Source organism: Haematobia irritans, chromosome 3 (assembly GCF_050003625.1).
Source record: "Haematobia irritans isolate KBUSLIRL chromosome 3, ASM5000362v1, whole genome shotgun sequence".
NCBI classification, from domain to species: Eukaryota; Metazoa; Arthropoda; class Insecta; order Diptera; family Muscidae; genus Haematobia; species Haematobia irritans.
This window is the reverse complement of record NC_134399.1, coordinates 78,561,533-78,687,010: the sequence shown is the minus strand read 5'-3', so window position 1 is coordinate 78,687,010 and position 125,478 is coordinate 78,561,533. Positions and strand designations below refer to the sequence as shown.

General features: G+C 33.4%; 1 protein-coding gene across 9 annotated transcripts; it reads left to right on the top strand.

Moving 5' to 3' along the window:
- Positions 1-15,762: 15,762 nt before the first annotated feature.
- Positions 15,763-99,451, top strand: LOC142228161 (dual specificity protein phosphatase 13B). 9 transcript variants are annotated; one of them, XM_075298497.1, is made up of 9 exons: positions 15,766-16,024; positions 16,209-16,685; positions 62,106-62,165; positions 68,742-68,795; positions 70,237-70,290; positions 84,596-84,771; positions 84,852-84,980; positions 88,621-88,745; positions 98,195-99,451. In XM_075298497.1, exons 2-9 carry the CDS (start codon positions 16,668-16,670, stop codon positions 98,398-98,400), a joined length of 822 nt encoding a protein of 273 aa, XP_075154612.1. In that variant the 5' UTR covers positions 15,766-16,024; positions 16,209-16,667; the 3' UTR covers positions 98,401-99,451. The 9 variants fall into 9 exon arrangements, with proteins under 9 accessions (XP_075154621.1, XP_075154618.1, XP_075154617.1 ...); XM_075298498.1 differs by having other exon boundaries at positions 15,775-16,685; positions 88,648-88,745; XM_075298503.1 differs by lacking the exon at positions 62,106-62,165 and having other exon boundaries at positions 15,764-16,685.
- Positions 99,452-125,478: the final 26,027 nt, after the last annotated feature.

Sequence of the window (125,478 nt, the reverse complement as noted above, 5' to 3'; positions counted from 1 at the left end):
CTGTGGTCATATGAGTGTAAATCGGGCGAAAGCTATATATGGGAGCTATATATAAATCTGAACCGATTTCAATCAAATTTGGCACGCATAGCTAGAATGCTAAATTTACTCCCTGTGCAAAATTTCAACCAAATTGGGTCAAAACTCTAGCTTTTAGGACCATATTAGTCCATATTAGTCCATATCGGGCGAAAGATATATATGGGAGCTATATCTAAATCTCAACCGATTTCAATCAAATTTTGCACACTTGACTATACTACTAATTGTACTCCTAGTGCAAAATTTCAACCAAATTCGGCCAAAAATCTGGCTTCTGGGGCCATATAAGTCCATATCGGGCGAAAGATATATATGGGAGCTATATCTAAATCTGAACCGATTTCAATCAAATTTTGCACACTTGACTATACTACTAAGTGTTATGCTAATACAAAATTTCAAGCAAATCGGTATAAAACTCTGGCTGCTGGGTCCATATTAGTGCATATCGGGCGAAAGATATATATGGGAGCTATATCTAAATCTGAACCGATTTCAATAAAATTTGACACACTTGACTATAGTACTAATTGTTCTTTTTGTGCAAAATTTTAAGCAAATTAGGGTTAAACTCTGGCTTCTGGGGCCATATAAGTCCATATCGGGCAAAATATATATATGGGAGCTATATCTAAATCTGAACCGATTTCTTCCAAAATCAATAGGGATCTATTCTGAGCCAAAACACATACTTGTGCCAAATTTGAAGTCGATTGGACTAAAACTGCGACCTAGACTTTGATTACAAAAATGTGTTCACGGACAGACGGACAGACGGACAGACGGACAGACGGACAGACGGACATCGCTATATCGACTCAGGAACCCACCCTGAGCATTTTTGCCAAAGACACCATATGTCTATCTCGTCTCTTTCTGGGTGTTGCAAACATATGCACTAACTTATAATACCCTGTTCCACAGTGTGGAGCAGGGTATAAAAAGAGAAAATCGTTCAATTAGTGTGGGTATAAATCCAAATTTGTATAAATTGAGCAATATTCTTATGTAAAAGCTACAAGTACGTATAAATACGATCGGCTAGTACATCGAAATGTGAAATTTAAGTAGCATTGGTTAATAAATAAGAGTATTATGACCAAATTTGGGAAAATCGAGCGATGCATATATATGGAAGCTATATCTAAATATGAACCGATTTCGATGATTTTTTGCACATATAGTTAGTGCTATAGAAGATTACATTTAGCCAACCTTGAGTAAGATCGGTTGAAAAATAAGGGTTTTATGGACAAATTTAGAAAAATCGGGCGGTACATATATATGGGAGCTACAGCTAAATCTGAACCGATTTTGATGAAATTTTGCAAACATGAATTGCGATGAAAAAGATTACTTTGTGCCAAATTTGGTGACGATCCGTTTGAAAAAAAAGCGCAACGTGACCCCATTTGCCGAAATCGGGCGATACATATAAATGGGAGTTATATCTAAATTTGATCCGATTTCATCCAATAGCTTTCGTCCTTGTGCCCAAAAAACTCCCTGTACCAAATCTCATCAATCGGTTAATAATTGCGACCGGAATCAACAACAAATACATGGACAGACGGACGGACACCAAGCGCTAGATCGACTCAGGAGGTGATTCTGAGTCGATCGGTATATATTTTATGGGGTCTAAAATTAATATTTCTGGTAGGCACATTTTTTGGCAGATCAAACTTATTATACCCTGACCACTATGGGGTTTAGGGTATAACAAGTATATACGGCCGTAAGTTCGGTCAGGCCGAATCTTATGTACCCTCCACCATGGATTGCTTAGATACTTCTACTAAAGGTCCACAATCGAATTATTTGGTTGCGGTAACACTTGCCGATAGCAAGGTATCTTAAAACTTTTTAACACTGTCTTCTATATTGTAAGTTAGTCCATACGGGGTATATATTTAACAAAGTCAAAGTCGATGACATATGTATATAATTCAGTTTGACCAAATTTTCTATAGAAATAAAATTTTGACAGAATTTTCTATAGAAATAAAATTTTGACAAAATTTTCTATTAATAAAATTTTGGTAGACTATTTTTGGCAACCATAATTATAAATAGATATGAACCAATTTTTGTGTATAACTGTAGACCGATATGGACAAATTTTGGCACGGTTATTGGCGGCCATATAATAACACCACGTAGCAAATTTCAACCGAATCGGATGAATTTTGCTCCTCCAAGAGGTTCCGGAGGTCAAATCTGCACGCACAGAAAAACCATGTTTGGACATGGTTGCCGCATCCATTTAATGCTTATCTAGATTGCCGCGAAAACCATGTATTTTGTCTTTGTAAAAATAGTTTTCGAGCGGAGAAAAATGTATGGTGGCAATAAGCATTTGAATGGTTATCAAATACCGCAAACATGTTCTATCATTTAAATGATAGAATTTGAGACCATTAAATGGTCGGGAAAATCATGTACCTGACCATTCAATTTTTTTACTCTTTTACAGGGAAAAAAGTATTTTTATAGGTTAAGTATAGACATGTCTAGAACCATTACATGGCCATAAAGACCATATACATTTTTTTCGTAACCATTTAATTTTTTAACTTGTTTGCAGCGAAAAGAATTTTATAAAAACATTGAGCAGGTACACACGATTTTCATTTTGCGCATCAGTCATGTGTTGATTGTTTCTTGGAATGGACGGAGAATACGGAGAATACGGATTTACTGTGTTTTGTGTTAATTTATTTATTCAGAATTGGCACGTGGTTTTATGTGAACACAAAAAAGGAAAGTGTAATTGAAAAATGAACCTGTTTTTTGTTCTGCATTTTGCTATATGGTGTCATTTATTTTTATTTGCAGTTACATGATGTCTGCGTTTGTATATTTGATGCGCACGATGTAAATATGGAATAATTACTTTTGAAATAAAATAGAGTGTGTAAAAATATATGATGTTTGCTTGAACGGCATTATAAATACAAACAAACAAATAAAGGTAATTTTGTGTTTTCTTTTCTCAAGTGGCGTCCTTTTTTCGACGATGAAAAAAGTTTTTTTATAAAGATCAAAACATTTTAGGTTGTGACCATGTTCTTTTAACTAGGAGAAAAACATTTTTAATGAATACCATAACATTTTAAATCGTGACAATTGTCTTTTCATTCAAACAAAATTCTTTTTATTAATATAATAACATTTTAGATGAGGACAATTACATTTTTCTTAGAACCATGTTCACTGAGCCAACATGGTTGCAGGTTAAAATGTTACATGATCGCCGCAAAAATATCCCCTATCATATTATTTTGCTCTTCGAATATGATTGTGATAATCATGTTTCTTCTCTGCGTGTGGGGTCGATTTATATGGGGGCTATATATAATTATGAACCGATATGGACCAATTTTGGCATGATTATTAGCGGCCATAAATATACTAACACCACGCACCAAATTTAAACCGGATCGGATGAATTTTCCTCCTCCAAGAGGATCAAATCTGGGGATCGGTTTATATGGGGGCTATATAAAGGGTGATTCTTTTGAGGTTAGGATTTTCATGCATTAGTATTTGACAGATCACGTGGGATTTCAGACATGGTGTCAAAGAGAAAGATGCTCAGTATGCTTTGACATTTCATCATGAATAGACTTACTAACGAGCAACGCTTGCAAATCATTGAATTTTATTACCAAAATCAGTGGCAGAAAATCCGCTTTTTTATCGACAAATTTTGTTCAGCGATGAGGCTCATTTCTGGTTGAATGGCTACGTAAATAAGCAAAATTGCCGCATTTGGAGTGAAGAGCAACCAGAAGCCGTTCAAGAACTGCCCATGCATCCCGAAAAATGCACTGTTTGGTGTGGTTTGTACGCTGGTGGAATCATTGGACCGTATTTTTTCAAAGATGCTGTTGGATGCAACGTTACGGTGAATGGCGATCGCTATCGTTCGATGCTAACAAACTTTTTGTTGCCAAAAATGGAAGAACTGAACTTGGTTGACATGTGGTTTCAACAAGATGGCGCTACATGCCACACAGCTCGCGATTCTATGGCCATTTTGAGGGAAAACTTCGGAGAACAATTCATCTCAAGAAATGGACCGGTAAGTTGGCCACCAAGATCATGCGATTTGACGCCTTTAGACTATTTTTTGTGGGGCTACGTCAAGTCTAAAGTCTACAGAAATAAGCCAGCAACTATTCCAGCTTTGGAAGACAACATTTCCGAAGAAATTCGGGCTATTCCGGCCGAAATGCTCGAAAAAGTTGCCCAAAATTGGACTTTCCGAATGGACCACCTAAGACGCAGCCGCGGTCAACATTTAAATGAAATTATCTTCAAAAAGTAAATGTCATGGACCAATCTAACGTTTCAAATAAAGAACCGATGAGATTTTGCAAATTTTATGCGTTTTTTAAAAAAAAAAGTTATCAAGCTCTTAACAAATCACCCTTTACAACTATGGACCGATATGGACGAATTTTTTCACGGTTGTTAGAGACCCTATACTCACACCATGTACCAAATTTTAACCAGATTAAATTTTCTTTTCTGAGAGGCTCCGCAAGGCAAATCTAGGGTCCGTTTGTTGGGGGCTGTACGTAAAATTGGTCCAATATGGCCCATTTGCAATACCATCCGACCTACATCAATAACAACTACTAATGCCAAGTTTCAAGTCGATAGCTTGTTTCGTTGGGAAGTTAGCGTGATTTCAACAGATGGACGGACGGACGGACATGCTTACATCGACTCAGAAAAGTATTCTTACTTCAATTCTCCGCTTCTTTGGATCGGATTTAATACCAAAATCAATAGTGTTAAGACAAAATCTTTGGAACCGGGCCTTTTTCAGTGTGGAAGAAGGCGCAGCCTGTCAGGGTGTATATGGCTATGTGAAAAAATTGCTTTAAATGTCAATTAGGAATTAATTAAATTTTCTTTTTATTTTCTTTTTATTTTAATTTTCTATTTTCGTTTAATATTTAGTTGCCGTTAATTTATTGGTAATATGGTAACTCTATTATTGCAAATATGGGTCCAGTTTATTTACTTCTCTTCATTTTGTTCATAGACTATGAATGGCATTAAAAATCATTTCAAATCCATGCCTTCCATTGCAATTCAACATTTTGAATTCGTGGTTTCTTATTTTCGTCTTCGTTGTTTTTTTTTCCTCTTTCTTTAACTGTGCAAAATTGTTCTTTCATCATGTTGTTGTTAGTAAAACAAAATTGTTATTAAAAAATAAAAAAATGAGGAATAAAATAATAGCAACAACGTTGAATGAAAACCACAATGAATATAATTTGTTACTCCACACTGAAGTATTGGATGGAGATTAGCCGATAGCCGAGGTCCATGGATAGTGCAAGCTATTGCGGATACGAGAAACAAATTGAAAAGCAGAAAATCTTATTATGACAATAAGTACCGTTAAGTAGGAAAATTAATTTTACCATTGTGAACATTTTTTGTTGTTATTGGGGCTTCTTCGTGGCATTCCAATGGGAAAGCTCTCATGATGAAGAAGGCAACGAAGCGAACATTGATATCCAAAAATTGAACAAATAATCTGGAACAAGAAATAATTGAATAGAATCCAAATATCATATTATGATTGCATTAATTATTTTTCTTTTTTGATTTGGTGTCAGCATTAATTTTTATAGGCTCTGTAAGGTAGATTAGTTTTGGTTGTTAAAGTCTGATATTCCGGAAACACTATAGTCGTAAGGTTCACTATTTAATATAAGACAGAGTTAGTTCAAACGAGAAGGAATTATTGTAGCAGCATTAAAAGCACATCCGAAACAAATTAAATCTGTTCTTATTTTGATAAAAATATTAACACATGTATTTGTATTATGTTATGTTATTAACATATGTATATGCGAATAGTATAATATTTTATTTAAAATGTATTAAAATTCAACATTCATTTTATTTAATTATCTGTTCATTTTTTTTGGTATAGGTAACTTGGATAAAAATAGAGGGATCTGAATGTACATGAAATTACGTCGGGAGATCGAGAGACAATACTGATATAAACCGTATTTGTTCTAAATAGGCTAATATTTAGTTCATAGTTCTACATAGGATAAAATACCTACCCGCACGTAGAGTAGGAAAATGATCACCCCAAATATGTTTCATGATCAATATGTTATTTTTGAACGGTGCACATTGTACATGTTGGTCTCGGGGTCGGTGGGAACCATATATAAATACGTTAGCTCTTTATAAATCGGAACTTTTTCAACCATATTTGACAAGCTTGACCATACCATCAGTTGCACTTTTTGTGCAATAGTTGAAGCAAATTAAAGCGAATCTCTGGTCTCTGGGGCCACTTATATCCATATCGGACGAAGAATTATATGGGAGCTAAAACTAAATTTTAACCGATGTGGAGCAAATTTGCCATGTATAGTTAGAATTTTAATTCTAATATCATAAATTGTACGTAAATCGGATTAACATTTTGGACTCTGGGCATATATAAGAGCATATCGGACGAAAGATATATATGGAAGCTATATCTAAACCTGAACCGATTTTAACCAAAATTGACACACTTTAAGACGATATCAAATGTCCTCCTTATTAATAAGACCTATAATGCTATATGATGTTGTAGTCTGGTGGCCGGCACTTCAGAAACCGACTTGTTTAGATAAAGTTCAGTGTATGGCGAGCTTATGTATCTCAGGCGCATTTAGTAAGACAGGAACAGACTCCCTTAATGTCATGCTACATCTATTGCCTTTAGACATTTTGGCCAAACAGTCAGCTGCAACAACGGCTGTGCGGTTGCGCGAGCTATCGCTGTGGTCGGAAAACATGTACGGTCATAGTTCGGTCCTCAAAGTAATGCCAGATGTGCCTAACGTAGTGGATTACACCCTGGCAAAACCACTTTTCGACAAAAAGTTTGAAACTCTAATTCCCTACAGTGAGGCGTGGTGTACACAGACCGCGGGGAATAAAAGATATATAGATTTCTATACTGATGGCTCCAAATTGAATGGACAAGTGGGGTTCGGAGTATATTCTAAAGATCTGGAAATTCGAATAGCGAAAAGATTACCTAATCACTGTAGTGTTTTTCAGGCTGAAATATTGGCAATAAGAGAGGTGGTGAATTGGCTGAGATGTAATGTTCCAACAAATATTGGCATTAATATATACTCAGACAGTCAACCTGCAATAAAATCCTTGGACTCTGTTTTCCTTAACTCGAAAACGGCCATAGACTGCCGCGAATCTCTCAACGAGATGGCTGAGCAGTACAATATTCACCTAATATGGGTGCCTGGCCATAGGAACATACCGGGGAACTGCGAAGCAGATGTGTTAGCAAGGCTAGGAACTACCTTACATATTCCAGGGGAACTAGAATCTGTTGGTATGCCTCTGGCCACCTGCAAGCTCTTACTGCGTGAGAAGGCTGTTATGATGGCCAATATTCGATGGGAAAATTGCAAGGGTTGTAACGACACCAAGCAAATATGGCCCCATTCAAACTTAAACCGCACACTAGATATGCTAGTGTTCTCAAGGCGTCAGATAGCACTCCTGACATCTGCTATAACGGGTCGCTGCCTGATAGGCGAATTTGCAAAAACTATAGGTGCAAAGTATAATGACTATTGTATAAGCTGTCATGATGTGGAGGAAAAGGAATCAATTAAACACCTCTTGTGTGAGTGTCCTGCTTTTTGTGTAAGGCGTAAGCGAATTTTAGGAGCATATAGCTTTAGATTACTGGCTGACCTGGAAAACGTTAACTTAAGCAGTTTGTTAATGTTTTTGGAGCAATCTGGTTGGTTCCACAAAAGTAAATAATAGAGAAGGTTCAGTGGTTAAGACTAGAAGTGCCCATATGTAATAGGTACTTTTAGTTAAATGTGGTATCACAATGGACTGAATAGTCTATGTGAGCCTGAAATTTAATCGGGCTGCCACTTTAACCTAACCTAACCTAACCTAGCACAATGTACTAAATTTCAAATGACTCGAATGAAATTTGCTCCTCCAAGAGACTCCAAAACCAAATCTCGGGATCGGGACTGATATGGACCTCTTTGGCATGGTTGTTAAATATCATATACTACCACCACGTACCAAATTTCAACCAGATCGGATGAATTTTGCTTCTCCAAAAGGCACCGGAGGTCAAATCTGGGGATCGGTTTATATGGGGGTCATATATAATTATGTACTGATATGAACCAATACCTGCATGGTTTTTGGATACCATATACTAACATCACGTACCAAATTTCAACCGAATCGGATGAATTTTGCTCTTCCAAGGGGCTCCGGTGGTCAAATCTGGGGATCGGTTTATATGGGGGCTATATATAATTATGGACCGATTTGGACCAATTTTTGCGTGGGTGTTTGAGGCCATATATAACACCACGTACCAAATATCAACTGAATCAGATGCATTTTGGTCTTCCAAGAGGCTCCGGAGATCAAATCTAGTGATCGGTTTATATGGGGGCTAATGACCAATTTTTGCATGGTCATTAGAGACCATATACTAACACCATGTACCAAATTTCAGGCGGATCGGATGAAATTTGATTCTCTTAGAGGCTTCGCAAGCCAAATCGGGGGATCGATTTATATTTGGGTTATATATAATTATGGACCGATGTGGACCAATTTTTGAATGCTTGTTAAAGACCATATACTAACACCATGTACCAAATTTCAGCCGGATCGGATGAAATTTGCTTCTCTTGGAGGATCCGAAAACCAAATCGGGGGGGCTACATATATAGTTATCTACTGATGTGGACCAATTTTTGCATGGCTGTTAGAGACCATATACTAACACCATGTACCAAATTTCAGCCGAATCGGATGAAATTTGCTTCTCTTAGAGGGTCTGCAAGCCAAATTTGGTGGTCCGTTTATATGGGGGCTATACGTAAAAGTGGACCGATATGGCCCATTTGCAATACCATCCGACCTACATCAATAACAACTTTTTGTGCCAAGTTTCAAGTCGACAGCTTGTTTCGTTCGGAGTGATTTCAACAGACGGACGGATGGACATGCTCAGATCGACTCAGAATTTCACCACGACCCAGAATATATATACTTTATGGGGTCTTAGAGCAATATTTCGATGTGTTATAAACGGAATGACAAAGTTAATATACCCTCCAACCTATGATGGAGGGTATAAAAACTGAATATTTATTGTTACCTTTTAGAGAAAGGGGTGTACTCATTGGGGACAGACAGATTAAATTCTCCAAAGCAGCAGTAAAAGTTTAAACTTTTTTATTACAATCAACAATTATGTTTTGGTATTTAATGATGATAAGTAATCTTGAGAAATTTTACCCATTGTGCATTGTACTCTAAACTAAAGCCGATGTAATTATCTCGGCGTCACATTTGTGAAGAAATAATCATACTTGAACTTCTCATGATGCAAGTTTGCAAGCACAAGGACGTGTGCGACACGAACTCATGCCAAAGACTCTCAAAATTGAGATAAAATCATGAGTGAGTAAATGTGTGAGAGAGAGAGAGTAAATGAAGAAACAATGTCAGTGGCACAACTTGGTGTCGCCATATTCGCCATAGCATGTAAATCAATAAATCAGAAATTATTTTGGCAATCACTTTGCCATACTTACAATGGCAATTACGTCCATACATATTTTCCTTCGTTCTCATGCGACATCGGCAACAATATTCTCGTTTGTGTAACTACGTCAAGAACAAACAGCAGCTGCAGTAGCAGTAGTAACACCATCAGCTACAGAATACAAAATAGAGGCCAAGCACAATGAGCAATGACAATGCCTGAACGACATTCATTTCAATGGAGAACACAATTTGACCATGAAAAACAAATCAAAATCGAAATTAAAATAAAAATGGAAATGAAATTTACAAGAATGCTGAAAAGTTATTATTAAAGAAAATAACAAAGACAACAACGTCAAAAAAAAAAAAAAAAACAAATCAAGAGAAAATGATTCACGCTATAAAATGTTGATGCTAAATATAAAAGTTAACAAATTTGCAAGAGGCCAATAGTGGCATGGTGATGATAATGTTAATGTTGATGATGATGATGATGGGAATAACATACACGTACGCCCCTCTCTGCGTGTGTGTTGTTCTTCTCTGTATACAGAAATTAGATGATGTGAGATTCTGAGTACAAGAGGGCGAAAGTAAACAAACAACCTTGTCCACTGTGACGTATGAGTAACATGCATTCGTAAATCCATTGTTTTTGCTTACGACCAACCATCCGCCCACATTGTAAAACAATCGAACAGAATAGCTTTCGTTGGCTGAGATGTAGCAAATGTATTTGCAATCATATGTATGTAAAGCTTTGAATTAACATCACATTACCGATAGTGAGATAGGCAAAGCGAAAGAGAGTAAAAAGATTCGTAAAAGCTTTCTTTATGGCAAAAACTCGTAGACCACCGAAAGCTTGTAACACGTGCACTGCACTTGTGAACGACATAGCTTAGTTAGGAAACCTTTAAGTATGCAAACAAGGAAATGTAGGAAAATTTGCTGTGATTGCCATGTTAACAGTAAATATGTCAGAAAATAGCAATCCACTGCAACATTAGCATGGAGCTACGAATTCATATCCTTTCAATCTGAAAAAGTCTTAGCCCTGGTCTTGCCTTAAGTATTGAGTATTGTGGTATTGATTCCAAGCCAAAGATGTTGCTTTTTTAAAATAAAGACATTTTTGTTTTGTTCAAACCTATTATGTTTCAACTTAGGTTTACACTGAAAAAAAAAAAACTTTGAATGACATTTTCATTGTGTGTCTCGGTCTCTCTTTCAAAACACATATATGTTTATAGGCAATTTCTAAATTAATATATGTTTTCATTCACACATATTATATTTAAAAGAAGTATATACGGCCGTAAGTTCGGCCAGGCCGAATCTTATGTACCCTCCACCATGGATTGCGTAGAAACTTCTACTAAAGACGGTCATCCATAATTAAATTACTTGGGTTGCGGCCGATGGCAAGGCATCTTAAAACTTCTTAACATCATCTTCTAAATTGTAAGTTAGTCCATGCGGTATATATAGTAAATAGACAAAAGAAAGGTCGATTAAATACGTTTATATTCAGTTCTTGAACGGTGTATATAGGAAAGAAATAATTACGAACCGATATGAACTTTTGTGCGGTAATTATAGAGCCAGAATTGAAATTTGGGAGTCGCTTTATATGGGGCCTATATACAATTATGAACACGAGTCTACCAAAAATGGCAGATTTGTACTGTTTGGTAGATTGGTAGAATTCTTGACGTTTTGGAAAATTTTGCAAAAAATTCCTCACCAACTATGAAATGCTTCATAAATTTTCTATAGAAATAAAATGTTGACAAAATTTTCTACAGAAATAAAATTCTGACAAAATTTTCTGTAGAAATAAAATCTTGACAAAATTTTCTAGAGAAATAAATTTTTGACAAAATTTCGTAAAGACATAAAATGTTGACAAAATTTTCTATAGAAATAAAATGTTGACAAAATTTTCTATAGAAATAAAATTTTGACAAAATTTTCTATAGAAATATAAAATTGTTGCATTGACTAAACTATAAGTGTAGCTTAACCAACAGAGGAAAAGAATGTTTGTCAAATTTATTTGGACAAAGCCCTATAGACTGCAAGATTTGTTTAAGCTGAAATCAAAAACAACAACAATGATTAAAAGAAAAAAATCAACAATAACAAAACAAAACGAATGAAATATAACACTTTGCCAAAATTTTCTATGTCAAAAAAATGTTGGTAGATTTTTTTTTTGGCTCGAGTGGCAATCGTGATTTTTCTGTGATTGGGAATCGGTTTATTTGGGGGCTATATATAATATAGATCGATACGGCCCAATTATGGAATGGTTGTTATCGGCCATACACTTTCGGATGAATTTTGCTCCTTCAAGATGCTCCGGAGATCAAATCTGGAGATCAGTTTCTATGGCGGCTATATAAATGGGGTCTATATATAATTATGGACCGATGTGGACCAATTTTTGCATCGTTGTTAGAGACCATATACCAACACCATGTACCAAATTTCGGCTAGATCGTATGAAATATTCTTCTCGTAGAGTCTCCGCAAGCCAAATATGGGGGTCCGCTTATATGGGGGCCATACGTAAAAGTGATTTACAATACGATCCAACCTACATCAATAAGTTCATCAAGTTTCAAGTCGATAGTTTTTTTCGTTCGGAAATTACCGTGATTTCAACAGACGGACGGACAGACGGACATGCTTAGCTCGACTCAGAATTTCACCACGACCCAGAAGATATATATTTTATGGGGTCTTAGAGCAATATTTCGATGTGTTACAAACGGAATGACAAAGTTAATATACCCCTCCCCCCCATCCTATGGTGGAGGGTATAAAAATATTATGTCCCAAACATAATATGTTCTAACATATTAACATGGACATAATGTCCATGCACTTTAAAATAATGTGCTAAACATTTGAGTTCCAAACATGTAATTATTACACCGAGACATATGAAACACAGGCGTGATTGGCTTCTATAGGTATATAGGTAGGAGTCTGAAGATTCTGCTGCAGTCGGAGTCGTAGAAATTTTACTCGACTCCGACTCCGGCGAAACAAAATTTGAAAAATACTTCATATCTTTGTAATTAACATAAGGAAATATTTCGACTGAATTTTTGGCAAGCATGTCGAGTTCGAAGATGGATCATAACCGGAAAATTTTGTGATATACTTATATACCAACTTCCGAATTGTTTTAAGAATTTTTTTCCAGTCTAAAATTTTCAGATGATTTGTCAGAAATTTTGAATTTAGAGTTATTTGAGATCCATAAATAAATGCGGAAATTTCCCGTCGGCCCAGATTTTGAGATGACCCTACATAATTACTTGAGAAATCTCCATAGACACCCGATGTCCGGTCCGGTCTTTTGGGAGAAAGTTTGTTTCATCAAAGCCACTCGAAATTCTTTACATTAAGTTAATGGCCTCTAATGTCCATAACTGGTTAACCATTTATAAATCGATGTTTCAACATTTTACTTCTATAGAAATATTCGTAACTGTCCAGCAATTACTGTCATCTGTTGTATTTTGTTTTATGTGTATTTTTCTTTTTTATATAGATTTATTTTTTATAAAATGCCTATATAGACCAATACCAGGATTTTACTCCTTAAACTTCTGGAAGCCTAATAATTTTTTGAAATTTTGTGTTTTTATAAATACATATTCTGGAGATAATTATTATCTACACTGAAAAAATAAGCATGCCCGGTTCCAAAGATTTTGTCGTTACTTTAATAATTTTGGTATTGATTCCGAGCCAAAGAAGCGAAGAATACAAGTAAGGATACTTTTAAGACACAGTTCTCTTTTAAATTTGGGTTTTGTGTACTTGATTCTAGGAAGCAAATTTTAATTATTCGTTTTTTCAGCTTTTTTTCTTCATATGCCAAGTCCTTTAAAAACGAGTTAACGACAATTTTATTTTCCAAATTCAGACTCAACTTCCAGTAGAATTTATGCTATGTTTCAAGTAAAAAGTAAAAAAGTCTTTAAAATAAAGTGTTGAAAAACATGTCCTATTTTTGAACGATTTTTTGCTTTGTAGTCAATATGCAAAAAGACAACAAATTTAAAGACAATTTCTTTCATTTTAAAGAATTTTTCTGAATTATGTTATGATACCAATTTTTAAGTCAAATCACTTATTTATAAGGACAATACGACTTCATTGAAAAGTTTATCGACCTTTGAACAAGGAAAAAACATTATTTTAGAGAAATGTGTCTTCTATGTTAAGCAAAATTTGCATTCGTATTTTAAGGACATGAAATCTTTGGAGTCACGAGAATATTTTTTGCAGTGTACCCATATTTTGATGTGGTCTCTAGCTTTAAAGCTTTTACATCCCTACAATGCAGTGTACCCATATTTTGATGTGGTCTCTAGCTTTAAAGCTTTTACATCCCTACAATGCTGAGGTTTGTCGTCGAGTCTTATCAAAATTTAAAATTTGAGTGCTTTTGGACAAATAGAATACTAATATCGGTCTTTTTTTGAAACCTTAAAAATACAATTGGAATACTGTTAAAATGAGATTTAGGTACACCACCTGGAGTCGACTCCGGATTCGGAGTCGAGTCTTATAAGACATGCTGGAGTCGGAGTCGGAGCAATATGCTGGAGTCGGAGTTGAGCAAAATTAACACGACTCCACAGCCCTGGTCTTAAGATAAGAAGTTTTAGACACCTTCATCGGCAACTGTATGCATTAACCCTTCAATGCACAAGATCACGGATTCCTCCGAAAAACTATATAATATGTTGAATGGTTAAAATAACATTTTTTTGACAAAATGTGGCATGCAATTTTGTGTGTGTGAGTGTGTTTTTAATAGTACACACAAAAAAAAAATTCACGAAAATTTTTCCAATTAAAATTTTAATTGAGTTTTAAAAAATATTCAATTAAAAATTTAATTGATTCAACAAATTTTTTAATTGAAACAAAAATCAATCACAAAAATAATAGTATCACTTAATTTTTTTAATTGGATCAATTAACTTTTTAATTGACCTTCAATTAATTTTTTAATTGATACTATCATTTCTTTGATTGAAGACATGTCAATTAAAAATGAATTGGATCAATTAATTTCGTGATTGAATCAGAAAAAAATTTTTTTGTGTGTAGTTGTATCTCAAAAAATACAGTGCGCATTACTAAGTTTTTCTTTACAAAAAAAAAAAACAATTTGACTTAAGTTGCGAACAGAGATATTTTTGCACTATACAGTTTTTTTACCAACATTACTTTCGAATCTGGTAAATATTATTTAACTTCAACATTGTATTTTTTTCTTTTTTAATCAAATTTAAATGTAGATTACTCAGGAGTAATACAAATTTCCAGGAAAAATATATTAAAAAAAAAATAGGGTTATCTTGTTTTAATTGCAATAAACGTGATTTCATACAACATACAACAACATACAAAATGGTTATAAATGTAACAGAACCCATCTGTTCGACTCTGTATTCAGTGGAATACGAGCGTTAATCGAAATTAAAATAAAATAAAATTGCAAATAGATGATGGACCATCTGAAATTATTATATTCTCTTCAGACAGTAGGGTACCAGTAAAGCTTGTAAACAATCTACGTCATACACGAAAGCAATGTGCGCCATTCAATGTTACATGTAAGATACCTACTATTGAAAGCAGCTCAACTCAGTACATCTCTAGCAAAAAAGCAAAAAAAAAAATACATAAATAATTTACAATAAAAACTATACAATAAGCGAAATTGTAAATGAAACACTTTAAATTGCCACAAAAACTTTGGAGAACATCAACAAACCCCAAAGACGCCAAGAGAGTAGCAAAAAGAGAGCAAGAGATACAGAGGCTCAGATATTGTTTTCATTTTCACACACACACATTTGAAACAAATGTCATTGCGAAAACTTTCACAGAGGAAACTCTGAAAAGCTTTCGTTTGCCAATATAGCTGTTGTTGTTGGTGGGTGCCTAACACATTCTAAAGGTATACCAGCTGGCGCTCTATACGATGTGTTGAAGCAGAGGAGACATAAAAACAAAACGAAACGGTAGCAGAACTAAGCAGCTGAGCAGAGAACAAATTAAATCGTATCAAAAACCCTATGTCGAGCACAGCGGCCAAGTAAATCAGTTAGTCGCAAAAAGAACGCCACGCGAATTTTAACGCTAAAAGAATAGAAAAAACAATCAAAAATCAACACAATCTCTTAACCGACAAAAATTAATTAAGAAATAGAAACTCAATTAATTTATTTCCCTTATTTTGCCAATGTAAAAAATATTTTGATTGTTTTTAAACGAGCGAAGCAATAGACGAAACAGTTTACTAACGATTTTGTTCGAGAATTATAAACGCAAACACGTATATTTCATTTGCCAAATTTCAATATTTAACGAATTTTATTTGAAGAATTTTTTTTTTTGAAAAAAAAATACAATTAAAAAAATCAATAAGTTATCAAAATAGAATTACTTTCGAATTGAGAAATAATAACAATTTAAGAAACAAATATTTGATAGACATTTTTCTATAACATTTTCTACAGAAAAAATCTCAAACAAAACTAAACAATCGATAAAAAAGTGCATTAAACAATAAACGACCTTTCCCGAATTAAAAACCAAAAATTAAATAGCTACAACGAATATATAAATTGCGCGTTTTTTCTAACAAAAATTAAATTTGCAAAAATCTCTCGTACAACTATATCTAGTCGTAGATACTTGTTATATCAACAATTGCGATAACCAAGGACAACCAATAAAAAACGAGGATACAACGAGGTCCTGCATAAGCAGTCATAAATCAAAAGTTTTACCCTCAAACTTACATAGTCAAGGAGAATCCCTGAGAAGGATAAAACGAAGTAGTAATTCATTCAACCATTCCCAGTATAAAAAACGGAAACGAACTTCTCTCTCGAAGTCATTAGCAACTAATAATAACCAGAAGCCCATCATCATCAAATAAGCAAACAAACGAAAACAAAAAGGACTTTAGCAAAATGTCATGGAGATATGCGGTAGGTTGATACGAACTCATACCTATCGAGAACAAAATATTTAAGTATATAAAATAAAATAAGTGCATGTACATAGAGCCCCCAAAAAAAAGAAAACATTTCTACATTCATATATAAGGGATTTGGTATATAAGGAACTTATACCCTATGATTATAGATATAAGAGTATGTATATATATATTTGTGTATGTGTGTATAGCTACATACAATCGTCATATAGGCTCAAAGTACTTAGGTTACTCGTAGCCTCCATTCTTACGTGGGTGATGAGAGGAAGCCTATAACCTTAGGCAGATTTACACTCACTTAGAAAAATGGATAGGCACATTAAATACACCAGTACCCTTAAGAAACCCATAACAAAACCAAACATCTCACCCACGCACCTAAGCTACCCTAGACTCAACCCTCCACAGACACCTAGAAATCTCCCGGTTTACAGCATCTAAGAGATTTACGCACATAAACACAAACAAACACTTCTTCTAAGAGAGTGTATCATAGGCTTCCATTTATGTATGTATATTTAGCCAGAGGTTTCCTTTCCCCTACACACAAAAAAATAACTGCAAATAAATATTAACAACTTTATTTGTATGTAGAATCTGCTTATGCTCAACAAATTTGTCGATTGAACATGAGGCATTTGTTGTTGAAATGTGTTTGTAGATGCTTCACAGAGGAAATAATAGAAATATTCTGAATTTTCAACAAATTGCTTTGTTGCGAAAATAGTTGACTGCTATCGATATGAAAACAAAAATACAAGACTGGTTACGCACACATCGCTGAGAATATGTACGAAAGCTATATTTATATATTTTATATATTATTTGTATATTTTTCAATATGGTAGTTTCTTAAATGTGTTTTTGTATGAGATAAATAATAAAACCCTATTAATATCGGGATTAGAGTTATTACAATTCTAATTAACTAGAATATATAGCACTGGGAAAAAAAGTTGTCAAAATGCTTGCTAGACCCGGGACTACTCAAATTTAAAATTGTCAAACATTTACAAAACTGAGTATAGGATTTTCGACACAAAAATGTTACATGTTCCCCGTCCAAAAATAACATTTCGGTCATATTCCTTCTCTGTGTGTACTTAACAAAATATCTCCAAAATTGTTCCGGCAATTTTGCAATTTTGGTGCAATTCATAGCAAAATTCTGTCAATTTTAATTTCAATTTAATTTTTTATCAATACACCAATAAATTTGTTACAGGTCATTGATAAACTCCAACAAACCACAATCAAATTTTTTCGTTCAAATTCAAAAATATTTGTTGAGGATTAAACGTAACGTTCAACAACAAATATTTTGTACTGTTGGATACTCAACAAATTACTTACAAATTATGTTATTGAGAACACAAATTATTTGTTGCCTTCTGATGGTGACGATTGCTAACAACTTTTTTGTAATAATGGTTATTAAAAGTACAAATTAGTTTGTTGCAGGAAAATTAACAAATTTTGTTATTGGTTTTCCAACAAAAGTTATTGGTTCTCAAACTTATTTTTATCTGTGTAGATATATTAATGATCCTGGAAAGATTTTGTATGTCTGTATGTGCATATAATACATACATACATTCATATATCCCTATATGAATGGGTATTTCTAAAAGTGAAGAAACATTAGTCTTTATGTACAATATCCCAGCTAGCATTTTTGTCGTTTTTTAAGCACTTTCGAGTCTTTTTCGAGTCTACTTGGCGATTAAAAAGGCAGAATATGAGCTCATTTTATGAACATAAAAGACTATTTTGTCGGGAGAAAAACGTGACTACCCGCGACTCTTCTTTATAAATCATTTATGAGTCTTCTTCCATATTATTTTAGAGTCTTTTTTGACTCATTTTCTAGTAGCATTAAAGTCTTTTTTGAATCGTTTTTTGATCAGTTTTAGTCTTAATATACCTCATCTGCGATTCTTTTTCGAGTCGTTTTTCAATTATGATTATAATCCCTTACGAGTCTTTAATTGATCAAATATTACTCTATTTATGAGTCATTTAATAGCCATATTTCTAATCGCAAATGACTCTTCTAAGTGCATTTTTGAGTCGGTTTTCTGGACCATTTCCCTTTAATTAATAATACGTGGTTTTTTATTAATATAAATATTTAATATTAATATTTGTATTATAATTATTTTTAATACTTAGTATTTAATAACAAAATTATAAATAACAGTTTCTTTTTATATGGATATAAAATTACATTCGATGAACAAATTCATAAGAGTTATTCATAATTTTAAATGCAAAACAAAATAATAATAATAATAATAATAATCGGTTAATCCATTTTTAATCCATAGTGAATGTATGTTCCTTCCCCTACATTTCTCTTCTCTGTAAAACATGGCGTTTTTAAAAGTGTCCTTGCGTCCTTTGGAACTTTCATGTTACATTTTAGTAATAATTATAATAGAGCATTAATTGCAACAAAGCTCACGTTAAATTCAATTGCCCACTTAGCTAGTCCATCACATAAATTTACTTTTTTTCACTTTCACTGTCACTGTCACTGCCACTGTCAAAACTGTCGCTATCAACACTTTTTTTATTCTCATGTTCACTAATCTCTTCAGACTCTTGAATGTTATCTTCAATAATCACTGTCTTTTTTCAGATTTATTTTTTTTTTGTGAAATTAAATTAGTTGCCTCTTTTTTTTGCCAATCTTTTTATTTGGGCTCTTTCCATTCTGGCATTTTTAGGTATAGACGACATTGCGTTTTTTTAGTTAAATTTATTAAATATCAGTGACTATTTCGGAGTAAACAGAAGTTTAGGTTTGTTTTTTTTTTTTTTAATTTTCTGACAATATTATAGAGATTGCTCCGTTAAAATTGTGATTTAAATAAAAAACACTTGGAATAACTCTGTAAGATCACTATTTGATCACCAAAAGTACTCGGAGATGACTCCTTTGGACGATTTTAAATCGAACACATTTTGTGCCCATTGGCGCGAGTCATTTTCGTGCCATTTTTTGGTCCCGTAACTGTTTAAGAAGTTTTTGATCACCAAAAGTACTCGAAGATGACTCCTCTAGACGGTTTTTGTTAGATTTTTGTAATTTTTTGTTGTATTTTATAGCGAACTCATTTTAAGCCCATTAGCGCGAGTCATTTTCGTATCGTATTATAATCACATAACTGATATAGCAGTTTTTGATCTCCTAAAGTACTCGAATATTACTCATTTAGATGATTTTTGTTAAAACAATCACCCAAATGCTAGCTGGGATCTATTCGTTTGCTTGTGTATATATACGTGTGTGTGTGTGTAAGGTGATAGGAGCATATATGCCGACATTGTTATTTCTACAACAATAAAGTGGGTTATGCTGACTGAAAAGAAATCTAATTAAAATGCAACAAACATATTCTATACGTTTATTTGTATTATTGTATTATATGGAAGGATTCCAAAGAGTTTGTCTTTACACTAATGATTTTGGTATTGATTCCGAAGCAAAAAAGTGGAGAATTGAAGCAATGATGCATTTAAGATACAATTCTCTTTTTAATTGTAGTTTTGCGTACTTGATTCTAGGACACAAATTTTAATATATTGTTTTTTTTCAGTTTCAAAAAACGTGTTAACGAAACTTTAATTTCCAAATTTAGGCACATCTTCAAGTAGGAATTAAGCTATGTTTCAAGTAAAAATCGTCTTTCAAATAAAGTGTTGAAAGAAATCTCATATTTTTGAATGTTTTTTTGGCTCCGTTGTAAAGATGCAAAATGACAATAAATTTAAGAACAGTTTCATTAATTTTTAAATTTTTTTTTTCGAATTATTAAAGACAAGTTGACCTTAGTCAAACAAAATTGTTCTTCCATGTTAAGATTTTCTTCCATTGTTAAGTCGAATCACTTAATTATAAGAGCAAAACGACTTTATTGAAAAGTTTATCCACTTGTGGACAAGAAAAAATCATTGTACCAGAGAAATGCGTCTTCTATGCTAAGCAAAAAACGCATTCGTAGTTTAAGGACAATAAACCTTTGGCATCACAACAATTTTTTTTCAGTTAATGCATAAAAATATTCGGAATCCAAGGAAAATATACTTTCCTCCGGAACGAATTTTTAGAGAAATGAAATTCTTCTTTTGTTATAAAGTACTTCTTTGCGTCTTCTATGCTAAGCAACAAAACGCATTCGTAGTTTAAGGACAATAAACCTTTGGCATCACGACAATTTTGTTTTAGTTAATGCATAAGAATATTCGGAACCCAAGGAAAATATACTTTCCTCCGGAGCGAATTTTTGGACAAATAAAATTCTTCTTTTGTTATAAAGTACTTCTTTATAAACAAGCAAAATTTTAATTTTTAACAATCGATGCGATTTTCTCTAATATTTGTTTATTTGGTTTAAATTTTTTTTTTTGCGTCCTCAGAAATAAAAATTCTTTTTTCAGTGTATAACCGACAGATTATATTATTTTTGTTCCGTTTTCTATATAATTTCCATCAACTTTCCTTCTACTGATTAAAGCGAACTTTTGGTAGTACGATTGTGTTCTTTGCTTCAAAATATATCTTAATTTTGGCTATCATCGTTTAATTCGGAGAAAATGTTAATGCTGAAGCGATTCGAAGCCCAATGCGTGGATTTTAACCATCGTTTTCGTTCACAATCGAATTACTTGGGTTGCGGTAACGCTTGCCGATGGCAAGTTATCTTAAAACCTCCTAACAATGTCTTCTAAATAGTATGTAAGTCCATACGTGGTATATATTAAATTAAACAAGTAAGGAAAGTCTAAAGTCGGGCGGGGCCGACTATATTATACCCTGCACCACTTTGTAGATCTAAATTTTCGATACCATATCGCATCCGCCAAATGTGTTGGGGCTATATATAAAGGTTTAACCCAAATACATACATTTAAATATCACTCGGTCTGGACAGAATTTGATAGACTTCTACAAAATCTATAGACTTAAAATTTAGGTCGGCTAATGCACTAGGGTGGAACACAATGTTAGTAAAAAAATATGAGAAACATTTAAATTTGAAGCAGTTTTAAGGAAACTTCGCAAAAGTTTATTTATGATTTATCGGTCGATACATATGTATTAGGAGTTTAGGAAAACTAGAGTCATTTTTACAACTTTTAGACTAAGCAGTGGCGATTTTACAAGGAAAATGTTGGTATGTTGACTATTTTTGTCGAAATCAGAAAAACATATATATGGGAGCTATATCTAAATCTCCACCGATTTCAACCAAATTTGGCACGCATAGCAACAATGTCAATTCTACTCCCTGTGCAACTAAATCGGAGTTAAAAATTGGCCTCTGTGGTCATATGAGTGTAAATCGGCCGAAAGCTATATATTGGAGCTATATCTAAATCTGAACCGATTTCAACCAAATTTGGCACGCATAACTACAATGCTAATTCTACTCCCTGTGCAAAATTTCAACTAAATCGGAGCAAAAAATTGGTCTCTGTGGTCATATGAGTGTAAATCGGCCGAAAGCTATATATAGGAGCTATATCTAAATCTAAACCGATTTCAACCAAATTTGGCACGCATACACCGAAAGAATTTTTTTCGTAAAAAGAACGAAAAATTTCGTTAAAAGTACGAAATTTGTCATTGTTTTACAACCAAAGAAACTTTTCATTAAAAGTACGAAATATTTCGTACTTTTTACGAAGAAAAGTTCTTCCAAAATTTTCGTAGTTTGTAAGAAAAAAATTCGTACTTTTTATGAAGAATCTTCGTACTTTTTATGAAAAATCTTCGTATTTTTTATGTAACAATTTCGTTCTTTTTATGAAAATGTCTCGTACTTTTTATGAAAAATTTTCGTAGTTTTTATGAAAAATGTTCGTACTTTTTATGAAAAACTTTCGTACTTTTTTCTGAAAAATGTTCGAACTTTTAGAAAAAAATTTATAGTCGAAAGTGCATTTGGTTGTAGTTGCAAGTGTGAAAAATGACATCACTACTTTACATCTTAAGTTTTTGAATAATTTTTAGTTTTATTGCTTCACTTTTATTCATAGCGCGCTATCACCCAAATGAGAAGTAGCATAGACTTGCATAAAAAAATAGAATAAAGGAATGCACTCAAGCACATTATAAAAGACAATTTAATGCCGCGGACGGAAATTTTACAACTTCAATGAAACTTCTTCGTTATTTCAAAGAAAATGTTTCGTACTTTTTATGAAGAAATTTTAACGCAGAATGTTTCGTACAATATTCGTAAAAACTTCTTCACAAAATTCATGAAATGTGAAGACAGTTTCGTTAAAAGTACGAACTTTTTACGAAGAAAAGTTAATGTAGAATGTTTCGTAGAAGTTTCGTATATTCGTAAAATGTTCTTCGTAAAATTTACGAAAATGAATGAAAATTTCGTTATTTTAATGAAGAATTCAGGAAGGATAGTTAATGAAGAATTCTTCGTAAAATTAACGAAGAGAATTCTTTCGGTGTAGCTACAATGTTAATTCTACTCCCAAATTGAGGGTAAAACTCTGGCTTCTGGGACCAAATTGGGGTAAAACTCTGGCTTCTGGGACCGTATTAGTCCATATCGGGCGAAAGATATATATGGGAGCTATATCTAAATCTGAAACGATTTCTTCCAAAATCAATAGGGATCTATTTTGAGCCAAACCAAATACTTGTGCCAAATTTGAAGTCGATAAAACTGCGACCTAGACTTTGATTACAAAAATGTGTTCACGGACAGACGGACATCGCTATATCGACTCATGAGCCCAACCTGAGCATTTTTGCCAAAGACACCATGTGTCTATCTCGTCTCCTTCTGGGTGTTGCAGGGTATAAAAAGACCGATTAAATACATATATTATTCAGTTTGACAAAATTTTCTATTGAAATAAAATTTTATCAAAATTTTCTATAGAAATAAAATTTTGGTAAATTATTTTTGGCTCGAGTGGCAACCATGATTATGAACCGATATGGATCACTTTTCGTGTGATTGCAGCTCGGCTATATATATCTATAGACCGATATGGACCAATTTTGGCATGGTTGTTAGAGACCATATACCAACACCATGTACCAAATTTCAACCAGATCGAGTGAAATTTGCTTCTCTTAGAGGCTCCTCAAGCCTAATCTGGGGATCGGTTTATATGGGGGCTATATATAATTATGGACCGATGTGGACCAATTTTTTCATGGTTGTTAGATACCATATACCAACATCATGTACCAAATTTCAAACGGATTGGATGAAGTTTTCTTTCCTAAGAGGCTCCGTAAATCAAATCTGGGGGTTGGTTTATATGGATGACTATATATAGTTATAAACCGATGTGAACCAATTTTTGCATGGCTGTTAGAGACCATATACTAACACCATGTACCACATTTCAGCCGGATCGAATGAATTTTGCTTCTTTTATAGGCTCCGCAAGCTAAATTTGGGGATCGGTTTATATGGGGGCTATATATAATTATGGACCGATGTGGACCAATTTTTGCATGGTTGTTAGAGACCATATACCAACCCCATGTACCAAATTTCAAACGGATTGGATGAATTTTGCTCCTCCAAGAGGCTACAGAGTTCAACTCTGGGGATCGGTTTATATGGGGGCTATATATAATTATGAACCGATATGAACCAATTATTGTATGGTTGACAGAGGCCATATACTAACACCATGTATTAAATTTCAGCCAGATCGGATGAAATATGCTTCTCTTAGAGGCTCCGAATGCCAAATCTGGGGGTCCGTTTATATGGAGACTATACGTAAAAGTGTACCGATATGGCCTATTTGCAATACCATCCGACCTACATCAATAACAACTGCTTGTGCCAAGTTTCAAGTCGATAGCTTGGTTTGTTCGGAAGTTAGCGTGATTTCAACAGACGGACGGACATGCTCAGATAGCCTCAGAATTTCACCACGACCCTGAATATATATACTTTATGGGGTCTTAGAGCAATATTTCGATGTGTTACAAACGGAATGACAAAGTTAATATGTCCCCATACTATGGTGGAGGGTATAATAAGAAAGAGGAATTTCGTTTCTCAAAATATCGTTCCTGAGGGGGTTTTTAAATATTCCTTTTATATAGCGCTTTGTATTCTACGGGGTCCAGTTAAAAGAGAGGGTATATTGGTCCATTTAATGATGTAGTCCCATATGAGCCGATGTCCCGATAAGAATTCTTGAAAAACTGCAGAATTTTAATGAAAAGCTTCTTTTTTAAAGCAACGATATTTGGCTCTTCTTATGAAAGGAATTCTTTTTATGTATGCTACTCCTCTCGAAAATATAGATAGACTGTAGAAAATCTATTAATGAGATAGCTCAGCAATTCAATAATCACTAAATTTGGGTAACTGTGTATAGTGACATTCCAGAGAACGGGTAATTAAATGAGTTTACACGACGAAGAAAATATCACATATTCCAGATGATATAAACTGCATTGAATGCAATTAGCATTATAAAGTCTTCCAAAGACATCGCCAAATATATGGTTCTATCTAAAGATGATCGTTTTTATTCCTAACATTTAGCATAATGGTTCGTTATTGACTAATTGGCTATATTACAAAAATTTTTTATACAATAATAGAAAAAAAAAACAGAAATTCGCGATATCTGTGTGATTTCAATTTCAAAATTTATTAATTTGAAATGAGTATCACATTCTCAGATATTATTGTTGATAGCCTCACTTTATGAATTGTGTGTAATCTAGAAAATCTTAAAAATCGCATTTATGTGGTATATATGAGTGCACTCTTATTCCAAAAATGCGAACGTGTATATCTAAAATGTATCCATGCCCATGTATCCACACAATTGTTTGCCAATGCTTGCGAGTGAAAAGATGCTGTTATGGACGTTGTATGTGGGTGATGTGTACTTTCGAATGCACTCATAAAACAAAATTTTACCCACCACATTTACAAAAATACATTTGACCTTGATTTTCTGTTCTGATGACCTAAATACACGGACGTACGTATACGGCAGTGCATTACACTATGATTTTTCATGGAAAGACTATTGAAAAAGAGAAACGTAAATTTTGTTGAAATTTTAGTTATTTTTTTTTAACAATTTAAATTATTTTGAAAATAAAAGTAAAAATGGGACTGAATTCAGTCCGAAATTTATGTGGAAAATTCTATTAAAATTCGATTAAGAATAGTTACCTAGGGGAGAAGGTAAATGTCAAAGATGGACTTTTGGACAGTAAACTGAACTGGAAGTGACACATCATGGAGTGGACCGAAAAGGCTTATAGAGGCTGTGCACAGGCGCCTGGAAGGCTAGAAATTAGGTCCGAATCCCATGATGTTTGTCAAAGAAACCTCTTTCCTGATACTTCGGAGAAATAAGGACAAAAAGGACCCATGTATTGTGAAAATTTGTGCGATAGAGATACATGACATCGCGGAAACTTGATCAGTGTTGTCAGTATTTTTCTAGCTCATACCCTAAATCTACAAGTTTTCGTCCACAAAAATCCCCAATTTTTGCTACTTGTTTAGAAACTTTTCACGATCGTGTATTATTGTATTACAAATAGAGTCAACCCCAGAATGAAGGGCAAAATAAATCCTTATAATTTCCTATTCCCTCAAAAAAAAAAAAAAAAAACAAACAAAAAATCGCTTCTGTAACATATACTCCAAACACATTTTGATTCACTCATATATATTTTCAGGATTGGTCCAAACAAAATATTGTTTGTATTGTTCAAACATATTATGTTTCACCTTAGACATACAAACATTTTAATGAAATTTTCTTTATTTGGATATATTTTTAAGGCGTCAATTGGTTACTTCCATTCTTTTAGTTGCAGCATACCCTCTAGGTCTCTCCTTCTAAACACATATATAATTATAGGCTATTTCTAAATTAATATATGTTTGCATTTAAGCATATTATATTTACAAACATTTTATGTCCCAAACATAATATGTTCTAACATATTAACATATATGTCCCAAACATCTTATGCTAGTTTATGAACATTATATGCTTGCACTTAAAAATATTGTGTTAAACAAATTCGAGTTGCAAACATATAAGTTTTACACACAAGCATATGAAAAACAGTTTTTTTCGTCCGTACGTATTCAGTGTATTTTTTCATAAGGAGAAGTCAAGTTAATTTTTCTTTTTGGCGGATTCTCAGTGTTCACTTAAAAACAGATTTTGAGAAGGCGAAATAAGTGAAAACAAGTATGTACGGCCGTAAGTTCGGCCAGGCCGAAGCTTATGTACCCTCCACCATGGATTGCGTAGAAACTTCTACTGAAGACTGTCATCCACAATCGAATTACTTGGGTTGCGGTAACACTTGCCGATGGCAAGGTATCTTAAAACTTCCTAACATCGTCTTCTAAATTACAAGGTAGTCCATACGTAGTATATATTAAACTAAACAAGGTCGATTAAATACGTATATAATTAAGTTTAAAGTTTCTATAGAAATAAAATTTTGACAAAATAAAATTTTGACAACATTTTCTATAGAAGTAAAATTTGAAAAAGAATATTCTAAAGAAATAAAATTTGGAAAAAAAATTCTATAGAAATAAAATTTTGACAAAATTTTTTATAGAAATAAAATTTTGACAAAATTTTCTATAGAAATAAAATTTTCACAAAATTTTCTATAGAAATAAAATTTTTACAAAATTTTCTATAGAAATAAAATTTTTACCAAATTTTCTACAGAAATAAAATTTCGACAAAATTTTCTATAGAAATAACATTTTGACAATGTTTTCCATAAAAATAAAATTTTGGTAGATTATTTTTGGCTCGAGTGGCAACCATGAATATGAACCGATATGGACCAATTTTTGTGTGATTGGGGATCGGCTATATATAACTATAGACCGATATGGACCAATTTTGGCATGTTGATGATATTATACTAACACCACGTTGCAAATTTCAACCGGATTGGATGAATTTTGCTCCTCCAAGAGGCTCCGGAGATCAAATCTGGGGAACGGTTTATATGGGGACTATAGATAATTATGGACCGATATGGACCAATTCTCGCGTCTTTTTTAGAGACGACATTCTAACACCATGTTCAAAATTTCAACCGGATCGGATGAATTTTGCTCCTCCAAGAGGCTCCACAAGCCAAATCGGGGATCGGTTTATATTGGGGCTATATATAATTATGGACCGATATGGACCAATTTTTGCATGGTCATTAGAAAACATATACCAACATCATGTACCAAATTTCAGCCGGATCGGATGAAATTTTCGTTTCTTAGAGGCTCCGCAAGCCAAATCGGGGCATAGGTTTATATTGGGGCTATATATAATTATGGACCGATGTGGACCAATTTTTGCATGGTTGTTAGATACCATATACCAACACCATGTACCAAATTTCAGCCGGATCGGATGAAATTTGCTTCTCTTAGAGCGATCGCAAGCCAAATTTGGGGGTCCGTTAATATGGGGGCTATACGTAAAAGTGGACCGATATGGACCAATTTTTGCATGGTTGTTAGAGAACACCATGTACCAAATTTCAGCCGGATCGGATGAAATTTGCTTCTCTTAGAGCGATCGCAAGCCAAATTTGGGGGTCCGTTTATATGGGGGCTATACGTAAAAGTGGACCGATATGAACCAATTTGTGCATGGTTGTTAGAGACCATATACTAACACCATGTACCAAATTTCAGCTGGATCGGATGAAATTTGCTTCTCTTAGAGCAATCGCAAGCCAAATTTGGGGGTCCGTTTATATGGGGGCTATACGTAAAAGTGGACCGATATGGCCCATTTGCAATACCATCCGACCTACATCAATAGCAACTACTTGTGCCAAGTTTCAAGTAGATAGCTTGTTTCGTTCGGAAGTTAGCGTGATTTCAACAGACGGACGGACGGACATGCTCAGATCGACTCAGAATTTCACCACGACCTAGAATATATATACTTTATGGGGTCTTAGAGCAATATTTCGATGTGTTACAAACGGAATGACAAAGTTAATATACCCCCATCCTATGGTGGAGGGTATAAAAACTGGCTGTTATGAATACTGAATAGATTTTGAAAAATCCTCATCTAAATCTATACATTTCTGGAAATGTCCCCAACTCCAAAATGTCCATTCTCCGAAAAACAAAAATCCTCAATTGGGGGAAAAATACGCCATATTGGCAACACTGAACTAGATTTAGGGTGGATCATTGAGAAGGAATATGACTCATCTCAAACAGGTTCCAAGAGCATAATGTTATTTTTGAACGGCAAATATGGAACAGTTTTGTCGCAAAAACGTTGTTTTCTCGCCAAACATAAAGATGCTTGCCGATGTCAGATATGAGAATGCAAAATTGTTTCGACAAACATGTTACATATTCCCCGTTCAAAAATAACATTATGCGTTTCAAATATGTTTGAGGTGATCATATTCCTTCTCTGGGTGTAGACTCGGGCAGCATTCATAGATAAAAGAGAAGTCTAGCGAGCCCAAGATATCGGGCTTCGATTGTACCTAACCTGTCCTTGGATTGGTACAGGGAACAAATGAATCAACTGTGCCCAATATTAGGCTATGATTTTTTCCTAATTTTATTGTGTTGTATATATTGTCTTGGTAATGAAATCTCATATTTTGTACCAAGTGGTACATATTTTACAATCCGGGATCATTGAATATAGAGTTGCAAGAATATTTTTTGGTCAGCATTAAAAAGGTGTTGATGAGATAGATAGGATCACAAAGTTTGCAGGCAAGCAGGAAGATGTTCAACTACATCATTTGCCCAATTTGGATTTTGGAATATATCAGAATAAGAGGATCTACGAGCCTAGAAGCTAAAGGAAGCAAACGTCGAGAGTAAACATATATTCAGTGGGGACAATGCAGAGAGTTGATTGCTCATTGACTTTTAAGTATTTAATCGATCCTTGCCCCGCTTTCCCGAAAATAAAGGGTGATACGGTCAAAATTTGGTCAAGGGAAACGCGGGTAAATCGGTGAAATCGTTTATTCAAAAAATCAAATTAAATTTCTTTTTCAAGTTCAATTAGTATAAAATTCAGGAAAAATATTCAGTTAGGCTTTCGCTTTTCCAAATCCGAATTGCAGGGCCTCACGCTTGACACCTGCCATCAGATTTTGTACAGCCACCTTGTCCACCTTCATCGCCGCAGAAAGCCAGTTTGCCTTGAACTGCTGCTCGTCCTTAGGAGTTTTTTGGTCTTCTTTAGGTTCCGCTTGACAATAGCCCAGTATTTCTCAATTGGGCGGAGCTCTGGCGTGTTGGGAGGGTTCTTGTCCTTGGGAACCACCTGCACGTTGTTGGCGGCGTACCACTCCATGGCCTTTTTACCGTAATGGCAAGATGCCAAATCCGGCCAAAACAGTACGGAACAACCGTGTTTCTTCAGGAAAGGCAGCAGACGTTTATTCAAACACTCTTTCACGTAAATTTCTTGGTTGACAGTCCCGGAAGCTATGAAAATGCTGCTTTTCAAGCCACAGGTACAGATGGCTTGCCAAACCAGATATTTCTTTGCGAACTTTGACAGTTTCATGTGCTTGAAAATATCTGCTACCTTTCCCCTTCTTTTTGCCGTATAAAACTCCTGTCCCGTAAGCTGCTTGTGTCGGCTTTGACGTAGGTTTCGTCGTCCATTACCACGCAGTCAAACTTCGTCAGCATCGTCGTGTACAGCCTCCGGGATCGCGCTTTGGCCGTCGTATTTTGTTTATCATCGCGATTTGGAGTCACCTTCTTGTAAGTCGATAGTGCGGTTCGTTTTTTGGCTCGATGCACGGTTGTAGACGATACACCCAGCTTATTTGCGGCATCTCGGAGAGAGAGGTTAGGGTTTCGCTTGAAACTACCGGCAACTCTCTTTGTCATCTCAGCGGCTTCCGGTTTTCGATTTCCCCCGATCCAGACTTCCTGGCTGTCGACAAACGTTCCCCAAACACTTTAATTACATTTGTAATGGTTGATTTGGCAACTTTTAGCGATTTTGCCAGCTTTGCGTGCGAGTAGCTCGGATTTTCGCGATGCACGAGCAAAATTTTGATACGCTGCTCTTCTTGCTTGGACTACATTTTGACAACTGAAGAGTGAATTCCAAAATCAAAATAGGAGCAACATTCTACACACACACCTTCAAAATGAGGGGTGTTCAGGTTTTTTAAATGCAAAATTGAAAGAAATACGTCAAGTTTATATTGACCAAATTTTGACCGTATCACCCTTTAAAGATTTCGTCATTTCCTAAGACAAACGCAAGCGATCCCTGTTCTACTTGGCAATAAAAATTTGACGAAATTTAAGAATTACGAATAAAATATGGCTCTTTCAGAATTCGAATAAATAACGAATAAAGGCCAACTTGTCTTTAATAATTTTGAAAAATTAATGAAATTGTCTTTAAAGTTGTTGCATTTTTTTATCTTGACAACAAAAAATAGGGAATATTTTTCACCACTATATTTTAAAGACATTTTTTCTTGAAACATAACATAATTTCTACTTCGAGCCGAGTCCGAATTTAAAATTTAAGTTGTCCTTAAGTTTAGAATTATTTTCCCGAATTTTTTGCCATTCCGGAAAAGAAGAAATTTTTTCCGGGATCCCAGGACAAGCTAACTATTATACCTAGTACCCTATTCAAAAAAAAAAGAATACAATTTTGAATGTAATTGAAAACTTTATTTATCTAAACCGAAACTCAAAATAACATTTAAATTATTTTATATATTTCTCTCTATTTTGACTAAATTAACCCAATAAAATCTTTATTATTGAAACTAATATTTTATATAAAATAATGTAAAGAAGATTTCTCGGGAATTCCCGCACTTAGTTCCTGGGAAAGCGCGAACGAAGGTATGGTAAAATTCAGGGAATTCTCGGTCTCCCATTCCTGAGTAAAAACCCTACTATTAACCATGCCGTATTTAAAATTATAAAAATTATAAAAATAAACTAAGAACAATTTAATAAACTTAAAGTATTTTTTTTGTTTTTAAATATATTAACATTGAATTTTTTGCTGTGTACCGAATGGGCCAATAAAAATACAACCATCAAATTTTAGAATATACGAGAGCAATGTCATGCTTAACATTTTTCTACTTACTTACCTTATTTCCGACGGTAGTTTTATTTTTGTATTTCTGTTTTCCACTTTATATTCGCTTCAATTTGCAATTCACATTCGAATGAAAAAGGTCAGTGATTGTTATGGTGACCTTAATAGTGAAACCTAATAAAATTAAATATAGGCCATTGTGTACAATGGCTGCCATTATTTTGTGTCAGAAGGTCCTCGCCGCTATAATTGTGTCATTGTATGGGTTGTCACTGCTTTAGGGCACACTGTGAGAGTTTATCTAAGAGATCTTGAATAAATCATTCGTCTATCAATACCCTTATGTTGACCGTATTTCTTCTCTCTTCTCTTATATTGGATACTCAACTCTTTTTATGTCATCTTCGATGTCGATGCTGATGATGGTGACAGGGTGATATGGTGTCAGAGGTTATCTTTCTGTTTGTTGACATATCGTCATCATTTTCACTTGCATTCAAGGCAGGTTGCCTTTAACACAAGTTTCCAATATCCCTGTAAAACGTCCTAGTTCATCCTATGTAAGGATGTATAGATGGATAAATGAATACAGGGGCTAACATAATTTCTCTGCAAAAGTGTCTCTGGGGGGAAATGAAATATTTTCTTTTGTAAAAGAGCTTTATTGTGCAATTTTTTAAGTCTCCTCGAAATCCATTGGCATTCAGGTATCGTCGAGAAGGTTTACAATGTTCACATATCTGTTTGGCATCTATCTCCCGTTGCGTATTGATGTATGTGTGTGTGTGCTTGCGTTAGTTTGCATGACACATTTTAATTGTCTTTTAGTTTGGTATTCTCTGTGTTGTTTCGATGCAGAAATGAAAAACAATGCCTTTTTGTCTCATCTGACAAATGTGCGCAAAGTGGTTTTGTTTGAAGGTATGTGAGTGAGTGTGTACATGAGTTTGTGAAACAGGTGAGAATGTGTACACGTTTGTGAATACTCATGATGATGGGTGACAAATCACTTGTGTTCTGATTTACCAGATGCAACAAAATAATAGACTCCCATTATCAATGAGTGAATGATTGCAAGAAAAGCCTAATGCATTCTCTTCTAAACCATTATGTAGTTAGAGCAGCGTTACCGTTGAGAATCTCTAGAAAGTGGCACAAAAAGTGTCACATGCCATTAAAGGTGGCGCAATCATTTTAAACAACGTTAACAATTAGAAAAGCCTAATGCATTCTCTTCTAAACCATTACATAGTTAGAGCAGCGTTACCGTTGAGAATCTCTAGAAAGTGGCACAAAAAGTGTCACAAGCCATAAAATGTGGCGCAATCATTTTAAACAACTTTAACAATTAGACGCATTTATATCAGTGTATTATATAGCGTAGTGAAATAACTTTTTCCAATGTTTAACTATTGTAACAATAATATTATCTCCATTTAGTTGAAAATCTTTGAATCTACTACAGAAAATTATACATGCATACTTTTAGGCGACAAAAGTATACAATGATACAATTATGATAAAAAATTGCTCACAAATATAATTTGCGATTGAAATGTGTAGAATATATTATAGTCTAAATCTAATTAAAAAGAGGGATAGTATGGCAAAAATGTGGTGTAAACAAGTATATACGGCCGTAAGTTCGGCCAGGCCGAAGCTTATGTACCCTCCATCATGGATTGCGTAGAAACTTCTTCTACAGAAATAAAATTTTAACAAAATTTTCTATAGAAATAAAATTTTCACAACATTTTTTATAGAAATAAAAATTTTGACAAAATTTTCTATAGAAAGAAAATTTTGACAAAAATTTCTACAGAAATAAAATTTGAACAAAATTTTCTATAGAAATAAACTTTTGACAAAATTTTCTATAGAAACAAAATTTTGACAATGATGAAAATTTTATTATGAACCGAATAAAATTTTAACAAAATTTTCTCTAGAAATAAAATTTTGACAAAATTGTCTATAGAAATAAAATTTTGGTAGATTATTTTTGGCTCTAGTGGCAACCATGATTATGAACCGATATGGACCAATTTGTGTGTGATTGGACCAATTTTGGTATAGTTGTTAGCGACCATATACTAACACCACGTTCCTAATTTGAACCGGATCGGATGAATTTTGCACCTCCAAGAGGCTCCGGAGGTCAAATCTGGAGAATGTTTTATATGGGGGCTATATCTAATTATGGACCGATATGGACCAATTCTGGCACGGTTGTTAAAGATCATATACTAACACCATGTTCCAAATTACAACCGGATTGGATGAAATTTGCTTCTCTTGGAGACTTCGCAAGCCAAATCTGGGGATCGGTTTATATGGGGGCTATATATAATTATGAACCGATGTGGACCAATTTTTGCATGGTTGTTAGAGACCATATACCAATATCATGTACCAAATTTCAGGCGGATCGGATAAAATTTGCTTCTCTTTGAGGCTCCGCAAGCCAAATCTGGGGATCGGTTTATATGGGCGCTATATATAATTATGAACCGATGTGGACCAATTTTTGCACGGTTGTTAGAGACCATATACAAATATCATGTACCAAATTTCAGGCGGATCGGATCAAATTTGCTTCTCTTTGAGGCTCCGCAACCCAAATCTGGGGATCGATTTATATGGGCGCTATATATAATTATGGACCGATGTGGACCAATTTTTGCACGGTTGTTAGAGACCATATACCAACATCATGTACCAAATTTCAACCGGATCGGATGAAATTTGCTGCTCTTTGAGGCTCCGCAAGCCAAAATCTGGGGATCGGTTTATATGGGGGCTATATATAATTATGGACCAATGTGGACCAATGTGGACCAATTTTTGCATGATTGTTGGAGACCATATACCAACACCATGTACCAAATTTCAACCGGATCGGATGAAATATGCTTCTCTTAGAGGCTCCACTAGCCAAATCTGGGGATCGGTTTATATGGGGGCTATATATAATTATGGACCGATGGGAACCAATTTTTGCATGGTTGTTAGAGACCATATAGCAACACGATGTACCAAATTTCAGCCGGATCGGATGAAATTTGCTTCTCTTTTAGGCTCCGCAAGCCAAATCTGGGGATCGGTTTATATGGGGGCTATATATAATTATGGACCGATGTGAACCAATTTTTGCATGGTTGTTAGAGACCATATACCACCACCACATACCAAATTTCAGCCAGATCGGATGAAATATGCTTCTGTTAGAGGCTCCACAAGCCAAATCTGGGGATCGGTTTATATGGGGGCTATATATAATTATGGACCGATGTGGACCAATTTTTGCATGGTTGTTAGAGACCATGTACCAACACCATATACCAAATTTCAGCCGGATCGGATGAAATATGCTTCTTTTAGAGGCTCCACAAGCCAAATCTGAGGGTCCCTTTATATGGGGGCTATACGTAAAAGGGGACCGATATGGCCCATTTGCAATACCATCCGACCTACATCGATAACAACTACTTGTGCCAAGTTTCAAGTCGATAGCTTGTTTCGTTCGGAAGTTAGCGTGATTTCAACAGACGGACGGACGGACGGACGGACATGCTTAGATCGACTCAGAATTTCACCACGACCCAGAATATATATACTTTATGGGGTCTTAGAGCAATATTTCTGTTACAAACGGAATGACAAAGTTAATATACCCCCATCCTATGATGGAGGGTATAAAAAGTAAAAAGTATCACATTTAGTGGCATAACAAAGAGGTGGCACAAAAGTATCATTGCTTAAAAAAAGTGGTAAATTTGCCACACAATTGGGCACAATTGGGTCAGTTTAAATCTTCGTTACTCTCCACACGCAGAGACGAAACATGATTGTCACAATCATATGCAAAGAGCAAAATAATATGATAGGAGCCATTTTTGCGGCGACCATGTAACATTTTCACCTGCAACCATGTTGGGTCAGTGAACATGGTTCTAAGAAAAATAAAATTGTCCTCATCTAAAATGTTATTATATTGATAAAAAAGAATTTTTTTCCATTAAAAGACAATGGTCACGATCTAAAATGTTATGGTATTCGCCAAAAATGTTTTTCTTTCAGTTAAAATAACATGGTCACAACCTAAAATGTTTTGATCTTTATGAAAAAAAATTCTTGGTCGACAAAAGGACGCCACTTGAGAAAAGAAAACACAAAATTAACTTTATTTATAAATTAATTAATTGTTTATTTGTGTTTAAAATGTCGTGCAAGCAAACTTCACATAATTTTACACACTCAATTTTGGTTCCATATTTACGTCGTGCCCATCAAATGTACATACGCAGGCATCATGTAACTGCAAATAAAAATAAATTATACCATAAGCAAAATGCATAACAAAAATCAGGTAATTTTTTTTCAATTACACTTTCCTTTTTTGTGTTCACATAAAACCACGTGCCGCTTCTGAATAAATAAATTAACACAAAACACAATAATTCCGTATTCTCCGTCCATTCCAAGAAACAATCAACACACCACTGACGCGAAAAATGAAAATCGTGTGTACCTGCTCAATGTTTTTATAAAATTATTTTCGCTGCAAACAAGTTAAAAAATCTAATGGTCACGAAAACAATGTACATGGTCTTTATGGTCATGTAATGGTTCTAGACATGTCTATATGTAACCTACAAAAATACTTTTTACTCTGCAAAAAAGTAAAAAAATTGAATGGTCAGGTACATGATTTTCCCGAATATATAATGGTCTCAAATTCTATCATTTAAATAATAGAACATGTTTGCGGCATTTGAGAACCATTTAAATGATTATTGCCAACATATATTTTTCTCCTCTCGAAAATTATTTTTACAAAGACCAAATACGTGGTTTTCGCGACAATTACATACTCTTAGATAAGCATTAAATGGATGCGACAACCATGTCCAGACATGTTTTTTCTGTGCGTGCACCATTCATTGGGTAGAAAAGTCTATAAAAGACTGTCTTCCACAATTGTGGTAAAACTTTCCGATGGCAAGGTATTTTAAAATTTCTTGTCTAAAGTGTCAGTTGGTCCATATGAAGAATATATTAGACAAAAAGACAGATGAAATACCAACATAAGCCAATTCAGTTTTTGATCGATTTATGAATTGATTTGAACTAATATTCGCACGAATGGAATTTGTTCCTCCATGAAACTCAAGCAGTGAATTTTGGGGGTCCGTTAATTGGTAGCCGGTATTATTCGTAGAAAGTATATACTGACATCATTTACCAAATTTCAACTTGATCGAATGAAATTTGAGGCTCAAGAATTGAAATCTAGAGAGCTATATATAGCATTTTCACTTCAAATGAAACTTTTTTCAAATCAAATGAAGCCTTTTTCAAATCAAATGAAACCTTTTTCAAATCAAATAAAACCTTTTTCAAATCAAATGAAACCTTTTCCAAATCAAGTGAAACCTTTTTCAAACCAAATGAAAACTTTTCCATTTCAAATGAAACTTTTTTCAAATCAAATGAATCTCTAAAACCAAAGGAATTCTTTTTAATGAATGAATTTATAATTAGCCCGCAAAATTATTTTCAAAGGAATTGTTATATAGCTAAAAGCAAAAATACACTTTTTTGAAGAATTATTTCGTTGAAGAATTATGTGTTACTTTCTTATTTGTACACTCAAATAATGCTAAAATTATTGATTATCCAAGTCTTAATTTAGGATTGCACGCCCTCTTAAATATAAGCTCGTTTTAATTGAATATAGGTATGGTAAATGTTATACAAAAATTTATTAGGATTTTTAATTAAATTAAAGTCACTATTACTAATCGATGTCTAATATTCTCATGAGAAATTTCATCCAAATCATATTCATATCCCAGCAAAAAATTCGGAAGTTCTTCCTAAGTCATTACCTGTAATGTACATCCAAAAAATGGACCTAATTTTCACATTTCTTTATTTTACTATGTTTCTGCAATAAATTAAAATTTTCTGAATTTTACCGGATATAAAACACAGTAAGGAGAAAAAAATAATGGAAATTTCCAAAAAATATTTAAAAAGTGTACTGATCCATTTCTCGGCAGACGTGGAATTTGCAATCGAATAGTTGTCAGCGTTATCTAAAACTCCTTTACATAAAGATACAATTAGAAGACGTTAATATTTTTTATGATTTTCCTTATTTGTTATTTTAAATGAAATCTAAAATACTGAAATATGAAAGAACATTATCATTGCATTTTTTACTACGTTTTTTGCTGGTCTTCTTTTTTCAGTCTTAAAGTATAAATTGTTTAGTCATTTGTTTCCTTCATGTATAAAGTACTTATACCACAACCCAATCAATGATCTATATATGAATTCGAATAAAAATCTGGATCAAAATTTCATTAAAAATTCAAAAGATTCATTTGATTTGAAAAAAGTTTCATTTGAAATGAAAAAGGTTTCATTTGATTTGAAAAAGGATTCATTTTATTTGAAAAATGATTCATTTGGTTTGAAAAAGGTTTCATTTGAAGTGAAAATGCTATATAATTATGGACCGATATGGTGACATCTAATCACCAGCATGGTGATTAGAAACCACAAATTGACATTGTGTTCCATAATTTCACTGGATATTTTTTTATGTTCAATGTTCAATATTCAATGTGCTATAAAATTAATGGTAGAAAAATGTCGAAAAAATGGTTCTCATATTTGGTGGTAAGAATTAATTCAATTACCATATTTCGATGAAAAAATGGATACATTTTCAGATTTTATCAATTTTTATTGAATTTGTTTTAATTCGACTGACAACCCGAATAGCAAAATGGAGTCTGACATTTTAGTTTTTGTAATACTGAGAGTAGTTTCCTGAATAGGTCTCGGTTTAGTACATAACATTTTTCAGACATACTTGGAATAAGGGACTAAGAAAAAATAAAAATCAAACTTAAACTAAACCAATTGAATAAGTTTATTTTAGTATCATTATTATCGCACAATGACGAAGAAGTATTCTCTTATTTAAAACTTACGTTGGCATTTTGCAGTTTAATGGCATGTTCACAAAATTTTTGTCATTTCAAAAACAAAAAAAGCGCATTTTCCCCCCTCTAGTTTAAATTAGTGAACATGCTGGCAATGTGCACTATGCGGTTAGTAACAATTCTTATTATAGTTTTAATGTTTATTTTACATTTATTTATCACGCAAATTCTTACAAGGACCAAATTGTTTATTTTTTATAACAATTGCATGAACAAATTCCATAACTTTTAATTTATGTTCACAACAGGTATATTAGACTCTCAAAAAATAGTTTACTTGGGTCCAAAAATTTGGACCTTCCTTTAAGTATTTTGGCATTGATTCCCAGCGACAGATGCCGGCCTTATTCTCTATTCCTCTAGTAGTACCTTAAACCTCAGCTGTTTAGAGCAAGAAAACAACTCATGTGGCTGGTTGGTTGTCTTCATTCTTTCTCTTCGACCGTTATTTGCAACAAGTATTGATTGACCTCACATTCTATCGACATTTAAATCCATTCTTGCTTGGAATTGCGCTTACGTCTATAAAAAAGAATCAAAGCAATCACCATCTGCATTAGAAGGAAAACGAATGCAAACAATTTAATTTAACAGAACTCTATGCGATGGACGACCTCCGACCAATGTGGGTTAACAAGTTTATTCACTTATCAAGAGTTAAGTAAGGTCTTAGGTAACTCATGGCACATAGCTAAAAATTTATTATAAGGTTTACCCTAGGCTTTATACCCTCTTGCTTGGCCATTTATTTACTAGGACGAATGTTGGTCAGTGGATCAACAGTTTTGTCGGCCAATATAAAACCAAACGGAATTGATGATGGCAGGATGGTAAGCAGAAGAGGTACTATTTACGATTTTCAATAGAATACAAAGTACTGGCTTTTGTTTTTTGATACGAAACCTAGAACGGCTAATGATGGCTATGGTGTTCTAGATGGGAAAAAAAATTAAATTTACCTGTTTCCGAAGAACTATGACTCAACTGCATTGAGAATTGACTTTTATTTGCATTTCATGGTGCAGTTCGGGTTTTGTTATTCACAACCGTAGATAAAACTGTGTCAGCATTGTTGCCAATAATTTCGTCAACGTTTTATAAGAAAAGAGGACAATCAGGAAATGCTATCAATAGTTTCAATTACCCTCGTTATTTGGGTAATTTGTTGAATTACGCTTTTCTTGGAGATTTTGTGAAGTTTATACACCCAGAGAAGGAATATAATCACCTCAAATATGTTTTAAGAGCAAATGTTATTTTTGGGTGGTGACCAAGCAGTGAATTTTGGGGATCCGTTAATTGGTAGCCGGTATTATTCGTAGAAAGTATATACTGACATCATTTACCAAATTTCAACATGATCGAATGAAATTTGCACTCCAGAAGGTTCAAGAATTGAAATATAGAGAGCTATATATAGCATTTTCAATTCAAATGAAACCTTTTTCAAATCAAATGTAACATGGTATTCGCAACCATGTTATTTTCTCGTAAATGATGTATCTGATTTCGGCAAGCAGGTTATATTTGACGAGAAAATAACATTTTAGTGACAAACATGCTACATGGTCACCATACAAAAATAACATTTTGCTCTTGAAACATGTTTGAGGTGATCATATTCCTTCTCTGCGTGTAAATTTAAAGTGGAACTGTGTCCACTCACATTCAATCAGTCAGTGCCCACTGAAGTTACATTTGAATGAGCCAATATGAGTTTTAAAATTCATTAAGAGGAATCGGTTGCCATAGTTGGTAGAATGGTAATTTTTTTACTATTTTTTAGATAGGTGGAATTCGTGATAATGTCGCAGATTTTGCAAAATTTCCAGATTTGTAGGTATAAAATTTTGACAAAATTTTCTACAGAAATATACATTTTTTGATAAAACTTTGACAAAATTTTCTACAAATTTTTACAAAATTCCCCATAGAAAAAAAATTTGGACAAAATTTTTAATAGAAATAAATTTTGACAAAACTTTCTATAGAAATAAAATTTTGACAACATTTTCTATAGAAATAGAATTGTGACAAAATTTTCTATAGAAATAAAATTTTGACAACATTTTTTGTTAAACTTTTGACAAACTTTTCTATACAAATTAAATTTTTAGAAAATTTTCTATAGAAATAACATTTTGACAAAATTTTCTATAGAAATAAAATTTTGACAAAATTCTCTATAGAAATAAAATTTTTACAATATTTTCTAGAGAAAATAAAATATTGTCAACATATTCTATAGAAATAAAATTTTGACAACATTTTCTATACAAATAAAATTTTGACAAAATTTTCTATAGAAATAAAATTTTGACAAAATTTTCTATAGAAATAAAATTTTAACAAAATTTTCTATAGTAATACAATTTCGACAACATTTTCTACAAAAATAAAATATTGACAACATTTTCTACAGAAATAAAATTTTGACAAAATTTCCTATAGAAATAAAATTTTGACAACATTTTCTATAGAAATAAAATTTGACAAAATTTTCTATAGAAATAAAATTTTGACAAAATTTTCTATAAAAATAAAATTTTGACAAAATTTTCTATAGAAATAAAATTTTGATAAAAGTACTATAGAAATAAAATTTTGGCAAAATTTTCTATAGAAATAAAATTTTGACAACATTTTCTATAGAAATAACATTTTGACAAAATTTGCAATACAAATAAAATTTTGACAAAATTTTCTATAGAAATAAAATTTTGACAAATTCTCTATAGAAATAAAATATAGACAATATTTTCTATAGAAATAAAATTTTGACAAAATTTTCTATAGAAATAAAATTTAACAAAATTTTCTATAGCAATAAAATTTTAACAAAATTTTCTATAGAAATAAAATTTTGACAAAATTTTCTATAGAAATAAAATTTTGACAACATTTTCTATAGAAATAAAATTTTGACAACATTTTCCATAGAAATAAAATATTAAAAAAATTTTGACAAAATTTTCGACAGAAATATAATTTTGACAACATTTTTTGATAAAACTTTGACAATTTTTTTTTACAAATTTTTACAAAATTCCCCATAGAAATAAAATTTTGACAAAATTTTCTACAGAAATAAAATATTGACAAAATTTTCTATAGAAATAAAATTTTGAAAAAATTTTCTATAGAAATAAAATATTGACAAAATTTTCTATAGAAGTTACATTTTTAGAAAATTTTCTATAGATATAACATTTTGACAAAATTTTCTATAGACATAAAATTTGGACAAAATTCTCTATAGACATAAAATATTGACAAAATATTCTACAGAAGTAAAATTTTGACAAAATGTTCTATAGAAATGAAATTTTGACAAAATATTCTATAGAAATGAAATTTTGACAAAATTTGCAATACAAATGAAATTTTGACAAAATTTGCAATACAAATAAAATTTTGACAAAATTTTCTATAGAAATAAAACTTTGACAAAATTCTCTATAGAAATAAAATATTGACAAAATTTTCTATAGAAATAAAATTTTGACAAAATTTTCTATATAAAAAAAATTTTGACAAAATTTCCTATATAAATAAAATTTTGGACAAAATTTTCTATAGAAATAAAATTTTGACAAAATTCTCTATAGAAATAAAATATTGACAAAATTTTCTATAAAAATAAAATTTTGACATTTCTATAGAAATATATTATTGACAAAATTGTCTACAGAAATAAAGTTTTGACAAAATTTTGTATAGAAATAAAATTTTAACAAAAATTTAGAAATAAAATTTTGACAAAATTTTCTATAGGAATACAATTTTAACAAAATTTGGTAATAGAAATAAAAATTTTCTATAGAAATAAAATTTTAACAAAATTTTGCTATAGAAATACAATTTTGACAAAATTCTCTATAGAAATAAAATATTGACAAAACTTTCTATAGAAATAAAATTTTGGCAAAATTTTCTATAGAAATACAATTTTGATATTATTTTCTACAGAAATAAAACATTGACAACATTTTCTATAGAAATAAAATATTGACAAAATTTTCTATAGAAATAAAATATTGACCAAATTTTCTATAGAAATAAAATTTTGACAAAATTTCCTGTAGAAATAAAATTTTGACACAATTCTCTATAGAAATAAAATTTTGGCAAAATTTTCTATAGAAATAAAATTTTGTCAACATTTTCTGTAGAAATAACATTTTGACAAAATTCTCTGTAGAAAAAAAAAAAAAGAAATTGACAAAATTTTCTATATAAAAAAAATTTTGACAAAATTTTCTATAGACATAAAATTTTGACAAAATTTCCTATAGAAATAAAATTTTGACAAAATATTCTATAGAAATTGAATATTGATAAAAATTTCTATAGAAATAAAATCTTGGCAAAATTTTATATAGAAATAAAATTTTAACAAAATTTTCTATAGTAGTAAAATTTTAACAAAATTTTCTATAGAAATAAAATTTTTTTAAATTTTGAAAACATTGACAAAATTGTCTATAGAAATAAAATCTTGGCAAAATTTTCTATAGAAATAAAATTTTGACAAATTTTTCTATATAAATAAAATATTGACAAAATTTTCTTTAGAAATAAAATTTTGAAAAAATATTCGATAGAAGTAAAATTTTGGAATTTTTAATAGAAATAAAATTTTGACAACATTTTCTATAGAAATGAAAGTGTGACAAAATTTTCCATAGAAATAAAATTTCTTAGTGAAAATAAAATAATAAAATTACCCATAGAGAAGAAAATTGTGAAAATTTTTCTGTAGAAAAGAAAATTTTCTACAGAAATAAACATCGGTTCAGATTTAGATATAGTTCCCATATATATGCAGCGCCCGATTTGGAAAAAAATTTATCCTAATAACCTTATTTTTGACCATAGTGGCCCCATTTATTAACCGCTCTTACTCAAATTCAGCACAAGGTAATCTCCTGTACTAGCAACCAAACCTACAAAATAATATTCAAATCGGTTCAGATTTAGAGATAGCTCCCATATATATGTAGCACCAGATTTTCAAAAATTTTTCCTTAATAACCTTATTTTTGACCATAGTGGCCTCATTTATTAACCGATCTTACTCAAATTTAGCACAAGGTCACCTTCTGTGGTTTATACTAAACCTGGACAATATCATCTAAATCGGCTCAGATTTAAATATAGCTCCCATATATATACATCGTTCGATTTGACCAAATTTGGCCATAATACTCTTATTTATTAACCAATGCTATTCAAATTTCAAATTTTGTATGAATTATCCGATCGTGTTGCTCTCTCTTCGTTTCTGAGATGCTGAGTTAAGTGTGTAAATTCAATAATGTTTAAACTTAAATTTTTGGAGTGGATTCAATCACATTTATGCATAAAAACAATATGTCTCTCAAGCAGAGGATCATTTGCTCACATTTGATTCTACGTTTCTAAACATACACACACAAAAATATGTTTTGTCTTCAATCAAGAATTTAATTGATGCAATTAATTTTTAGTTGAAATGTCTTCAATCACAGAAATTATAGTACCAATTAAAAAAATAATTGAAAATCAATTACAAATTTAATTGATCCAATTAAAAAATTAATTGATACTATTAATTTTTGTTGTAATTAAAAAAAATTGTTGAATCAATTAATTTTTTAATTGAATATTTTTTAAAACTCAATTAAGACTTTAATTGGGAAAATGTTCATGGCTTTTCTTCTGTATATATGTTTATACTTCCAAAATAATATATGTTTGTATCCAGAAACATTATATTTTAGAAAATGTAATGTCCCAAATATAATATGTTTTTACTGCCTGTTTTTTTTTTAAGAAGCAGCCTAACTGGCTCGCAATCAATACCAAAATCCTTACAGGAAGCTCAAAAACTTAGAGTTCAAGTAAACATTTTTGTGAGTGTATATAAGTTTAGTAATGAAATTTAAGTATATAATGTCTAAAATTATCCTTAAGTTATTTTGATTGTCAATAACCATTGTCTATTATGTATTTTTAATGAAAGATCAAAAGCTTTGAATCCAAGTCAAATTTTATTTGAGAACAAGATTATTCTTTTTAAATGTTTTTTTGTTTCTAAAACACTTTTCATTATCACCGGCCTAACTATCGGATAAATTTGTTTTGCATTGGCGCGCCCACAATCATCGATTACCCATAATTGGGTTTGTTGTTTTTTTCCTTTCCTATTTTTTTGTATCATTGTTCTCGGCACAAACTTTGAGACTTGAAATTTCGCATTCACATTTTGTTCAGCTACCATTGTAACTGCGACAGTGACATTGACATTCGATGTCTTCTAATTATCGACTTTTGCTGGGAGGCTTATACTATTCTGGCTTCTAAGCCCATGTATTTAAATGCCAAAGATGGTAAAACTACAATGTACGAATAAACTTGTAGTGAATATATACTTTTGAAAAGGTATTAAATAAATATATAAAATTTGTTTTTTTTTTTTTTTGTAGAAAATACTCGCTCATAATAGCGAAAGAAAATTAATTTTGAAAGTTTTTCATAACTTGACAGAGAGAATGATTGTTAGTTTCTTTGGCATTTGAATTGTGCTCATAATGTCGCAATAGTAAATTTCTCATCAACTACTCATTTGCATATAATGTGCTTCAAATGATACGAATACATGTATGTATACGGAAACAATTTTTTATCTGATCACAATATTATTGAATTCGTGCACTGAGAATAAATTCATGGCAATATTTGAACAAACAATATTTAATATGCAAACTAAAATTTACTTTGACAAAAACAGATATTGAATCAAGACAAATCGGATAAAACTTGGGCTATCTAGGCGCTTAAAAGAAAAATCGGGAGATTGGTCTATATGGCGGCTATACCAATTCATGGACCGATACACACTATATTCGGCACACTTATTAACGGACCTAAAATACCTTTAGCTTCAGGCAATTCGAAGAAAAATTGCGGTGTCTAGGTGCTCAAGAAGTTAAATCGGGAAATCAGGCTATATGGGGGCTATACCACAACATGGATCGATACAACCATCTTCGGCCACTTATTAATGAAGCTAAAATACCTTGAGATTTCCAATGTCTAGCAAAACCGAATTTGGGATAGACGCTTAAGAAGTTAAATCGGCTTATACAGAGCAGCCTATAAATAATTATGAACCGATATGAAATAATTTTCGCATGGTAATTATAGGGCCAAATTTCAAATTTCCAGATGGCAAATCTTGGGGTACAGTTTATATGGGGGTTATATATAATTAGGAACTGAAATGAACCATTTCGCATGATTAATGGAAACCATATATGGTACTGCCATCAGGTACCAAATTTCAACCGGTTCGGATGAAATTTGCTCCTGAATGAGGCTCAAGAAATAAAATGTGGGGATCGGTTTATGTGGTGGCTATGGACCAATTTTTGCATGGTTGTTAGAGGGCAAATATTAACAACACTTACCAAATTTCAACTGGATCAGATGAATTTAACTCCTTCAAGAGACCCCGAAGGACAAATCTGGAGATCAATTTATATATGATCTATATAGGTAATTACGAATATAGCAAGTCGATAGCTTTTTTCGGACTGACGGACGGACGGATAGATAGACTTAGAATTTCACCATGATCCAGAATATATGTGCATTATGGAGTCTTAGTTCAATATTTCGATGTTCTATAAACTCAACGATAAATCTAGTATACAATCCATCTTACAGTGTAGGGTAAAAACAAGTACAGGAATAATAAACAAGTATAGGAAGAATAAACTAACTCGTACAAAAATTGAACTAAATTGTATTCCACATTTTAAGATTTCCCCAAAGCGTTGTTAAAAGTTTAATGCCCTTTTGTACTTTTTTGTAGTGCAATTCTCGAAACTACACCCTCCCATAGAAGAAAACTTAAGTATAAGTTACGATGAAAATCATTGGCCCCCAATCATGAACATCATACAGTAGTTCATTCTTACTATTTGTGGGAATCGTACGAACATTTTCATTTTTTTTAGTTCATGCTGAACTTATGTGTGCGGTCATTGAACTTTATATCCATACAATGTTTGAAGCATACTTGAAAAAACGAAAATTTCATTGTGGAAATTTTCACAATAAAATTTAACCACAAGCATATGAATGTTTTCCAATGAAAATAAATTAAATTTACTACGGAAATTTCTGTGTATATACAACCGTAAATTCAGCCTGTCCAAATCGTAAATACCCATTACCATCGCTCTGATTATTTCACAGCTTTTCTGAATGGTTCCCCACCTCTGGTACCATTATGGATTTGTATAAGTATTTCTGTAGTAGTTGAAATACGTACTTTTCTTTCTGTGTACACGGTGTCACACTTACGCCATACCCATAAGGCGGCATTTTCCTGTTGTCGTTTCATTTGAATGAAATATAAAAAACACAATCTACCATATAAGTTGAGAACATCGCTTACGTTTTATTGTCGAGGAATACCTTTTTATGGCAAATATAAATTAACTAAATAATTGCATTAGCAAATATCTAAATAACAAACGTTATTTAGTGAATAGACGGTAAACAATTAATTTGTATGTGTTTTTAATTGTTTTCAATGGATTGAATAATTTTTTTCCATAAATAAACAGTGGCTCAAAAAGGAACATAATTTTCTGAAAATTAATATAATTTGGCACATCTTGAGGTTAGGAAGTTACATTACGTCATCACAGTTGTCACAGTTGGTAGAATTCTACCAAATATTCCTTTGCTATAATTTTCTATATAAATAAAATTTTGACAAAATTTTATAAAGAAATAAAATTTTGACAAAATTTTCTAAAGAAATTCAATTTTTACAAATGTTTTTTTATAGAAATAAAATTTTGACAAAATTTTCTATAGAAATAAAATATTGACAAAATTTTCTATAGAAATAAAATTTTGACAAAATTTTTTATAGAAATACAATTTGACAAAATTTTCTGTAGAAATAAAATTTGCCAAAATTTCGTATGGAAATAAATTTTTGACAAATATTTCTGTAAAAATAAAATTGCAAAAAAAATGTTCTATTGAAATAAAATTTTAACAAAATTTTCTATAGAAATAAATTTTGATAAAATTTCCTATAGAAATAAAATTTTGACAAAATTTTCTATAAAAAAAAATATTTTTTTTTTGGTTTTGTTATTGTTGGTTTTTTTTCCTTTAATCATTGTTGTTGTTTTTGATTTCAGGTTAAAACCATGCATTGACTAAACTACAAGTGTAGCTTAACCAACAGAGGAAAAGAATGCTTGTCAAATTTATTTGGGCAAAGCCCTATAGACTGCAAGATGGTTGGATGGACGCACGTTTCGAAATTAACACATTCCCCATCAGCTCCTCTACCTTCCGAAAGCCGGTTATCGTGTAAACCTTTATTCGGAAGGTTCAAGTGTGGTAAACTTTTGGGTTTAGTGAACTGCCTGAATTTATTCTGATAATTGGTTGATAGTTTTGCTGCAAGTAGAGGATGCTGACGAGGAATGTGGTAATTCCGAAACGTGCGTCCATCCAACCATCTTGCAGTCTATAGGGCTTTGCCCAAATAAATTTGACAAGCATTCTTTTCCTCTGTTGGTTAAGCTACACTTGTAGTTTAGTCAATGCAAGGTTTTAAGCTAAAATCAAAAACAAAGAAAAAATAGTTTGACAAAATTTGTTATAGAAATAAAATTTCAGTAAAAATAAAATTGTGAAAACAATTTTGTATAAAAATAAAATTTTGACAAAATTTTCTATAGAAATAAAATTTTGACAAAATTTTCTACAGAAATAAAATTTTGACAAAATTTTTTATAAAAATACAATTTTGACAAAATTTTCTGTAGAAATAAAATTTGACAAAATTTTCTATAAAAATACAATTTTGACAAAATTTTCTGTAGAAATAAAATTTGACAAAATTTTCTATAAAAATACAATTTTGACAAAATTTTCTGTAGAAATAAAATTTGACAAAATTTTCTAAGGAAATAAATTTTTGACAAAAATTACTATAAAAATAAAATTGCGAAAAAAATGTTTTATTGAAATAAAATTTTAACAAAATTTTCTATAGAAATAAATTTTCATAAAATTTTCTATAGAAATAAAATTTTGACAAAATTTTCTATAGAAAAAATATTTTGACAAAATTTGCTATAGAAATAAAATTTCAGTAAAAATACAATTGTGAAAACAATTTTCTATAGAAATAAAATTTTCTGTAGAAATAAAATTTTGACAAAATTTTCTATAGTAATGAAATTTTAACAAAATTTGCTATAGAAATAAAATTTTGACAAAATGCTATAGAAATAAAATTTTGACAAAATTTTCTATAGAAATAAATTTTGACAAAATTTTCAGAAATATAATTTTGACAAAATTTTCTTTAGAAATAAAATTTTGACAAAATTTTCTATAGAAATAAAATTTTGACAAAATTTCCTATAGAAAAAAAAAATTGACAAAATTTTATGTAGATCTAAAATTTTGACAAAATGTTCTGTATATCTGGTTAAGCTACACTTGTAGTTTAGTCAATGAATGGTTTTAAGCTGAAATCAAAAACAACGAAAAAATATTTTGACAAAATTTGCTATAGAAATAAAATTTCAGTAAAAATAAAATTGTGAAAAAAATTTTGTTTAGAAATAAAATTTTTACAAAATTTTCTATAGAAATAAAATTTTGACAAAATTTTCATAAAAATACAATTTTGACAAAATTTTCTGTAGAAATAAAATTTGACAAAATTTTCTATTGAAATAAATTTTTGACAAAAATTTCTATAAAAATAAAATTGCGAAAAAAATGTTTTATTGAAATAAAATTTTAACAAAATTTTCTATAGAAATAAATTTTGATAAAATTTTCTATAGAAATAAAATTTTGACAAAATTTTCTATAGAAAAAATATTTTGAGAAAATTTGCTATAGAAATAAATTTTCAGTAAAAATAAAATTGTGAAAACAATTTTCTATAGAAATAAAATTTTAACAAAATTGCTATAGAAATAAAATTTTGACAAAATTTTCTATATAATATTGACAAAAATTTTCTATAGAACTAAAATCTTGACAAAACTTTCGAAATAAATAAAATTTTGACAAAAATTTCTGTAAAAATAAAATTGTGAAAAAAAAAATTCTAAATAAAATTTTAACAAAATTTTCTATAGAAATAAATTTTGATAAAATTTTCCATAGAAATAAAATTTGGCAAAATTTTCTATAGAAAAAAATATTTTGACAAAATTTGCTATAGAAATGAAATATTGACAATTTTTTTTAGAAATAAAATTTTGACAAAATTTTCTATAAAAATAAAATTTTGAAAAAAATTTTATGTAGAAATAAATTTTGAAAAATTTTTCTATAGAAACTAATTTTTGACAAAAGTTTCTATAAAAATAAAATTTTGAAGAAAATTTTCTAAAGTAATGAAATTTTAACAAAGTTTGCTATAGAAATAAAATTTTGACAAAATTTTCTTGAGAAATGAAATGTTGACAAAAATTTTCTATAGAAATAAAATCTTGACAAAACTTTCTATATAAATAAAATTTTGACAAAAATTTCTGTAAATATAAAATTGTGAAAAAAAATTCTAAAGAAATAAAATTTTGACAAAATTTTCTATAAAAATAAAATTTTGAAAAAAAAATTATGTAGAAATAAATTTTGGAAAAAATTTCTATGGAAATTAATTTTTGACAAAAGTTTCTATAAAAATAAAATTTTGAAGAAAATTTTCTATAGAAATAAAATCTTGACAAAACTTTCTAAATAAGTAACATTTTGAAAATCTAGGAGAGATCATAATATTGTATATATTGAAATAACCGTCTAAAATAAAATAATAAGACATTTGTTCATACTAACCACAAATATTTGATCACAAACTTTAGAAAACGATTTTTTAAAATTGGTAGATTTTTGGTAAAATGTTCTACAAATTTTGGTAAATTAATTTTGGAACGATTGGCCATCCATCATATCGAATAGCAGAATTAAAATACCGTGATCACCACCAAAAATGTTGTGATAGTAAGGAGAAAAATTTTTCTACTTTTGAAAAAGTAGGATCACCAACAAAAATCTTAGAATTTAGTAGAAAAAACAATATATTTTTCATTGTTTGTATAAAAGATCACAGCAAAAAGTATTTCTTTTAAATATATATTCTACCGAAGTTTTGCTGTCACACGGTAATTTTTGTAACTGCAAAAACGAGTATTCCATTAAATAGGAATAAAGGGTAAATAAATCATTTGGTTAGGAATGAGCTTTTAGGAGCGCACATATTTGAGGTGGTTTTGCCATTTGTCTGATTTTATTTCACGACGTAAATATTTACGTCACATTCTTATAATGGTTGTAGAATACTGTCATTCAAATGTTTACTTTTTTTTAAGGATTTTAATTAAGCAAACAAAATTGTTTATTGTGCAAATTTTTGTTTCGATTTTACTCTGATTATAGATGGATTATGTAAAACAAATATATTATTTAAAATTTTGTACCACTGTATGTACGGTATTTCACTTTGATTTCTAAATATTTGATTATATTAACAATGAATATTATTTGCATTTATCTCTGCATCTGTATCTAATCTGTGAGTCATACACAGTGAAATAACTGAGGCTGTATTCCTTTGTTTGATTTTCGAACAAAAAATGTGAATACATCAATTCTGTGAATCAAAATAGAAAGTATACTAATAACTCAATGAAAAGTGAAAAGTATTTTACTATATTATTAAATTTATGTATTATAAATAACATATATGCTTATTCTGTACAGTTGAATGCTCTAACAACTTTGTACAAAACAAATTTTATATCCAATACTAAGTGGTGTAGAAAAATACCTGTTTTCTTAGATAGATTAAGTAGCTCGTGTAGGAGTGGAATTGGAATAGATTTTATCAAAAACAAAGACAATGTTCTTTAACTACCATTATTAGCAATTATGTGATTCATGAAACAAGCCAACAAACAAAAAATCCTAATTACCTTTAATATACATATAAAAATGAATTTCTTTTGAGGTGATCTATATAATTTCTGAAAAATTTCAAAAAATATTTGAAAATTGTGACGATTAGTTTTTGTTTTTGTTTGAGATACTTCGTTGGAAAATTTCTCTTAAAATGATAAAATTTAAATATATAATTTTTTGCAATAAAAATATGTTACTTTAACTACGGACTTTTTTGCTGTGCATATAATTCTGCTATGTTATTTTCTCTGTGATTTTTATAGCCAAAATGTTTTCCAATATTATATTCCCAAAAATATGTAGGTGTGAATTTTCTAAATCGTTTCTCAATATTTCGTTAAAAGCTTTCGAAAAGAAAATTCTTTCAAATAGAACAGACATAAACATTCAATTTTGCGAAGAGTATGATTGAAAAATTAATTACAGTTTTCCACCATAAACAAAACAGAAAAGCTTGTGGTGAATCATTATTATATTCTTAATAAACAAAAGAATAAATATAAATTTTGCTAACCCAAAATGTAAGAATGTTTGTTTTTATTGTTTATTGTTAAATAATACTAAAAAAACATATAATTATTTTGGGGATAATGTAATTTATGACCGTAAGAGGTCATACCCTGACAGAACAGTTCCGACAAACGAATATTTGGACAAACAAAGTTTTCCTTTGACGCTAATATTTTTTCTTGAAAAGCAAATAGAAAGCATAAGAGGAAGTTGTTACAATGCTTGTTATAAGTTCAAGTTTATATGCTCCTCAAGAAAATACCAAACTCAAAGACTAAATCTTTGGAACCGGGCAAGCTTTGTTTTTAGTGTATAATCTGTATTTTTATTAAAATAACATCAATTTAAAGAAATTTGTCCTTAATATAAATTAAGTTGCATAATCTTTCATATTAAGACAATATTTTTTTTTTTGAGTGTAGGTTAGCTTATAATGACACCCTGTCCATTGTGATGCTACATTAAAGAAAAGTACACTGAAAGAAGTGTTTTATTTTCTGAGGAATTTTTGACAACCAAAGTTCTTTAATAGTAAATAAAAAAGGTTCGAAATTATCTTTGACTTGCTTATTATAAATTGGGATTTATTTGCTCTTAAAAAATACTTCATAAGAAACGGAAATTTCGTTTGTCGAAAATTTCGTTCCGGACGAAAGTATTTTTTCTTTGAGTGTATACGTTTTTTATACCCTCCACCATAGGATGGGGGTATATTAACTTTGTCATTCCGTTTGTAACACATCGAAATATTGCTCTAAGACCCCATAAAGTATATATATTCATGTCCGTTCATCCGTCCGTCCGTCTGTTGAAATCACGCTAACTTCCGAACGACTTCAAACTTGGCACAAGTAGTTGTTATTGATGTAGGTCGGATGGTATTGAAAATGGGCTATATCGGATTGCGGAGCCTCTAAAAGTAGCATATTTCATCCGATCTGGTACATGGTGTAAGTATATGGTCTCTAGCAACCATGCAAAAATTGGTTCATATCGGTCTATATTTAACAGGTTGGCTGATAAGTCCCCGGTCTAACAAAGAAAAACACATTTTTTGTCAAAATTCGTTTTTATTATTCAACATATTTCCCTTCAAGAGCGATAAAACGATTATAACGACCTTCCAATTTTTTGATACCATTTTGGTAGTACTCCTCGGTTTTGCCTCAGTTTCGGCGATCCCCTCTTCATTACAGCCAAATTTTTTCCCTGCGAGCTCTCTTTTGAGGTCTGAGAACAAGAAAAAGTCGCTGGGGGCCAGATCTGGAGAATACGGTGGGCAATTCGAAGCCCAATTCATGAATTTTTGCCATCGTTCTCAATGACTTGTACACGCAAAAAAATAATTCTTTCCTCCCAAACGAAATTTTAGACAAACAAAGTTCGTTTCTCATTTGCTTTTCGCTGTAAGGAAGTGTATTTGGAAGAATACTTTTTGTGATAAACGTTTATTCTTTTCCAGGATGTAAAAACAATTTCATAAAGACTAGCTCAACAAAAAAAAAACATTATTTTCTTGTTAATTGCATTGTCCCTCACATCTTTCTCACATCCACGAGGATTTTTAGTTCTTAACACCTTTTCCTGTAATACCAACAATGTAGAAGAAATTATACGATTTTATAAATTTTTAAAATTTTTTTTACCTTCCGCCTGGACGGAGAATCGAACCGCGGACCATGCACATTGTAAGCCAACACACTAACCACTGAGCTATGTACCTGTTATGGTCATCAATAGATAAATATCCATATAAGTTATATTTATATAGCATAGCTTGCGGCGCCCACGAACCGAATAAACAAAGTTTATTTAACAGAAACAAACATTTAGTTTGTCACCGTGGAGCAGTGGTAGCTACGTCCGACTCTCATGCCAAGGGTCGTGGGTTTGATCCCTGCTTCGGCCAAAGTTTTTTTTTTTTTTGCTTTTGTTTTTTTTACATATATTCCAGATATATTCGGAAGATTCCGAAAAAATTTTCAACATTACATTGTACTATATTAAATTTTGAACTGTAAAATGTGTCTTATTAAAGACCTAAAGTCAGAAAAGAACAGTGTTTGATATAAACGAAATGGACTGTGTTGTTATTTCAAAAATAACTTTGTTTATTGAAAAAATAAAAATTTTGTAACAAACGAATTTTTTTGGTGATAAAAGTTTAAAATTTTCGAAGAAATTCAAAAAACTTTAACAAAAGAAAAACGTTTTCGGTACACGTTTTCCAAACGTTTTTTTTCTTTGCGTGTAGCACGGTGCGTTGTCTTGGTGGAACAACACTTTTTTCTTCTTCATATGGGGCCGTTTTGCCGCGATTTCGACCTTCAAACGCTCCAATAACGCTATATAATAGTCGCTGTTGATGGTTTTTCCTTTCTCAAGATAATCGATAAAAATTATTCCATGCGCATCCCAAAAACAGAGGCCATTACTTTGCCAGCGGACTTTTGAGTCTTTCCACGCTTCGAAGACGGTTCACCGGTCGCTGTCCACTCAGCCGACTGTCGATTGGACTCAGGAGTGTAGTGATGGAGCCATGTTTCATCCATTGTCACATATCGACGGAAAACTCGGCTGTATTACGAGTTAACAGCTGCAAACATCGCTCAGGATCATCAACACGTTGTTGTTTTTGGTCAAATGTGAGCTCGCGCGGCACCCATTTTGCATAGAGCTTCCGCATATCCAAATATTGATGAATGATATGACCAACACGTTCCTTTGATATCTTTAAGGCCTCTGCTATCTCGATCAACTTCATTTTACGGTCATTCAAAATCATTTTGTGGATTTTTTTGATGTTTTCGTCTGTAACCACCTCTTTCGGGCGTCCACCGTCCTCCGTGCTCATTTCACCACGCTTGAATTTTGCATACCAATCAATTATTGTTGATTTCCCTGGGGCAGAGTCCGGAAACTCATTATCAAGCCAAGTTTTTGCTTCCACCTTATTTTTTCCCTTCAGAAAACAGTATTTTATCAAAACACGAAATTTTTCATTTTTTTCACAATAACAAAAGTTGCTTCACAAAAGACGCCCTATCTCACAAACTAATTGACTTACAGACGTCAAATTTTGACACGAATCATTTGAAGGTTGGTACTATATAAAAATAATATGCATTTAATACTAGCGACGCCATCTATGTGTCAGACCGGGGACTTATCAGCCAACCTGTTATATGTAGCCCCATATAAACCGATCCCCAGATTTGGTTTGCGGATCCTCTAAGAGAAGCAAATTTCATCCAATGCGGCTGAAACTTGGTACATTGAATTAGTATATGGCCTTTAACAACCATGCAAAAATTGGTCCATATCGGTCCATAATTATATATAGCCCCCATATAAACCGATCCCCAGATTTGACCTCCGGAGCCTCTTGCAGGAACAAAATTCATCCGAGCCGGTTGAAATTTGGTACCTGGTCTTAGTATATGGTCTCTAATAACCATGCAAGAATTGATTTATATCGGTCCATAATTATATATAGCCCCCATATAAACCGATCCCCAGATTTGACCTCCGGAGCCTCTTGCAGGAACAAAATTCATCCGAGCCGGTTGAAATTTGGTACCTGGTCTTAGTATATGGTCTCTAATAACCATGCAGGAATTGATTTATATCGGTCCATAATTATATATAGCCCCCATATAAACCGATCCCCAGATTTGTCCTCCGGATCCTCTTGGAGCAGCAAAATTCATCCGATCCGGTTGAAATTTGGAACGTGGTGTTAGTATAAGGCCGCTAATAACCATGCCGAAATTGGTCCATATCGATAGTTACATATAGTCGTTTCCCAATTGGTTCATATCGGTTCATAATCAGGTTGCCACTCGAGCCAAAAATAATATACCTAAATTTTATTTCTATAGAAAATTTTGTCAAAAATTTTATTTCTATAGAAAATTTTGTCAAAATATTATTTCTATAGAAAATTTTGTCAAATTTTATTTCTATAGAAAATTGTGTCAAAATTTTATTTCTATTTTATTCCTATAGAAAATTTTTCGATGGAAAATTTTGTCAAAATTTTATTTCTATAGAAAATCTTGTCAAAATTTTACTTCTATAGAAAATGTTGTCAAAATTTTATTCTGATTAAAATTTTATTTCTATAGAAACTTTTGTCAAAATTTTATTTCTATAGAAAATTTTGTCAAACTTAATTATATACGTATTTAATCGGCCTTTGTTAGTTTAATATATACCACGTATGAACTACCTTGCAATTTAGAAAACGGTGATAGGAATATTTAAGATACCTTGCCATCGGCAAGTGTTACCGCAACGAAAGTAATTCGATTGTGGATGACAGTCTTTAGTAGTAGTTTGTACGTCATCCATGGTGGAGAGTACATAAGCTTAGACCTGGCCGTATATACTTGTTTTAATTTAATATAAATTAACCTAACTTCCAGTGTGACTCACCAATCATTCACGAGAATTTTCAGAACCCAATGCTGTGCCTCATACAACGTACACCTCCCGTTCCACTATATTTTCAAGTGTAGCTAGGAAAAATTCAAAAAATTTTCCAATCTTTTTGTAAATACACGAAAAAATGTTGCTTACACATGATTATTATGCTAATTATAAATGAACACCATTAAGATGGAAAAATCATTCAAAGTCGTAGAAGTCTGAGGGAAAACAGAACGATTTTTAATGAATGCTGGCTGTTTCAATAGCAAAATCCATTTATAATCTTCATTAGCATCGTCATTGAGCATCATTGAAATCTCTACCAACTAATGTCGTCCATTAGTATCAACGTGAAAACTTCTATTTTTAAAAACTTTTAAATAGGTTTTTTATTTCTGTTTATAAAAAATTAAAGGTGAGCAAAACAGAACATTTTTAACCCAATAGCAAAAGATGTGGGTGGACATTTTCTAATGTTTTGATGTAGAACTTTTATAGGTACTCATTAATGAGTGGATAAGATATAGCATTAGCCCAGATGTGTGATATTTTATGAATAGCCTTTTCAAAAGTAGCCACAAAGCGAATGAGCCATTTCCAAGGTTATCGAAAATAAAATTGTTTTTGTTTTTCATTTTCAAAAACGAAATTCAAGGTGTATAGTATATGTTTTAAGTGATTAGGAGAATCATTGTGATTTTTTTTTTAATTTTACCTGTGAACGAACTGGCATGCAAATTAATTTTTTTTATGACATGAAATGCTAGTGACCATTGGTGATGTGTGACAAAGTATTCCAACGAAATATCATGGTCTCGAGGAAAACGAAATTATTTTTAGTTTAATAATAGGGGAAAATCAGTGGTGACGCATTTCATTTCATGTGTCAATAGTGCCTAAATTTTAAATTTATAGCTATCATAAAAATGGAATTTTAAAGTGAAAAATTTAAAAGAAAATATTTATAGGATAAAAAGCACTAAATAACAAAAATTCTAGTTTTTTTTTATATTAATTAATAAGTTTTTTCACCCAAAAAAGAAATCACAAAAACGGAAGGATTGAAGTTTGACTAAATAATCAAATGAATCAATTAATAAAAAACTGATAGAGTTTTCTAATCGATATAAATTAAGTTTTTGATTGAATCAATTAAAAAATGAATTGATGTTTGCCATCAACATCAATTAAATGTTTAATTGAATCCGTTAAAAACTTAATTAAAATTTTTAAATCAATTAATTTTTTAATCAAATATTTTTTATGACCAATTAAAACAGTGATTGATACTACCATTTTCGTGATTGAAGCAATTTCAATTAAAAGTTTAATTGAATCAATTAATTTCGTGATTGAATCAGAAAAAAGTTTTTTTTCGGTGTTGGCTCAATTTTAATGACATACATACATAGTAAGTTCGGCCGGGTCGAATCTTAAATACCCACCGCAATGAAACCCAACGAGTTAAATCGGGAGATCGCTCTTATGGGGGCTATACTAAAATATGGACCGATACTCACCGTTTTCGGCACACCTCCTAAAATACTTCTAGATTTAAAATTTCAAGCAAATTCGATAAAAACTACGGTTTCTAGAATCCCAAAAAATAAAATCATTTCTTGCCTATTTATAGTCCCAAAAAAACCTCCAGATTTTCAATTTCATGCAAATTGAACAACAACTACGGTTTCTATAAGCCCAAGAAGTTAAATCGGGAGATCGGTCTATATAGGGGCTATACCAAAACATGGGCTGTTACTCACTATTTTTGGCACACCTCTTTATAGTCCTAAAATACCTCTAGATTTCCAATTACAGGCAAATTGGATAAAAATTACGATTTCTATAAGCCCAAGACCCCAAATCGGGAGGTCGTTTTATATGGGGACTATACCAAAACCTGGACCGATATAGCCCATCTTCGAACTTGACCTGCCTGCAGACAGAAGACGAATATGTGAAAAATTTCAGGACGATAGCGCAAATATTGAAGACTGTAGCGCGATTACAACAGACAGGCAGACAGACAGACGGACATTGTTATATCGTCTTAGAATTTCTCCGTGATCAAGAATATATATACTTTATATAGTCGAAAATCGATATTTCGATGTGTTACAAACGGAATGACAAACTTATTATACCCCGGCCACCATTCTATGGTGGTGGGTATACAAATTCACGAAAAATTTTCCAATTAATGTCTTAATTATACCCTGCGCCACACAGGGTATTATAAGTTAGTGCATATGTTTGCAACACCCAGAAGGAGACGAGATAGACACATGGTGTCTTTGGCAAAAATGCTCAGGGTGGGCTCCTGAGTCGATATAGCCATGTCCGTCTGTCCGTGAACACATTTTTGTAATCAACGTCTAGGTCGCAGTTTTAGTCCAATCGACTTCAAATTTGGCACAAGTATGTGTTTTGGCTCAGAATAGAACCCTATTGATTTTGGAAGAAATCGGTTCAGATTTAGATATAGCTCCCATATATATATTTCGCCCGATATGGACTTATATGGCCCCAGAAGCCAGAGTTTTACCCTAATTTGCTTAAAATTTTGCACTAGGAGTACAATTAGTAGTGCAGTCAGAAGAACAATTAGTACTAGAGTGAAGTGTGCAAAATTTTATTGAAATCGGTTCAGATTTAGATATAGCTCCCATATATATCTTTCGCCCGATATGGACTAATACGGTCCCAGAAGCCAGAGTTTTACCCCAATTTGGTTGAAATTTCGCACTAGGAGTACAATTAGTAGTGTAGTCATGCGTGCCAAATTTGGTTGAAATCGGTTCAGATTTAGATATAGCTCCCATATATATGTTTTTCTGATTTCGACAAAAATGGTCAAAATATCAACATTTTCCTTGAAAATCGCCACTGCTTAGTCGAAAAGTTGTAAAAATGACTCTAATTTTCCTAAACTTTTAATACATGTATATCGAGCGATAAATCATAAATAAACTTTTGCGAAGTTTCCTTAAAATTTCTTCAGATTTAAATGTTTCCCATATTTTTATACCCCCCACCATGGGATGGGGGGTATATTAACTTTGTCATTCCGTTTGTAACACATCGAAATATTGCTCTAAGACCCCATAAAGTATATATATTCTGGGTCGTGGTGAAATTCTGAGTCGATCTGAGCATGTCCGTCCGTCCGTCCGTCCGTCTGTTGAAATCACGCTAACTTCCGAACGAAACAAGCTACCGACTTGAAACTTGGCACAAGTAGTTGTTATTGATGTAGGCCGAATGGTATTGCAAATGGGCCATATCGGTCCACTTTTACGTATAGCCCCCATATAAACGGACCCCCAAATTTGGCTTGCAGAACCTCTAAGAGAAGCAAATTTCATCCGATCCGGCTGAAATTTGGTACATGGTGTTAGTATATGGTCTCTAATAACCATGCAAAAATTGGTCCACATCGGTCCATAATTATATATAGCCCCCATATAAACCGATCCCCCGATTTGGCTTGCGGAGCCTCTAAGAGAAGCAAATTTCATCCGATCCGGCTGAAATTTGGTACATGGTGTTAGTATATGGTCTCTAATAACCATGCAAAAATTGGTCCACATCGGTTCGTAATTATATATAGCCCCATATAAACTGATCCCCCGATTTGGCTTTCAGATCCTCTAAGAGAAGAAAATTTCATCCTATGCGGCTGAAATTTGGTACATGATGTTAGTATATGGTCTCTAATGACCATGCAAAAATTGGTCGAAATCGGTCCATAATTATGTATAGCCCCCATATAACCGATCCCCAGATTTGACCTCCGGAGCCCCTTGGAAGAGCAAAATTCATCGGATTCGGTTGAAATTTGGTACGTGATGTTAGTATATGGTATCCAACAACCATGCAGGAATTGGAGATTTGACCTCCGGTTCCTTGTGGAGAAGCAAAATTCATCCGATCTGGTTGAAATTTGGTATATGGTGGTAATATATGATATTTAACAACCATGCCAAAAGTGGTCCATATCAGTCCATAATCATATATAGCCCCCATATAAACCGATCCCGAGATTTGGTTTTGGAGCCTCTTGGAGGAATAAATTTCCTCCGAGTCAGTTGAAATTTGGTACATTGTGCTAGTATATGGCCGTTAACAACCATGCCTAACTAGATCCATATCGGTCTATAGTTATATATAGCCCTCAGATAAATCGATCCCCAATCAAACAAAAATTGATCCATATCAAGTTCGTAAATGTATGTAGCCCCCATATAAGCGACCCCCATATTTCAATTCTGGCTCCCTGCGTACCGTGCAAAAGTCCATATCGATTCGTAATTATTTGTAGACTTACTTACACATACTTTTTTTGTCTAATATATACCACGTGTGGACCAACTCACAATTTAGAAAATTTAAGATACCACAACCCAAGTAAATCGTATAACAGTCTTTCGTAGAAGTTTCTACGCAATCCATGGGGGAGGATACATAAGATTCGGCCTGGCCGAACTTACGGCCGTTTATACTTGTTTTTACTAACATTGTGTTCCACCCTAGTGCATTAGCCGACTTAAATTTTGAGTCTATAGATTTTGTTGAAGTCTATCAAATTCTGTCCAGATCGAGTGATATTTAAAGGTATGTATTTGGGACAAACCTTTATATATAGCCTCCAACACATTTGACGGATGTGATATGGTATCGAAAATTTAGATCTACAAAGTGGTGCAGGGTATAATATAGTCGGCCCCGCCCGACTTTAGACTTTCCTTACTTGTTGAGTTTTAAAAAATATTCAATTAAAAATTTAATTGATTCAACAATTTTTTTTATTGAAATAAAAATCAATCATATACATTAATAGTATCAATTAATTTTTTAATTGACTTTCAATTAATTGTTTAATCGATACTGTCATGTCCATTATTGAAAACATTTCAATTAAAAAATTAATTGGATCAATTAATTTCGCGGTTGAATCAAAAAAAATTATTTTATTATTGTTATAAATCTTTCCCTACCAATCCATGTAGAAAAGTTCATCGGATTGGGGGGAAAGAGACATTATATATTTTACAAACATTTTACTGAAGATTTACGACTCAACCTTAATAAAAACCGTTTTTTGAGAATATTAAAATGGCAAGTGTTGAAAATTGGCATTACATTTAAGTATAATAGAACGCTTATATGTATATATCAGTTGGCAAGCCCTTGTTATTTGTGCTAAAATGTAATAAGAAGTTTAATCCTTTATAATTTTTTTCATTTTAAGTTTATTATTTATTTAGACGATTAAAGTTGTTGCTTGGAAAAAATATTTATTTTATAAATTTTATTTTTGATTTAATTTTTTTTTACAGCTTCCCTATGAAAGAGCCTACAGCCCTATTAGTGACAGATACAGGAGTTTATATTATCAGGTTGGAAAATGTGGAAAAAAATAGAAAACTAAAATCTTTTTGCTTGCTAGTTTGTATTGCTCTGTTTTATGGCATGTTGTTGTTAATTGTGCTAGACATTTATGTCTATTTTTTATTCACATGAAAATATAACAATATTTTTATGTGTTTTCCTTACATATGTTTCATTATGTTGCTATTGTATTGTACATTTTTCGTTATGTTGATTGCCTAAATGTATGGGAAAAATGTATGTTTGTGTGTGTGTATGTGCGTGAATTTGCTTTACCACATTGCTTTTTGTCTATACTGAGGCTTAGGATGTTAAAAATAATACAAGTCTACTTTTAGGCGCTTGAATACTAACATTTGCTCTTGAATTTGTTGTTTCGTGGTTAAGGTGGTGTCTATCGGTTTACCTGTCTATTTGTTTCTGCCGGCGACATTCTATAAATGTCAGTAGTTCAGTAATCCGTGACAGTGTTCATTTTGTCTTAGCTATTCCTTGGAATATGCTAATTGGATTTAATTCAATAACAATAAATGTAAGAGCTATAATGACAACAATAAAAATTAATAACAATACATGGAAGACATTATAATTTATTTTTATTGAGATAATTGAAGGACTTCGATGGATTTGTTAGTACTTGAGTACACAGTGGTTCAAAGTTGTTTAAATAAAAGGTATTAAATAATGTATTATACTCATATGAAGAAATAACGAAAGTAAGATAAAATTAGCAACAAGTAGATAATCAGGTAGATGAAAACAAAAACGCAAAAAATAACTTACTTTCTCGATAACGAAATGTTATACCAATGAAGTTTTCTTTTGTAGCTAAAATTGTTTCTTTCAGGCCAAACAAAGTAGGTTGAGGACAACGAAAACCACAAAAACTTCGTTGATCTAAAATTTTGTTTTGGGAGTAAAGTATGTAGATGGATGGTATAAATTAAATTAGATTAATTTACATAATTAACAAAAAATTTTTTAAAATAAATTAAAAAATAAATATAATAGTTGACTGTTTTAAATATTACGTTTTTAATATAATGTTTGTTAAAATACCCATTTATTCAATATTCTTTATCAAGCATCTTATAACACCTACAAAATTAATGATTTTCCAATAACAGTTATTATTTTGGCATTGAAAGAAAATTTTCAGTTTTTGAGATATATGATCTGATGTTTATTTCCCCAGCAAAGCAGAGCTTTCAAGAAACGACCGTAAGTTTGGCCAGGCCGAATCTTATGTACCTTCCACCATGGATTTCATAGAAACTTGTACTAAAGACTGTCATCCACAATCGAATTACTTGGGTTGCGGTAACACTTGCCGATGGCAAGGTATCTAAACACTTCTTAACACCGTCTTCTCCATTGTATGTTAAGTTAGCGCATACAGGGTATATATTACACAAAAAGGCCGATTAAATACGCATATAATTCAGTTTGACAAAATTTTCTATAGAAATAAAATTCTGACAAAATTTTCTATAGATATAAAATTTTGGCAAAATTTTCTATTGCAATAAAATTTAGACAAAATTTTCTATAGAAATAAAATTTTGACAAAATTTTCTATAGAAATAAAATTTTGACAAAATTTTCTACAGCAGTAAAATTTTGACAAAATTTTCTATAGAAATAAAATTTTGACAAAATTTTCTATAGAAATAAAATCATGACAAAATTTTGTATAGTAATAAAATTTTGATAAAATTTTGTATAGTAATAAAATTTTGACAAAATTTTCTAAAGTAATAAATTTTTTTTTCATTCAAATGAACTTCCAAGGCACAACTTCCAAAGCAATGCAAAGTATCCGAAAACGAAATAGTTGCGTCCTATGACAAGCCCTGTAAAATTCATTGGAGATGATCCATGATTGTACTACTTCCGGATTACAAATTAGAGATCCACATTACATTATTATACCCTCCACCATTGGATGGGGGGTATATTAACTTTGTCATTCCGTTTGTAACACATCAAAATATTGCTCTATGTTAAGACCTCATAAAGTATATATATTCTGGGTCGTGGTGAAATTCTGAGTCGATCTAAGCATGTCCGTCCGTCCGTCTGTTGAAATCACGCTAACTTCCGAACGAAACAAGCTATCGACTTGAAACTTGGCACATGTAGTTGTTATCGATGTAGGTCAGATGGTATTGCAAACGGACCATATCGGATCACTTTTACGTATAGCCCCCATATGAACCGACGCTCAGATTTGGCTTGCGGAGCCTCTTGGAGGAGCAAAATTCATCCGATTCGGTTGAAATTTGGTACATGGTGTTAGTATATGGTCTCTAACAACTATGCAAAAATTGGAACATAATTATATATAGCCCCCATATAAACCGATCCCCAGATTTGGCTTGCGGAGCCTCTAAGAGAAGCAAATTTCATCCGATCTGGCTAAAATTTCGTTCATGGTGTAAGTATGGGGTCTCTAACAACTACACAAAAGTTGGTCCCCGTCGGTCCATAATTATATATAGCCCCCATATAAATCGATCCCCCGATTTGGCTTGCGGAGCCTCTAAGAGAAGCAAATTTCATCCGATCCGACTAAAATTTGGTACATTGCGCTGGTATATGACCGCTAACAAGCATGCCAAAATTGGTCCATATCGGTCTGTAGTTATATATAGCCGATCCCTAAAAAACAAAAAAATTATTTCTGTAGAAAATTTTGTCAAAATTTTATTTCGTGTTTTATTTTTATAGGATGGGGGTATATTAACTTTGTCATTCCGTTTGTAACACATCGAAATATTGCTCTAAGACCCCATAAAGTATATATATTCTGGGTCGTGGTGAAATTCTGAGTCGATCTGAGCATGTCCGTCCGTCCGTCCGTCTGTTGAAATCACGCTAACTTCCGAACGAAACAAGCTATCGACTTGAAACTTGGCACAAGTAGTTGTTATTGATGTAGATCAGATGGTATTGCAAATGGGCCATATCGGTCCACTTTTACGCATAGCCCCCATATAAACGGACCCCCAAATTTGGCTTGCAGACCCTCTAAGAGAAGCAAATTTCATCAGATCTGGCTGAAATTTGGTACATGGTGTTGGTACATGGTCTCTAACAACCATGCAAAAATTGGTCCGCATCGGTCCATAATTATATATAGCCCCCATATAAACCGATCCCCCGATTTTGCTTTCGTAGCCTCTAAGAGAAGCAAATTTCATCCGATCCGACTGAAATTTGGTACATGGTGTTAGTATATGGTCTCTAACAACTATACAAAAAGTGGTTCATATCGGTCCATAATTATATATAGCCCCCATATAAACCGATCCCCAGATTTGGCTTGCGGAGCCTCTAAGAGAAGAAAGTTTCGTCCGATCCGGCTGAAATTTAATTATATATAGCCCCCATATAAACCGATACCCAGATTTGACCTCCGGAGCCCCTTGGAAGAGCAAAATTCATCCGATTAGGTTGAAATTTGGTACGTGATATTAGTATATGGTATCCAACAACCATGCAGGAATTGGTTCGTATCAGTCTATAATTATATATAGCCCCCATATAAACCGATCCCCCGATTTGACCTCCGGTGCCTTTTGGAGAAGCAAAATTCATCCGATCTGGTTGAAATTTTGTACGTGGTGGTAGTATATGATATTTAACAACCGTGCCAAAAGTGGTCCATATCAGTCTATAATCATATATAGCCCCCATATAAACCGGTCCCAAGATTTGGTTTTGGAGCCTCTTGGAGGAACGTATTTCATCCGAGTCAGTTGAAATTTGGTACATTGTGCTAGTATATGGCCGTTAACAACCATGCCTAACTAGGTCCATATCGGTCTATAGTTATATATAGCCCTCAGATAAATCGATCCTCAATCACACAAAAATTGGTCCATATCAATAATTGTATAAAGCCCCCATATAAGCGACCCCCATATTTCAATTCTGGCTCCCTACGTACCGTGCAAAAGTCCATATCGATTCGTAATTATTTGTAGACTTACATACCTTTTTGTCTAATATATACCACGTATGGACTAACTCACAATTTAGAAAACGATTTAAGATACCACAACCCAAGTAATTCGATTGTGGATCACAGTCTTTCGTAGAAGTTTCTACGCAATCCATGGTGGAGGGTACATAAGATTTGGCCTGGCCGAACTTACGTCCGTATGTACTTGTTATGGACTTGAAATACCTCTAGATTTTCAATTTCAGGTAAATAGGATAAAAATTGCGGTGTCTAGAAGCCCAAGAATTCAAATCAGTAGATCCGGGTATATGGAGGCTATACCAAAACATGGGCCGATACACACCATTTGCGACACACCCATATGTGGTCCTTAACTACCTCTAGATTTCCAATTTCAAACAAATCGAATAGAAAATACGGTTTCCAGGAGTCCTAGAAGTAAAATCGGGAAATCGGTCTATATGGAGGCTATACCAAAACATGGATCGATATACACCATTTCCAACACACCTCTTTGTGGTCCTAAACTACTTATAGATTTCCAATTTCAGATATATCGGATAAAAACTATGGTCTCTAGAAGCTCAAGAAGTAAAATCGGGGGATCCGTCTACATGGGGGCTATACCAAAACACGGACCGATACACGCCATTTTCAACATACCTCTTTGTGCTTCTAAAATACCTCTAGATTTCCAATTTCAGGCAGATTCAATAATAACTACAGATTATAGAAGCCCAAAAAGTAAAATCAGGCGAAAGGTCTCTATGGGGGCTATACCAAACCATGGACCGATAAACACTTATTTATGGTCAGGGAAATCGAATAAAAACTACGGTTTCTAGAAACTCAAGACCTAAATTCGGGGGATCCGTTTATATGGGGGCTATATCAATCGAACATGACTTCGAACATATCTTCGAACATGACCTGAGTGCAGGCAAAAGACGAATATGTGCCAAATTTCAGGACGATAGCGCAATTATTGAAGACTGTAGCGTGATTACAAGATACAGACGGACATGCTTATATCGTCTTACAATTGCTCCACACCCTCCAAAAAATCGCTTCTGTAATATATACCACAAACACATTTTGCTTCAAGCATATATATTTTCAGGATTGGTCCAGACAAAATATTGTTTGTATTGTTCAAAAATATTACTTTTCACCTTAGGGCATACATTGGTAGAAAAAAATTTTAATGAAATTTTCTTTGTGTGGATATATTTTTAAGGCGCCAATTGGTTACTTCCATTATTTTACTTGCAGCATACTCTGTAGGTCTCTCTCACTAAACATATACATGTTTATAGGCTATTTCTAAATTAATATATGCTTGCATCTGAGCATATTATATTTACAAACATTTTATGTCCCAAACATAATATGTTCTAACATATTAACATATGTGTCCGAAACATATTATGCTAGTTTATGAACATTATATGCCTGCACTTAAAAATATTGTGTTAAAAAATTTGAGTTCCAAACATATAATTTTTACACCCAAACATATGAAAAAAGCCTTTTTCGTCCGTGCATGATCAATAATATATATTTATTTTATATAACAGGAAATCAATATTTCGATGTGTTACAAACGGAATGACAAACTTATTATACTCCCATCACCATTCTATGGTGGTGGGTTTAAAAATTGAGGCATTAGATATAAAAAGTGAAGCAAAGATTATAAACTTTATTTTAATTAAAATTTCATTATTTTAAAGAAATTTGCCCTTAATATTTTGTAAATTGTGCATCCAAAAATGTAGGTTGCGTAATCTTTAATATCACGTAAATTGTTTTCAGTGTACATTTGTCCTAACGCTTTGTGATTCGTCGGTTATCTGGTTTACACTACGTCTGTTTAGTAGTATTTTCTACTGCTACTTCCACTATTAGCAGATTGTCGTCTCTTCCTTGACTGGTTCACATCCTGAAGTTCTAATTTTTATACTTGTGATAAGTCAAATTGTATCCAATGCCCTTGTACACCTTGTCGTCATTGATCTACTTAGTCTGGTACATCAAGTCATATCACCTGAATTCTTTATCCGGATATTTGTAGCATGCCGATATCATCAATTGTATCGGTTAACATTTAGATGTAAATCCCACACTTATATATTTCTGGAGTTTGACAAATATTCCTATAATATGTATATATGTCAATAAAACTCCTTCAATGTGATGGTAGTGTTTTATTTTTATTTATTTGGTTTTTTTTTTTAGGTTTCCACCTGGCTTTAGTCCTTTTTTTCTTGTTATTTCTGTTCATTTAAATTTTGCAGAAAAATCTTCGATTGCTTCATTTTATGAATTTCAATTATGAATTTCTCATAAAAAATGTATTCGATTTTACTTTTAACTTAAAAAAATCTCCCTCATGGAGTCAGGTTCAATTTATGATGACCCTTTGATTAATTTAAAAATTCGTGTAAATCTATAACACATCAAAGGGCCTTATGTCATAGTTCCTTTTCTGTTTTTTTTTTGTTATTTGATTTATTAATTTGTTTACGTTTTTCAATTTTGTTTAATTGGTTATTTTTTCTAATTTATTTTTTTATATTTATTAAAAGCAAACTGTTTTGGTATATTTTTTTTACAGCTTCCCTATGATAGAACTTACAGCCTAAGTACAGACAGATACGGCAGTTATCAGGTTGGCTATATTTTCTTTGTTTTATGTTTACCACATAATTATTTATGGCAGTTAGGAAAGTTAATAGTGGACGGTATATGAGCCTTAATTTGTTTCAGCATAAAAGTTTCTTAAATTTAAAATAACTGAGGTGCATTTGATAGAATGTCTGCCTGACGCATAGATTGCCATAGTTTCAATCCCATAAACTAATGAGCCCCTAAACTTTTACTGCATTGGTAATACAAGTATAGAATTTTGCTACATTTGAGAGTCTTTCATCTCTTAAAAAATTAATCGAATCAATTCAATTCTATCGGTGATAGATATAATCAATTCTGTGATTGGAAAAATTTCAATTAGAATTTATTAATTGAGTCAATTAATTTCATTTTCGAAACTAAAAAAATATTTTTTTTCTGTGATCCCTTCAAAATTCCTCTATAAGTAGTGACTCACACTGCGTTGTATGCCCTCGGTAGTTTCCTGCTTTTATTTTCTTTGAGTAGACTTTTTCCCTTTGCCCTAGGATGCTTTAACTCTCTAATGCCCGAATTTTTTTTGCCAGCTGATTAAATTTTCAATGTTAACGACACAAAAGCAAGAGAACTACACACAAAAAAAATTCACGAAAATTTTTCCAATTAAAATTTTAATTGAGTTTTAAAAAATATTCAATTAATAATTTAATTCATTCAACAAATTTTTTAATTGAAACAAAAATCAATCACAAAAATAATAGTATCAATTAATTTTTTAATTGGACCAATTAACTTTTTAATTGACCTTCAATTAATTTTTTAATTGATACTATCATTTCTGTGATTGAAGACATTTCAATTAAAAATTAATTGGATCAATTAATTTCGTGATTGAATCAGAAAAAATTTTTTTTGTGTGTAAGCAAGGAAAAATTATACGGTAAAATTCAGCATATGATGCAAAGCCTCTTGAATAGTTTGAAATAAGTTTTCTTTTTATTTTGCCCCTTTTTCTTGTCGTAAGGTGTGTTTTACTAAAAGCTTCCTTATTAAATGAAGACCGCCTAAAGGCGGGCTTGGGCATTAGAGGGTTAACAGCGACGAAACTCCATTTGCTTAACATAGCCCACTTAGGCTCTGTTGTCTTTGTTTTCTCTAATTTTATCTCCTGTTTACCAGCGTCCTGACATTGGCTATCGCATTCTATTCTATTTCGCTATTTCGACCCAGATTATTAGCACGGTTTGAGATCTTTCCATATTCTCCATCCATCGTTGAATATATTCTCACAGATTGTTTTGGTGCTCATACCGAACAATTCCACTTATTACGTTACTGTTCGGACTTCCGTTTTTCTGCTTTTCCTTTGAAAATGCTTTATTAAATCGTTACTATTATTGCAAGTTGATTTATGCAAGATACTTATTTATTTTAATCTTTTTATTTAAATTAAATATTTTATTTCTATATAATTATTACAGCTTCCCTATGAAAGATCTTACAGCCCAAGTTCAGACAGATATTGGAGTTGTCAGGTTGGCTATTAAAAATATTTTGTTCGTTTTTTAATAAATTTACCTTTTTTATTATTTTTCGCTAGCATGTTTAAAAACTAATAGAGGGAAAATTACTGCTTTTTAATTGGGATACAGTAAATTTTGTATTAAATTCTTTGTTTTTATTAATCGATAATAAGAATCTTAAAAAAATATGCAAAGAGGAGTAATTTCATTTTTTTTTTTTAAATCAATACAAAACACATGGAACCCGTTGGGAGCCACCGTGGTGCAATGGTTAGCATGCCTGCCTTGTATACACAAGGTCGTGGGTTCGATTCCTTCTTCGACCGAACACCAAAAAATTTTTCAGCGGTGGATTATCCCACCTCAGTAATGCTGGTGACATTTCTGAGTGTTTCAAATCTTCTCTAAGTGGTTTCAGTGCAATGTGGAACGCTGTTCGGACTCGGCTATAAAAAGGAGGTCCCTTGTCATTGAGCTTAACATGGAATCGGGCAGCACTCAGTGATAAGAGAGAAGTTCACCAATGTGGTATCACAAGGGATTGAATAGTCTAAATGAGCCTGAGACATTGGGCTGCCACCTAACCTAACCTAATCCGTCCATAATTGAAATATTTCAATAATATATAATCGAATAATTTTCAAAATCGTTGGTCATAGAGTATCAAAATAAGTACACTGAAAACAATTTTGTCTTGAGGCCAAATATTTGTTGGCCTTAAAATGCGAATCCGAATTGTGAAAAGTAGAGATGACGCATTTCTCTAATATAAAGTTTTTGTCTTTGACGAAACGTTTTTTTGGGTTTTTTCTTCAACATACTGATCATGATTCTTAACCGATCTTTATGAAAATACTTTTTAAGAGTTTTTTACAATCACATTTGCCTTAATATGCTTTGAGCTTACAACAAATAAACTGCGTGCGAATTTTGCAAGACACTAGCCATAACATAAAACTCCGCAAGTTAAACAATTCAATGTAATGGGATCCTATTTAGACATTTTTAATTTTTGCATGATTTATATGCCTCTAACAGTCTGTGCCCTTTTAAATTATTCTATATGCATAAAGCTTTTAACATAAATTGCTTAATTTTTATTTAGTTAACATTCTTAATTATTACAATATCCCTCTCCTTTAATCCTTTATCCTCCTTTATTGAAATTTGTATTTTATTACAGCTTCCCTATGAAAGAACTTACAGTCCTAGTCCAGATCGATTCAGGAAATGTCAGGTTGGCCATTCATCGTATTCAGTTTTATTTTCTTTTGTTGTGTTTCTATTGTTTACAATTATGAGTGCTAAAGTCGAGTGGTTCCGATGCTGCACATACCATTTTTATAAACAAAATGGAAATGGAAATACTTCTATGACTGATATGCAAACTTGAAAACAAAATTTATTTATGCACTTTAGTAGATAATTATGGCATTCTCAGATTTCAAATTTAGCAAAAAAAAATTATTTTAAGATTAAGTAAGTTAATTAAATTGCGTCAGCGATGATTCACCTTCCATCAGACACTTTATCACACTTTCCAAGCATGTATAGCTACAAGAGGCAGCCAGATTTATTTTCAGGCTTCCTTAGACTATTCAGTGCATGGTGATAAAACTACACCCTTGAAACACACACAAACATAAATAAGGGTTTTATGGCCAAATCGGGCGATACATATATATGCGAGCTATATCTAAATCTGAACCGATATTGATGAAATTTTGCAGACTTGAAGGGTGATAAAAAAGATTACGTTTTGCCAAATTTGATAACGTTAAGTTTGCAAAAAGCCTAAACGTGACCCCATTTGTCCAAATCGGGCGATACATATATATGGAAGCTATATCTAAATTTGATCCGATTTCTTCCAAATTCAATAGCGTACGTCCTTGTGCCCAAAAAACATCCAGTACCAAATTTAATCAAAATCGGTTAATAATTGCGACCGGAAGCCTGTGAACAACAAATACGAGTACATGGACAAATGGACGGACGGGCAACAAGCGCTAGATCGACTCAGGATTTGATTCTCCGGTATATATTTTATGCAGTCTAAAATCAATATTTCTGGTAGGCACATTTTTTGGCAGATCAAAGTTATTATACCCTGGCCACTATGTGGTTTAGGGTATAACAAGTATATACGGCCGTAAGTTCGGCCAGGCCGCCACCATGGATTGCGTAGAAACTTCTGCGAAAGACTGTCATCCACAATCGAATTACTTGCGTTGTGGTAATACTTACCTATGGCAAGGTATCTTGAAACTTCTTAACATCGTTTTCTAAATTGTGAGTTAGTCCATACGTGGTATATATTAGACAAAAATGTTATGTATAGGTAAGTCAGAATTGAAATATGGGGGTCGCTTATATGGGGGCTACAATTACGAACTTGATATGGACGAATTTTTGTGTGATTGAGGATCGATTTATCTGAGGGCTATATATAACTATAGACCAATATGGACCTAGTTAGGCATGGTTGTTAACGGCCATATGTACCAAATTTCAACTGACTCGGCTGAAATTTGCTCCTCCAAGAGGCTCCAAAACCAAACCTTGGGATCGGTTTATATGGGGCTATATATAATTATGGACTGATATGAACCAATTCCTGCATGGTTGTTGGATACCATGGACTGATATGAACCAATTCCTGCATGGTTGTTGGATACTAACATCACGTACCAAATTTCAACCGAATCGGATGAATTTTGCTCTTCCAAGGGGCTCCGGAGGTCAAATCTGGGGATCGGTTTATATGGGGGCTATATATAATTATGGACCGATTTCGACCAATTTTTGCATGGGTGTTTGAGGCCATATATTAACACCACGTACTAAATTTCAACTGAATCTAAATTACAAGGTAGTCCATACGTAGTATATATTAAACTAAAAAAGGCCGATTAAATACGTATATAATTAAGTTTAAAGTTTCTATAGAAATAAAATTTTGGCTAAATAAAATTTTGACAACATTTTCAATAGAAGTAAAATTTTGACAAAATTTTCTATAGAAATAAAATTTTGACAATATTTTCTATAGAAATAAAATTTTGACAAAATTTTCTACAGAAATAAAATTTTTACAAAATTTTCTATAGAAATAAAATTTTGACACAATAAAAATGAAATTTTGGTAGATTATTTTTGGCTCGAGTGGCAACCATGTATATGAACCGATATGGACCAATTTTTGTGTGATTGGGGATCGGCTATATATAACTATAGACCGATATGCACCAATTTTGGCATGGATATTAGCGGCCTTATACTAACACCACGTTGCAAATTTCAACCGGATCGGATGAATTTTGCTCCTCCAAGAGGCTTCGCAGATGAAATCTAGGGAACGGTTTATATGGGGGCTATATATAATTATGGACAGATATGGACCAATTTTTGCATGGTCATTAGAGAACATATACCAACACCATGTACCAAATTTCAGCCGGATCGGATGAAATTTGCTTCTCTTAGAGGCTCCGCAAGCCAAATCGGGGGATCGGTTTATATGGGGGCTATATATAATTATGGACCGATATGGACCAATATTTGCATGGTTATTAGAGACCATATACTAACACCATGTACCAAATTTCAGCGGGATCGTATGAAATTTGTTTCTCTTAGAGGCTCCGCAAGGCAAATCGGGGGATCGGTTTATATGGGGGCTATATATTATTATGGACCGAAGTGGACCAATTTTTGCATGATTGTTAGAGATCATATGCTAACACCATGTACCAAATTTCAGCCGGATCGGATGAAATTCGCTTCTCTTAGAGGCTCTGCAAGCCAAATCGGGGGATCGGTTTTTATGGGGGCTATATATAATTATGGACCGATGTGGACCAATTTTTGAATGGTTGTTAGAGACCCTATACTAACACCATGTAACAAATTTCAGCCGGACCGGATGAAATTTACTTCTCTTAGAGGATTCGCAAGCCAAATCCGTTTATATGGGAGCTATACGTAAAAGTGGACCGATATGGCGCATTTGCAATACCATCCGACCTACATCAATAACAAGTACTTGTGCCAAGTTTCAAGTCGATAGATTGTTTCGTTCGGAAGTTAACGTGATTTCAACAAGCGGACGGACATGCTGAGATCGACTCAGAATTTCACCGCGACCCAGAATATATATATATATATATACTTTATGGGGTTTTAGAGCAATATTTCGATGTGTTACAAACGGAATGACAAAGTTAATATACCCCATCCTATGGTGGAGCCCAGCGAAAACTGGGTAAGCACTAGTGATTCTTTCAGTAATACCGGTAATCAAAAAGTTACTACTTGCAGTATTACCTGGGATTTAAAAATAATAACTTACCTGGGTAGGCAAAAAGTGATTCTTTCTATTAATAGCGGTAATCAAAATCATATCTCGAGGTCCGGGTTCGGCTCTACAGTGGGCACCGTTAATAGTAGCGATAAGTAATGCAAATTACATTTCAGAAAAAAATTGCCAATAAAATATACCTTTGTTTTATAAAGTTGTATAGTACATAAGTTATATTACAAAATAACACCATTGAATACATCCATGTCGTGGAGCGTGGTATAGTTTGTTGGATTACAAAACAACAGGGGTGAGTTCGCACTTTTTGGGTATATTTATGGTAAAGATATTATTTTTGGAGAGCTGGTATGCTTGCGAAGAAGTACTAATTTTTCGACTTCTGGTATGCTTGCACGGAAGTACTTTCCTCCAATGTCATGCCCGTGTAAAAGTATTACTGCTGATATATGTACGAGGAAGTTGTTACCAATTTGGCGGCTGCATACTTGTACTCATACCTGGTAATAGGAGTTTTTGCTGGGAGAGTATCAAAATGTGAACCCTATATTGCACTAAATCCAATTTATTTAGTTAATGGAATTATTATGTAAATGTTACCAGTGAAATTCATCTTCGATGCTAAGGAAAAATCGTATTCGAGTTTTAAGGACATGAAATCTTTGGCCTAACGAATATTTTTTTAAAGAGCATGTACCATGAGATTGTTGTAGAAATTACTACTACTACTACTGCACCGAAAAAAAGTCAACTGTTTTATAGGAAGAATGAACTACCACGCACGAAAATTGAACTAAATTTTACTCGACATTTTGAGATTTCCACAAAGCGTTGTTAAAACCAGGAAATTTTAATGTCCTGTTGTACTTTTTAACTGCAGTTCACGAAATTACATCATCTCATAGAAGAAAAAATTAACTAAAAGTAAAGAAGAAAATCATTGGCGCCAAATCATGACCATTTTAACTATACAGTAGTTCATTCTTACTATTTTTGGAAAACGTATGAAAATTTTCATTTGTTTTAGTTCATATTGAACTTATGTGTACGGTCATTGAACTTTATACTCATGTCTAGTTCATAAAATTATTGATACATACTTAAAAAAAGTAAGATTTCATTAAGCTGTGGAAAATTTCGATAAAAATAGTAAAATTTAACTACAAGCAAATAATTTTTTTCCAATAAAAATTAGTTAAATTTAGCGTTAGTTTAACTACGGAAATTTTTTCTGTGTGGTAGCTATAATTCGATCATATATTTCATTCTTTTGCAAAATATAATTAATATCAAATTAAGCAGTAAAAAGCAAATCCTCCTGAAAATATAAATTCTTCGATGTGCCTAGCTTCGTAAGAAAACCACAGATCTATATTCTTTGTTCTGCTTTGCGAAAAAAGATGCATTTGTATTTATCCCATTATATTTACAACTTATTTTTTGCATCAGAAAATTTGTTCTTTTAACAATTTGCTGACATACATTGGCTTCGGGCCAATAAGCTCTAAAGCATTGTGGCAATATGCTGTCTTCACAACGAAAGACAGGAATATCGCACCACAGATTGTCAAATTAAGAGAATCAGATTCTCGAAATGCCATTTCGAACAGCCAAATAGAAAAGGAATAAAGAAACATAGAATTGGTCTTAAAGAGTATGTAACAGATACGACAAATTATTATAGCTCTGTTGTATCAACAAATGATTCTCATGGCCAATAGCAAAATAGTTGTGAAAGTGAAAGTCTATGAATGAAAAATGAAAAAAAATAGACTGAATTTCTTTTATTTTAGTTTTCTCCGATACTCGTATCGCCAGAGATTTACATTAAGGAACAGTGGTTTTTACGATTCACATGACTACATCTTCCGCTTATATGAGTATTATATTGATATTAAATTATTTTTAGATTTTGCGCCATATTTGTATTTAAACAACTGTCCAATTGGTCTCTACTGAAGGAATTTTTATTAGGTTTCTTTCTTGCTAGCCTGTATTTGAATTAAGCAAATGGACAGAGAGTTTAGAGAACAGGTAATATATGCACTATAAACCAATCTAGAATTTAACCTCAGCATTAATTGTTCTTAAAAACTCACAAGAAAAGCCAATAGTAGAAAAAAGAGAGAATATATTGCATAAAGTTGGAAGATTTTTCGGTTTTTATAGGAAATTCTCACTACATTCCTATATACCGATATGTATTTACCCAGCAAAAAAAGCGTCGCCAAAAAAGTAGTGAAAATGTTCTTTTGGGATCCCGAAGTGATGCAAAATTGGCGCAGAAGCGATGAATTTAACATAGGCTTGTCATAGGACGGACTTTCACCATTTCAACAGCCGTTGCACTGAATTTGCATCACTTCTTAAGGTGTGGTCCGAATTCTATGTTTCGGATGTGAATTATAAAATTGTGTCATATTTTGCCAAATAAATAATTTTTATATTTTTTTATAATTTTTAATGGATTCTAACGCTTCTCGGAAACGTTTGACCTTAAATATTTTCAAAAACTCACAATTTTTTCAAATATGATTTTGCATTTTTTTCGACAAAATTTAAATAATTTTTACAATTTGCTGAATTCTTACTGTGTTTTTAACCTATTTGAAACAAAAAAAGTTATAAGTATGAAAAAACCAAGTTATAAAAAATTTAATTAAAAGAAATACCTGGGTAGTTAAAATAAAGAACATCATTGGGAGTGCATCTTCTGGAAGTGCTTTTAAAGTTGTGCCTTTGGAAGAACTTCCACAATTTTTTTGCTGGGCAGTTAGAAACTTAACTGCTGAAATTTTTATACCCTCCATCATAGGATGGGGGTATATTAACTTTGTCATTCCGTTTGTAACACATCGAAATATTGCTCTAAGACCCCATAAAGTATATATATATTCTGGGTCGTAGTGAAATTCTGAGTCGATCTAAGCATGTCCGTCCGTCCGTCCGTCTGTTGAAATCACGCTAACTTCCGAACGAAACAAGCTATCGACTTGAAACTTGGCACAAGTAGTTGTTATCGATGTAGGTCGGATGGTATTGAAAATGGGCTATATCGGTCCACTTTTACGTATAGCCCCCATATAAAGGGACCCTCAGATTTGGCTTGTGGAGCCTCTAACAGAAGCATATTTCATCCGATAAAATTTGGTACATGGTGTTGGTATATGGTCTCTAACAACCATGCAAAAATTGGTCCACATCGGTCCATAATTATATATAGACCCAATATAAACCGATCTCCAGATTTGGCTTGCGAAGGCTCAAAGAGAAGCAAATTGCATCCGATCCGATTGAAATTCGGTACATGATGTTGGTATATGATCTCTAACAGCCATGCAAAAATTGGTCCACATCGGTCCATAATTATATATAGACCCAATATAAACCGATCTCCAGATTTGGCTTGCGAAGGCTCAAAGAGAAGCAAATTGCATCCGATCCGGCTGAAATTTGGTAAATGGTGTTGGCATATGGTTTTTAACAACCATGCAAAAATTGGTCCACATCGGTCCATAATTATATATAGCGCCCATATAAACCGTTCCCCAGATTTGGGTTCCGGAGCCTCAAAGAGAAGCAAATTTTATCCGATCCGTCTGAAATTTGGTACATGATATTGGTATATGGTCTATAACAACCATGCAAAAATTGGTCCACATCGGTTCATAATTATATAGAGCCCCCATATAAACCGGTCCCCAAATTTGGCTTGCGATGTCTCCAAGAGAAGCAAATTTCATTCAATCCGGTTGTAATTTGGAACATGGTGTTAGTATATGATGTTTAACAAGCATGCCAGAATTGGTCCATATCGGTCCATAATTATATATAGCCCCCATATAAAACGTTCTCCAGATTTGACCTCCGGAGCCTCTTGGAGGAGCAAAATTCATCCGATCCGGTTCAAATTAGGAACGTGGTGTTAGTAAATGGTCGCTAACAACCATACCAAAATTGGTCCAATCATACAAAAATTGGTCCATATCGGTTCATAATAATGGTTGTCACTAGAGCCAAAAATAGTCTACCAAATTTTATTTCTATAGAAAATTTTGTCAAAATTTTGTTTCTAGAGAAAATTTTGTTAAAATTTTATTCGGTTCATAATAAAATTTTCATCATTGTCAAAATTTTATTTCTATAGAAAATTTTGTCAAAAGTTTATTTCTATAGAAAATTTTGTGAAAATTTTATTTTTATAGAAAATATTGTTAAAATTTTATTTCTGTAGAAAATTTTGTCAAAATTGTATGTCTACTTTGTCAAACTGAATTACATACCTATTGGATCGATCTTTTTTTTGATTTAATATATACCACGTATGGACTTACATACAATTTAGAAGATGGTGTTAGGAGGTTTTAAGATACCTTGCCATCGGCAAGCGTTACCGCAACTTAAGTAATTCGATTGTGGATAGCAGTGTTTAGAAGAAGTTTCTACGCAATCCATGATGGAGGATACATAAGCTTCGGCCTGGCCGAACTTACGGCCGTATATACTTGTTTCATTTTAAGTTAACCGGAGAAAATATATTTTCATTTTTCTTTCTGTTAACTGGCCTAACGGAGCTACATGAAAATGGCCGCAAGAAAGCATTTACTTTGAAGTATCTGTTAAAATTTGTAGTTTTAAACTGAAATTTATTATTTATTTAAGAGAAGAATTTTTGGCTCGGAATCAATACCAAAATCCTTAAAGGAAGGACAAAATCTTTGGAACCAAATAAACTGTTTTTGTGTGTAATTTCATTAATTTTGAAGAGTTTTTAAGTATTGTTAAAGTCAGACAAAATTTTCTTTCATGTAAAGGTATCCATTTTTAAGTCGGATCACTTAACTATAAGGACAAAATTACTTCGTTGAAAAGTTTATCGAATTTTGCACAGGGAACAAACATTATACCAGAGAAATCCATCGTCTGTGCTTGGCAAAATTCGCATTCGTATTTTAAGGGCATGAAATCTTGAACTTAAATTTGAATTTTGAGTATGATCGATTAACAAATAAGGATTTTGCGGCTTAATTTTGTTGATCCATACACTGAAAAAAATAGTGACGTGAGGTCAAAGATTTTACGTCCTTAAATTGCAAATGTGAATTTTGCTTAGCATAGAAGACGCATTTCTCTGACATCAAGCTTTTTTCTTTGTCCAAAAGTCGATGAAATTTTCAATGAAGTCGTTTTGTCCTTATTGTGATTCGGCTTAAATTTGGGTATCCTAATATAAAAGAAAATTTCGTTGTACTAAGATCAACTTGACCTTTACATTTGTTGATTTTTTGCATCTTGGTTACAAAGACGTTTAACAATAGGAGCTGTTTCTTAACACTTTATTTTAAAGACGTTGTTTACTTGAAACATTGCATAATTTCTATTTGAAATCAAGTCTGAATATGAAAATTGAAGTTGTCGTTAAAAATGTTTAAATGGACTTTGATATCACATGAAGAAAAAAACTGCAAAAACAAATAAGCTGCAAAATTTGTTTCCTTGAATCAAGTACGCAAAACCTAAATTTAAAAGTGTATTGTGGCTTAAGTTTGTCCTTACTTTAATTATACACTTCTTTGGCTCGGAATCAATACCAAATTCATTAGCGTAAAGACAAAATCTTTGGAACCGCGCATGCTTTTTTTCGGTGTATATATGTAACTACATATTTCATCAATTAATTGAAATCCATATTTATGTGAATTTCAAAATTAACTTTAAATCCTTCGGATTTTATTTTTAGTTGGATTGTAATAAATTCTGCGAAGGATATGGTTGACTTAGCTAACGTAAAAAATTCCTTCACCCATTTACTTTCTTCAGTGTACCTACCCTGTGACATTGTCAGATTACATACCATTACTAACATTCAGTTTTACATCGATCTTCATTGAAATTTATCCTTGACAACTTGACCCTCATGAAATACAAGCGGCAAGTGTAAATATTTGGCAAAAACTCGCATTCACATTCCTCAACTTTATTTTGCTGCAATCTTTCAAAAAACTCTTATCTTAGCGCACTAGGAGGCTATGCTGTAAATCTTTCAATAAATTTCGTAGGTACCAGAAAAATCATTAATTATTGTCCTTTACAATGACAATCACTGTCATTGCCACGAAACTTTGAACACGAAATGTCTATCCGTGGTTGTTGTTGTTGTTGTTGTTGTGTTTTTGCATTTCGCCTACCCTTAAGTCCATCGTCGTCATCTCAGTGTCATGTGTGAGGGACAATGAGGATGTAAATAATCTGCCTGTCTGTCTGTGCTTTTTGGTCTTGGCATGTGACCATTTGCTGTTGGCTTTTTTCTTTCACTTGCTTGACTGTGAATGTCATCACACATAATAGTGTGCCACACATGCGTTTGAGGGTACCTACCCAAGGGACATAGATGCTGGTGGTGGGGTGTCATAGCGTATCGGGGTTTTATGAATTATTACCATGACAGGAGAGTATGAATTATACATCTGAGTAGCATGACTACTCTTCACTCCACAAAGAGGATGTCACAAAGATTGTGCATAATTATTGTTTCCTGCATGTGAATGCACAATAAGAAAAAATTGATTTCGGTATTGATGTCGAGCCAAAGATGCAGTTTGTTTAAAATAACAAAAATGGGAAAAACAAAAGTAGCGGAGAATTGAAGTAAGGATACATCAAGGACACAATTCTCTTTTAAATTTGAGTTTTGCTTACTTGATTCTAGGAATGCAATTTTAATTTATTAATTTTTTCACTGATATCGAGTCATTTAAAAACATGTTAACGACAACTTAAATTTCCAAGTTGCGACCAACAAGTGCATGGACGGACGGACACGTATATTCCGGAATTTATCGGGACAAACAGTCGCATTTTTCGAAAATATTTGCCCATATTGTATCACTTGGTAAATTTACATATATACAGGAGTAAGTTCGGCCGGGCCGAATCTTAAGTACCCAACACCATGTATCAAATATAATAGTTTCCCTAGAAAATTCTTTGTCGTAGCGGCTTACTTGACAATAACCAGATCAGTTCAACCAGTACGTTTCCCGAAAATACATTTAAAAATTTTACATTCAGTTTCAAGCACTTTTCATGATCAGTGCACCTTCTATATCGGTCTATATGGCGGTTGTAGAATCTAGACCCCAAATCGGAGGGCTGGTTTTTAAGGGGGCTATATCAAAACCTGTACCGATGCACAATATATTCAGCAAACCTATTTATAGTCCTAGAAAACTCCAGATTTTCAGGCAAATTGGATATAAACTATGGTTTCTAGAAGCCCAAGAAGTAACATCGGGAGATCGGTCTATATGGGGGCTATACCAAACCATGGACTAATAATCACCATTTTCGGCTAACCTCTTTATGGTCCTAAAATATCTCTAGATTTCCAATTTCAGACAAATTGGATAAAAACTACGGACTCTAGAAGCTCAAGAAGTAATATCGGGAGATCGGTCTATATGGGGGCTATACCAAAACATGGACCGATAATCACTATTTTCGGCACACCTCTTAATGGTCCTAAAATACCACTAGATTTCCAATTTCGGGCAAATTGGATAAACACTACGGTTTGTATAAGCCCAAGACCTCAAATCGGGAGGTCGGTTTATATGGGGACTATATCAAAACCTGGACCGATATAGCCCATCTTCGAACTTGATCTGCCTGCAGACAAAAGGCAAGTTTGTGCAAAATTTCAACACGATTGCTTCATTATTGAAGACTGTAGCGTGATTACAAAAGACAAACAGACAGATAGACGGACATAGGTTAGGTTTTGTTAGGTTAGGTGGCAGCCCGATGTATCAGGCTCACTTAGACTATTCAGTCCATTGTGATACCAGATTGGTGAACTTCTCTCTTATCACTGACTGCTGCCCGATTCCATGTTAAGCTCAATGACAAGGGACCTCCTTTTTATAGCCGAGCTCCACATTGCAGTGGAACCACTTAGAGAAGCTTTGAAACCCTCAGAAATGTCGCCAGCATTACTGAGGTGGGCCTATTTCGCATCAGACTTGGGGGTTGTTATATGTTAGTGTCACTAAAGAGTCATTGGTAGTGATAGGGATAAAATCGAACTTTGAAATGTTGGCAAGGAGTATAGACTTGACTTATAATTTGTAAAAATACATTTCGCGGAAAAACGTGAATTTGAAACACACCGAAATATCGATTTCCGACTATATAAAGTATATATATATTTTTGATCAGGGAGACATACTAAGTCGATATAAGCATGTCCGTCTGTCTGTCGGTTGTAATCACACTACAGCCTTCAATAATGGCGCTAGCATCCTGTAATTTGGCACAGATTCGTCTTTTGTTTGCAGACAGGTCAAGTTCGAAGATGGGCTATATCGGTCCAAGTTTTGATATAGTCCCTATATAAACCGACCTCCCGATTTGGGGTCTTGGGCTTATAAAAACTGTAGTTTTTATCCAATTTTCCTGAAATTGGAAATCTGGAGGTATTTTATGACCATCAAAATGTGTACCGAAAATGGTGCCTATCGGTCCATGTTTTGGTATAGCTCCTATATGGACCGATTTCCCGATTTTGCTTCTTGGATCTAGAAAGTGTATTTTATATACGATTTGCCTGAAATTGGATATCTAGAGGTATTCTAGGACCATAAAGAGGTGTGCCGAAAATGGGGTGTATCGGTCCATGTTTTGATATAGCCCCCATATAGACTGATCTCCCGATTTTACTTCATGGGCTTCTATAATCCGTAGTTTCAGTCCAATTTACCTGAAATTTGAAATCTAGAGGTACTCTGGGACCCCAAAGACATGTTCCGAAAATGGTGAGTACCGGTCCATGTTTTGATATAGCCACCATATAGACCGATCTCCCGAATTTACTTCTTGGTCTTCTAGAATCCGTAGTTTTTACCCAATTTGCCTGAAATTGGAAATCTAGAGGTATTCTAGGAAAATAAAGAGATGTGCCGAAAATGGGGATTATCGGTCCATGTTTTGATATAGCCCCCATATATACCGATCTCCCGATTTTACTTCTTGGGCTTCTAGAACCCGTATTTTTTACCCAATTTGCCTGAAATTGGAAATCTAGAGGTATTCTAGGACCATAAAGGGGTGTGCCGAATATATTGAGTATCGGTACAGTTTTTGATATAGCCCCCCTTATAAACCGGCCCTCCGATTTGGGGTCTAGATTCTAGAACTACAATTAAATGTGCTGAATACTGTGTGTATCCTTCCATGTTTTGGTATAGCCCCCATTACACCGAACTCCCGATTTAACTCCTAGGGTTTCTAGAAATTGTGGTTTTTATCCGATTTGCCACAAATTGAAAATATACTGGCATTTTAGACCCATAACAAAGTGTAAATGATTTAGTTCTATCGGTCCATTTGGTAAGGCCTCCATATAGACCGATTTCATTTATTGAGGGTATAGAAGGCGCACTGATCATGAAAATTGCTTGAAACTGAATGCAAAATTTCCAGATTTTACTTCTCGTAGTCATTTAAATAATTGGGATGAAAATTCACAGATTTTAGATTTCAAATCTAGGCGTTATTTCATCATTTTCTTGTACTTACAAGAGATGTTTATGATTCCTCTAAAACTCAAACAAAAAATGGTTCTTATAAACTCAGAATCTGATCTAGTCTTCATAGGTAAAATCTTTACATTTATCTGTGGGAAGCGTACTGGTTGAACTGATCTGGAAAATATCTGTCATCAAACCCCCTTGAAATTTTCAAAGGAAACTATTATATTTGATTCATAGTGGTGGGTATTTAAGATTCGGCCCGGCCGAATATATACTTGTTGGGCTAGAAAGCCTTAAGTACTAATATGCCTTTGTATTTTATTTTTATTTTTTCATACTTAATTGCATGTTCGAATGAAATAAATATCAGCAATAAGAAATGTCATTAAACTAAACAATTTTCGTTATAATTTTCCCTGTGTATCTATATTACTTTAACGATGTATACATTCATTTCATATCTTTACAGTCGCCCAGTCGTCTGGAAGCGGCCGGCTCCTCCAGCGAACATACCACAGGACGCCAATTGCAACGGGTACTACATTATTCGATGACACCATGCATGGCAGGCGTTTTAAGGTCAGAGTGTGCCCTACACGAAGTTGACTGTGATGAAGTCTATCCTGGTATCTACATTGGTGATGCGTAAGTTAATGAACATCAGAGTGAATTGTAATTTTTGTTTTCATTTGCCATAATTAAATCTTTTCAATGTCTTCGTATAGAGCATCAGCTAAAAATAAGACTTTCCTGCGCATGAAAGGTATTACACATGTCTTGAATGCAGCCGAGGGTTGTCGCTATGGCCAGGTAGATACAGGACACAGCTATTATCGTGATATGCCAAGTATAAGGTATGTTTTTTTTTTTTTTTGATGTGAGTGTCCCTAAAATTTTATGACATCTCATTATTCATTTGTCATTAATTCATGTGTAACATAAATGCATTTAATTTCGTGGAAAAAATGTTGGATTTTTTTTTAGAATTTTTAATTTCATGTAGTGACATTAGTTTTGGGGTTCCTTCTTTTTTAGTTAAGTATAAATTTGTTTGGTTTGATACTAGAGGTCTGCACAATTCCATTTGTAAATGTAGAGTACACGTGTACTTGCTACATGAGTACATCTATTTGAGAGAGTCGCAAAACAATTGGTACACATTTTAATGAACACCAAAAGCCACGAGTAACTTCTTGTTGCTACTCTTATGTCTTCACTACCAACAAACACATATTCCTCTTTCTCTCTTATTGAAGTGTACTCAGAGTGATCACGTCGAATATGTTGCGAGAACAAAACTTCATAGAGTACTCCATGTACCACGTGCAGTTTCAGAAATACAAAAAAAAAAACAGTTACTCTCCATAATATATGTTTCGGTTTGTTATAAAGAACGGCAAACGTTAAGGTAAGTGTGTGACATACATAAATATATGAAATATGTGACATACATACATATCTATGATTAATAATAATGGAAAGTTTTGCTTCGTACATAACTGAGAAATACTTGTGGTACCACGTGAAGTGAAGAGAATCCATGTTGTACTTTTTCTCAAGTAACTGCATTTTTATTGTTCCTTTTTTTCGGAACACATATTGTTTCGGATAAGTACTTGGTGGTATTTGACAAGCAAGTGTTCTCTTCACTTCACTATTTGCGCTCTGAGAGAAAGAAGAAAGATGTACTATATTCGACGGCGAATTGCATACATGTAGTGAAAAGTTATTCGATGCAGACCTCTATTTGATACGGTCAAGGGTTACATACACATAGGAAAATGTGGATCGTTTCTCCGACCCTTTAAATAACTCTAGATATATTTTTAATATGGCTGAAATTTTAAGACGATATAGAAATGTGTCTATAACTCTCTGTTGTAATTATGTTACAGGCTTCAAAAATGGAGATGTACTTCTACAATTTTTTCTCAGAACAGTTTTCGTCCGCAGGTTAAGATTGAATATGGAGTAGGATAAATATATCAACAGCCATTGTGACATACAGTGGTGGTATCACAATGTACTCTCAGTGTTGGCAATGTTGGCTATGTCAGTCAAAGTTTTAATAAAGCCACAACAAACCAATAAAATTGATTCAATTAAAAAATCAATTGGTCCAATTGTTTTTTTTTTTACAAAATTTATTAAATCAATTAAATTTTTGACTGAATATTTTTCCAACTTCTATTAATATTTTAATTACAAAAATTTTATTAATATATTTACACCCAAAACAAGTAAATCTACCATTCTGTTTGGATCATATCAAAATATGTTCCAGACTATATAAAGTATACATATTCTAAATCGGGCCGAAGTTCTTAGATTTGCTTGAAATTTAAGATCTAGAGGTATTTTAGGTCCTTAAAGAGTTATGCCAAATTTTGTATATATCAGTCTATGTGTTGATATATTCTTCATTTAGACCGATTTCCCAATTTGACTTCCTGAGAGCATGGGAACTAAAGGGCTGCACGAAATTGTCGTGAGTCACGTAATTGAAAAGATGCTCATGTTTTCAGACAGGTCGCTAAGGTAAATTACTCAAAAAATTATTCGCGAGTCACGATGTTTTTCGTGAGTCACGGTATTTTTCCTGAATCACGAGATTTCCGTGCGTGAGTACAAACTTTCTTTTCGTGAGCGTGCGTGAGTCCTACCAAACAATACCGTGCATGAGTAAGGTTTTTCCGTTGTGAGTGTCCGTGAGTAAAATAGTACGCAGATGCACACCTCAAATGGTAACAACAATATTTATACGATTTACTTGCCATGGAATCGGGCAGCACTCAGTGATAAGAGAGAAGTTCACCACTGTGGTATCACAATGGACTGAATAGTCTAAGTGAGCCTGATGCATCGGGCTGCCACCTAACCTATACGATTTACTCGAAATTGCAAATCCAGAGATCTTTTTTTTTCGATCCATAAGGAGATATGCAAAATTTGGTGTGGACCGATCGCCCAATTGAAACCACAATTTTTATCCGATTTGTTCAGTTCTAATAATGACTACCGTTCACAATCGAATTACTTTGATGTTGAAAAAAGGCTTGCCTCCTTAGCTCTTGATCGTTTTGTATAGAACCGACATGAACCAATTTTCGCAGAATAATAGAGGGCCAAATAACTCATTTGCAATCACGGTTTCCACAGTTAGTAGAATTAAACCAAAATTGGAAGTTTTTTTACTCTTTCTATCACGATGGACTGAATAGTCTAAGTGAGCCTGATACATCGGTCTGCCACCTAACCTACTCATTGGAAGATTGGTAGAATTTATGATGTTTTGGTAGATTTTGCGAAATATTCCTCTCCAACTAAGAGGTACTTCATAAATTTTCTATAGAAATAAAATGTTGACAACATTTTCTATTTTTACAAAAAACAAAATAAAATGTTGACAAAATTTTCTATCCAAAAAAAAAAAAAAAAATTTACAAAACTTTCTGAAGAAAAAATTTTTTGCAAAATAATATTTTTTGTTTGGTAGTTTTTGGTGAAATTTTCCCGGTGATTTCAACAGACGGACGGACGAATGGATGGACGGACATCACTAGATAGATTTCACCCAGACCCAGAATATATATACTTTATAGGGTCTGAGACCAATATTTCAATGTGATACAGAATGATAATGTTAGTATGGTGGTGTGAATATTGCATTCGTGGTAACACACTGAAATGTCGATTCCAGACCAAATAAAATATATATTTGATCAGTGTGAAATTCCAAGGCGATCTAACAATGTCTGTCTCTCTAGCTAGATATTTGTCTGTCAGTCTGTCTGTTCAATCATGCTACAACCTTTAAATATCGTTCTCAACTTTGGCAACGAAGTGCGAAGATATAGTAAGTATATCAATCCAGTTTTTGGTATGGTCTCCATATAAGTCGATCCTCCAATTTGACTTGTTGAGCTTCTAGAAGTCGAAATTTCGATCCGGTAGAAGGTGGAAATTTCTTCTTTATGGCCTGAATCTAAAAATAAACTTTCTCTCTCATGCGCTTTCGAATATTTGGGTATAAATCTACAACATGTGAAAAAGCTTATGCCATATAATAGCAATTCTTCTCACTAATTTCCCGTCTCTAAGGTTCATCCAAAATCATTATAGAAGGATATACTCAAAAACTATTGTCAAATATTTATCCATTTTCGTTTTGTTGTTATTAATTTATTTCTAAATTTATTTTTATTTACAAAAATTCGCGTGCTGCTGCTCTCACCCACCCACCAACCATTGACACAATTCTTTACCATCCGCACTCAAATTCATAATGATTTTTATATTTGGCATTTAATTTATTCGATTCATTTGCCATGTGAATATTGCATTTGAATTGGTAATTTAAATAATTTCTTGTCAAAATTTACGCCACCATTATGCACATTAACATTTGGTGTGAAAAAAAAATCATTTGTGAAAACCATTTTGAATTTGTGTATTGAAAATTGAATTACCAAAAACAAATATATGCGAGAATAGAAGAAACAACAAAGATACTTATTTCAGATACATGGGCTTCCCAATGGTTGATGCACCCACAACAGATATTTCGCGGTATTTCTATGTGGCGGCCAAATTCATCGACAGTGCCATTAGTAGCGGAGGTAAAGTATGAATAGATTTAAGATTATTTTTAATGTAATTATTTTTACATTTAACATAGTGTATTCATTTCTTATATGCGGATATTTTCACTGTCGAATGACTTTGAAGTAAAGTCAATCCCCCCTGTTCTGGTTTACGAATCGCAAAAACCATTATTTTTCGAACCGCTACAATATAAAATTCGAAATTTTCACAAACTGTTGCTATCGAAAAAAAAATAATTGTAAAAATGTCATGTCTAAAGACTTATCGGTTGACGGTTTATTGGCAAATCAAAATTTTTTGCGAATTCGTAAACTAGACAGGGGAATATATATTAATGTAAACTTAAACTTTTTTCGATTTAAAGAAATAATCTATAAATAAACTCAGATCTGGAATTTTAAGGAAACGGCGTTATTACTTAATATCAGGCCATTTATTTATTATATGCCCCCGTATTTTTTTAATCTAGAATTCTTGGTAATATTCTGAGCCGATCTTGATAAGTCTGCCCTCACGGACGAAAAAGACTGTTTTTCATATGTTTGGGTGTAAAAATTATATGTTTGGAACTCAAATTGTTTAACACAATATTTTTAAGTGCAAGCATAAAATGTTCACAAAATTGGAATAACATGTTTTGGACATATATGTTAATATGTTACAACATAATATGTTTGGGACATAAAATGTTTGTAAATATTTTATGCTTGGATGCAAACATATATTAATTTAGAAATAGCCTAGGCTAGGTTAAAGTGGCAGCCCGATTAAGATTCAGGCTCACTTAGACTATTCAGCCCATTGTGATACCACATTAACATAAAGTACCTATTACATATGGGCACTTCTAGTTTTAACCGCTGAACCTTCTCGATTATTTTCTTCTGTTGAACAAACCAGATTGTTCCGAAAACATTAACAGACTGCTTAAGTTAACGTTTTCCAGGTCCGCAAGTAATCTGAAGCTATATGCCCCTAAAATTTGCTTACGCCTTACACAAAATGCAGGCCACTCACACAAGATTATTATACTTCGCACCAATAGTTTTTGCAAAATCGCCTATCAGGCAGCGACCCGTTATAGCAGATATCAGGAGTGATATCTGGCGTCTCGAGAACACTAGCATATCTAGTGTGCGGTTTAAGTTTAAATGGGGCCATATTTGCTTGGTGTCGTTACAACCTTTGCAATTCTCCCATCGAACATTTGCCATCATGACGGCCTTCTCACACAGTAAGAGCTTGCAGGTTGTCAGAGGCATACACCCAGAAAAAAGTGACCCCTTCTTTAAGTTAAAATGAACTCATTGTGAAGAAAGTTGAACTTCGTATAGCGCCAAAGCCATTTTTATTTGTTTGAACGATGTGATTTTCGTAGAAATTAGGAATAATGTATTCCATATATTAGTTAACATTTTCCTATATTTATGTACCACTATACTACAGAATGAAAAAATTTAACTAATTTGAATTCATATATGGAATGATTTTATTGAAATTTTTTCATTCATTTCGAAAAATCTTACACATTTGTGGTGAAACTTTTACTTCATAATTAGAACTGCTTACCTTCGTTTTTAAATACAATTTTATTTATTTCTATAAGCAATTTTATCTTCAATAAAAGACATGTTTTATTAATATATTGAATATATTTATTAAGAATCAACAGCATCGAATCTCTTTGAAATATTAGTTTATTATTCCACTATTTCCAATTTCCGTGTGATATTATCAACTGTAAAACGCACGTTTTCTTCTTCTTGTACTTTTCACTTTTAATAAGTTGCTGCCTAACGATTTTGTCCTCCTTTTACAATTTCAATACCTACAAATATAAAAAATCATAAAACATTTTTGTTGCAAAAGGTTAGCGTCACTGAATATTACCTGATAATTGAAGATTCCAAAATGAAGACAAATGAAAGGGTTGTTATTCTGCTGGTGTTTTCTTTCTTTATACACTATCACGAACATTGATAGATTTATTTAAAAAAAACGAAAATTTTTCTCACTAATTTAAAATAACAAATATTTTATATATTTTATTTGTTATTTATTATATTATTTTACCATATTATTTTTTAACAATCTCTCCGTATACCAAAACAACGCGATTCCAACTAAAAAACAACCGACGCGCAAATATATCGATTACACCCATGCGCAAACACATCGATTACGATGACAGGTATCGATTACAGGTAGACAATAGAAATTTAGGAAAATTTCCTATATTCTAACAAGTGTGTTTCCTTAAGTTTTGAAAGGATTGCATACTTCTTAGTACGAATGAACTAAAATATTTTTCTATGCCAAGTGTTGTTCGTATGTATGAAAAACTTTCTATTAAAGGGTGATTTGTTAAGAGCTTGATAACTTTTTTTTTAAAAAAAAACGCATAAAATTTGCAAAATCTCATCGGTTCTTTATTTGAAACGTTAGATTGGTCCATGACATTTACTTTTTGAAGATAATTTCATTTAAATGTTGACCGCGGCTGCGTCTTAGGTGGTCCATTCGGAAAGTCCAATTTTGGGCAACTTTTTCGAGCATTTCGGCCGGAATAGCCCGAATTTCTTCGGAAATGTTGTCTTCCAAAGCTGGAATAGTTGCTGGCTTATTTCTGTAGACTTTAGACTTGACGTAGCCCCACAAAAAATAGTCTAAAGGCGTCAAATCGCATGATCTTGGTGGCCAACTTACCGGTCCATTTCTTGAGATGAATTGTTCTCCGAAGTTTTCCCTCAAAATGGCCATAGAATCGCGAGCTGTGTGGCATGTAGCGCCATCTTGTTGAAACCACATGTCAACCAAGTTCAGTTCTTCCATTTTTGGCAACAAAAAGTTTGTTAGCATCGAACGATAGCGATCGCCATTCACCGTAACGTTGCGTCCAACAGCATCTTTGAAAAAATACGGTCCAATGATTCCACCAGCGTACAAACCACACCAAACAGTGCATTTTTCGGGATGCATGGGCAGTTCTTGAACGGCTTCTGGTTGCTCTTCACTCCAAATGCGGCAATTTTGCTTATTTACGTAGCCATTCAACCAGAAATGAGCCTCATCGCTGAACAAAATTTGTCGATAAAAAAGCGGATTTTCTGCCAACTTTTCTAGGGCCCATTCACTGAAAATTCGACGTTGAGGCTCGTTAGTAAGTGTATTCATGATGAAATGTCAAAGCATACTGAGCATCTTTCTCTTTGACACCATGTCTGAAATCCCACGTGATCTGTCAAATACTAATGCATGAAAATCCTAACCTCAAAAGAATCACCCTTTATAAAGGAAGTCGCAATTATCATTTTATAAGAAATTTTACTAATTTTGAGGAAACTTGGTTTTAGTTCGGTTTTTGTTTATTTTTACGAATGCTTTGTTATCGGTGAATAAAATTTTATTTTTCAGTAGTAAATTCTTATACCCAGCGAAGAAAATAGTATGAGTAAAATTCCATGCCTTATTCTAGTTAATGAACTATTCCTAACTGCTTACAGTTTAGGATTTTTTTACTGAAACGAGTAAATTTTATTATTTTTCACAAAAATTTACCTTGATGGAAATAAAATGGATAAACTATATTGATGAAATTTTTTTCCTTTAGTTTCGAAGGCACTTTTTTCTGGGTGTACCAACAGATTCTAGTTCCCCTGGAATATGTAAGGTAGTTCCTAGCCTTGCCAGGCACCCATATTAGGTGAATATTGTACTACTCAGCCATCTCATTGAGAGATTTGCGACAGTCGGTGGCCGTTTTCGAGTTGAGGAACACAGAGTCCAAGGATTTTATTGCAGGTTGACTGTCTGAGTATAAATTAATGCCAATATTGCTTGGAGCATTACTTCTCAGCCAATTCACCACTTCTCTTATTGCTAATATTTCAGCCTGAAAAACACTACAGTGATTAGGTAATCTTTTCGCTATTCGAAGTTCCAGATCTTTAGAATAAACTCCGAAAACCACTTGGCCATCCAATTTGGAGCCATCGGTGTAGAAATCTATATATCTTTTATTCCCCGGGGTCCGTGTACACCACGCCTCACTGTTGGGAATTAGAGTCTCAAACTTTTTGTCGAAAAGTGGTCTCGCCAAAGTGTAATCCACTACGTTAGATACATTTGGCATTATTTTGAGGACCGAACTGTGACCGTAACTTTTTTCCGACTACAGCGATAGCTCGCGCAACCGCACAGCCGTTGTTGCAGCTGACTGTTTGACCAAAATGTCTGAAGACAATATATGCAGTATGACATTAAGGGAATTTGTTCCTGTCTTGCTGAATGCGCTTGAGATACACAAGCACGCCATACGCTGAACTTTGTCTAAACTTGTCGGCTGGTGATGTGCCGGCCACCAGACTACAACAATATAGCATTATAGGTCTAACCACTGCCCTGTATAGCCAATGCACAATTTTTGGTTTTAGTCTCCACTTTTTCCCTATTGCCTTTTTGCACGGGTATAAAGCTACCGTTGCTTTCCTCGCCCTTTCTTCAATATTAAGCTTAACGTTCAGCTTCCTGTCCAAAATAACGCCAAGGTATTTTGCACACTCACTAAAGGGAATTTCAATACCCCCTTAAAAAATGGGCCTAGCCGTGGGAGTTTTGCGATCCTTGCAGTACATGACTAGTTCTGTCTTTGCAGGATTTACCCCAAGATCATTATATTTCGCCCATTTCTCAGTCATCCGGAGGGCTCTCTGTATAATATCTTTAACTGTTGATGGGAATTTTCCCCTGACTGCTAGCGCCACATCATCTGCGTATGCCACCACTTGTATCCTTTCTTTTTCTAGGGAAACCAGAAAGTCGTTTATAGCAACATTCCAAAGAAGAGGTGATAGAACTACTCCTTGAGGAGTGCCTCTGTTGATCCGGTTCCGTGGTTGATCCATTTCCCGTGGGGATGTTACACAACTGATTTTTGAGGGTGCGTGTGTTGAAATCACTCTTAAAGGTTAAAGTGGTAGCATGACTAAGTTTCAGGCTCACTAAGACTAGTTAGTCTAAGTGCTATAATATGTTTGCGCAGTGCAAACAAATTTTTGTTTGAACACACCCTGAATGGATATCGATACAGAATACAGAATTCATTGATAATGGAATTTTTGTTGCTAAAACTCCAAGATATGGATGTAAACGAAATGTGGTTTCAAGAGGATGGTACTGCGGTCGAAAAAGGGATTTATTGAAAGAACATTTCAACCACAACATTATTTCATGAAATGGACTGGTGAATTTGCCTCCGCGTTTGTGTGATTTTACGCTACTCGATTATTTTTTGTGGGGATACCTGAAGTCATTCCCTACAAAAATAACAAGTATATACGGCCGTAAGTTCGGCCAGGCCGAAGCTTATGTACCCTCCATCATGGATTGCGTAGAAACTTTTTGTGTGATTGGACCAATTTTGGTATGGTTATTAGCGACCATATACTAACACCACGTTCCCAATTTGAACCGGATCGGATGAATTTTGCTCCTCCAAGAGGCTCCGGAGGTCAAATCTGGAGAACGTTTTATATGGGGGCTATATATAATTATGGACCGATATGGACCAATTCTGGCACGCTTGTTAAAGATCATATACTAACACCATGTTCCAAATAACAACCGGATTGGATGAAATTTGCTTCTATTTGAGGCTTCGCAAGCCAAATCTGGAGATCGGTTTATATGGGGTCTATATATAATTATGGACCGATGTGGACCAATTTTTGCATGGTTGTTAGAGACCATATACCAACATCATGTACCGAATTTCAGCCGGATCGGATGAAATTTGCTTCTCTTTGAGGCTCCGCAAGCCAAATCTGGGGATCGGTTTATATGGGGGCTATATATAATTATGGACCGATGTGGACCAATTTTTGCATGATTGTTAGAGACCATATACCAACATCATGTACCAAATTTCAGCCGGATCGGATGAAATATGCTTCTCTTAGAGGCTCCACAAGCCAAATCTGGGGATCGGTTTATATGGGGGCTATATATAATTAAGGACCGATATGGACCAATTTTTGCATGATTGTTAGAGACCATATACCAACATCATGTACCAAATTTCAGCCCGATCGGATGAAATTTTCTTCTCTTTGAGGCTCTGCAAGCCAAATCTGGGGATCGGTTTATATGGGGGCTATATATAATTATGGACCGATGTGGACCATATTTTGTATGGTTGTTAGATACCATATACCAACACCATGTGCCAAATTTCAGCCGGATCGGATGAAATATGCTTCTGTTAGAGGCTCCACAAGCCAAATCTGATGGTCCCTTTATATGGGGGCTATACGTAAAAGTGGACCGATATGGCCCATTTTCAATACCATCCGACCTACATCGATAACAACTACTTGTGCAAAGTTTCAAGTCGATAGCTTGTTTCGTTCGGAAGTTAGCGTGATTTCAACAGACGGACGGACGGACGGACGGACGGACATGCTTAGATCGACTCAGAATTTCACCACGACCCAGAATATATATACTTTATGGGGTCTTAGAGCAATATTTCGATGTGTTACAAACGGAATGACAAAGTTAATATACCCCCATCCTATGATGGAGGGTATAAAAATGGAAGTTATTCTAAAGGCACGACTTTAAGAGCACTTCCTAAAATGTACTACCAAAGATGTTCTTTATTTTAACTACACAGGAAGTTCATTCGAGCAAATTTTTTCATAAATCGCTTTTTTCTCATATTTTTATTAGGATTTTTTTTGTTTCAAATAGGTTAAAAACAAATTAAGAATTAATAAAATGGTACAAGTTATTTAAATTTTGCCGATAAAACTGCTAAATCAATTCTAGGAAAAGTACGAAATTGTGAAAATATTTGATGTCAAACGTTTCAGACAAGCATTAGAATACATTACAAAATCATAAAAATTTTTAAAAATTATTTATTAGTAAAAATATCACAATATTTCTTAATTCACATCGAAAACACTGAATTCGCATTACACTTTAAGAAGTGATGCAAATTCAGTGCAACGGCTGTTGAAATGGTGGACATCCGTCCTGTGACAACCCCATGTTAAATTCATCGCTTTCGCACTAATTTAGCATCACCTCCGGATCCAAAAAGAACGTTTTCACTACTATTTTAGCGACACTTTTTGCTGGGTTAGTTTACGTAGATAAACCAGCAACGATTGTCGCTTTAAAAACGAATATTCAACGTGTCATTACTGAATACGTCCTCAAATGCTTGAAAATTTGGTCAAAAATTGGTCCTCTACAATGACCTTTGTGCAAACTACTCGTGACAGCGATATGCCCGAAATGACAAGAAATTATTTCCCAAATAAAATTTTTTGCCAATCCATAAATTGGCATGTGTTTTATCTAAATTTCAAACTCTTAGAAATACACCCTATAGCATCAATATTGTTTATATCTTTCGCCCGCACAGAAAAACATATCAAGTTTAATTGTTTTTCAATTAATAAATTAATTGATACAACAAACTTTTTAATCAAGATGCAATTAAATTTAAAATTTTTATTTTTAATTAAAAAATAAATTAATATAAATACACACAAAAAAATAATTCTTTCCTCCCAAACGAAATTTTAGACAAACAAAGTTCGTTTCTCATTTGCTTTTCGTTGAAAGGAAGTGTATTTGGAAGAAAAGTATATACTTTTTGTGATAAACGTTTATTCTTTTCCAGGATGTAAAAACAATTTCATAAAGACTAACTCAAAAAAAAATTTTTTCTGGCTAATTGCATTTTCCATCACATCTTTCTCACTTCCACGAAGTTTTTTAGTTCTTTGCACCTTTTTCTGTAATACAAACTATGTAGAAGAAATTATACGATTTTATAAATTTTTTTACCTTTCGCCTGGACGGAGAATCGAACCGCGGACCATGCAATTTGTAAGCCAACACACTATCCACTGAGCTATGTCGCCGTTATTGTCATCAATAGACAATTACCTATATAAGTTATATTTATATAGCATAGCTTGCGGCGCCCACGAGCCGATTAAACAAAGTGGGTTCGATCCCTGCTTCGACAAAAGTTTTTTTTTTTTTATTTTTTTTTACATATTTCCAGATATGTTAGGAAGTTTCCGAAAAAAATGTTCAACATTACATTGTAGTATATTAAATTTTGAACTGTAAAATGTGTCTTATTAAAAAACTAAAGTCAGAAAAGAACAGTGTTTGATATAAACGAAATGGACTGTGTTGTTGGTTCAAAAATAACTTTATTAAAAAAATTAACACTTTGTAACAAACGAATTTTTTTTGTGATAAAAGTATATACTTTTCGAAGCAATTCAAAAAACTCTAACAAAAGAAAAACGTTTTCGGTAAACGTTTTCCAAACGTTTTTTTTTGCGTGTAGCTTTTTAAACAAACTCGGAGGTCAGTTAAAAATTTTTTTAAATCAAACTAAAAACACAAAGTCGGATAACAAAGTAATTGAAAATAGTTTCGTTTTTAATTGAACAAATCAACATCAATTTAATTTTTAATTGAATCAACATCAATTTAATTTTTAATTGATTCAATTAAAAAATTATTAGAAATTATCAAATGAATTAATTTTTTAATTAAATATTTTTTATGCCAAATTAAAACTGTGATTGATACTATTATTTTCGTGATTGAAGACATTTCCATTAAAAATTAATTGGATCAATTAATTTCGTGATTGAATCAGAAAAAATTTTTTGTGCGCGTTATGCACCCATATGGACCATTTTTTGCATGGTTGTTAAGGTACTAACAATCTGAACGAAATTTCAAGCGGTTCGCATGGAATTTGGACTTCCTAGTGTATCCGGAAGTAAAATCTGGGGGTCGGTCTTAAATGGCCCATTTGCAATACCCTCCAACCTACATCAAGAAAAACTACTTGTGCCAAGTTTTAAGTCGATAGCTGGTTTTGATCGGAAGTTAGCGTGATTTTAAAAGATGGATGGACATTGCTAGATTGACTCAGAAAATGAAAATATATATATATATATATATATATATATATATATATATATATATATATATATATATATATATATATATATATATATATATATATATATATATATATATATATATATATATATATATATATATATATATATATATATATATATATATATATATATATATATATATATATATATATATATATATATATATATATATATATATATATATATATATATATATATATATATATATATATATATATATATATATATATATATATATATATATATATATATATATATATATATATATAAAGTTTAATTGTAAATGTAGAATTTCATTTGGTCGATTTTTAATGAGGATAAGGGCTATTTCAATGGCTATGTTAGTGGTTTTTAAAGTATAATTGGTCCCTTAATTTTTTTTATAAAAATAAGCTAAATCTTATACAGAAATTACTAAATATAAATCCTAATATTTTTTTTTAATTTCCCCATAGGTAAAGTGTTGGTACACTGTTTGGTTGGCATGTCCCGTTCTGCAACATGCGTTTTAGCCTATCTGATGATCTGCCGAAAAATGTCAGCCGTCGATGCCATACGCAAAGTACGCATGCATCGTGATATTCATCCCAATGATGGTTTCCTACAACAATTGGCTGATCTTGATATGGAACTGAAACGTAAAAATCTCTATCCCTATTAATCGAAAATCAAACAAAGAAAAATCCAAAAAATCCCAAAAAAACCAAAATCACCCTCACACATGCATATTTAATAATAATAGTTACGAGTATATATTTATAATAACAATAATATATACACACTTCCATAAACAAATATATATTTACTAGTATGTAAAATTGAAAAACAAAAAACATACAAAACACCTAGTGATCTAGTAATGAGACCATTTTATTCGACCATTCTGGACTGTGACTTAACTCTACGGACAATTTGACTGGAGAAAGAAAAAAACAAAACAACAAACAAAATACAAAACAAAAACGATCTTTTTGAACTTATTTTATAGAAATAATAACCCAAAACAAAACAAAAAAAAATGCAAAAAAAAACTAAAACAATATTATTTTTTTGTGTAGTATTTTATTAATAATTAATATTTTTTTGTATTATTTAAAAATATATTTTTAACCCAAAAAAAAAAAAAAAAAAACAATGGTATATGAATATATTACAACTAATATATGAACAAAAACAATAATAATGCATAATAAAATAAAGTGAAGCAACAAGTATTTAGAGCAAAACATTGTAACTAAATGAACTAATAAAGCAAACAAAAAATGAAATAAGAAAGAATACAAGTCGCATAAAAGCAATGACTACCACACACACATATATATCCACATTTATCCATATTTATCCACACATATATCCTCAATACAAAAATAAAAAAAAAAAAATATGTATTCCAAAGTAATTTGTTAAAGTCCAAAATATATAGCCACTTGCTGCATACTTAGTGAAAGTAGTGTAACGATTTGCCACAACAAAGTCTCTAAAGCTATGCCTGAGCTATGAAAGAGGGAACAGTGGCGTTTGTGACTTTTTTCGATATACTTTTTTTTCTTCGAAATTTGATTTTATTCGAAAATCTGAAAGAGTACCAAAAATGGAATTTTGAAAAAATTATGTTGCATTTTATACAACACCAAAATAGCTGAAATGTTTTACTAGAACAATGAAAGAAAACAGTAATAAAGTATATATTTATTATAAATTATTGTTGAAAATATTTTTTTTTTAATTTTATGGTTTTCATTTTTAATATTTATATCGATGTGTATTTAAGTAAGTACATGGTGACTACAATATATTTTTTTATTTTTTTATGTATATGAAACATTTTATCGCCCAAAGTTAGTCCTACACTGAAAAAAAAACAGTGAACCCACCAGGAAGAAAAATTTTGGTTAATTTTAGAAAATTTAGATTACTTTTAGAAATTTTTAACTAAAAAGTATTACAAACGCTGACATCACACCGATATAATAAACATAAGAAAATATGTTTCGACGAATTCAAGAAAATTTGGTAGACATAATTAATTTTTTCACTTGTTATGCTTAGTACTAAGTTCGTTGCTGCGAAAAACGTATATCTTAAAAAATCTCCGTAAATAGGGTCTCAAACCCAGGGCTGTTAACTTGCGAAATAATATGCTTGCCTATTTTTTCGTGCGAAAATTCCAGGGTTGTAGAAATATGCGTCTGAAAATGCTCAAAACAAAGATTTCGCATTTATTCCGCGCTAACGTTTTTTTATATGGACTATAACAGTTTTTCGTGCGAAAACGTGATCTTAGTACTAAGCTTTATAAAAAATTTTGTAGTTTGAAGGAAAAAATCGAGTTCAAAATTGCCAGAATTTCTTTAGTGCCATCCGAAGTTCAAGAAGGACGCATTTGTAGTAAAATTTACAAATTTAAAGAAATAATGAACTAATTTGTCAGAAGTACGAATTTAGTAAATATTTATGCTTCATTTGTGTGTATTTATACCCTTCACCATTACTGTGGTACAGGGTATAATAAGTTTGTGCATTTCTATGTAACGCCAAGAAGGAGTAATCATAGACCAACCTTTTAGTATACGGATCGGCTTAGAATTAAATTCTGAGTCGATTTAGCGATGTCCGTCTGTCTGTCCGTCTGTCTGTTGATGTATTTTTGTGTGCAAAGTACAGCTCGCAGTTTTAGTCCGATTGTCCTAAAATTTGGTATAGGGTCCTGTTTCGGCTCAAAGACGATCCTTATTGATTTTGGCAAAAATCGGTTCAGATTTAGATATAGCTGCCATATATATTTTTCACCGATTTGGTCATAATTGGCGTGTATATCAACCGATCTTCCTCAAATTCCGTACATCCGAATATTTTATGAGTCTCGAAAAACTTGCAAAATATCAGCAAAATCGGTTCAGATTTAGATATATCTCCCATATATAGCTTTCGCCCGATTTACACTCATATGACCACAGAGGCCAATGTTTAACTCCGATATAGTTGAAATTTTGCACAGAGAGTAGAATTAGCATTGTTGCTATGCGTGCCAAATTTGGTTGAAATCGGTTCACATTTAGATATAGCTCCCATATATATGTTTTTCTGATTTCGACAAAAATGGTCAAAATACCAACATTTTCCTTGTAAAATCGCCACTGCTTTGTCCAAAAGTTGTAAAAATGACTCTAATTTTCCTAAACTTCTAATGCATATATGTCGAGCGATAAATCATAAATAAACTTTTGCGAAGTTTTATTAAAATTGCTCCAGATTTAAATGTTTCCCATATTTTTTTTTACTAACATTGTGTTCCACCCTAGTGCATTAGCCGACTTAAATTTTGAGTCTATAGATTTTGTAGAAGTCTATCAAATTCTGTCCAGATCGAGTGATATTTAAATGTATGTATTTGGGACAAACCTTTATATATAGCCCCAACACATTTGACGGATGTGATATGGTATCGAAAATTTAGATCTACAAAGTGGTGCAGGGTATAATACTTGTTTTTTCCTTACTTGTTTTTTCCTCGTTTTTTTGTTCATTTAACTAACGTACGCAAAAAATTATTAGAGTAAAGGAAACTTTGTCCAAACATAATATTTCCATGAACTAAAATAAAGTTAAATTGGCTTTAGTGAAATAGAGTGTTAATTTTTTGAGTGTATAGAAGAGTAGTTGAGACATAAAATTTGAGCGGAATCGGTCAAGTAATTATACCCTTCACCTCTACTGTGGTACAGGGTATAATAAGTTTGTGCATTTGTATGTAACGCCAATAAGGAGTAATCATAGACCAACCTTTTAGTATACGGATCGGCTTAGAATTAAATTCTGAGTCGATTTAGTGATGTCGGTCTGTCTGTCTGTCCGTCTGTCTGTCTGTTGATGTATTTTTGTGTGCAAAGTACAGCTCGCTGTTTTAGTCAGATTGTCCTAAAATTTAGTGTAAGGTCCTGTTTAGGCTCAAAGACGATCCCTATTGATTTTGGGAAAAATCGGTTCAGATTTAGATATAGCTGCCATATATATTTTTCACCGATCTGGTCATAATTGGCGTGTATATCAACCGATCTTCCTCAAATTCCGTACATCCGAATATTTTATGAGTCTCAAAAAACTTGCAAAGTATCAGCCAAATCGGTTCAGATTTAGATATAGTTCCCATATATAGCTTTCGACCGATTTACACTCATTTGCCCACAGAGGCCAATTTTTAACTCCGATTTAGTTGAAATTTTGCACAGGGAGTAGAATTAGCATTGTAACTATGCAGGCCAAATTTGATTGAAATCGTTTCAGATTTAGATATAGCTCCCATATATATCTTTCGCCCGATATGCACTTATATGGACCCAGAAGCCAGAGTTTTATCCCGATTAGCTTGAAATTTTGCACAAGGAGTACAATTGGTAGTATAGTCATATGTGCTAAATTTGATTGAAATCGGTTCAGATTTAGATATAGCCCCCATATATATGTTTTTCTGATTTCGACAAAAATGGTCAAAATACCAACATTTTCCTTGTTAAATCGCCACTGCTTAGTCTATATAGGGTCCTGTTTCGGCTCAAAGACGATCCCTATTGATTTTGGAAAAAATCGGTTCAGATTTAGATATAGCTGCCATATATATTTTTCACCGATCTGGTCATAATTGGCGTGTATATCAACCGATCTTCCTCAAATTCCGTACATCCGAATATTTTATGAGTCTCCAAAAACTTGCAAAATATCAGCAAAATCGGTTCAGATTTAGATATATCTCCCATATATATCTTTCGCCCGATTTACACTCATATGACCACAGAGGCCAATTTTTAACTCCGATTTAGTTGAAATTTTGTACAGGGAGTAGAATTAGCATTGTAACTATGCGTGCCAAATTTGGTTGAAATCGGTTCAGATTTGGATATATCTCCCATATATAGCTTTCGCCCGATTTACACTCATATGACCACAGAGGCCAATGTTTAACTCCGATATAGTTGAAATTTTGCACAGAGAGTAGAATTAGCATTGTTGCTATGCGTGCCAAATTTGGTTGAAATCGGTTCACATTTAGATATAGCTCCCATATATATGTTTTTCTGATTTCGACAAAAATGGTCAAAATACCAACATTTTCCTTGTAAAATCGCCACTGCTTTGTCCAAAAGTTGTAAAAATGACTCTAATTTTCCTAAACTTCTAATGCATATATGTCGAGCGATAAATCATAAATAAACTTTTGCGAAGTTTTCTTAAAATTGCTCCAGATTTAAATGTTTCCCATATTTTTTTACTAACATTGTGTTCCACCCTAGTGCATTAGCCGACTTAAATTTTGAGTCTATAGATTTTGTAGAAGTCTATCAAATTCTGTCCAGATCGAGTGATATTTAAATGTATGTATTTGGGACAAACCTTTATATATAGCCCCAACACATTTGACGGATGTGATATGGTATCGAAAATTTAGATCTACAAAGTGGTGCAGGGTATAATATAGTCGGCCCCGCCCGACTTTAGACTTTCCTTACTTGTTTTTTCCTCGTTTTTTTGTTCATTTAACTAACGTACGCAAAAAATTATTAGAGTAAAGGAAACTTTGTCCAAACATAATATTTCCATGAACTAAAATAAAGTTAAATTGGCTTTAGTGAAATAGAGTGTTAATTTTTTGAGTGTATAGAAGAGTAGTTGAGACATAAAATTTGAGCGGAATCGGTCAAGTAATTATACCCTTCACCTCTACTGTGGTACAGGGTATAATAAGTTTGTGCATTTGTATGTAACGCCAATAAGGAGTAATCATAGACCAACCTTTTAGTATACGGATCGGCTTAGAATTAAATTCTGAGTCGATTTAGTGATGTCGGTCTGTCTGTCTGTCCGTCTGTCTGTCTGTTGATGTATTTTTGTGTGCAAAGTACAGCTCGCAGTTTTAGTCAGATTGTCCTAAAATTTAGTGTAAGGTCCTGTTTAGGCTCAAAGACGATCCCTATTGATTTTGGGAAAAATCGGTTCAGATTTAGATATAGCTGCCATATATATTTTTCACCGATCTGGTCATAATTGGCGTGTATATCAACCGATCTTCCTCAAATTCCGTACATCCGAATATTTTATGAGTCTCGAAAAACTTGCAAAATATCAGCCAAATCGGTTCAGATTTAGATATAGTTCCCATATATAGCTTTCGACCGATTTACACTCATTTGCCCACAGAGGCCAATTTTTAACTCCGATTTAGTTGAAATTTTGCACAGGGAGTAGAATTAGCATTGTAACTATGCAGGCCAAATTTGATTGAAATCGTTTCAGATTTAGATATAGCTCCCATATATACTATCTTTCGCCCGATATGGACTTATATGGCCCCAGAAGCCAGATTTTTGGCCGAATTTGGTTGAAATTTTGCACTAGGATTACAATTAGTAGTATAGTCAAGTGTGCAAAATTTGATTGAAATCGGTTAAGATTTGGATATATCTCCCATATATAGCTTTCGCCCGATTTACACTCATATGACCACAGAGGCCAATTTTTAACTCCGATTTAGTTGAAATTTTGCACAGGGAGTAGAATTAGCATTGTAGCTATACGTGCCAAATTTGGTTGACATCGGTTCAGATTTAGGTCCCATATATATGTTTTTCTGATTTCGACAAAAATGGTCAAAATACCAACATTTTCCTTGTTAAATCGCCACTGCTTAGTCGAAAAGTTGTAAAAATTTCTAATTTTCCTAAACTTCTATTACATATATATCGAGTGATAAATAAACTTTTGCGAAGTTTCCTTAAAATTGCTTCAGATTTAAATGTTTGCCACATTTTTTTACTAAAATTGTGATCCACCCTAGTGCATTAGCCAACTTAAATTTTGAGTCTATAGATTTTGTAAAAGTCTATCAAATTCTGTCCAAATCGAGTGATATTTAAATGTATGTATATGGGACAAACCTTTATATATAGCACCCAACACATTTGACGGATGTGATATGGTATCGAAAATTTAGATCTACAAAGTGGTGCAGGGTATAATATAGTCGGCCCCGCCCGACTTTAGACTTTCCTTACTTGTTTTTTCCTCGTTTTTTTGTTCATTTAACTAACGTACGCAAAAAATTATTAGAGTAAAGGAAACTTTGTCCAAACATAATATTTCCATGAACTAAAATAAAGTTAAATTGGCTTTAGTGAAATAGAGTGTTAATTTTTTGAGTGTATAGAAGAGTAGTTGAGACATAAAATTTGAGCGGAATCGGTCAAGTAATTATACCCTTCACCTCTACTGTGGTACAGGGTATAATAAGTTTGTGCATTTGTATGTAACGCCAATAAGGAGTAATCATAGACCAACCTTTTAGTATACGGATCGGCTTAGAATTAAATTCTGAGTCGATTTAGTGATGTCGGTCTGTCTGTCTGTCCGTCTGTCTGTCTGTTGATGTATTTTTGTGTGCAAAGTACAGCTCGCAGTTTTAGTCAGATTGTCCTAAAATTTAGTGTAAGGTCCTGTTTAGGCTCAAAGACGATCCCTATTGATTTTGGGAAAAATCGGTTCAGATTTAGATATAGCTGCCATATATATTTTTCACCGATCTGGTCATAATTGGCGTGTATATCAACCGATCTTCCTCAAATTCCGTACATCCGAATATTTTATGAGTCTCGAAAAACTTGCAAAATATCAGCCAAATCGGTTCAGATTTAGATATAGTTCCCATATATAGCTTTCGACCGATTTACACTCATTTGCCCACAGAGGCCAATTTTTAACTCCGATTTAGTTGAAATTTTGCACAGGGAGTAGAATTAGCATTGTAACTATGCAGGCCAAATTTGATTGAAATCGTTTCAGATTTAGATATAGCTCCCATATATACTATCTTTCGCCCGATATGGACTTATATGGCCCCAGAAGCCAGATTTTTGGCCGAATTTGGTTGAAATTTTGCACTAGGATTACAATTAGTAGTATAGTCAAGTGTGCAAAATTTGATTGAAATCGGTTAAGATTTGGATATATCTCCCATATATAGCTTTCGCCCGATTTACACTCATATGACCACAGAGGCCAATTTTTAACTCCGATTTAGTTGAAATTTTGCACAGGGAGTAGAATTAGCATTGTAGCTATACGTGCCAAATTTGGTTGACATCGGTTCAGATTTAGGTCCCATATATATGTTTTTCTGATTTCGACAAAAATGGTCAAAATACCAACATTTTCCTTGTTAAATCGCCACTGCTTAGTCGAAAAGTTGTAAAAATTTCTAATTTTCCTAAACTTCTATTACATATATATCGAGTGATAAATAAACTTTTGCGAAGTTTCCTTAAAATTGCTTCAGATTTAAATGTTTGCCACATTTTTTTTACTAAAATTGTGATCCACCCTAGTGCATTAGCCAACTTAAATTTTGAGTCTATAGATTTTGTAAAAGTCTATCAAATTCTGTCCAAATCGAGTGATATTTAAATGTATGTATATGGGACAAACCTTTATATATAGCACCCAACACATTTGACGGATGTGATATGGTATCGAAAATTTAGATCTACAAAGTGGTGCAGGGTATAATATAGTCGGCCCCGCCCGACTTTAGACTTACTTGTTTCTGGTTCGAGAGTATTGACATTGTGATCGAACAAGGATTTATTTGGACTCACTTTATTTGTATATATTTTGCTCTCAGCTAAATTTGACGATAGATAGCAGGATTGGCTATATAAGCCAATCCAGTTCTTGACCGATATATACAGAGGAGTCTATAAATAATTACAAACCGATATGGATGGCCAAATGCAACCAAGTCGGAAGAAATTTGCATCTCCAAATACCTCCGGAGAACAAATCTGGGGATCCTATACGGATCAATTTTAAAATGGTGTTTAGAGACCATATATTGACATCACGTACCAAATTTCAACCGGATTGGAAGAAAACTAGTGAAACCCAAAAAAAAAAAATCTTGGGATCGGTTTATATGGAGACTATATATGGTATAATTATGGACTGATATGGGCCAATTTTCGCATGGTTTTTAGTAGCCATATACTTATACATCTCCTCCAAGAGGCTCCGCAATCCAAATCTGGAGATCGGCTTTATCGGGCCTATATAGAATTATGGACCGATATGGACCATTTTTTGCATGGACCATACATTGACATCACGTACTAAATTTCAACCGGTTCGGATGAAATTTGCATCTTCATGTATCTCTGGAGTTCAAATCTGGTGATCGGTTTATATGGGGGCTATATATAATTATCGACCGATATAGACCATAGGACATAGACTAATACCACGTAACAAATTACAATCGGATCGGCTGAAATTTGCTCATCAAGAGGCTTCGCAAGCCAAATCTGGGATCGGTTTATATGGGGGCTATATATAATTATGAATCGATATGAAACAATGTTTGCAGGGCAGTTATAGGACTTAGAATAACACCACCTACCAAATTTCGGACCCATGAACAAAATTTGAGGATCGGTTTATATGGGTGCGATATGGCCCATTTGACCTACATCAATAACAATTAGGGTTTTCTTTTTCCCGGACATTTTGCATTCCCGGGAAAGCGGGATTTTTTTCGAATTTCCCGGGATACCGGTAAAGGGGAAACCTGCTTTGATGTGGAATACATTTAGACATTTGAATAAATTAGATATAGCCTAAAGCTACGGTTATAAGGCGCTCTCTGGACAACTAACAATATATATTTTGTTGTTCTCTTATATCAGCCATAAATCATACTAAAATATGAAATATTTTGTAATACAAAACATTTTGACAATAGTTAAGGCAGTCTCTTTCGGTATAGTTTTCCGAAGAACACTATTAATATAGTGGGATTTTTTGTAACACTAAAAAAACTGTATGGAAATGAAAGAAGCTTATTTCGGTTTCACCATCGTTAAACGGGGTCAATAAATGCACATGTTCAGTCAATATTTCCAAAAGGGAAACACTACCATGTAATACGACATTCACATTACACTTCCAAAATCCAATTTAACTAGATTTCAGTTGCCGTATGCCCTATAAATAAGGGCTTTAAACCCCAATTTTAATAGATTTCAAGCCTAATGTGTATAAGGTAAACATTTGAAATTAAAGTAACTATATCAAAAAAGCTTGGAATTTTCTTATTTCATAAAAAACATCCTACACACAGAAAACAAATTTGTTGTGGCAACCAATTTTTTTGCCAACCAAATTATTTGGTTCCGTCTACTATTAGAATTTAACCTACATTATTTGTTACTACAACTAATTGAAATTGGGTATCACAACCATTCCATTTTGTTGTTAGTTAGGACAACCAACAATTGTCTGGCATAGCAGTTTGTTAGATTATTGGAACAACCAATATTTTACAATTTACTTTACACCAAAAATTAAATGCAATAAATTTTTCGTTAATATATTTATTGTTTATTTGCAACTAATTATATAATTCTTGAAATAAATTTACCCACGGTTTGTACCCTGTACCACTCTTTGGTCAGATGATAATAATTTCAATTTGCGTGCCTACTCTAATTATTAGTTCTTGATTCCAGATTGTATTCACTCATCGGTTTTGATTCACATCCTGAGTTGACTGACTTTAGCTGGCCGTATATTTGTTTCTCGTAAGACAGAAGTCGCATTTCTCCATCTATTCTAATGAAGTTCGGAACAAGGATCCAATTTTGGGGTTGTTCCTATAACTAAGAACCATAAACATTTCATAACAATTTCTCCCGTCGAACACTTACCTGCATTGTCATTTGCAAATATTTGTGTTTTCTAGAATAATTTGCTCCAACTAAAGAAAGTGGTCTTGTTGACTGTTCCTATTATCAAATTTCGGTTTTTTACCGGCCATTACATGATGGGTGAACTGAAATTCAATAATTTGTTCATATTACAGACGTTTTGAATAATTCTTTTTCCTTGCCTTTATTGGTGTCCGAACTTGAGGTACGAAAGCGTTAATCATCCTGGCGTTGCTTAAAAGTTGGACTCTCTCACAAAGTCAGAGTTAGGCTGTTTGGCTTTAACACTAACTTTTTGATGAGCATTACCTTTGGTATAGGAAGGACCATCTAACGAATTGCCCTTCAATCCTTTTAATAAAGTTGGTCATAACTGTGCGCAAGCTCCTGGATTTTCCCAACTTTTTCAAGCAATAAACTATTGGGAATTTTCCTTGCCTTCAATAAATATTCGAGACATGACACTTTTTCCAAATAAATGTTGCAGCAACATGTCCCACTAACAACTACCAAATTTGTTATCACAACCAATTTTTTTATAGTACAATCTTTCTGTCGGTTTCCGAGACAATTTAAAAAAATAAATCTGGTAACACAACAGTACGGAACAGAATGAAAGTTAATTTTCATTAATAGATTTATAACGACCAATATTTGGTCGTGAGTACTAGGATTTGATTGTATTGATATTTTATTGGTTATACCAAATATTAAATAAAAGAAATAACTGGCATATGGTTCATACAACTAAAACTAATGGGCCTCAACTATCTTTTTATTGTCGTGATCGAATTTCAACCAAACCTTTCTCTGGGTGTAGCAATAATTATGAAATTTTGAAATTATGCCATTGCCAACGTGGGTTACATAAGGTAAAATGTCCCGTTGTTTTTAAAGGTTTACTCAGTCTACCAGTCTATCGGAATGTCGTTTTACAGAAATGTGACAATCATAAATTAGGAAGTGCAAACTTCTTTTTAACAATTGGGAGCCCGTTGGATTCTGGATTAGAACCTACGACTATGTATTGTGGAGCATATACATAGTCATATCTATGGTACTATGGTACCATAGATATTAACATTACACTTCCAAAATCCATTTTAACTAGATTTCAGCTGTCATTTATAAAACCCTCTAGTGTACATAAAATATTGTAAACAAAATTTCCCGGAAATTCCCGCACTTCATTCCCGGGAAAGCGGGAGCGAAAAAATAGCAATTTCCCGGGAAAAAATCCTGATAACAACCCAGCAAAAAAGCGTCGCCAAAAAAGTAATGAAAATATTCTTTTCGGATCCGGAAGTGGTGCAAAATTGACGCAGAAGCGATGAATTTAACATGGGCTTGTCACAGGACAGAAGTTCTCCATTTCAGCCGTTGCACTGAATTTGCATCACTTCTTTAGGCGAATTTAATGTTTTGGATGTAAATTAAAAAATTTTGTGATATTTTGTCAAATAAATAATTTTTATAATATTTTATAATTTCTAATGGATTCTAACGCTCCTTGTCGGAAAGGTTTGACCTCAAATATTTTCAAAAATTCACAATTTTTTTAGATTGGATTTAGCATTTTTGTCAACAAAATTTAAATGATTTGTACCATTTTATGAATTATTACTCTGTTTTTAACCTATTTGAAACAAAACAAGTATATACGGCCGTAAGTTCGGCCAGGCCGAATCTTATGTACCCTCCACCATGGATTGCATACAAACTTGTACTAAAGACTGTCATCAACAATCGAATTACTTGGGTTGTGGTATCTTAAAACTTCTTAACAACGTTTTCTAAATTGTGAGATAGTCCATACGTGGTAGAGAACCAGAACAATTATGAACTTGATGTGGACCAATTTTTGTGTGATTGGGGATCGATTTATCTGAGGGCTATATATAACTATAGACCGATATGGACCCAGTTAAACATGGTTGTTAACGGCCACATACTAGCACAATGTACCAAATTTCAACTGAAATTTGCTCCTCCAAGAGGCTCCAAAACCAAATCTCGGGATCGGTTTATATGGGGCTATATATGATTATGGACTGATATGGACCACTTTTGGCATGGCTGTTATATACCATATACTACCATCACGTACCAAATTTCAAACAGATCGGATGAATTTTGCTTCTCCAAAAGGCACCGGAGGTCAAATCTGGGGATCGGTTTTTATGGGGGCTATATATAATTATGGACTGATATGAACCAATTCCTGGATGGTTGTTGGATAACATATACTAACATCACGTACCAAGTTTCAACCGAATCGGATGAATTTTGCTCTTCCAAGTGGCTCCGGAGGTCAAATCTGGGTATCGGTTTATATGGGGCTATATATAATTATGGACCGATTTCAACCAATTTTTGCATGGGTGTTTGAGGCCATATATTAACTCCACGTACCAAATTTCAGCTGGATCAGATGAATTTTGGTCTTCCAAGAGGCACCGGAGGTCAAATCTGGTGATCGGTTCATATGGGGGCTATATATAATTATGGACCGATTTCAATCAATTTTTGCATGGGTGTTTGAGGCTATATATTAACTCCACGTACCAAATTTCAGCTGGATCAGATGAATTTTGGTCTTCCAAGAGGCACCGGAGGTCAAATCTGGTGATCGGTTTATATGGGGGCTATATATAATTATTGACCGATGTGGACCAATTTTTGAATAGTTGTTAGAGACCATATACTTTACACCATGTACCAAATTTCAGCCGGATTGAATGAAATTTGCTTCTCTTAGAGGCTCCGCAAGCCAAATCAGAGGATCGGTTTATATGGGGCTATATATAATTATGGACCGATGTGGACCATTTTGTGAATGGTTGTTGGAGATCATATGCTGACACCATGTACCAAATTTCAGCTGGTTCGGATGAAATTTGCTTCTCTTAGAGTTCCCGCAAAGCCAAATTTGGGGGTCTGTTTATGTGGGGGCTTTAGGTAAAAGTGGACCGATTTGGCCCATTGCATGGTAATTAGAGACCATATACTAACACCATGTACCAAATTTTAGCCGGATCGGATGAAATTTGCTTCTCTTAGAGGCTCCGCAAGCCAAATCGGGTTATCGGTTTATATGGGGGCTATATATAATTATGGACCGGTGTGGACCAATTTTTGAATGGTTATTAGAGATCATATGCTGACACCATGTACCAAATTTCAGCTGGATCGGATGAAATTTGCTGTTCTTAGAGTCCCCGCAAGCCAAATTTGGGGGTCAGTTTATATAGGGGCTATACGTAAAAGTAGACCGATTTGATCCATTTGCAATACCATCCGACCTACATCAATAACAACTACTTGTGCCAAGTTTTAAGTCGATAGCTTGTTTAGTTCGGAAGCTAGCGTGATTTCAACAGACGGACGGACGGACGGACGGACATGCTCAGATCGACTCAGAATTTTACCACGACCCAGAATATATATACTTTGTGGGGGTCTTAGAGCAATATTTCGATGTGTTACAAACGGAATGATAAAGTTAATATACCCCCATCCTATGGTGGAGGGTATAAAAATACTACTGATACTTTATGACATGGAAAACGAATGTGCACAATTCATGAAATGTTAATACAAAAAGTATGTAGACAGCTTAGATAAAAAAATCTCGCCTATAACAAAACGATTTAGAGTTAGAAAAAAATAGTAAAGTATGCAATAAGTATGAGACAAATAAAATTCTGGAAGGAATACAAAATACAACACAAAATAAATGAAACAATACAAATCATCAAATATTTACAAAAACAAATTAAATAAATAAAACTAATGAAAAATATTCGAGAAATAGAATACAAACAATAATGCAAAAGGTATTGTAATAAATGTTTCACATTTTATAAATAAAGAAACCTATATACTAAAACAACTATATATCTGAAAGAACCAAACAAAAATATATACGAGTTTTTTTGAGTTTCAAATGAAAAGTTATATTTAAACAAGTGGGAAAAATTAAAATAGCAGCGGTCTGCTTAAGAAATGTGTGTGTGATGTTTTGGGGACGATTTTGCCGATTTCAACGAAAAATCGCTCGCAAGAGGGTCCAGAAATAAATCTGCGGATCGGTTTGTATTTTGTTTATATATAATTATGGATCGACGAGGACATGTATTTAGCACATATGTGGGTTCGATTCCTGCTTCGACCGAACACCAAAAAGTTTTTCAGCGGTGGATTATCCCACCTCAGTAATGCTGGTGACATTTCTGAGGGTTTCAAAGCTTCTCTAAGTGGTTCACTGCAATGTGGAACGCCGTTCGGACTCGGCTATAAAAAGGAGGTCTCTTGTCATTGAGCTTAACATGGAATCGGGCAGCACTCAGTGATAAGAGAGAAGTTCACCACTGTGGTATCACAATGGACTGAATAGTCTAAGTGAGCCTGATACATCGGGCTGCCACCTAACCTAACCTAACCTAGCACATATGTATATAAAACATTTGCAACCACATTCCGTGTTGTAAATAAACCGTAATTATAATGCAATGTTGTTGTTTATTATGTCAGCTTTAAAGATTTTAGAGAATAAGGAATCAAGTTGTTCTTTTTGACAGTAAATTTTAATAGTTTATGCTATAGGGATGCCTCTTAAATATTTTTCCGCATTTACAGGATTTAGTGGTCAATGATGTCCTTTGGTGCAGGTTCATATATGGGTCGTCAGGCTTTTTAGAAAAATAATTACCAATTTTTCGTTTTAAAATTTCCCAAAGGTTCTCTATAAGATTTAGGTAAGAAGACGGGGCAGGCCAGTCAAACACAGGCAATTTTTCAGCGGAAATCCATTGCATTACTACCTTGGGCGGGTGCCTGGGGTCATGATCGTGCTAAATAATCCAATAAGGAAGTATTTTCCAGGCTGCTTATGGCAATATCACATGGTCAAAGTGTTTTTGTTGACTTCCTTCGTACTAAACTTCTTCCATCCGAAACATGCAAGTTAAACTTTGATTCGTAGGAAAATATAACACATTTCCTCTGCTACTCAGGCCATTTAAGGTCTTTTTGTGAAAATTGAGGGCGCAATAATCTATTTTTCTTGGAAATAAGCGGTTTTTTCACATTTTTGTACAATGAACAGAAAAAAGTTAGGTGTTTTGGAAACTTCCATCTCTGTTATGAACACCCCAGCAAACAAATTTGGAAGTTCTTCTCAAGGCACAACTTTAAAAGAACTTCCAAAAATGCTCTTTCAAAGATGATTTTGAGTCAATTTCTTTATAACTCGCTTTTTTCATATTTTTAATGGGAAATTTATTTTGTTTGTGTTTCAAATAGGTTAAAAACAGATTAAGAATTAATAAAATGGTATAAATTATTTAAATTTAGCCGAAAAAAAATGCTAAATCCTTTGTAGAAAAATTTCGAATTTTTGAAAATATTTGATCACAAAAGTTCCAGACAAGCGTTATAATGGATTAAAAATCATAAAAAATTTTAAAAATTATTTATTTGTCAAAATATCACAAAATTTCTTAATTCACATCCAAAACATTGAATTCGCCTCACAACTTAAGAAGTGATGCAAATTCAGTGCGGCGGCTGTTGAAATGGTGGACATCCGTCCTAAAGGGTGATACGGTCAACACTTGGTCAAGGGAAAACGCGTGTAAATCGGTGAAATCGTTTATTTAAAAAATCAAATTAAATTTAATTTTCAAGTTCAATTAGTATAAAATTCAGGAAAAATATTCAGTTAGGCTTTCGCTTTTCCAAATCCGAATTGCCGGGCCTCACGCTTGACACCTGCCATCAGATTTTGTACAGCCACCATGTCCACCTTCTTCGCCGCAGAAAGCCAGTTTGCCTTGAACTGCTGCTCTTCCTTAGCAGTTTTTTGGTCTTCTTTAGGTTCCGCTTGACAATAGCCCAGTACTTCTCAATTGGGCGGAGCTCTGGCGTGTTGGGAGGGTTCTTGTCCTTGGAACCACTCCATGGCCTTTTTACTGTAATGGCAAGATGCCAAATCCGGCCAAAACAGTACGGAACAACCGTGTTTCTTCAGGAAAGGCAGCAGACGTTTATTCAAACACTCTTTCACGTAAATTTCTTGGTTGACAGTCCCGGAAGCTATGAAAATGCTGCTTTTCAAGCCACAGGTACAGATGGCTTGCCAAACCAGATATTTCTATGCGAACTTTAACAGTTTTATGTGCTTGAAAATATCTGCTACCTTTCCCCTTCATTTTGCCGTATAAAACTCCTGTCCCAGAAGCTGCTTGTAGTCGGCTTTGACGTAGGTTTCGTCGTCCATTACCACGCAGTCAAACTTCGTCAGCATCGTCGTGTACAGCCTCCGGGATCGCGCTTTGGCCGTCGTATTTTGTTTATCATCGCGATGTGGAGTCACTACCTTCTTGTAAGTCGATAGTCCGGCTCGTTTTTTGGCTCGATGCACGGTTGTAGACGATACATCCAGCTTATTTGCGGCATCTCGGAGAGAGAGGTTAGGGTTTCGCTTGAAACTACCGGCAACTCTCTTTGTCGTCTCAGCGGCTTCCGGTTTTCGATTTCCCCCGATGCAGACTTCCTGGCTGTCGACAAACGTTCCCCAAACACTTTAATTACATTTGTAACGGTTGATGTGGCAACTTTTAGCGATTTTGCCAGCTTTGCGTGGGAGTAGCTCGGATTTTCGCGATGCGCGAACAAAATTTTGATACGCTGCTCTTCTTGCTTGGACGGCATTTTGACAACTGAAGAGTAAATTCCAAAATCAAAATAGGAGCAACATGCTATACATATACACCTTCAAAATGAGGGATGTTCAGGTTTTTAAATGCAAAATTGAAAGAAATACGTCAAGTTTATATTGACCAAATTTCGACCGTATCATCCTTTATGCCAAGCCCATGTTAAATTCATCGCTTCTGCGTCAATTTGGCACCACTTCCGGATCCAAAAAGAACATTTTCACTACTTTTTTGGCGACGCGTTTTTTGCTGGGACGTGCTAAATTTTTTTCGATCTGGCAACTCCTTCATGTAGAAACAGGTGTTCAAAAAAGACGCATCCGCAATTTTTTTACAATGGAAAAATTAGAAATACGTGGTGCAACAACAACAGAAATTGTAGCCAAAGTGCATGATATGGTATTAAATAATCGACGAATAAAAGTGCGTGAAATTGCTAATATCATGGGCATCTCAAATGATCGAGTCCATTTAATTTTGCATGAAGAACAACAGATGAAAAAGCTTTCTGCAAGATGGGTGCCGCATTTGTTAATAGTCGATCAAAAACGCATAAGAATGAACATTTCTCAAGCTTGTTTGGATCGTTTTAAGCGAAATAAAATGGATTTGAAGAGTCGTTTCATAACTGTTGATGAGACATGGATCCACCACTATAATCCAGACACAAAAGAACAATCCAAACAATGGACTGAAGCTGGAGGAAGTGCCCCAAAGAAGGCAAAAACAATTCAATCGGCTGGTAAGGTTATGACAACGGGTTTTTGGGACTTCAAAAGTATTTTATTGATTTACTATCTGCAAAAGGGTAAAACAATAAACTCAGAGTAGTATTGCAAATTTTGGATCAATTAAATGTACAAATTCGAGAAAAACGTCCTGGCTTACACCACAAAAAAATAATTTTTCATCAAGACAACGCACCAGCGCAAAAGAGTGTTTTAACAATGGCTAAAATCAACGAATTAAAGTACGAGTTGCTTGACCACCCACCTTATTCTCCTGATTTAGCTCCCAGTGACTTTTACTTGTTCCCAAATCTAAAAAATTTCCTTGCTGGCAAGCGTTTTACCTCAAATGAAGATGCAATTACAGTTGTAAACCTTTATTATGAAGACCTTGAGAAAAACTATTTTAATCAAGGGATAGAATTGCTAGAAAAACGTTGGACTAAGTGTATTGAAGTTTCAGGAGATTATATTGAACAAGTATATACGGCCGTAAGTTCGGCCAGGCCGAATCTTATGTACCCTCCACCATGGATTGCATACAAACTTGTACAAAAGACTGTCATCCACTATCCAATTACTTGGGTTGTGGTATCTTAAAAAATCATAACATCGTTTTCTAAATTGTGAGTTAGTCCATACGTGGTAGAGAGCCAGAATTGAAATATGGGGGTCGCTTATATGGGGGCTATATACAATTATGAACTTGATATGGACCAATTTTTGTGTGATTGGGGATCGATTTATCTGAGGGCTATATATAACTATAGACCGATATGGACCTAGTTAGGCATGGTTGTTAACGGCCACATACTAGCACAGTGTACGAAATTTCAACTGACTCGGATGAAATTTTTTCCTCCAAGAGGCTCCAAAACCAAATCTCGGGATCGGTTTATATGGGGGCTATATATAATTATGGACCGATGTAGACCAATTTTTGCATGGTTGTTAGAGACCATATACTTACACCATGTACCAAATTTCAGCCGGATCGGATGAAATTTGCTTCTCTTAGAGCAATAGCAAGCCAAATTTGGGGGTCCGTTTATATGGGGGCTATACGTAAAAGTGGACCGATATGGTCCATTTGCAATACCATCCGACCTACATCAATAAAAACTACTTGTGCCAAGTTTCAAGTCGATAGCTTGTTTCGTTCGAAAGTTAGCGTGATTTCAACAGACGGACGGACGGACATGCTCAGATCGACTCAGAATTTCACCACGACCCAGAATATATATACTTTATGGGGTCTTAGAGCCATATTTCGATGTGTTACAAACGGAATGACAAAGTTAATATACCCCCATCCTATGGTGGAGGGTATAAAAAGGAAAATTTGGTTGAAATCGGTTCAGATTTGGATATATCTCCCATATATAGCTTTCGCCCGATTTACACTCATATGACCACAGAGGCCAATGTTTAACTCCGATATAGTTGAAATTTTGCACAGAGAGTAGAATTAGCATTGTTGCTATGCGTGCCAAATTTGGTTGAAATCGGTTCACATTTAGATATAGCTCCCATATATATGTTTTTCTGATTTCGACAAAAATGGTCAAAATACCAACATTTTCCTTGTAAAATCGCCACTGCTTTGTCCAAAAGTTGTAAAAATGACTCTAATTTTCCTAAACTTCTAATGCATATATGTCGAGCGATAAATCATAAATAAACTTTTGCGAAGTTTTCTTAAAATTGCTCCAGATTTAAATGTTTCCCATATTTTTTTACTAACATTGTGTTCCACCCTAGTGCATTAGCCGACTTAAATTTTGAGTCTATAGATTTTGTAGAAGTCTATCAAATTCTGTCCAGATCGAGTGATATTTAAATGTATGTATTTGGGACAAACCTTTATATATAGCCCCAACACATTTGACGGATGTGATATGGTATCGAAAATTTAGATCTACAAAGTGGTGCAGGGTATAATATAGTCGGCCCCGCCCGACTTTAGACTTTCCTTACTTGTTTTTTCCTCGTTTTTTTGTTCATTTAACTAACGTACGCAAAAAATTATTAGAGTAAAGGAAACTTTGTCCAAACATAATATTTCCATGAACTAAAATAAAGTTAAATTGGCTTTAGTGAAATAGAGTGTTAATTTTTTGAGTGTATAGAAGAGTAGTTGAGACATAAAATTTGAGCGGAATCGGTCAAGTAATTATACCCTTCACCTCTACTGTGGTACAGGGTATAATAAGTTTGTGCATTTGTATGTAACGCCAATAAGGAGTAATCATAGACCAACCTTTTAGTATACGGATCGGCTTAGAATTAAATTCTGAGTCGATTTAGTGATGTCGGTCTGTCTGTCTGTCCGTCTGTCTGTCTGTTGATGTATTTTTGTGTGCAAAGTACAGCTCGCAGTTTTAGTCAGATTGTCCTAAAATTTAGTGTAAGGTCCTGTTTAGGCTCAAAGACGATCCCTATTGATTTTGGGAAAAATCGGTTCAGATTTAGATATAGCTGCCATATATATTTTTCACCGATCTGGTCATAATTGGCGTGTATATCAACCGATCTTCCTCAAATTCCGTACATCCGAATATTTTATGAGTCTCGAAAAACTTGCAAAATATCAGCCAAATCGGTTCAGATTTAGATATAGTTCCCATATATAGCTTTCGACCGATTTACACTCATTTGCCCACAGAGGCCAATTTTTAACTCCGATTTAGTTGAAATTTTGCACAGGGAGTAGAATTAGCATTGTAACTATGCAGGCCAAATTTGATTGAAATCGTTTCAGATTTAGATATAGCTCCCATATATACTATCTTTCGCCCGATATGGACTTATATGGCCCCAGAAGCCAGATTTTTGGCCGAATTTGGTTGAAATTTTGCACTAGGATTACAATTAGTAGTATAGTCAAGTGTGCAAAATTTGATTGAAATCGGTTAAGATTTGGATATATCTCCCATATATAGCTTTCGCCCGATTTACACTCATATGACCACAGAGGCCAATTTTTAACTCCGATTTAGTTGAAATTTTGCACAGGGAGTAGAATTAGCATTGTAGCTATACGTGCCAAATTTGGTTGACATCGGTTCAGATTTAGGTCCCATATATATGTTTTTCTGATTTCGACAAAAATGGTCAAAATACCAACATTTTCCTTGTTAAATCGCCACTGCTTAGTCGAAAAGTTGTAAAAATTTCTAATTTTCCTAAACTTCTATTACATATATATCGAGTGATAAATAAACTTTTGCGAAGTTTCCTTAAAATTGCTTCAGATTTAAATGTTTGCCACATTTTTTTTACTAAAATTGTGATCCACCCTAGTGCATTAGCCAACTTAAATTTTGAGTCTATAGATTTTGTAAAAGTCTATCAAATTCTGTCCAAATCGAGTGATATTTAAATGTATGTATATGGGACAAACCTTTATATATAGCACCCAACACATTTGACGGATGTGATATGGTATCGAAAATTTAGATCTACAAAGTGGTGCAGGGTATAATATAGTCGGCCCCGCCCGACTTTAGACTTACTTGTTTCTGGTTCGAGAGTATTGACATTGTGATCGAACAAGGATTTATTTGGACTCACTTTATTTGTATATATTTTGCTCTCAGCTAAATTTGACGATAGATAGCAGGATTGGCTATATAAGCCAATCCAGTTCTTGACCGATATATACAGAGGAGTCTATAAATAATTACAAACCGATATGGATGGCCAAATGCAACCAAGTCGGAAGAAATTTGCATCTCCAAATACCTCCGGAGAACAAATCTGGGGATCCTATACGGATCAATTTTAAAATGGTGTTTAGAGACCATATATTGACATCACGTACCAAATTTCAACCGGATTGGAAGAAAACTAGTGAAACCCAAAAAAAAAAAATCTTGGGATCGGTTTATATGGAGACTATATATGGTATAATTATGGACTGATATGGGCCAATTTTCGCATGGTTTTTAGTAGCCATATACTTATACATCTCCTCCAAGAGGCTCCGCAATCCAAATCTGGAGATCGGCTTTATCGGGCCTATATAGAATTATGGACCGATATGGACCATTTTTTGCATGGACCATACATTGACATCACGTACTAAATTTCAACCGGTTCGGATGAAATTTGCATCTTCATGTATCTCTGGAGTTCAAATCTGGTGATCGGTTTATATGGGGGCTATATATAATTATCGACCGATATAGACCATAGGACATAGACTAATACCACGTAACAAATTACAATCGGATCGGCTGAAATTTGCTCATCAAGAGGCTTCGCAAGCCAAATCTGGGATCGGTTTATATGGGGGCTATATATAATTATGAATCGATATGAAACAATGTTTGCAGGGCAGTTATAGGACTTAGAATAACACCACCTACCAAATTTCGGACCCATGAACAAAATTTGAGGATCGGTTTATATGGGTGCGATATGGCCCATTTGACCTACATCAATAACAATTAGGGTTTTCTTTTTCCCGGACATTTTGCATTCCCGGGAAAGCGGGATTTTTTTCGAATTTCCCGGGATACCGGTAAAGGGGAAACCTGCTTTGATGTGGAATACATTTAGACATTTGAATAAATTAGATATAGCCTAAAGCTACGGTTATAAGGCGCTCTCTGGACAACTAACAATATATATTTTGTTGTTCTCTTATATCAGCCATAAATCATACTAAAATATGAAATATTTTGTAATACAAAACATTTTGACAATAGTTAAGGCAGTCTCTTTCGGTATAGTTTTCCGAAGAACACTATTAATATAGTGGGATTTTTTGTAACACTAAAAAAACTGTATGGAAATGAAAGAAGCTTATTTCGGTTTCACCATCGTTAAACGGGGTCAATAAATGCACATGTTCAGTCAATATTTCCAAAAGGGAAACACTACCATGTAATACGACATTCACATTACACTTCCAAAATCCAATTTAACTAGATTTCAGTTGCCGTATGCCCTATAAATAAGGGCTTTAAACCCCAATTTTAATAGATTTCAAGCCTAATGTGTATAAGGTAAACATTTGAAATTAAAGTAACTATATCAAAAAAGCTTGGAATTTTCTTATTTCATAAAAAACATCCTACACACAGAAAACAAATTTGTTGTGGCAACCAATTTTTTTGCCAACCAAATTATTTGGTTCCGTCTACTATTAGAATTTAACCTACATTATTTGTTACTACAACTAATTGAAATTGGGTATCACAACCATTCCATTTTGTTGTTAGTTAGGACAACCAACAATTGTCTGGCATAGCAGTTTGTTAGATTATTGGAACAACCAATATTTTACAATTTACTTTACACCAAAAATTAAATGCAATAAATTTTTCGTTAATATATTTATTGTTTATTTGCAACTAATTATATAATTCTTGAAATAAATTTACCCACGGTTTGTACCCTGTACCACTCTTTGGTCAGATGATAATAATTTCAATTTGCGTGCCTACTCTAATTATTAGTTCTTGATTCCAGATTGTATTCACTCATCGGTTTTGATTCACATCCTGAGTTGACTGACTTTAGCTGGCCGTATATTTGTTTCTCGTAAGACAGAAGTCGCATTTCTCCATCTATTCTAATGAAGTTCGGAACAAGGATCCAATTTTGGGGTTGTTCCTATAACTAAGAACCATAAACATTTCATAACAATTTCTCCCGTCGAACACTTACCTGCATTGTCATTTGCAAATATTTGTGTTTTCTAGAATAATTTGCTCCAACTAAAGAAAGTGGTCTTGTTGACTGTTCCTATTATCAAATTTCGGTTTTTTACCGGCCATTACATGATGGGTGAACTGAAATTCAATAATTTGTTCATATTACAGACGTTTTGAATAATTCTTTTTCCTTGCCTTTATTGGTGTCCGAACTTGAGGTACGAAAGCGTTAATCATCCTGGCGTTGCTTAAAAGTTGGACTCTCTCACAAAGTCAGAGTTAGGCTGTTTGGCTTTAACACTAACTTTTTGATGAGCATTACCTTTGGTATAGGAAGGACCATCTAACGAATTGCCCTTCAATCCTTTTAATAAAGTTGGTCATAACTGTGCGCAAGCTCCTGGATTTTCCCAACTTTTTCAAGCAATAAACTATTGGGAATTTTCCTTGCCTTCAATAAATATTCGAGACATGACACTTTTTCCAAATAAATGTTGCAGCAACATGTCCCACTAACAACTACCAAATTTGTTATCACAACCAATTTTTTTATAGTACAATCTTTCTGTCGGTTTCCGAGACAATTTAAAAAAATAAATCTGGTAACACAACAGTACGGAACAGAATGAAAGTTAATTTTCATTAATAGATTTATAACGACCAATATTTGGTCGTGAGTACTAGGATTTGATTGTATTGATATTTTATTGGTTATACCAAATATTAAATAAAAGAAATAACTGGCATATGGTTCATACAACTAAAACTAATGGGCCTCAACTATCTTTTTATTGTCGTGATCGAATTTCAACCAAACCTTTCTCTGGGTGTAGCAATAATTATGAAATTTTGAAATTATGCCATTGCCAACGTGGGTTACATAAGGTAAAATGTCCCGTTGTTTTTAAAGGTTTACTCAGTCTACCAGTCTATCGGAATGTCGTTTTACAGAAATGTGACAATCATAAATTAGGAAGTGCAAACTTCTTTTTAACAATTGGGAGCCCGTTGGATTCTGGATTAGAACCTACGACTATGTATTGTGGAGCATATACATAGTCATATCTATGGTACTATGGTACCATAGATATTAACATTACACTTCCAAAATCCATTTTAACTAGATTTCAGCTGTCATTTATAAAACCCTCTAGTGTACATAAAATATTGTAAACAAAATTTCCCGGAAATTCCCGCACTTCATTCCCGGGAAAGCGGGAGCGAAAAAATAGCAATTTCCCGGGAAAAAATCCTGATAACAACCCAGCAAAAAAGCGTCGCCAAAAAAGTAATGAAAATATTCTTTTCGGATCCGGAAGTGGTGCAAAATTGACGCAGAAGCGATGAATTTAACATGGGCTTGTCACAGGACAGAAGTTCTCCATTTCAGCCGTTGCACTGAATTTGCATCACTTCTTTAGGCGAATTTAATGTTTTGGATGTAAATTAAAAAATTTTGTGATATTTTGTCAAATAAATAATTTTTATAATATTTTATAATTTCTAATGGATTCTAACGCTCCTTGTCGGAAAGGTTTGACCTCAAATATTTTCAAAAATTCACAATTTTTTTAGATTGGATTTAGCATTTTTGTCAACAAAATTTAAATGATTTGTACCATTTTATGAATTATTACTCTGTTTTTAACCTATTTGAAACAAAACAAGTATATACGGCCGTAAGTTCGGCCAGGCCGAATCTTATGTACCCTCCACCATGGATTGCATACAAACTTGTACTAAAGACTGTCATCAACAATCGAATTACTTGGGTTGTGGTATCTTAAAACTTCTTAACAACGTTTTCTAAATTGTGAGATAGTCCATACGTGGTAGAGAACCAGAACAATTATGAACTTGATGTGGACCAATTTTTGTGTGATTGGGGATCGATTTATCTGAGGGCTATATATAACTATAGACCGATATGGACCCAGTTAAACATGGTTGTTAACGGCCACATACTAGCACAATGTACCAAATTTCAACTGAAATTTGCTCCTCCAAGAGGCTCCAAAACCAAATCTCGGGATCGGTTTATATGGGGCTATATATGATTATGGACTGATATGGACCACTTTTGGCATGGCTGTTATATACCATATACTACCATCACGTACCAAATTTCAAACAGATCGGATGAATTTTGCTTCTCCAAAAGGCACCGGAGGTCAAATCTGGGGATCGGTTTTTATGGGGGCTATATATAATTATGGACTGATATGAACCAATTCCTGGATGGTTGTTGGATAACATATACTAACATCACGTACCAAGTTTCAACCGAATCGGATGAATTTTGCTCTTCCAAGTGGCTCCGGAGGTCAAATCTGGGTATCGGTTTATATGGGGCTATATATAATTATGGACCGATTTCAACCAATTTTTGCATGGGTGTTTGAGGCCATATATTAACTCCACGTACCAAATTTCAGCTGGATCAGATGAATTTTGGTCTTCCAAGAGGCACCGGAGGTCAAATCTGGTGATCGGTTCATATGGGGGCTATATATAATTATGGACCGATTTCAATCAATTTTTGCATGGGTGTTTGAGGCTATATATTAACTCCACGTACCAAATTTCAGCTGGATCAGATGAATTTTGGTCTTCCAAGAGGCACCGGAGGTCAAATCTGGTGATCGGTTTATATGGGGGCTATATATAATTATTGACCGATGTGGACCAATTTTTGAATAGTTGTTAGAGACCATATACTTTACACCATGTACCAAATTTCAGCCGGATTGAATGAAATTTGCTTCTCTTAGAGGCTCCGCAAGCCAAATCAGAGGATCGGTTTATATGGGGCTATATATAATTATGGACCGATGTGGACCATTTTGTGAATGGTTGTTGGAGATCATATGCTGACACCATGTACCAAATTTCAGCTGGTTCGGATGAAATTTGCTTCTCTTAGAGTTCCCGCAAAGCCAAATTTGGGGGTCTGTTTATGTGGGGGCTTTAGGTAAAAGTGGACCGATTTGGCCCATTGCATGGTAATTAGAGACCATATACTAACACCATGTACCAAATTTTAGCCGGATCGGATGAAATTTGCTTCTCTTAGAGGCTCCGCAAGCCAAATCGGGTTATCGGTTTATATGGGGGCTATATATAATTATGGACCGGTGTGGACCAATTTTTGAATGGTTATTAGAGATCATATGCTGACACCATGTACCAAATTTCAGCTGGATCGGATGAAATTTGCTGTTCTTAGAGTCCCCGCAAGCCAAATTTGGGGGTCAGTTTATATAGGGGCTATACGTAAAAGTAGACCGATTTGATCCATTTGCAATACCATCCGACCTACATCAATAACAACTACTTGTGCCAAGTTTTAAGTCGATAGCTTGTTTAGTTCGGAAGCTAGCGTGATTTCAACAGACGGACGGACGGACGGACGGACATGCTCAGATCGACTCAGAATTTTACCACGACCCAGAATATATATACTTTGTGGGGGTCTTAGAGCAATATTTCGATGTGTTACAAACGGAATGATAAAGTTAATATACCCCCATCCTATGGTGGAGGGTATAAAAATACTACTGATACTTTATGACATGGAAAACGAATGTGCACAATTCATGAAATGTTAATACAAAAAGTATGTAGACAGCTTAGATAAAAAAATCTCGCCTATAACAAAACGATTTAGAGTTAGAAAAAAATAGTAAAGTATGCAATAAGTATGAGACAAATAAAATTCTGGAAGGAATACAAAATACAACACAAAATAAATGAAACAATACAAATCATCAAATATTTACAAAAACAAATTAAATAAATAAAACTAATGAAAAATATTCGAGAAATAGAATACAAACAATAATGCAAAAGGTATTGTAATAAATGTTTCACATTTTATAAATAAA

What these genes read in the sequence shown, in the direction of transcription:
- LOC142228161 (XM_075298497.1), top strand. An exon ending in GGTATCTACATTGGTGATGC is followed by an intron (nt 84,772 to 84,851) that starts GTAAGTTAATGA and finishes GTCTTCGTATAG; the next exon opens with AGCATCAGCTAAAAATAAGA. An exon ending in CAGTGCCATTAGTAGCGGAG is followed by an intron (nt 88,746 to 98,194) that starts GTAAAGTATGAA and finishes ATTTCCCCATAG; the next exon opens with GTAAAGTGTTGGTACACTGT.